General features: G+C 40.5%; 14 protein-coding genes across 14 annotated transcripts; all 14 read right to left on the bottom strand.

Annotated features, from left to right (window-relative positions):
- Positions 1-8,686: 8,686 nt before the first annotated feature.
- On the bottom strand, positions 8,687-9,708 carry LOC101527135 (olfactory receptor 11H4). Its single transcript, XM_004584632.4, has one exon. It carries the CDS (start codon positions 9,670-9,672, stop codon positions 8,728-8,730), a length of 945 nt encoding a protein of 314 aa, XP_004584689.2. The 5' UTR covers positions 9,673-9,708; the 3' UTR covers positions 8,687-8,727.
- A 5,893-nt stretch (positions 9,709-15,601) lies between these two features.
- Positions 15,602-16,552, bottom strand: LOC101524238 (olfactory receptor 11H7-like). Its single transcript, XM_004584884.4, has one exon. It carries the CDS (start codon positions 16,544-16,546, stop codon positions 15,602-15,604), a length of 945 nt encoding a protein of 314 aa, XP_004584941.2. The 5' UTR covers positions 16,547-16,552.
- A 4,766-nt stretch (positions 16,553-21,318) lies between these two features.
- On the bottom strand, positions 21,319-22,311 carry LOC101526888 (olfactory receptor 11H6). Its single transcript, XM_004584631.2, has one exon. The coding sequence runs from the start codon at positions 22,309-22,311 to the stop codon at positions 21,319-21,321; it is 993 nt and encodes a 330-aa protein (XP_004584688.2).
- A 7,112-nt stretch (positions 22,312-29,423) lies between these two features.
- LOC101524005 (olfactory receptor 11H4-like) lies at positions 29,424-30,380 on the bottom strand. Its single transcript, XM_004584883.4, has one exon. The coding sequence runs from the start codon at positions 30,348-30,350 to the stop codon at positions 29,424-29,426; it is 927 nt and encodes a 308-aa protein (XP_004584940.2). The 5' UTR covers positions 30,351-30,380.
- A 10,223-nt stretch (positions 30,381-40,603) lies between these two features.
- On the bottom strand, positions 40,604-41,548 carry LOC101523763 (olfactory receptor 11G2). Its single transcript, XM_004584882.4, has one exon. The coding sequence runs from the start codon at positions 41,543-41,545 to the stop codon at positions 40,604-40,606; it is 942 nt and encodes a 313-aa protein (XP_004584939.2). The 5' UTR covers positions 41,546-41,548.
- Positions 41,549-50,814: 9,266 nt separating this feature from the next.
- On the bottom strand, positions 50,815-51,756 carry LOC101523519 (olfactory receptor 11H6-like). Its single transcript, XM_012926813.2, has one exon. It carries the CDS (start codon positions 51,754-51,756, stop codon positions 50,815-50,817), a length of 942 nt encoding a protein of 313 aa, XP_012782267.2.
- A 7,512-nt stretch (positions 51,757-59,268) lies between these two features.
- On the bottom strand, positions 59,269-60,210 carry LOC105941804 (olfactory receptor 11H6-like). Its single transcript, XM_012926861.2, has one exon. The coding sequence runs from the start codon at positions 60,208-60,210 to the stop codon at positions 59,269-59,271; it is 942 nt and encodes a 313-aa protein (XP_012782315.2).
- Positions 60,211-72,298: 12,088 nt separating this feature from the next.
- LOC105941796 (olfactory receptor 11H6-like) lies at positions 72,299-73,201 on the bottom strand. Its single transcript, XM_058665395.1, has one exon. The coding sequence runs from the start codon at positions 73,199-73,201 to the stop codon at positions 72,299-72,301; it is 903 nt and encodes a 300-aa protein (XP_058521378.1).
- Positions 73,202-80,066: 6,865 nt separating this feature from the next.
- Positions 80,067-81,017, bottom strand: LOC101523279 (olfactory receptor 11G2). Its single transcript, XM_036495570.2, has one exon. The coding sequence runs from the start codon at positions 81,015-81,017 to the stop codon at positions 80,067-80,069; it is 951 nt and encodes a 316-aa protein (XP_036351463.2).
- Positions 81,018-86,638: 5,621 nt separating this feature from the next.
- On the bottom strand, positions 86,639-87,430 carry LOC101523034 (AP-1 complex subunit sigma-2-like). The gene has a single exon (XM_036495522.2). It carries the CDS (start codon positions 87,401-87,403, stop codon positions 86,945-86,947), a length of 459 nt encoding a protein of 152 aa, XP_036351415.1. The 5' UTR covers positions 87,404-87,430; the 3' UTR covers positions 86,639-86,944.
- A 3,404-nt stretch (positions 87,431-90,834) lies between these two features.
- LOC101522791 (olfactory receptor 11H6-like) lies at positions 90,835-91,803 on the bottom strand. The gene has a single exon (XM_004584878.2). The coding sequence runs from the start codon at positions 91,801-91,803 to the stop codon at positions 90,835-90,837; it is 969 nt and encodes a 322-aa protein (XP_004584935.2).
- A 5,203-nt stretch (positions 91,804-97,006) lies between these two features.
- Positions 97,007-100,225, bottom strand: LOC101522548 (toll-like receptor 11). Its single transcript, XM_004584877.3, has one exon. The coding sequence runs from the start codon at positions 100,154-100,156 to the stop codon at positions 97,409-97,411; it is 2,748 nt and encodes a 915-aa protein (XP_004584934.3). The 5' UTR covers positions 100,157-100,225; the 3' UTR covers positions 97,007-97,408.
- A 9,447-nt stretch (positions 100,226-109,672) lies between these two features.
- LOC101526654 (olfactory receptor 11H12-like) lies at positions 109,673-110,644 on the bottom strand. Its single transcript, XM_004584630.3, has one exon. It carries the CDS (start codon positions 110,617-110,619, stop codon positions 109,678-109,680), a length of 942 nt encoding a protein of 313 aa, XP_004584687.2. The 5' UTR covers positions 110,620-110,644; the 3' UTR covers positions 109,673-109,677.
- An 8,477-nt stretch (positions 110,645-119,121) lies between these two features.
- Positions 119,122-120,108, bottom strand: LOC101526402 (olfactory receptor 11H6-like). Its single transcript, XM_004584629.2, has one exon. It carries the CDS (start codon positions 120,106-120,108, stop codon positions 119,122-119,124), a length of 987 nt encoding a protein of 328 aa, XP_004584686.2.
- Positions 120,109-121,896: the final 1,788 nt, after the last annotated feature.

Genomic DNA, 121,896 nt, shown 5'->3' with positions numbered 1-121,896 from the left:
ATTTGAAGATGGAGGATGAGGCTGTTAGATAAGCAATGCAGGTCATCTCCTGAGGCTAGAGTGTCAAAAGAAACAGACCCTCCACAGGTCCCGCAACGCAGCCTAGCGGCTAGAGTCCACACCTTGAACCCGCCGGGATCCCATATGGGCGCTGGTTCTAATCCCAGCTGCTCCACTTCCCATCCAGCTCCCTGCCTGTGGCCTGGGAAAGCAGTCGAGGACGGCCCAAGGCCTTGGGACCCTGCACCCATGTGGGAGACCTGGAGGAGGTTCCTGGCTCCTGGCTTCAGACTGGTGGAGCACTGGCCGTTGAGGCCACTTGTGGAGTGAGTCATCGGACGGAAGATCTTCCTCTCTATCTCTCCTCCTCTCTGTATATCTTTGTAATGAAAATAAAATAAATCTTAAAAAAAAAAAAGAAAGAAGTAGACCCTCCAGAGAGAACCAGATCCTGCTGATGTCTTTGCTTTAGCTTGGTGGGACTCATTCAGGGTTATGATCTCCAGGATTCTAAGATGATTAATCCAGTTTTCGGCTGCTGAACTTGTATTGCTGCAACAGCATCAGAAACAAAAAGTGAGAAACATAAGTGATGGCTCAATGGCTAAATCCTTGCCTTGCTTGTGCTGGGATCCCATATGAGTGCTGGTTTGTGTCCCAGCTGCTCTACTTCCCATCCAGCTCCCTGCTTGTGACCTGGAAAAGCAGGACAAAATGTCCCAAAGCCTTGGGATCCTGCACCTGTGTGGGAGACTCAGAAAAGCTTCAGGGTGGTTCAGCTCCGGCCGTTGTGGGCTTTTGGGGAGTGAATCAATGGATGGAAGATCTTTCTCTCCTTTCCTTTTTGTAAGTCTGCTTTTCCAATAAAAAAATGAATAAATCTTAAAAATGAAAAGTGGGTAACATGGCTTCTATAATCCACCAGCTATTTGCTTGTTTGTTCAACTCCATTATGCATGTGAACATGATTCAGAAGCAATTTAAGAACTGTTAACAATATCCCTGGTAATAAATTGTTCTGTCGGGAATGAAGGTGATAGAAAGAATTCTTCTTTTATTTTTATTATCATGTTTAAATTAAACATATATGATAAAATAACTTCTACTTTAGTAATAGTTGTGCATTCGTCAAATTGCATTGAAAATAATTTAGTAACGTTATTCTTTGGTCTAGTTCTTTAATACATTGAGATATGGCGTTATTAAGAAGTGGTATTAAGTCATCTTCATTGGCACTGATATATTTAAGTTTTAATGAGAAACTTTTTTTTGCAGTTTTTTACTAATGATTCAGCAATTGCATATTTTCTTAGGGTTAACAATTGAATATGACTTTAGAAGAAGATCTAGACATTCTAATATTCATATAGAGTACTGGATATTTGCTTTTAAACCTAGTTCTATTTTCCAATTTTTAAGATTTCTTATTAGTAATTAACACATGTACATTGTTATGGGATGCCATGTGATATTTTAACGGACATACGCAGTGTAAGCTAATTATATCAGGCAATTGGCACTTCAGTTTCACTTTTTTAATGTTAGGAACATACCGAATCCTCTCTTCCATTTCCTTATACAGTATATAACACGTTGGAGTGAACTATAGATACCTCCTTGTGCTGTGGAATGATTGGACTCATTGCTTCTCTATTTACTGTATTTATGCCCTTATGCAACCTCTGCTTATTCTTCTACTCTCAGATTATTGGAGATAATCACTACTCTAAGCTCAGATGAACTTTTTTTTTTTTAAACTTTTGCATCTGAGAGAGAAGAGGCAGTAATTACCTTTCTGTGTTCGGTGTCAGTTCTGGCCATGTTTCTGCAAATGTTAGGATTTAATTCTCTCTTGATGTTGAATAATATTTCCTTGTGCATGAATGTACTGCTTTTTTGGGCTATTAGAATAGTATTGAATGGCTATAAAAGTGTCCTTTCAATTTCTGTGCTTTTCTCATTGCGGACCAAGCTTTGAGAAGCACCCTGGATCGGGTCACCTCCCTGTATTTTTGGGGTTACTGCAGTACTCTATAATTGGACCATCCCTTTAATCTTGACCTTTCTTCCTTACATTGTTCTTTATCCTGTAGTTGAATTAATCTTTTGCAACTGTGCATGATTATATAATTCTTGAACAATTCCTCTCAAACATTTTCCATTTAGCTAAGAATAAAATCCATAGTTCATTACTTGATTTATGTGACCTTCAAAGAACTGGCTCATGATTCACTTCTTTTTTTCATCTTTTGACATTACACTTTTATATTCCAATCAAAATGAACTACTTTTAGTTTTCTGAAGGCTTACTCACTTTCATTTTGATCTTTGCAAAAGTTATTACTTCTTTCACACTTCTTTATACCTAATAGTTAGATAATTTCCACTTATCAATTGGGTATCTGCTCAGATATTACTTTTGAAAGATTTCCCTGTTGCACTTTTAATTCTAAGATAACCATGCTTCTCTCCCTCCCTCAATCCTGCCTCTTTTTTCTTGCTTTCTTTCTTGTTTATATATTTACTTGAAAGAATTACAGAAAGGGAGGGAGAGAGAGAGAGAGAGAGATCCTTCATCCCCTGGTTTACTCCCCAAATGCATGCCATGGATGTCATGGCCTGAGCTGAGCTGATCTGAAGCCAGGAACCAGGAGCACCTTCCAGGTCTCCCATATAGGTGCAGAGGCCCACATCCCCGAGCCATCCTCTTCTAAACTCTCAGGCCACAAACAGGGAGCTGGTTTAAAAGTGGGGCAGCCAGGACTCAAACTCGTGCCCATGTGGGATGCCAGTGCTGCGGGTGGATGAATAGCCCACCATGTCATTGCACTGGCATCCACTTTTTTTTTTAAAAGATTTGTTCATTTTTATTTAAGAGGCAGATATACAGGGTTGGAGAAAGGAGGAGGAAGAGAGAAAGAGAAATAGTTTCCATCTGTTAAATTGCTCCCAAAATGGCTGCAATAGCCAGAGCCAATCTTTTTTTTAAAGATTTATTTATTTTTATTGGAAAGGCAGATACATATATATAGAGGAGGAGAGATAGAGAGGAAGATCTTCCTTCTGATGATTCACTCCCCAAAGTGAGTGCAATGGCTGGTGCCGTGCTGATCCAGAGCCAGGAGCCAGGAGCCAGGAACCTCCTCCAGGTCTCCCACACAGGCGTAGGGTCCCAAGGCTTTGGCCGTCCTCGACTGCTTTCCCAGGCACAGTCAAGGAGCTGGATGGGAAGTGGAGCAGCTGGGATTAGAACCAGCGCCCATATGGGATCCCGGCGGGTTCAAGGCGAGGACTTTAATCTACACTATCACGCCGGGCCCGCCAGAACCAATCTTAAGCCAGAAGTTCTTCTGGGTCTGCACACAGGTGAGGGGACCTAAGGACCTGAGCCATCCTCTGCTTTCTCAGGCCACAGGCAGGGAGCGGAATCAGAAGTGGAGCAGCTGATACCTGAACTGATGCTCATAAGGGATGCTGGTGCTGCAGGTGGAGGATTAGTTTGCTAAATGACTGTGCCAAGTGCATACCCCAATTTTCTTTATAAAGTCATCAGTTGATGAACATTTGGATTGATTCCATATTTTAGCTCTGGTTAATTCAGCCTCGCTAAACATGGGGATACAAATAACTCTTTCATATCCTGGTTTCATGTCCTTTAGGCAAATTCCTAGGAATGGGATTGCTGAGTCATATGGTAGATCAATTTTCAGATTTCTGAAGGATCATAGTGTCTTCTGTACTGGTTAGATAGAAATTTAACATTGAACAGCTGAGGGTTTTTCCTGGTCAGTTAATTAGTTAATTTTTTACTATATTATGCCTGAGTGGGTCTGAGTGTTTCCTTTTTTATACTTACAGATTTCTCAGCTGCACAGTGACCAGTAGATGGCAGAAAAACCAATGGGTAAGGAAAGCTATATTGTGCCTTCCAAAAGAAAATCTGTATAGGGTGCCCCATCCCCTGCCAAAGATTCATTCATTTTGTTTGAAAGGCACTCACAAAAAGAGAAAGAGAGAGAAAGAGAGAGAGAGAGCGTGCGAAAGAGAGACTGAGAGAGAGAGAGAGAGAGAGAGAGAGAGAGAGAGAGAGAGAGAAAGAGATTGAGGGAGAAAAATATCTTTCATCAGCAAGGTAATTCCCTAAATGGCCACAATGGCTGGACCTGGGCCAGGAGTTTCATCTGGATCTCCCACATGGCAGGGACCCAAATACTTAGTTCTTCTTTTACTGCCTTCCCTGGTGCACCAGCAAGGAATTGGATCAGAATTGGTGCATCCATGACTCAGATCAGGATCCATATGGGATGCTGGCTCTGCAGGTGGTAGCTTTAACTTATGGCATTACCACACTAGTCCCAAGGACTGTTGTTTGCTTCCAGATTTCTTTGGAAAGCAAAATTCAAATTAAAAGAGGTATAACTTAATAACAGGCACTTTATTTCATGGATTCATTGCTACAATGTGTGCCAGAACCTAACCTTCACCTTTGAAATCTTATACTATATTACCATATTGCCATACCACGGAGCTCTATGACTTATCTTGTATAACTGAAATTTTGTTGCTTTGGTCAGTCTCCACTGTTTTACCTTTTCCTTAGTGCAGGAAATTGCTGTTCCACTCTGCTTCTGGGAGGTTTGAGCATTTTATATTCATCATATATGTCGTGTGTGTCCTGTGTCCTGGCTTGTGTGTTCTGCAGATGGCAGAATTTCCTTCAATTGTTAGGTTGGAGAATATTCCACAGAATGCATGTTCCACATTAAAAAGTCTATCCCCCATTTATGGATATTTGAATGCCTTCTTTGTCTTAACTGCTGTAAATAATGCTGTAGTGAATATGGGATTGCCAGCATGTATTCAATATCCTGATTTCAACTTTTTAAAAATTATGTATCCCTAGGAATGAGATCATGAGATCATACAATGGTTTTGCTTTCAAGATTTTGAGGAAACCCCCCTTAGGCTGTAGGCTACTGCCTAGGTTCTGTTGTACCTAGGCAAGTATTACACTGCTGAGAGAAAAGCAGCCGATAGCTGGCAGGCATTCAGGACTTGGTTAATGCCAACTTTGTATTAACTATATCAGTATTCCAGCATAGTTGTTTCTTCTTCTTCTTTTTTTTTAAAGGTACGTGGATAAGGGGGGAACTCCAGGCTGGGATATACCACCCTGGACCCCAGGCAAGGGAGAAGGAGCTGCAGATTGTCTGGGGAAGGAGGTCTGGAGATGTATTGAAGTGGGAGTGGCTGAGACATGTTTGATAGGGAAGGAATGGCTTCTGGAGTCTTCCACAGACCTGGCTACTGCACTCGCAGTTAGCCAAGGGAGCTGAGTGGGAGTGGTTTAGAGGAGGGAACGTGGAGTTCATGCATGTCTGGGTCAGGCCAAAGCACCGACCCACATGGGAGACTGGACTGGGCTTAATAGCATCACCTACCTGGTGTACCTATTGGTGCACACAAATGCTGGAGGCCATGCCTGGCTGGGCTAGATCACAGTACCCACATACAAGTATCGGTGCAGAGGGTGGGCCACATCAAGCTGAGTCACAGCACCTACCAGAATGTGAGAGAACCAGATCTGGGGTAGATTCTGTAGGGCACTTGTGGGCTTGCCTCTGTACGACTGTAGCACCCAATGGTTGGCTTGGAGAGCTGGGGGTGGTGATGGGCCAATCCAGGCTGGACCACAGAACTCATCTGACAGGAATCCACCTAACACTCACAGGAGCCAGGCACAAGTGAGAGACAGGATGAGGTACGGATCAGACCTGCTTGGACCATAACAATTTCCAGTTCACAAGACGGCTGGGGGTGACTCAGGCTGGGCTAGGCTGCTGCATCTGCCATTGAGAGTTGGCATTGGAGCAGGTCGTGATGAGCCAGGCTGTACCACCTACTGGTGAATGCTGAGACTGGGGACTGGCCATCTCAGACTGGTCCACTGCACCGCTGGCATGTGCAAGACCAGGGCTGGGATCAGGCCTGGCAGGGGAACTTTAAGGACCTCTTGCAGGGCTGTGGCTTCCACTGGTGAACATGAGAGGTCAGGAGGTGGGAGCAGGTCAGTCTGGGGGTGAACTGAGCTGCTGTACCCACTGGCACACAGGAGAGCCAGAATGGGTGTGGACCAGCTGGGCTAGGCTGCAACATCAGTGCGCAAGTGCTGGGACTGTGAGTCATGTCAGGCCAGACTGCAGTACCCCCTGACAGGCTCAAGATCTAGGACTGAGAACATGCTTGCCAGGGGAACGGCGAACAGTTCCCTGGTAGGCTATACCTATTGCTGGTGAGCACATAATCAGGGCTGGGGGTGGGCCAGGCTGGACAAGGTGGCAGCACCTGTCTGCATACATGAGGGCCGAGTTTGGGGTGAGTTGGTCTGAGATAAGCCACAGCACACACGTGTGTGCATGAGAACCACATGGGATATGGGCAGGCCAGGTTAGGCTGCAACAGAGGTATGCAGAAATGGTCTGGGGGTCAGCTTGGTGGGAATATTGGGGGTCACCCTGACTAGGCTGCAGCACTTGCTGGTGTGCACAAGGATGGGGTCTGTGGCAGGCTGACTGGGCTCAACTACAGGACTCCATCAGTTTGCAGGAGAGATGGGGCTGGGGTGGAACTGACCAGGCAGCTGCATCCACTGTTGTATTCATTGGCTGGTGCAGGTGACAGACTACATCTGACTCTGTACTAGCTGGCACACACAGAGTCAAGTCTGAGGTCATCACAGGCAATGTTTCTTGGGGGACTCTCCAACTAAACTGCAGGAGCAGATCTTGGCCACAGAGAAAGTCACAGAACGTGTGGTCCAACCTTGGGGTGCATGTATCAGGACTGGGCCTCCTCAGCTGCTGATGCCTGTGCAGTGGACAGCATGCCCAGATGCACACAGAAGACATGATGGTCAGCTCATCTAGGCAGGCAAGGGACATCAATGTCCTCATCAGAGGATGGAATGCAGAACAGGTTGGACAGCTTTCCCAGCCAAGCACTGTAGCATGTTGTTCTTGGGTCTGTGGATGCACTAAGGTGGATTTTGTCAAGCAAAAGATCTTAGAAAGATTCTCTCAAACTTGGAGAAATGAAACCACTGCTCAGAACTATCAAAGCCACTCACGTAACATTGTCGGAACACTTTTTCTCCACATCAGGGTTTCTAAGGTGTCATCAAACGACCACCCCCATCTCCAGGTGCTGCTACAGTTTGGCAGCAAGGAATAACCCCCTTCCCCTGCTCTCTTGTGGACACAAGAGAAGAAACAAACAAACAAACAAACAAGCTCGAAATCCATGTCCCACCCACCTTCCTCGGTATCTGACCCTACTAGAGGCTCACATGGTATGCCTCCCTCTCAATTGTGTAGTCAATAGTAAAAATAACAAATTTAAAATAAATAAAAAGTAAGTTAATCATAAGAATATAGGCTTTGATGAGAATGACAAAAATTTTAAAGATAACCAGAAACCCATTCGTAGTCATATTTGAAAGATAGAAAACACAGTGGCATAAACATATACTCAGAACTTCCCATATACCTCTTATTGTGCTATGGCCCTTATGTAAATAATCACATTTAATCCTTGTGACATTCTTACAGACATAATTATGATCATCTTAAAGCGTCAGACTTTAAGCATCTAAGTGTTAACATTTCTTAAATTGCACAATAAAAAATGATGTGAGATTCTCTAGGTTGAAAGCACAGTCAAGAAAAGGAGCCACGGTGATATACATTAGAATAAAATGACTGGCGTAACTAGAGCTGAGGGTTTATATTAGGAAGTGATAGGAAAAGCTAGTTTCAGTGGTAGCATATTGTGGAATATGTTGAATGCAAGGCAGAAGGATTTAAATATATTAACTCTGAGGAGCAGAGAGGAATATGGGTTAAAATGGTAGTAAAGTTGGAAAATCCACTATTTTTTAAAAAGATTTATTTATTTATATTGGAAAGGAAGATTTACAGAGAAAAGGAGAGATAGAGAGAAAGATCCTCTATCTGCTGGTTCACTCCTCAAATGGTCACAATAGCCAGAGATGAGCCAATCCAAAACCAGGAGCCAGAAGCTTCTTCCAGGTCTCCCATGCTGGTGCAGGGTCCCTAGGCTTTGGGCCATCCTCTGCCACATCAGGGAACTGAATGGGAAGTGGAGTGGCCATGACATGAACCGGTGCCCATATGGAATACTGATACTTGCAGGCAGAGGATTAGCCAATTGAGCTATAGTGCTGTCTCCGAAATTCCATCATTTTCCATCATTTCTGATTGCTTGAATTTGTGACAATTGCATATGTAAAGTAAAAAATTGAGGTAAAAATATTAAGAACACAATCTGAGGACATACAATATGCAGAATATTGCATGTTGACACCTATTACACAAAGGCTACCAGGAACCCACCTGCAGTTGAATAAAGCAGGGTTTGTTTTGTTGCAACAGTGGGGGATATTGTAATGATGGGCCATTTCAGCAGGAGGGAATCTCATATAGTAATGACAGCTTTTCATCACAATAAGGATAGCTTTAAGAAAATTTCACTGGATGTTGGAAACAAGTGCAAGGGTTGAGTCAATACGAAAAAATGCATTTAGTCTATACATATTTTCTGTTAAAATATGTGTAACTGCTAATAACTCGGACTGAGACATGAAGGTGAAAGAACTGATATCTCTCCACAATATTCTTCTAGAATCTGGAAGTATGGCATATATTTGGCTCATGATTTTTGACAAACTCTCATTCCAAACAGGACGTTTCTCAGGGCAAGTTTCATGTCTTTATTACGAAGACTGTAGATCAGGGGGTTAAAGAGAGGAGTCATGACTGAATACACCAGTGTGAGGACCTTCTGCATCAAAGTTGGGATGCCATACGTAGGACTCACATACATTACCATGACTGTTCCATAGAAAAGACACACCACAACTAAGTGAGAACCACAGGTAGAAAAGGCCTTTCGCCGGCCAGCTGCAGAAGGTACTCGAAAAACAGCTCTGAGCAAGAGGACGTAGGAACGCAGAATGTACAGAACAGTGAAAAAGAGGACAAGGGAGCTCTGTGTGTAGAAAACAGATTCAGTGATTGGGGCTGGAGCGCAAGACAGAGCCATCAGTGGATCCATATCACACAGGAAGTGATCAATGACATTCGGACCACAGAAGGGGAGTTGGGAGATAAAGAAAATGGGAACTGGGTACCCAAGGAATCCAATGAGCCAGCAGAAAGACACCAGCAGGCCACATAGCCTCCCGGTCATAATGGTGGGGTAGTGCAGTGGGCGGCAGATGGCCAGGTACCGATCATAAGCCATTACTGCTAAGAAAAGACATTCAGTTGTGCCCAGTGAAAAGAAGAAATAGAACTGGAGGAAGCACCTGGAAAATGAGATGGCCTTGGTCTCAGAGAGGATGTTGGCTAGCATATTGGGGACCGTGGAGGAAACATACCAGATCTCCAAGAAGGCAAAATTTCCCAGCAAAAAGTACATAGGGGTATGCAGACGTGAGTCCCACCTCACTGCACAGACGATGGCTCCATTTCCAAGCAGTGTCAAGATGTAAATCACCAAAAGCAACGAGAAGAGGAAAATTTGTGTCTTCCAGTCACCAGGGAATCCCAGCAGAACAAACTCGGTCACAAGGTGTGTTGCTGACCTGTTCATGGGCCTTAAATTAATGAGTGAGAGAGACGTGAGTATAACCCAGATTTTTTTTCACTCTCTGCGTATTTCAAGAATCTCATTGAGAAGGGAACTTGTGTTATATGGAAGAAAAGTGAGATTTTCTCAGACCATGTGGGAATCAATCTTACCAACTCTTGATCAGATTATGATTCTAAATTGCAATATTGTTTTGGTAGTGTATAGTGCAATTAGAATTTTCTATACCGAGTACAGACTGATTAATTTGCTTTGTCCAAAAGAAAAATTTTCAGTTTTTCAGATGTTTTGCAGAGTTGGTAATAGATTGTTGTGCATAACTTTTTTTAAAAAAGACATGTAAATGGTCTCAAAAAGTTCTTGAAAAACACATACTACAAAACAACTCTTTGTGAGTCCTTAGTTATTTTGCACAAAGATAAGTTTTCACTTTCATTTATAATCTAGCAAAATTTAACTTTTTACTTCTATTTTTAAATGGATATTTTACGATACCCTGTATCTTGAAGATAGCTGGTATGAGATTTGATTAAAACTTTGACAACACACAGTAAGTCAGGTGCTCTGCCACATGGTGAAAAAGATGAAATCAGGTTACTAGCCTTTCAGAGTAGTCCAACTAACTGAATGGTCACATATAAATATCCCTGAGATATGGGCCTATTGCTAATGCTTACTGTTTCCTTTAAGGATTTTCTTTATAAATCTCAGTGATCATCTGAGTGATGCCTAAACAATCCTCAATACATCATATACCTTCAAAGAACAGTGGGAATATTATTTTTAAAATATCTCTAATTGTGTTTAATTTTGTATTTTATAACACTACAAAAGTAACTTACTTTTATTCTTTTAATTTTTAAAATAGCAGTTTTAATGAGATGTAAGTCAGATTCTATAAAGTTCACCCTTTAAAATACATAAAATTTAGTGGTATTGGAAATATTTTTAGTATATTGCACAGCCCTTATCACTTACTTCCAAAAAAAGCACTAGGCAAAATTAAGTTTATTTTCAATTCCTTGTTATCTGTGCTAGTAAAATCTTAGATTCGGCGCTGCAGGCAGAGGACTAATTTGTTATGCCACCATGCCAGGCATTTGATGTTGATTATACAAGAGACTTAGAGAGGGGACATGATTTTTCATCAAATGCCTGTGTACTGTGTTCACATATATGACTTTTATGCTAATGCAAAGTACTTCAAATAGCCTATGAGAAATGGAATGTAATGATGAGTTCAGGAGCTGGAGTTTTGGAGTAGCTGGTGAGACTGCCACCTGTGATGCCAGCGTCCAAGCCTGCCCATTGTGGCTATCTGGGGAGTGAACCACCAGATGGAAAATATCCTCTTCTGTAATCTGATTTAAAAATATTTAAAAAGGTAAGCTTATTCTCATGCAAAAATTTGAAATTCATGCATAGCTTTTTCATAATATGCATTTCCACAAAGTTTTTGAAGACGTCTTGCATATGTGGGTTTAAAAAGATTTTTTTTAAATGCCAAAGTTAATTTATGTTTCAATTACATTGTACCTGGACTTTTGGAATTATCTTTGTGCTATGTTGTCTTCTCTGAGCCTTCCCAGAGATACAGTCACTTACTGGATCTAAGATAAAAGATACTCTCTTAACATACACAGACATGGCAGTCACCAGGACCTTCAGGGCTTGTCTTCTTAGGTTGGTGGTGTCCTAGCTCAGCCTGGAGCGAGTGATGGGAACAGGGGAGTTGAGCATGTCCTTGGTACCGAGCCACTCCTCCCTGGTGCTGATGAGGTAGACTCCGGGCCAGTGCCTTGGATGGGGTTTGATGTACTTCATCATTTCTGGAGTCTCCAGAGATTTTCTAGCAGTTGTTTTCTAGCAGTTGGCTTAGACATTTAACGTGTAAATCGATGATGAATCTGTTTCCTCTTGGGGATCCTGTAAAACTCTGTCTCCCCCCAAGCAGAATTACTGTTCCCTGAGGGTGCCCTGGAATGCATGTTCTTGTCATCTCTTAGGACTCAACCAGAATTTACTGTATTAGTTTCCAAATATATTAACTGTGGAATGCTGGTTAGTGTTGAAGAAACAGAGAAGTGGGAACTCTGTGGGGTGTGTGTGTGCGAGAGAGATTTCAGGAGATTTCCCACTGCGAGCTTGTGTTCTATTAAGGGATCACTCTCTGTAGGGATGGGTGAGATGAGATGAATGATAGCTTTATCAATGACTTTAATTCTGAAATGTAAAGATATTTGTGAACAAATCTTTATCTAGCTTAAACGAAATGCATCAACATGGAGAAAATGAAGTACATTTTGTTGATTATTTAAATTAAAAAATTAAAGCAACTAGGGCTAATCCTCCCCTTGCAAGTGCCAGGATTCCATATAGGCGCTAGTCCATGTCCTGGCTGCTCCACTTCTCATCCAGCTCCCTACTTATGGCCTGGGAAAGCAATAGAGGATGACTTAAAGCTTTGGGACCCTGCACCCATGTGGGAGACACAAAAGAAGATCCTGGTCTCAGAGCAGCTCAGCTCTGGCCATTGTTGCCATTTAGGGAGTGAACCAGAGGATGGAAGGTCTTCCTCTCTGAGTCTCCTTTTCTCTGTAAACTCTGATCTACTTTTCCAATAAAAATAAATAAGTCTTAAAAAAAGGAATTATAGCAACAAAACTTTCTTGGTGTCTTTCACTATAGTGACCAGATGGTTGTTTCTGGCTAAGAACTGCCTTGATTGGGCTGATAATAATTAGCTGACATGGAAAGAATTTCAAGACTATAAACTGAGGTGATTTTTAAAATCAAATAATTGAGTCAGATTGTTAGTTTCTACTTTGATTTCATTTTCTAAACACGGGAATTTGAAACTACTTCAGGGCCTGGCGGCATGGCCTAGTGGTTAAAGTCCTCACCTTGAACGTGCCAGGATCCCATATGGGCTGCTGGTTCTAATTCTGGCAGCTCCACTTCCCATCCAGCTCCCTGCTTGTGGCCCAGAAAAGCAGTTGAGGATGGCCCAAAGCCTTGGGACCCTGCACCCACGTGGGAGACCTGGAAGAGATTCCTCATTCCCGTCCGTTGTGGCTCACTTGGGGAGTGAATCATCGGACAGAAGATCTTCCTCTCTGTCTCTCCTCCTCTCTGTATATCTGACTTTGTAATAAAAATAAATACATCTTAAAAAAAAAAAAGAAAGTACTTCAAATGTGAGGATCAATTAAGAAAATTAAGAAAAAGTTATTTGGGTCCTGGCATGGTAACCTAGCAGTTAATGTCCTCAACTTGCATGCACCGGGATCCCATATGGGCCCCAGTTCATGTCCCGATGGCCCCGCTTCCCATCCAGCTCCTTTCCTGTGGCATGGGAAAGCAGTCGAGGATGGCCCAAAGCTTTGGGACTCTGCACTCACACGGGAGACCTGGAAGAGGTTCCTGCCTCCTGGTTTTCGGATTGGCTCAGCTCCAGCCATTGCGATCACCTGGGGAGTGAATCAACGGATGGAAGATCTTTCTCTGCTTGCCTTCTCTGTTTTTCTGACTTTCCAATAAAAATAAATAAATCTTTAAAAATCTTATTTGAAAGGGAGAGAAAGAAGGAGAGGGAGAGCTTTATGATCCATTGATTGGGCCACTCCTCAAATGCCAGGCTACCTTTAGGAGTGGGTGGCAGGGATGAAAGTGCTTTAGAATTCTCCACTGGTCTGAAGGTTGGCAGGAGCTGGAAATTGGGATTGGGGGCAGAGCAGGGACTTGAACTCAGGCACTTCAGTATGGGCTGTAGGTATGTTAAGAAGTGTCTTAATTGCTTTCCAAATACCCACCTTGAGCTGCAATTTTGTATTTTATTTTCTTCAATAGTGTTTTTTTGTTAGTTTAAGAAATAGTGTTTATTTAAAAAAATTAAATTGTGCTTGGAATGATGAGATTGGCAGCAATTCTTAACTGTTGAACTATCAAAACCACTTGAGCAGGACCCTCGGACATGCCCCACATCAGGGACCTGGGATGGGTGGGAGGCTGGGTGGGGCTTCTCCCTTTATTTTCCCCTTTACCCCAAATATAGAAAAAAAGAATGTGTGCAAGCAGTAGTCTTACCCACTTTCCTGTAGCCGTTGAATCTTTGTGCCCTAATTAGCTATGTAAAGATTGTAAAAAAAGAAAAGTATCAAAGGAAGAAAAGGCCAAAGATCTTAACGTTATAAAAAATTTTTTCACATTTAATTCAAAGTTTTATTTATTTACTTATTTGAAAGTCAAATACACAGAGAGGAGAGACAAAGATCTTTTGTCTACTGGTTCACTCCCCAAGTGGCCGCAACAGTGAGCCGATCTGAAGCCAGGATCCAGGAGCCAGGAGCTTCTTCCAGGTCTCCCATGTGGATGCAGGGTCCCAAGGCTTTGGGCTGTCCTCGACTGCCTTCCCAAGCTACAGGCAGGGAGCTGGATGGGAAGTGAGGCTGCTGGGACATGAAATGGCGTCCATATGGGATCTCAGCACATGTAAGGTGAGGACTTTTAGCGGCTAGGCTACCGTGCCGGCCCTTCACCTAATTCAGAAAAATGATAAATGTATTTTACATGTCTGATTCTAAAAAACTGATCTTCTGTTTATTCTTTGAAATTTTGGCTTTCTTCTTAGTCTCCTCTTATTTTACTTCTTTAAAACGTATCTTATGCAGAGGTGTCAGGGATGAATCAAGGAGAAAATTTTTATTGTTAATTACTTGGGCAATTTGTAAGTGAAGCTGATATTCAATGACCTCATGCCAGGAGTTCTCAAATTTTCTAATTTTGTTTTTTTCTTTTTAGAGTTGGTTTTGAAAGGCATAGTGATAGAGAGTGCAAGTGGCCTTGCGGGTCCTGGGGAGGAGAACGAGCAAAAAGAAATGGGGCAACAGTGCTCTTGTGGCCTACTGCCAAAGTTTGTTTCCAAGGTTCCAGTTTTTATGCACTTAACAACAAAAAAACAGCTCAAGCGCAACTCAGGTTTAAGTCATGTCTGCAAGCAAGGAGTTCAAGGAAAGCTAAGAAGGCGCCTTGGCCAAAGCACTATTGAAATTGGAATAGATAAGGAGTACGGTTTGCCGTTGGTTAGCTGACTAGATAGAGCAGAGATTTTTTTTTAAAGATTTATTTATTTTATTACAAAGTCAGGTATACAGAGAGGAGGAGAGACAGAGAGGAAGATCATGATTCACTCCCCAAGTGAGCCACAACGGCCGGTGCTGCATTGATCTGAAGCCGGGAACCAGGAACATCTTTCTGGGTCTCCCATACGGGTGCAGGGTCCCAAGGCTTTGGGCCGTCCTTGACTGCTTTTTTGGAGCACAAGCAGGGAGCTGGATGGGAAGTGGAGCTGCCGGGATTAGAACTGGTGCCCATATGGCATCCTGGCGTGTTCAAGGTGAGGACTTTAGCTGCTAGGCCACGCCGCCGGGCCTGAGCAGAGATGTTTTGCATTATATTGGAAAGTACAAAAACATTTCCAAGGACACACTGGGGGCAGCATGCATGCTGGAGAGGGGCCCTTCACCTCCTCCTCCTGGAGCCTCTTCTGAACAGGTTCCCAGCCTTGCATTTGTCACCCCAGCTTATCTTGTTGGATGTGTTCCGAAAGAGAGAGAGAGGAAGAGGTAGGGACAGAATTCTTCACTTGGTTGGTTTACTTCCCAACATAACTCATATCACTTAACAAAGTTGTGTGCATAGAGGCTGCACAATAAATAAGTCAAAAATTTCCTGGAAACAGGTATTACGATTCTGCAATCATCTTTACACTTTGTTGGGAGTTAATCTGCATCACTGAGCACAATTCTGACAGAGGAATCTCAGCACAACATGGTCAGCTACATATGAGTTTTGCCTTGCATGAAAGGACTGTGATGGCTACGATGAGTCTTCCACTTATAGAAAGAAATTCATTGGGTTACAGAAGATGTATTCATGAGGTTTGAGAAGCTCTCCTTCCAAAAAAGACATGCTGGAGGGCACATTTCATATCCTTGTTGCGTAGGCTATAGATGAAGGGGTTTAAGACTGGCGTCAGCACAGCATATATCAATGTGATGATCTTATGCATAGAAACTGAGTTGCCAGATGTGGGACTCACATACATCACCATTATGGTCCCATAGAAAAGAGACACCACGACCAAGTGTGATCCACAGGTAGAGAAGGCCTTTCGCCGGCCAGCTGCAGAAGGAACGTGAAGCACTGCCCTGAGCACCAGGGTGTAGGACCCGAGGATGTACAAAGCAGTGAGAATGATAATAAGAGAACTCACAGTGTGAAATGCACGCTCTATGATGGGCGCAGACCCACAGGACAAAGCCATCAGCGGTTCCACGTCACATAGAAAGTGATCAATGATGTTGGGACCGCAGAAGGGTAGTTGAGAAATGAAGAAAATCGAAACAGAATGTCCAAGGAAACCAACAAACCAACAAAGGGACACCAAAACGCCACAGATCCGGCTAGTCATGATGGTGGGGTAGTGCAGTGGGCAGCAGATGGCTAGGTACCGATCGTAAGCCATCACACAGAGGAAAAAGCATTCAGTTGTGCCCAGGGAAAAGAAGAAGTAAAATTGTGTGAAGCATCCAGAGAAGGAGATGGTCTTAGTTTTGGAGAGAAAGTTGACCAGCATGTTGGGAACTGTGCAGGTCACATACCAGATCTCTAGGAAGGAGAAGTTGCCCAGGAGCACATACATAGGGGTATGGAGTCGGTGGTCCCACCTAACAGCACAAATAATGGCCATATTTCCAGTCACAGTCAGGATATAGATCAAGAAAATAATGAAGAAAAGGATGATCTGCGTTTTCCAGGGCCCAGGAAAGCCCAGCATGACAAAGTGTGTCACAGTAGATCTACTTGATTTATTCATGATGCCCAGGCTATGGAGAGAAGACAGGTGGATGATTAGAATTTACTTGGCTGCTGAGGCACCTTAAAAGTTTTTTTGGAAGGGAGATTGATTCATCGAAGCAGATGAATGGATATTCTAAAATAAGTCTTGAACAAATCCTGCAGTGTCCTGAATGAGCCCTCCAAATTCCTGGTTATAAATCCTAGGCTGAACTTTCTGTGGCCATGGGCAAAAGTTAGTCAAATTTTATCTTCTTTTGGAGTAAAGAAATCTTGAAGTAGAGGCAAAAATGGCTTGTTTTATATCTAATTTGTTTTATGAAATCTGTTCAAATATAGCAATTATCTAGTGTTACCAACTTAGATTGTAGACATACACGCCATTATTTTGGATAGGTTAGAAGCTGAGAATTCCCCCCCAGATTTTAATGGCGCTTAGCTTGCTAGTATTTTTGATTCTTTCTTTCCTGAGTGATTTCCATTAGGAGAAGTAATTTTCTATCAATTTTTATAGAGACATAAGGATATCCAGATTATAAAATTATTTCTATATTTGTGTCTTGTTACTTAAGGATCTTTATGCTGCATCGCTGCCTGTATATAATTTGACATTTGATTCTTTATTTGTAGCAATAAAAAGCCACGATTACATATTCTCTCATACTTTGTATGCCAATTGATTGTACCTCATCTATATTTGCTTTTATTTTACATTTTTATTTTAAAAAATTATTTATTTTAATTGGAAAGGTGTATTTACAGAGAGAAGGAGAGACAGAGAGAAAGATCTTCCATCCCCTGGGTCACTCCTCAAGTGGCTGTAATGACCAAAGCTGAGCTGATCTGAAGCCGGGAGCCAGGAGCTTCTTCCTGGTTTCCCACATGGGTGCAGGGTCCCATGGCTTTGGCCCATCCGTCGCTGCTTTCCCAGGCTACAAACAGGGAGCTGGATGGGAAGTGGAGCAGCCAGGACAAGAACAAGTAGCCATCTGTGATGCCAGTGCATGCAAAACAAGGATTTAGCCACTAGACTACCGCACCAGCCCCACTTCATATATATTTAAAGGAGATATTCTATGAAAGATATATATAACATATACACTCTAGCGAATAAAAATTGTAATTGCCAAGATTTTCTAAACCTCTTACTGCTGCTCTCAGGATTTTTTCTTAAATTTACTGTTTACAAGATTTTGTTTTTGCCTTTTAAAACTTTTGCTTAGTAATCAGGATAGCACGATACAATAGATTCAATCCCCCTTTTTTCACTTTAAAACAATGTCATAATATAAGACATATATGTGCACACAAAAACATACACAAACATCCACACATTAGAATCCTGCAGAAAAAGAGTGTGATAATTGCTTTAACTTAATGGAATATCCAGAGAATTTTTTATCACGACATCTTTGATTTCTTTTTTTGTTATGAAGAGGTGACTTAGTCTTACTTTTTCTGACAGAAGTGGTGTTTTCCCAGCAATCATCAAGGAGAATTAAATAGAAAAAACGTCCTTGATTCGGTGAATTATATTAAATATGGTGAATATATTTTTAATTATGCAGCCACTGAAGGTTCAAATAAGCAGTAACACACAGTGAAATACGGAGCTACCCATTCGATGCACTAGAACCTTCCAACTATGTTGAAGCAGGTTGTCATTTGGTGAAGGTGAACAAGAAAATATCAAGAAGAGAAGGACCCTGAAAGATGTAGGCCCATGTTTTCATGGTCATAAACTAGGATGATTATAAAGAACTAAAGGAACCTGCCTAGGCAGTTGTTTTGGTGAGACTTTAAAAGGATGGATCCTTCACTGTGGGAATACTACCCCATCTCAATCCTTCCAAGCAGGATGCCTCTCTCTCCTCATGGAGAAAGAAAGCAGAGCTGCAGGGAGCAGTCACCCTGCCTTGGAGCAGAGAAGCAGCAATGGCTGAGCTCAGAGTCACAGCCTTGGACTCCAAAATATAGCTGCACAAGGCTGAGATCAATTCTTGAACCACAAAGCACCCTTGTTGGCATTGGAAACAACAAACAAGCAAAAATTCTTGCAGAAAAGCTATTAACTTCAGAGAAATCAAGGTGAAAGTGTTTTACAGGTTCTTTCCAATGGCATTGTAAGGGATGTGGCTAATACATCCATGGCAAAAGTCTATGTGAGACTTCAGTCCTAATGAATACTGATTTGATTTTATCTTTTTTTTCTTTATCAACTTTATTTATTTGAAAAGCAGGGAGCAGAGAGTAAGACCTATCTACTTTTTTATTCCTCTACTGCTTGCTACTGCTAGAGCAGGGTACACCAAATCCTGGAGCCCAGGAGTCAGTCCAGATCTCCTGCATGGGTGAAGAGGACCTAAGTATGTGAGCCATCACCGGTTGCTTCCCAGGGTACACATTGGCAGGAAGCTGGAACCGTGAGCAGAGAAGCTGGGACTCCAGTCAGTGCCCTAACTTGTAGATGGCTTTAGCCTTTTCAGATCCCTGCATTAGAGCAGTGAGGGTGTCTTTCCTCACTTGTGCATCAAAAGACCCATCCCGTCTTCCTTCTTTTAGAAATGCTTTCTCTCTCTATCTTGTACAGATAGAAGCTGGCTGAACAAGTAGAGAAGAGGGAGACCAAGAAGAAATTTATTTTGGTTTCAGTTGCACTTAATAGAGCTGCCTCCATACTATTTTGACTGAAGTTTCTACAAAAACAGTCACAGCATTGTTGGTCCTTTAAACACTTCTGGGGAAGGGGGAGGGCCTATAGATGGCTTTTCCAGCTTTTAGTGACTTCATTTTGGATGGTGTCAGTCCTTTGGTGATAGAAACAGTCCAGTGGAATTTTTCCCTTTTTAGTTCTTGAGCTTAAATGGAAGCCATTATTCTTTGAGACTTAGGTTCTTAGATGCACTGAATGGACAAATGCATAGGTGAGTAGACCCACCTGTGACTTAACAGCAGCCGTGTCCATCATAGGATGTATCCCTTGCAGAAAGATTTTCTTCTCCAGTGGCTCCAGTATGGAAGTCCTGGATGAGAACTGTTTATCTGGCTTATTTCACTTCTCACTGAGTGTCTAGAAGCCTTGTGTTGGCTCTTATTGATGCCTCATTTTAGCCTTTGTGGAAATGCTCAGCTCTCTCTTCATGTGTGCTACAACTTCCCATGTTGTCCCTGGGGGTTTCATTGATGTTTTTGATAAATGGGGCTACAGGGATTATTAAAAATAATGTGCCAAATTAAGTCCTGGGAGACCCCATGATCTCTGTAAATTTGATTTTTCATATTGGGTAGTGAGTTTGTGCCATGGGATACAAAGGGCCATTTTACTTACATACCTTTGGATTATAAAAATACACATGCCCATGGATTGGGAATTATATCGTGTGATAATTTTTAAGATTAAACTTTGAGTATAAAAGAAATATCATCTACAGTTGCCCATGCTGTCTTGAGCAGAGTTGCCAAGCATGCTGTGGAGGGAGGACTTGGAAACGCTTCAGCACTGGCTCTGGCAGACCCCTTCCCTCACACTTCTAATTGTATTGGGAAGTGACCAACACTAGAAGGGTATTCTCTCATTTTCAGCAGATTGGTCCCTCCATTGATGTTCTTTCTGTTTTAGCATAGGATCTGGGTACAAAAATGGAATCTGTCCTTAGCATAATCTTCTCTGAATACTTTTCTGCCAGGACTTGCCCAATAGCTTTTTGAGAGGCAGATGTGTTTGTGTGTTTGACGTATCAACTGTAGTGTATAAGTAGATAGATGTTCAGGGCGTTGCTATTCCTTATCTAAGATGATAGTGACTTTGTCATAATAAACTTGGGAAACAAGATACCCAACTGGGTGTAAGTTTGAAGGAAAATGAGAGATTGATCACTGGGAAGTGCAGAGTTACACAGATCAGTGGGAAGGAAGACAGAAGGAACTGTCTAACGAGTGAGGACTTTGGATGACATGAGATGAAGTCTTTACTTGATTTCTGTGTGATGGAAGGCAGAATCACAGAAGTATGAAGCTTACCCTGGTTTTGGTGTGAAACACAACCTCAAATGATGGAAAGTGCTTGCTAGTAGGGTTATTTTTTCTTGGTCCCTTTACTCATAATCCCTAAGAATAGTTGTTTTCTTTTTTTTTTTTTAAGATTTTATTATTATTGGAAAGCCGGATATACAGAGAGGAGGAGAGACAGAGAGGAAAATCTTCCATCCGATGTTTCACTCCCCAAGTGAGCCGCAACGGGCCGGTGCGCGCCGATCCGAAGCCAGGAACCAGGAACCTCTTCCAGGTCTCCCACGCGGGTGCAGGGTCCCAATGCATTGGGCCGTCCTCAACTGCTTTCCCAGGCCACAAGCAGGGAGCTGGATGGGAAGTGGAGCTGCCGGGATTAGAACCGGCGCCCATATGGGATCCCGGGGCGTTGAAGGCGAGGACTTTAGCCGCTAGGCCACGCCGCCGGGCCCAGAATAGTTGTTTTCTAAATTTCTGATCACATGCAGCTGATTTATTTAACCAGTTCAGGTTAAAACAAATCAAGGCACATCACACAAAAAGAATTCGTATAAAAGAATACATGTATATGTATCAACATATAATTACTCAATGAGGCCATAATGTTTAAATATTTTATTGAGCATTTTTCAGTGATGAGTTGAATTGGGACTGCTAAGGAAGCAAGAACAATAATTTGTCCAGTTAATTCAGAACAGAACACACTTAGTGAAGCCATTCTCTAACTTGTTATAAATAACCAGGTTAAGAAGGGACTGATTCCACATCTGTTTCAATGATGTCTCAGTTTTGACTAACTGCTAGCTTCCAGACTTTCTTTAGGGCATCTTTCATGTCTTTGTTTCGGAGACTGTAGATAAGGGGATTTAAGAGTGGAGTGACTGCTGAATATACCAAAGTGACTATTTTCTGCATCCCTGCTGGATTTCCTGCAGTTGGACTCACATACATTACCATCAGGGTTCCGTAGAACAGAGACACCACCATTAGATGGGACCCACACGTGGAGAAAGCTTTCATTCGCCCAGCACCAGAGGGAACACGAAGCACAGCTCTGAGTACCAGAGTGTAAGACACCAAGATTGAGAGGAAGGGCCCAAAGATGATAATTGAATTGAAGGTGTAGCAGATAAGCTCAGTAGAAGGAGAACGGACACAGGCCAGTGCAAACAATGGTCCTGGGTCACACACAAAATGGTCAATGATGTTTGGTCCACAAAAGGGGAGATGGGAGATCAGGACGATGGGAACTGGATAGCAGAGAAACCCACTCACCCAGCACACAGACACCAGGGTTATACAGAACTTGCCAGTCATGATGGAAGGGTAATGCAGTGGCCGGCAGATGGCCAGGTACCGATCAAAAGCCATAACTGATAAGAAGAAACATTCTGTTGTGCCCAGTGAAAAAAAGAAGTAGAATTGGAGGAAGCAGCCAGAAAAGGAGATGGTCTTCGTTTCCGAGAGGATGTTGGCCAACATGTTAGGGACAGTCGAAGAAACATACCAGAGTTCCAGAAAGGCAAAGTTTCCCAGGAGGATGTACATGGGTGTGTGGAGCCGCCTGTCCCATTTCACTGCACAGACAATAGCTCCATTCCCCAGCAGGGTCAGGAGGTAGAGAAGCAGGAGTAATGAGAAGAAGCAGCTTTGCATCTCTCCTGAACCAGGGAAACCCAGGAGGACAAACTCAGTCACAAAATACATTGTTCTGTTCTGGGATCCCAAAGCTGTTTGAAAAGCAGGAGTAACCAAAGAATGAATAATAATGAACATCTGTAGGCTTGGGCAATAATTTGCTAAAAATTGTACATACATTATCTCATCTTTCTAATGGTCTTATTTATTTACTTGAAAGGCAGAGTGACAGAGAGAAATAGAGATTTCCCATTTGCTGGTTCACTCCTCAGTGCCCACAATATCCAGATCTGGGTCCGTCAGATGCCAGGAGCCAGGAACTCCATTTAGATCTCTGACGTGAACACCAGGAAATAAATAATTTGGAGCATTATCATCTTCATCACAGGTGCATTTATCGAAAGCTGAATTTGAAGGCAAACAGGGCTTGATCACAGGTTCTGTGACATGTGATATGGGTATCCTAAACTATAGCTTCACCTGCTGAATTTCAATGCTTACCTTTGTAATTGCCTTTGGACAGTAAGGTGATGCGTATTATTTCCTCTCTTTTACTGATAAGGTTGTTGATGTTCAGAGAGACTTAAGGGATGAACTTAATTGTATTTGTAAAACCAATGACTCTTCAATGCCCTGACCTGTTTGGAACAAGCTCCACTTCAGTGCAAATGTTCCTGGAAGCTCATGTTTCAGGAATGCTTTGTCTTTTGGTAATATTGTCCCTGTAATAGTCCACACATAAGCCTAAATTTTGAACACATCCTTTTGCTCTAAAGGAAAATGGACTATTACTCCAATCAAAATAGCTACTAAGTTGTATTCTTAGACATAGAGATCCAATGAAAGGCAGGGAAAAGTGGGATTGTAGCATAGGTGTCTTGAGCCCTGGGGAAGCCACAGTATAGGTAGAAATTGTGTGATATGGTTTGGGAGCCATCCTTGCTCTCCTAGAGATACTCTCCTAGGCGGAGTCTGTGTTTGCTGAGTAATTCAGCCCATTCCTTCCTGAGGGGGTCTGGTCCTTTCACAGCACTTCTTTACGTGCAGCAAAATTTGTCTTCTTTGACACTTCTACCCATCATCTCTGGGACTTTCCAGGTCAATAGGTAAAGTTTAACTTTGTTGAAGCTGAACAAATCTGAGAAAACCTGTGTCTAATTTGTCTTTTTTGTGATGGTGGATGTTAACTAGCTGAAGGCAGTTCTTGTATTTTCTCCCCATATTTTTGCTGATCCCTAGCACTTCTTTTTCCTGTTTCCCTGTTTTCTTTTTTCCCACCCTACCCAGTCTTAGCCAGGTGGTACAATTCCACATCATGGCTTGGTTCTTGAGCCATCATGTTCTTGAGTAATCAATTTTTGTAGGGGATAAAGCTACATGTTCATTTTTGTTAGAATTAATTCCTAAGCTATCATATGTTGCTTCACCATCTTGCTTTCATGTACTTTAAATAGTGAGTAAAAGGGTTGTCTTTATGGTATTGGCTGAATCAAGAGTTGAGACAAGACAAGAATCTTGGATATTTTCTCATCAACCTTCTTTAAATCATTGATTCATGGTTGTTTGCATGTCCTAAATTTTTCAGGTCAAAATTCAGGATATCTCATTGGGTAAGCCACCATCAATATTTCAAATTTACAAATATATTGACTTTAAAAGTTGATTAAGGAACCATATTGTTTATTTATATTACTGTTAAGATACTCACAAAATTCCATGTTTATGTCATTTGTACAATCTACAGAATACAAGAGGCCTGCTTCTCAGTATTGGATCACACCTGTAGCAAACCCAGAAGAATAAACGTTTTATTGCCAAAGTAATTTTATATATTGGTATTAGCAGTATTTTTGATAATAAAATTATTTAATAATCATGATTCTTATGGATATGTAAGTGCACAGTGAGAGAGAGAGAGAGAGAGAGAGAGAAAGAGAGATCTTCCATTTTTGCTGCAACAACCAAGGTTGCGCCAGTTTGAAGCCCAGAGCTAGAATTCCATCTAGATCTCTCATGTGGATGTCAGAGGCCCAAGTACTTGAGTAGTCATCTGATCCCTCCCAGGATGTACTAGTAAGAGTCTGGATTAGAAGTAGAATAGCTGGGACTTGAACCAGACATCTCGTCTTTCCTTCCTTCCTTCCTTTTTCTTTTTTCTTTCCTTTTTCTCTTGTTTTCCTCTTCCTCTCTTCCTTTTTTAGTTATTTACCCTCATTGTTTTGTGTGTGTGTGTAATTGCTACATTTTAAAATTTATTAATATATGAAGGACAAACTTCATAAATTTCATAGATATGGTTGCAAGAATAGAATTTTTTACTACCTCCCTCCCCCTCCACTTTCCCTCCTTAAAACTTTTTTTGATGGCATATTTTAAATTTACTTTACAATCTCAGACTTGGTGCTCCTTTAAACAAAGAGTTCTATGAGGGAAAGCTGGGCTTAACCCACTGTGCCAAATATTCTCCACAGAAACTTAGAGTTATCGCTACCAATCCAGATGGTCATCTGTATCTTGGCAGTGATGTGCATAGAGTGGGGCTCCATGAACTGTATGTTCTGAAGCATGCTTAGCTGCGTGTTATGGGTCAAAAAAGATATTTATTTCAATTAGAAAAAACTTAGATCAATGTGTGTAGTAGATGATGATAACTACTATTATATAAAAACTATTTTGTGGTATTTGAAGGCTAGTAGTCAGTGATAAGAATGAGCTTACCCTATTCAAAGACCAGGAAGTACTTGACACTGAGAAATACAGGTCTAATCCGTGATACTTGGCATGGAAGCAGACTTCAGAAATCCTTATGAATCAGTTATTGACTTCATAATGTCCAAAACCTTGTTGAGATGATTTGTGCTGCAGTAAAATTTTCATTGCCAGAGTTAGAGAAAGATGGAAAACAAACTCTACAGATAATTTGAAATCTTACTGCATCTATTTCCACGGCCTTTGACACCAAGGTACATTTATTAGCTGATCAAACGTAAATGTGTATTCCCTTCTTTCATCTTGCTGTTCCCCTCACGTGGCAATTAAAATGGGCAGTTGGTGAAGAGGAACTAAGGGCTGGGCTGCTGTTCCTGCATGAATCAAGGAAGGAGCTGGACCTCTTGCCACATCCCCAACCATTCACCCAGGAACAAGCATTTTTAAGATTATAAACATGGGATTTTTCTTCTTTAAATTTTTTATATTTTAAAGTTAATACTAGTGTAAATCTAAGGGAAGAGTTCTCTGCATTTCTCTGTTAGTCTCCACTTGCTATTTGTCACTTGCCAACAACTCTGAAAATTTCTTACTCCTGTTAAGAAATAACCTGTCAAAACTTCAATGACAAAATTTATAAAATGGTGTAAGACTCACTCTGTACTCTAAGTGGAGGAAATTTAATGTCCCTCTCACCCAATATCCAAGACATCTGAACATTCTCCCATTAAGAGAATTGTACAGATAGATCTCTGTGAGACCTGAGGGATCCCTCAATGTGGATATATTACATAAGCACTTTTGAAGAGTGTGTTAGGAAAAGAGAAGCAGAAGGTCTAACACATTTTTCCTACAAAGAAGACAAGAATCGAGAATGAAAGGATTTGCAGGGGGATCCTCCGCTGTTAGCATCTGCCAATGGTGCATTCACAGAAATTGTGACATGCTGTGCAGTCAGACTTCCTCACCTTCTTGCTGGCAAGTCTGTCTCCTGGAGGAAGATGTCAGAGCAACTCCAGCCTCAAGACTCTCATTACTTACACATCCTCAGAACTGAATCACTCATGCTTAGAATTGTCTGTGGCTGCACAGAATTACTTCCTTTATTATTCCCGATCAAATGAATGTGCTGTTTATATCAGTGGTTATTAAGAGTCTGCAAGTCTCTCCTGAATAGGTTTCGTAGTTCCCCAGTGTGTTGGCTGGGAGGCATCTACTTTGTTCTGCCTGTGTCTCTACATGCACCTCATTCTACCTGTATCTGCTGCTCTTTTCTCTTGTAATCTGAGTAACGAGATGTAGAAGTTAGCTACATATTCAAGAGAAGCCAGGAAAGTTTCCTCTTTGTGGAGCTATCTGAACTCTGTCTCAGGACCCAATCTATGGGAGTGTAGATCGAGAGTGGAGTGTGAGCAGGGGTTAACCCAGAAATGAGAGAAGGAAAATGTATGTATCTGTGCTTGTGTGATCTCTCCAATAGAGTTGCTTTACCTGTGGTTTTAAAGCCACGTAAGTAACAAATACTCGATGTGTAACCAAGACTTATTATGTACCTACTATGTGTCAGGCTCTGGTTAAACACTGGGTGCACACAGTTGTTAGGAATCAGTGTATGTCAAGACTTCATGGAGAAGTTTTGCTTATTTGTATGGAGAAAACATGCTTGTTTGGGGTTGAAAAATAAAGATAAGAAACAAATCCCTGTTGTATAAAATGAACTTAGGCTTGTTTAATTCTTGGTACCTAGACTGCAAGTCTATAAACACTCAAGTTAAAAAATTATTTGTGTATACATAGTTGGCTTGTATTATATTCATTTTAAGAAAATGAACTTAAACATCTTTTTCAAAGTTTTATATATTCGTTTGAAACCTAGTTTCGGAGAGGGAGAGGTGAGGGAGACCACTTGCATTTACTGGTTTTCTCCAAATGACCATAATGGCATAGCTGGGCTAAGTCAGAGTTGGATGCCAGGAACTCCATCTGGGCCTCCATGTAGGTGGAACGGATCCAAGCACCTGGGACTTCTTCCAGTACCTTCCCAGACACATTAGTGGGGAGACAGACTGGAAAAAGAGCAGCCAGGATTCCTCACATGTCAAGGTGGCTATCATCAGAAAGAGAGAGGATAACACATGCAAATAAGGATGTGGAGAATGGCAATTCTTGCACATTGCTAGTGAGAATGAAAATTAGTACAGCTGTTATGCAAATTAGTATGGTGACTGCACAAAAAATAAGATGAAACTACCATGAGATACAGAAATTCCACAATTGGGTGTTTACCTAAAATATTTGAAATCAGTAAGTTAAAGAGATTGCCTGGACTCCCACATTTACTGCAGAACTATTCATAATAGCCACAATATAGAATCACCATCCTAGCTCTGGTGCAGTAGATGGAGAAAGATTATGATGATCTTAGAGAAGAAATAAATCTTGTCACTTCTGTCAACATGGTTGGAACTGGAGACCATTATAATAAGTGAAACAAGTTTGGCTGTGAAAGACAAATATTGCATCAAGGATATTCAAGATATACATGAAAATGTGTATTGGGAAAAATTGTGGAAGGATTTAAAATTTTTTTCACCAAAATAGACCTATACAAATTTATTACAATTTGTCTGTATAGGACATAGTTTGAGAACCAAGAGAGCTAAGATAACTATTTGAGAAGAGCCCCTGACCAAAACAAGAATGGCAAGTAACGAATGACAAAATTATTAATGCTTTATGAAAAGTTTATAGGAGTAATGTCCCAAAGAAAGCATCCTTTTACAAATGGATAACTCAGACCCCAGCGGCGTGGCCTAGCGGCTCAAGTCCTCGCCTTGAACGCCCTGGAATCCCATATGGGCGCCGGTTCTAATCCCGGCAGCTCCACTTCCTAACCAGCTCCCTGCTTGTGGCCTGGGAAAGCAGGAGAGGACAGCCCAAAGCTTTGGGACCCTGCACCCATGTGGGAGACCAGGAAGAGGTTCCAGGTTCCCGGCTTTGGATCAGCGCAGCACTGGCCATTGCGGCTCACTTGGGGAGTGAATCATCGGACGGAAGATCTTCCTTTCTGTCTCTTCTCTCTGTGTATCTGACTTTGTAATAAAAATAAATAAATCTTTAAAAAAAAGATAAACAAATGGATAACTCATGTTAAGAAGGGGTGAGAGGAAGCTTGTAGCAACAGACCATCCACATGAATTGTGTGTGTGTTGGGAGGGGAGTTAATTTTCTTCGGGCTCCAACTGAAGAGGACTAACAGTTGGCAGCAAAAATAGCAGCTGACATTATAGACATCTCAATCACTTCAGCTTACATCATTGTGATTGAAATACTAATATGGGGCAAACTTTCCATTTGTTCCCCAAAAAGATCAGGTGCAGACAAGAACAGAGTTTTCAATGGAAATTGAGACAAAGATTGATTTGTTTATTTGAAAGGGAGGGTGACACAGAGATGGAGAGACAGGTTCACTCTTCAAAGGTCTGCAAGGGCTGGGGCTGGGTTATGCTGACCCTGGAAGCTTCATCTGGGTTTTCCATGTGGGTTTTAGGGTCCCAAGGATTTGAGCCGTCATCTCCTGATTTCCCAGGCACATATTCAGGGAGCTGAAACATCCAGGATTCGAATGGCACTCTGCTATGGGATACAGGCATTGTGACCTGTGACACAATGCTGACCCCTCAGTGATAGTGTTAAATAAGTGGGATTAAGATCATGCAGCGCATCCTCAGAGAACTGGAGCATGGAACATGGTCCTGAAGGCAGAGCACAATTAAAGCAGTGGTTTCCAGGAGCTGCAGGCAGTCCAGTTAAAGCAAGATAGACCAGTTGGGTGAAGGGCATGGCATCAACTTCTTGGGGTGCTTGACGTATAGTAACATTTTTTTTATTAGAAGAGTGTTCTGAGGAACTCAGCCAAAGCTTTCAGCAGAAAAACATGTGGGAATTCTTCCTCAGATGGACCCCTCCGCTGTGACAATACTCACGCTTGCTGCTCTCATCAAAGAAGGGAAAGTTTGCAGGAATTAGACAGAAATGTTTAGATGGCTGCTTTACAATCTGGATATAGCTCTTTCCAACTTCTTTTTGTTAATCTTTTTTTTTAAAGATTTATTCATTTTATTACAGCCAGATATACACAGAGGAGAGACAGAGAGGAAGATCTTCCGTCCGATGATTTACCCACCAAGTGACCCCCAACGGGCTGATGCGCGCTGATCCAAAGCCAGGAACCTGGAACCTCTTCCGGGTCTCCCACGCAGGTGCAGTGTCCCAATGCATTGGGCCGTCCTCCACTGTCTTCCCAGGCCACAAGCAGGGAGCTGGATGGGAAGTGGATCTGCCGGGATTAGAACCGGCGCCCATATGGGATCCCGGAGTTTTCAAGGCGAGGACTTGAGCCGCTAGGCCACGCCGCCGGGCCTGAGAATATATCATTTTAAAAGTGTACATTGGATGGGTAATGACAGAAAATCAAGCCTTTCCTATCTGATCTTCATCTGGATGATGGTTTACTTGGTCTCACAAGGATTCCTTTGTGCTCATTGTATCCTTAGGACTTTCTTCAATGCAGCCTTCATATCCTTATTTCGTAGGCTGTAAATCAGGGGGTTTAAGAAAGGAGTCACCACAGCATAAACCAAAGTCATAATCTTCTGAATTTCAGCTGGGTTTTCAGCAGTGGGACTCACATACATCACCAGGAGGGCCCCAAAGAACAGACACACCACGGTCAGATGTGACCCACAGGTGGAAAAGGCCTTCTGCCTACCAGCTGCTGAAGGAACTTTTAACACAGCTATCAGTAAAATGGCATAGGATCCAAGGATGTAGAGAAGAGTGAGAATGATGATGAGGGAACTCAGAATATAGAAGACCATCTCAGTAACAGGAGCTGGGGCACAGGACAGAGCCATCAGCGGGTCTAAATCACACAAGAAGTGATTGATGATGTTGGGCCCACAGAAAGGCAACTGAGAGAGTTGCACAGCAGAGCCTAAGTAACTAAGAAACCCAAACACCCAGCAAGTGGATACTAAGATATAACAGAGTCGGGGGGTCATGATGGCCGGGTAATGCAATGGCCGACAGATGGCGAGGTACCGATCATAGGCCATAATGCAGAGGAAATATGCTTCGGTTGTCCCAAGGGAGGTGAAAAAATAGAACTGGAGGAAACAGCCAACAGAGGAGATGGTTTTTGCTTCTGAGAGAAAATTGACTAACATTCTGGGTACAGTAGAGGTGATATACCAGATTTCAAGGAAAGCAAAGTTCCCCAGGAGAATATACATTGGGGTGTGGAGCTGCTTGTCCAACACCACAGCACAGACAATAGCCCCGTTTCCCATCGTGGTAAACATATAGACTCCAAAGAACAATGAGAAAAAGAAACTTTGCATCTCTTGGCAACCAGGGAATCCAAGGAGGACAAAGTGGGTCACAGTTGTTGTCTCTGATCTGTTCATCAATCCCAAGCTGCAGAGAAAACAGGACAGCATTACATAAGTTGTTTTCTTTCCTGAAAAGCTTGGAGGAAACTATTCAAGGTACTTACATTTCTGGCTTGGCAATTAGTTTGCAATAAACCACTCACTGACTTCTGGCTCTTATTTGAAAACCACTAACTCATCAGTCATGTGATCTCAAATTTCAATAAAATTAGGTTGCTAACAAAATTTTTACCTTACTTGGATTTTATCAGTGGGTTAGACTTTAAAAATTTTCTTCTTTTCATTTTAAAATTTTGAACGCTTGCAACTATTAGCCTCTATGAATCATAAGCAAAGTGGTTATCAGTTTAATTTCTTTTTCCTGCCTATAATTAATTACTCCTAATAGAAATTTTTAGTTTAATTTGAACTCAGAGATGTGGAGAAAAATAACTGCATTTGTGGGACATTTTTGGCCAAGTGAAAAGTATTTGACATACTTCTTAGATATTCTAGAACGGTGAATATCTGTTTTGCATTTTGAGTTTTTTTAGTTGTTTATTTTATAACACAAGTTAATAGGCATTGGGGTTTCCTCTCCCCTCCCCAGCCCCCCCATTGTTCTCCTCTCCAGCCTTACAATAGCAGTCTTCCGAGTGCCCTCAGTCCATCATACTGTCAATGAGGTGTCTCCCAACAATGTACCGGCTTAGCTGTCATTTTGCTGTCAGATCATCCTTGCAAGTATGGGGATATACTTCTCTCTGCATTTTGAGTTATTTACATCATGATTTTTTCATAACATATTAGTGATTTGTAAATATCACTATGGAAACCAAGAGGAAAAGTCAAGTAATTTTTTTTCTGGAGAATTGGGAATTAAAAATTACCTCATAGTTGTCTTTGAATTAAATGTATTTCATACTTAAATACAAATATATAAAGTTAGCAATTAAAAAAGGAGGTTGAGCTACCTGTGATGTGCATAAACATGTAACAGGAGCAAGTAGAGAGTCATTGTTGGAAGTGAGCAGTAAGTACAACATCAGTTTTCTAAAATTATTTAATGGACCAAATTTCTGAACTATGACATGTTCCTTTATGGATCATTAGGCAATAAGTCTAAAGGCAGTGTTAAACGGAGGGAGATCTGAGAAACCGGGCACTAGAGTCAACACAACACAATATATCGTCATGATACTGCAGATATTGCGGATGAGCTCACGTGCAAAAACCCACAAAAGCTTGCAAAAACATGTCAATATTATTAAAGGATTCCAGTAGAATTGGCATCCTTCGATACCTCTAAGGAAAAAGAAATCCAATGAAGCTCAGTCTGAGAGAATAGTTACTTTTCCTTCATGGCTGGGCTAAGTGTAGGCAGACTGAGTCTTTAGTGATGTTTCTCTTTATGTGGCATTAAAAATTGAGGGGCTGACCCTGGCTGATCTGTCCTTCTCCCTTTCTCCAAGTGCTCTAGAGAAACAGAAAGCAACAGGGCATTTCTTTGGGCAATAGTGTAGCCAGTGGAAAGCAACACAACCCTGCATAAGCCTTTCAGGTTGGCTTCAAATGGGAGGTGGACAATTTCACCAAGAGCTATACAGACATTCCTTACTCGGAGGGTTTATCTTAATGACTTTGGACTTTACAAAGGTGTGAAAACAATACTCAGTCAGTGGAATATAGTCTTGAAATTTTTGAACTTTGTTCTTTTCCCAGGCTAGCAGTATGTGAAACACACCTTCTCAGGGTGCTGGGTGGCAGCAGCAAATTTTCACTTCCAGGCAGCCATGCTTTTACTAGCAAGCACTAGAGTAAACAACTGATATTCTATAGCATTCTGCATTGCTGAACTATGATAGTTGGCAGCTTAAGACTATGAAATGCATTTTCAACCTCAGGGCTTGGTGGTGATTTAAGGAACATTTGAGTAAAACAACTTGCTTACCTCCAGGCACCTGTTTATTCCCTTGTTTTGTCCACAAGAGAAAAGTTCAGTGGGTGAGTTTTATATTTTAGTTGCTTTTCTGCAAAGCAGCTAAAACCAGGGAAATGCCAAGCTCATGAGGAAATTTCAGAAAGGGGGTACCAAGGAAGGGAATGTCATGGAGACTCTCATGGGTGCAATTAAAGTTTTGTCAGTCTCCTGTGAGCGTGTTTGTGACTCCCCCAAGAATCCTTGCCATATCATCCTTTATTTCACCCATAATTTATTGTACAGTTCAAGTTAAATTGGACCCTAGAGCACAAACAGGCAGGATGTCTTAAAAGGCAAAAGTGAGATGTGTACAGATTTCTAGATTCTTTTTGATGGTGAAATACAGAGTGTTCACAATAGACATTGTTAATACTCTCTTTACATACTTGAGATCTATAAATTTTGCTTCTGATCTGTATTGCTAGATTACTTGCTTTGTTCCTTTATTCCTTCTTTCTTATTTCAGATTATTCCAGTACTTTTAAGTTTTATTTTTTCTTTCATTTTTTATGGTGGATTTATTTATTTTGTATAAACTCTCCTTTTTTCCAAGTTTTTTTTTTCTTCCAATGATGCAGTTCCATAGGTTCTGGTATTTCTCTTCCTTCCTCCCTAAATTCCCTCTTCCCACTGATTTCCCCTATATTAGTACAATAGTGGAGTCCTTTCTAAATAGTCATTAGTCCATCATTCTGCTATTTTAAGTATATCCTGACATTGCAGGAATGGACAAAGGCAAAGAACCCAGCATCCTATTGTCTAGAAATACTTAACAGTTTCATTGGGAGTTCATCATTAATTTGAAAGTAAACTTGCATGCTGCATTGTATCTTCACATCTGGATAGGATAGTCTCTGTTGCACAGTTACTTAAATGAAAAGCCATTAAAACATCAACAATAGGAAGAAAAATTGGAAATTTAAAACAACACCAAGCTAAATGACATGTTACTGAATGACCAATAAGCCGCTGAAGAAATGAAAAAGAAAGTCAAGAATATTATGAAGAAAATGATGGTACTGTATGACTTATGTGTCACTGAAGAAATTAATAAGAAATTTTTTTTGAAGAAATGAGAATAAAAACAAAAATATAAAAAACCATGAGATGTAACAAAAACAATATTGAGAGGGATGTGCATAACTACAGGTGCTTAGAAAAAATAGAACTATTTTGAATATGGTCTAATAATGCATCTCGAGGACTTACTAAAAGAGAAAAATGAACAGGAGGCAAAAAATGATAAAAATCACAGCAAAAAATAAAAGTAATTAAAGCTAAAAACCCTACAATTTGCAACAAGAAAGACCCATTTTTTAAAATGAGCAAAACAAGCTTTTAGTCAGACTACCAAAGAAAAGCAAGAGAGAAAAACTAAGTAAAATTAGAGATGAAAAAGAAAGCATCCTAAGAAACGAGTCAGGTGATCTCATTGAATGTACCCTTTGATCATTATGTGATGTCCTTCTTCATCTCGTCATATTTCTTCATCTTCACATCAAAGTTTGTGTTATCTGATATAAGGTTGGCCACACCACTCATTTTTCTTTTCCGTTAGCCTGGAATATCATTTTCCATCCTTTTGCTTTCAGTTTCCATATATGTTTGTTGGTGAGATGTGTCTCCTGTAGAAAACAAATAGATGGGTTTTGTTCTTTGATTGGTAAGTTTAAGCCATGTACATTCAGGGTTAATATCAATAGATAGCAATTTGGTCCTGTCGTTTTAGCAATGAGTTGTTCATTGTTTGATTTAGTCTTCTGTTGTTTTATTGGGACGTTCTACACCTTTGCCTTTGGTTTTGGTAGGTGCTATTACTTTTTTCTTTCAAGAGAACATTTTTAAATATCATTGGTAAAGCAAGTCTGGAAGGGGCATATTCCTCAAGCCTTTCTTTACTGTGGAAGTATTTTATTTCATTTTCAAAGACAAAGGAAAGCTTTGCTGGGTAAGTTATTCTGGGCTGAAAATTTTTTCCATTTAGAAACTAATATGCCACTCTGTTCTCTTCTGGCCTGTAGAACGTCCTCTGAGAGGTCAGTAGTGAGCCTGATTGGGGTTCTTCTATATGTTAACTGATTTTTTATGTGCCTATTTAAGGATCTTTTCCTTGTGTTTAACTGAAGAGAGCTTGATTATCATGTGTCATGATGAAGATCACTTTTGGTCAACCATGTTAGGAATTCTGTGCTCCTACTGTATGTTTTTTCCAATTCTTTCTTCATATTAGAGAAGTTTTCATTTGTTATTTCATTGAACATATTTTAAAATCCTGTTCTCATTCTGTGGCTTCTGGAACTTCCATAACTCATATTCAGCTTTTTAATAGTGTCCCTTAATTCCTGAATACTTTTCTCAGCTTGACTCAGTTCCTCTTCCAGCTTTTTGATTGTTTCCCCATAGCAACAAGAAATACCTTCTGATTCTGAGATTCTTTCCTCTGCCTTGCTCATCCTTATTTAGGCTTTCTACTGAATTTTTAATTTGCTCTATTTTGTTCTTAATTTCTAATATATCAGCTTTCAATGGATTCATTGCACTATTTCCTGTATTATATATATATATTTTTTTCAAGATTTTATTATTATTGGAAAGCCGGATATACAGAGAGGAGGAGAGACAGAGAGGAAGATCTTCCATCCGATGTTTCACTCCCCAAGTGAGCCTCAACGGGCCGGTACGCTCCAATCCGAAGCCGGGACCAGGAACCTCTTCTGGGTCTCCCACATGGGTGCAGGGTCCCAAAGCTTTGGGCCGTCCTCGACTGCTTTCCCAGGCCACAAGCAGGGAGCTGGATGGGAAGTGGAGCTGCCGGGATTAGAACCGGCGCCCATATGGGATCCCGGGGTTTTCAAGGCGAGTACTTTTAGCCGCTAGGCCACGCCGCCGGGCCCTCCTGTATAATATATTGCTTAAATTCCTTGGATGCCTGTATATGCTTCTCATTGCTGTTAAGAAGCTTTATAACAAGTTTTTAAAATTCTTTATTCTCCATTTCCTCAATATCTTCCTCAGTTGACTGAAGTTGATAAAGGCTTTTGCTCTTTTGTGGGGGGCATTAATCATATTTACTGTGCCTCTGTCTCTTTTGCTCTTGGTGATTGTACTTCTGGTTATCAGATTCTTTTTAGGGCTAGTTTCTAAGGTGTACAGGTCGATTTTACTGATTACTTTCGGTGTCTGGTTGTCCATTTGCAGTCACTTGTGCCCCTCCAGCAAGTTTCAGTGCTGGCCTCTTGCTAAGCTTCTACCCGATCTCTGTAGGTCCAGCTCCTGGCTCACCACTTTCCACCCCCTGGGATCCTGTGCTGCTGCACCATTGCTTGCACAGCCTTTCTCCACTCCTGGTTTGAGCAGTGCCTGGGATTAGGAAAACACCAGCTGTCTTAAGTCACTGGGTTTTCAGCAGTGCTGGTCTTGCCAGAACCTGCTGGGCTGTTAGGTCTGAGGGTAGAATCCATAGGATGCCATGTCAGTGTTATTTTCCCTGTGAGACCAGTGCAGTGCGTTAAGCTGGGTGTGAGTTTCTCTCAGCTTAGTGTCTGTGGAGCTCACTGTTTTTCCTTCAACCTCCCCTCTGCACAGCCTTTTGCCCAGTGCACAAAATGGCACCTGGTGTAGCACTGGTGGGGATCAGGGCCTGCTGACTGTTAGGTCTGGGGGTCACCCAGACGTATCTTGAGTGGAACCTGTAGGATGTCAAATTGGTACTGTTTTCCTTGTGGGACCAGTAAAATGTGTCAAGCCAGAAATGAGCTTGCTCCTGACTTGGAGCATGTGCATCTTGTTATTCCTCCAGCCCCATAACCTTTTCCGCAGCACACAAAAAGGCACCTGATATGGTACTGCTGGGTGTTTGAGCTGTGAAATCCATCCTGTTCCTGCACCCACCTGCTTGGGCTCTGCCACTCTGCCTCTGTTTGTGGATGAATCAAGCACATTAGCAGGATGAGCAGTTCTATATCTGGGTTCACCTCCTGAGCTCCCGGTGAATTCCCCTTCCCACCTGGCCAGTGGTGGAGCTCCGATCACCAACTGCCAACCACTGCTGAGGTATCTGGTCACTGCAACACTGTCCTGCTGTCTCTGTTGCTTTCCCACGTCCACATGTCTCCAGATGTCCCTCTGCCATTGGCCTGTTCTCTCCTGTTTCCTGAATTATGGCCTCTTTGCTTGACCCTGGCTAATGAACCTCTGTTTAAATGTATCCTTAATCTATTCCGGCATCTTGTTTCTCCCCTATTTTTTCTTAAGCTTTCTATGAAGGCTTAAATTTTTTTTTTACGTCATGACAAAGCATAACCACATGAAAATATGTGATCAATATAAAAACTACAATTTAATTATATGTGTGGTTGTGTGATATCAGGTACATTGACATTGTTGTACATTTAAAACCACTATCCATCTCCAGAGTTTTATTATCAGTTCAAACCGAAAAGCTAAACCCTTTAAACAATGATTGCCTATTCCATCCTTCCCAAGCCCTAGGAAACCACATTTTGACTTTTCTTTCTTTACTACTTGGTTGACTATTCTGGGTTCCTCATTCAAGTAAAACCACAATTTATCTTTTTATGAGTGGTTTATTTCAGTTAGCATAATGTCTTTATTATACCCAAGGCACAGTCCTTTAAGCACAATTCATTTTCTTTTCTTCTATCTCCAATTGTGACATTAGTTTCACCTCAAACATCTGACAGGTCCTTTCCCTTCTTGTTTGAATAGCTTAGCTTTGGAGTTTCTGTGTCCAAAGCATATTTAACCTACTATTGGTGTTGCTGTTTAACCTACTATTGGTGTTGCTGATACTGTTATAGTCAATTTCCTCCATCAGTTCTTGTGAATACCCTTAGGTCATGACCACAACGAACAGTCCAAGCACATGCTAGAGCACCAACTGTTCTGTGGTTGAGTGGGTAGTTTTGCCTTGTGGGAAGCAGAAGAGATCCTCTGTATAAATGACTGGAGTGAGGGACTTGGGCAAAGTTATTTACCAAGGAGAAGGAGGGAACTAATTCATGGACTCTCCCCTTAGCCTTCGCATTATTGCTGTCACTCCAGGCATCTCTATGTTTTTGAAGGTGGTGCTAATACAGAGTAGCAGAGGCCACTGATTGCCTCTCTAGAGTTCCCCCATGTTTTCTCCTTTCTACTTCATTGCATTGATCTCCCAGAGACATTTTTCTTTTTTTTTATTAATTATTTTGCATTATGTGACAGTTTCATAGGCTCTGGGAATCCCCCCATCCCTCCCCATGCCCCTCCCCCCTGGTGGATTCCTCCACCTTAATGTAGTATTACAGTTCAAATTCAATCAAGATTCTTTCCTTGCAAACGTATACCAAGCATAGAGCACAGCTACTTATTGTCCAGATGGGTTGAACAGTTTTTTGGGGAGACTATTTCTGGTCTGAAGTTAGAGCTGGTAGAATATCATCCCAGTCAATTAAGAGTCCCAATATAACATCAACATCAATTTGCCACATTATGGAAATGACATGGTTTTGAGTAACCAGTATGTTAAAAAAAAAACAAGCAAGTTCTTAACCGCAACCTATGATTAGCTCATTGACATTTCAATTTTAGTTTATATACAGGACCGGCTGCTATATACCTTAAAATGGCTATAAGGTACCATTCAGCTGTCTCGTGTCTATTTCATTTTAGTATTTAGCCATTTGTTGTGTTGAAGTATAATTTTGCTGATCTTGGCAGATTTTAGGATAACCTAGACTGGCTTGTAACCAGAGACGGTTTTCTGACTGGGAAATCTGCTGTGCCAGCCTGTTCTTCACCCTTATCAAATTTTCCCCATATCTAGAAGCCCTCCTTTTTGGACAGGTGGGCTATGGACTATGAGCATCCCTGTCTCCTCACTGTCTCACTGCAGAACTCTGAGATGCTTGATGGTCCTGGATCTCCATGGAAATCAGTTCCCGTGTTTCTCATATATATGTTCTTTTCTATTTTGGGATTAGTATACCAGTAAGACAAGTATCTTTACTGATTTTGTACCACTTTATGCTCTACTAGTAAAAGATGAGCTGTCATTGTTTTCAACAATATTTGTGATCTTTGTCTATTTGCAGGGGATAGCGGTATATTTATTATACTCTCATTTGCATTTCTTTATGAATAAATTAGAAAGCATTTCTAGATATTTAAAATTCTTCAATATTGATTTTAAATTTTTGGCTCTTTTTGTATTATATTAGTTGTATTTTCTTACTTACTTGAGGATATTTGTATGCACTAATTTTTGTCTATTAATGTTGCCATGATGTTTAAGCGGATGTATAGCAACTGTGTAGTAGAGACTATCACATATAGATATGAAGATACAATGTAGTGTGCATCTCTACTTCAAAATCAAATATGGACTCCCAATGAAACTGTTAAGTATTTCTTGACACTAGGATGCTGGCTTCTTTGCCATTGTCCCTGCCTACAGTGTCAGAATACACGTAAGTAGCAGAATAATGGGTTTATGACTGATTGAGAAGGTCTACACTATTGTACTAATATAGGGGAAATTAGTCGGGGGGTATGGAGATTTGGGGAGGGAAGAAGGGAAATCCTGGAGCCTATGGCATTATATCATTGAATAACAAAATAAGTAAATAAATTTTTAAAAAAGATTTATTTTATTTGTACTGGAAAGTCAGATATACAGAGAGGAGGAGAAACAGAGGAAGATCTTCCATCTGATGATTTACTCCTCAAGTGACCACAACAGCCAGAGCTGAGCCTATCCAAAGCCAGGAGCCTCTTCCAGGTCTCCCACACAGATGCAGGGTTCCAAGCTTTGGGCTGTCCTTGACTGCTTTCCCAGGCTGCAAGCAGGGAGCTGGATGGGAAGCGGGGCTGCCAGGACACAAACCAATGCCCCTAAGAGCTTCTCCCTTTGTTTCTCCCATGACCCCAGATACAGGAAAAAAAATGATGACATTAGTGTGGAAATAATGGCTTTACCCACTTTCCTATAGTCCTTGACCCATTGTGCTCCAATCAACTAAGTAAGATGATAAAAAAAAAAAAAAGAAGAATAAAAATTATCTGTTTTGGTTGAAAAAATTAATTAAAAAACTTTAAGTGTTACCACAAAATTACAGACTTCTGTAACCAAAAACTCAGATAAAAGTAAGAAGTGAGAATCCAGTTGAAAATAAGACAGCAAGAATTTTCATCTTCTTTTGCTTAGGGAATTTACTTCAGAAAACGTATCATCAAATTCTTTCTCTGGGGCCCGGCGCTGTGGCCTAGTGGCTAAAGTCCTCGTCTTGAACGCACTGGGATTCCATATGGGTGCCGGTTCTGGTCCCGGCAGCTTCCCATCCAGCCCCCTGCTTGTGGCCTGGGAAAGCAGTTGAGGACAGCCCTAAGCCTCGGGACCCTGCACCTGTGTGGGAAACCCGGAAGAGCTTCCTGGTTCCTGGCTTCGGATTGGCATAGCACCGGCCGTTGAGGCTCACTTGGGGAGTGAATCATCGGAGGAAAGATCTTTCTCTCTGTCTCTCCTTCTCTTTGTATATCTGACTTTCCAATAAAAATACATAAATCTTAACAAAATTCTTTCTCTACTTTCAGAAATATATGTAATTTTTTGAAGGCTAAATAAGCCTGCGGCACAGTTCATAACCCAAGGACCTGAAATCATCCTTTTGCAATGTTATTATAAGAGAAATATTCTTCCATCTCCCAATTTCTGTGGAAGGACAGAAGCCTAACTTTGGCAGTCTACCTACAAAGCTGCAAAATAATTTTCTGTTGTAAGAGTTTATTCTTCTTTTGTACAAAGTCAGTTAACAAAAAGAGATGATCACTCAATTCCCAAATGAATTTAGGGTTGCCTGGGAATTAAGCCCTCTTAGGACTTTTTGTTACTTATCTTGAGAACAGATATGATATGGGTTGTGTCTGCTTTGCTGCGTAAAAGGGTGAGTTTTTTTTTTTTCTGTTGTAACAGTCCCAGGCATATTGTCTGTAAGGTACATCACATTCTGATTCATGCTTGTAAATAAGTAGTTTCTTTTTTCTTTTATCTTCACATGTAAGTTTTATGAGTTTTTAGAAGATTTGTTTTTAAATATGTTTTCTCCCCAAATTCAAGCTTTTTAAATCTATGTCTCTGTCTTTAATAAGGTAAGGGAGATAGAGTATACCTTGGAAGTCAATTACAGTCCCCTGATGCTGCAGCACACGAAGTTCAAAAGTTCAAAAGGAATGTGAATAATTTCTGAGTGACATAAGTTAGGTGTTTGAGAAAATTAAAAAGGTTTGTCTCTTAGAATCTTTTGACTGTATCTTAATCTTGTATTGCTAACATTTTCCTCATTGCTTGTTTCATGTCTTTGTTCCTCAGACTGTATATTACAGGGTTAACAAGGGGAGTGACCACAGAATAAAAGAGAGTCACAACCTTCTGCATTCCAGCGTCATGCTCAGATGTTGGGCTCACGTACATGACCATCACTGAGCCGTAGAAAAGAGACACCACAGCCAAATGGGACCCGCAGGTGGAGAAAGCCTTTTTCCTTCCAGCCGCTGAAGGAACCATGAGCACAGCTCTGAGAACCAGAGCATAGGATCCCATGATGAAGAGAAAAGGAACAAATAAAAGTAGGGAACTTAAGGTGGAGCTAGTTAATTCGATTACAGGGTCTCTGGTACAGGTAAGAGTTAACAGAGGACCTGGGTCACATAGGAAGTGATCGATAATCCTAGATCCACAGAAGGACATCTGGGAAATGACAGTTATAGGAATCAGGAACCAGAGGAAGCCAAATACCCAGCAGCTGCACACCAAGATGTTGCAGAGGTGTCCAGTCATAAGTGTTGGGTAGTGAAGAGGCCGGCAGATGGCAAGATAACGATCAAATGCCATAATTGCCAGGAAAAAGCACTCAGTGGAACCCAAGGAGAAGAAGAAATAGAACTGGAGGAAGCACCCAGAGAAAGAGATGATTTTGCTGTCAGAGAGGAAGTTGGCCAACATGTTGGGGACCGTGGAAGTGACATAGCAGATCTCCAGGAAGGAGAAGTTGGCGAGCAGGATGTACATGGGCATGCGGAGTCTCTGATCACAGCACACAGCACAGATGATAGAACCGTTGCCCATGAGGGTCAGGAAGTAGACAGCCAAGAAGAGCACAAAGAGGAGGATCTGTTGCTCCCTGGGGCCGGGGAAGCCCAGGAGGATGAAACCAGTGATGGTGCTGGAGTTTCCGGGAATGCTGAAGGTTTTCATGTGTCTGTATCTGTGAAGGCATCGGCACTTAGTTAGTGGCAGTGCAAGACAGACTGAAACCCAGAGATATATTTTACATGTCCCAGGGAGTGAAATAAACAAATGTCAAGTTATTATTTTGGTCTGATTTTGAAATGTGATTATTGTCCTATTTGTGCACACCCAGTTTTTGGTCTAGAAAAACTCTAGAAATAAATAAGCATGAGTTGATAGACATAGATTTCTCCTTACTCCGAAATGTATAAAAATGCTTACTGTTTGTATCTCATTATGAAAAAGACGCCATTGTAACTACCACTGAAATTAAGAAATAGTTTCAGGCCCATTCAAAGTTCCCCAAGCCTAGTCCACCAGCACATGGGGCCAGCATGCTAACCTAGGGCTTTGCTCTCCCTTCCAGCAACATGTGGGGAAATCCCCTGACTCTCTCCCCTGCCTGGATGTGAGGCGCCAGGTTCCTGCATGCCCTTGCTGGTGCCATACTCCAGGCTCCCTGTAAACCCATACCCTGAAGGCCGCCTGCAAGCCCGCCAAGTACAAAGGCTCCCAGGCTCCTTGCTGGGCACTGCCACAAAGTGTAAAGGTCAACATTATGTATTTAACATAGTGTATTTAACTAGCACTGAACTGGTAATTATCTTTTATTGTCTCTTCCATGCAGAAGAAACTATTATGTTTACTTGGCAGAATTTAGTGCTGGAGCTTTCCAATCACCAACATTCAAAACCAGAAGTCTGGCCAATTCATCTTGCACAGCTATAGAGGTCACTGTGAACACAGGTGCAGCAACATTATGTTTGGCAACTTGACTAAGTAAAGTAACAGCAATCACTTCTTTTTGGTGTGTGTGTGTGTGTGTGTGTGTGTGTGTGTGTGTGTTATTTATTTCTTAACTCAGTCATTTCCAGAAAGGTTGGGGTAGACCATGTCTGAGATTGATCTAGTCTGTAACTTCTATGAAGTGAGAGGAAGAGATTTTCATTACAGTTCAATTTTTCCCCTCAGAATTCCTTCCTGTGGCAGTCTTAGACCTTCCCTTCTGTAGCTTGTTCATTTAGTTTCATTGAAAGTACTGTCATGTCTGTAACACTGGGTAATTCATTTCAAGAAAATCCTTAAACACTAGGGAGGATTTTCTAGATTGGTGTGGGTGGTAGGCAACCCTGTGTAATATGAAAATCTTTGTTGCATAGTCCAGAAGTTTCCTTACTAATAGTAGGAAATCAATGCTCTCAGCTTCCTTAGGTATACAAATTTCAGAATCATGCCTTCTCTAAAGGGAGCTATTATAAAGATTATTGAATGACACACTATCTGTAGAATCATCTTGATTAGTAATAACTTAAGAAGTATTCATTGTATGTCTATGCTCATACTAAACTCATAGAAAGCTGTAGATGGGAGCCAGAAGAATCCAAAACTGTACTATGAGTTTTAAAAATTCTTCTGAACATGGTATCATGTTGTTACCTGTTTCAGGAGATGGAATCCAAACTGAAGCTCCCAGGAATTTCCCTTCTGTTTTCTTAGAGACAAGTGGTCGTCTTTCACAATGACTGGAGGAGACACAAAAGGCTGCTGTGAGAAGGACTTGATTGCAGAAGGTAGATGGGACATAACGGATCCTGCCATATGTAAGGAATGGTTCTTCCATACATTCAAAGATCCATTTATTGCTTCCCAAAAGGGAATACTGTCAAGAGATGGCTCTGAGGCTCACCTCCCATGGGGCATGTCTTAATTTGTTTATTTTCTTTCTATAATGAGTTGAAATAATATTTTTCACTTACTTCAAAATTTCTCCTAGGTAGAATGAAATATAAATACTAACTCTAAACCCTTGAAATGCTTTCCATGTGGACAGTGAAGGAGTTTGGCAAACCTGAGCGGGGGAAGCAGTTCCAGACAGCCACAACTGACCTGACATTCCCAGATAGATCTTAAAGTTATAGTAGTTGGAGTGACACTCATGGCTAGGTCTTTCCAGTCTCTTGGGGGGAACTGAAAATTTCCAAGAATGTAACTTTACACTCTGAGAGCACATGATGAAACAAGTCATCCTATCATTTTACCTAAGCACAAACAAAACAGGGTCATTGTGCTACTTGTGAGAGTTCAAACGTTTTCTTCTCTTGGCTAAAAGAAGTGTCTGCTACTTTTTTTTTTTTTAAAAAAAGAACAATTGCAGTGTTATTCATTATCTAATCTCTCAATAGATTAGATTTGTTGAGATACCTGGCCATAGAATTGCCCTTGTTTTCTGATAGTTGGAACCAAAGAAGGGGAAATATGAATTATCCTGTTTTGATCAGTACACATTGAACACATGTACTGAAATACCACATGGTAATCCATAAACATGCACAACTATTGCAAATAATATTTCTTAGAAAAAGTAGAGTATAGGGGGCCAATATGTTGGCATAGCATGGGGTGACCTTAGAATTGACTCTTGTGCAGGGTCAGATGTGGTCTGTCACCTGCACCAGCCATGAACATGACAATGGATGTAGCTGCCTGGTCAGTTTCACTGCAGCCCCGTCTCTCAGGCAAACTGACAGGTGCTGTGGTCAAGCCCAGCCAGCCTGCCACAGGCCTGGTCCTCATGCAAACCAGTGGGTGCTGCAACCTGGTCAGGGTGACCCGTGAGATCCCCCACAAGGTCCATTCCCAGCCCCAGTTTTTGTTCATGCCAGTCTCTATTGTGGCCTAATCTGGCCCTGTCTCTCTTGCACACCAAAGGCACTGCAGCTTAACTCATCCTGACTTGCTTCCAGACCCTACCTTCCTGTATCCTGACAGGTGCTATAACCCCCAAACCCTGGTTCTTGAGCTCACCAGCAATAGGTACAGCCTAGTAGGGGGATTGCCCTCATGTTTCCAGCCCTGGGACTTTCATTTTATTTTATTTTTGATGATGTTTACATAGTTGATTAGGTTGGGAAGGGTTGAGGATTAGGGGAAAGTGGGTGAGACCACTATTTTCATACCTTCTTTTTCTTTTTCCTGTATCTGGGGGAAGGGGAGAGATAGGGGGAGGAGTCGCACCCAGTCTCCCAATTGCCTCAGAGCCCAGGGATGGGGAATGGCCACTCCATGTCATCCCAGGGTCCCCAGTGCAGAACATGTTCTTAGGGTTTTGATAGTCCTGATATGCTCTCAATCTCACAGGTCCAAGGATGAGGAAATTCTTCCAAGGTCCACTGTCTGACATAGTCCACCTTAGAGTCTCCATTTGCCATCAAACCTCATTGGGGATAGTTGACCAATTTGTTCTGCCCTCCTTCCTCTGCTTTGATACCAGATGTCCTCTGCTGGCTCCAATGGACTAAAAATCCTCCATGTGCAGCTGTCCACTGTACCATCTTAGGTAACTGACAGCTCTGGGTCTGGAATCTGCCAGGAGATAGTGCAGTTCAGCCTGAGATGACTCACACCCAGTTCTGGCACTTGCCAGCTGATGCTGCAGCCTCGTCCAGTTAGCCTACACCCATTCTGGCTGTCATGTGTGCCAGAGGACACAGCGAACTAGTCCAGCCTAGTCAGCCCCCAGACCAGCCTGTCTCCCATTCTAGCTCTCACACTCAGCAGTGGAAGCAGCAGTTCTGCAAGGGAGTCCCTGAAGTTTCCCTACCAGGCCTGTTCCAGCTTTTGGTCTTGTGTGCCATGAGGTGCTGGAGTCTAGTCTGAGATGTCCCCCTCCCTCCAATTTTGGCACTTGCAAGCAGGTGTTACAGTAGGTCTCAGCCTGGCCAGTCCCCAGTCCTATCTCTCAATGGTCAGTGAGTGCAACAGCTTAGCCCAGCTTGGTCACCCCAGCTGTCATGTAACCTGGTGGGTATTGTAGTCCAACTTGGCCTGGCTTGCACTTTGTCCTGGCTCTTGCTTGTGCCAGTGTGTGCTGTGGGCTTACCCTCCCAGCCTGCGTCCTGACCTGGTTCACACATATGCCAATGCGTGCTGTAGCCCAGCTGGTCCCAGCCCTGTGTTTCATGCTTACTCGTGGGAATTGTGGCCTAGCAGGGGAGTTCCCAAGTTCCCCTACCATGCTCACTCTTAGTCCCAGATCTCACTTGTCCCAGCAGGTGCTACTGCCCAGACTGACCTGGTTGGCCCTTAGTCCTGGCACTCACAGTTGGGTGCTGTGACCCAGCCTGACTAACTGGCCTGCCCCCATATCACTCTCATTGATGGGTGCTGCAGCTTAGCTCAGCTTAACCCTTACCCAGACTCAACTTTCATGTGACCTGGCAAATGCTGCAGCCTAGCCTGGCCTGTCCCACCAATTCTGATGTTAATATGTACTTCCCTAAAGATTAATGTCTATTTCTATTTGTGCATTTTCTGTCCATGTCTGTTCAGACCTTTTTGCCCTTTTATTTTCATTGCTACCTGTTTTTTAATTTGGTTGTTTTCTTCTTTTCCCTTGTGGATATATAAGGCATACAGCAGGATGCAATATTTTTTGTCAGCATGATGTTTTGATATACATACACATAGTTAAATAATTGCTATAGTCAAGCCAAGTAGTAGATCTATTGTCATCTATTTCATTTTTTTGTGTTAAGAAATCCTGGGCTCGGCGGCGTGGCCTGGTGGCTAAGGTCCTCGCCTTGATCCCATATGGCCGCTGGTTCTGGTCCCGGCAGCTCCACCTCCTCTCTGCCTCTCCTCCTCTCAGTATATCTGACTTTGTAATAAAAAATAAAATAAATCTTTAAAAAAAAAAAAAAGAAATCCTAAAATCTGTTCTAACATATTCCTAATAACAATATTGTTAACTACAGACCTCATGCTTTCAATTCATCTACAGAAAATTCTCTAGAAGTTCAGGAGCTGCTGTGAGGGTGACTTACTCCCATTAACGGGTAAGAAAGTAGGAGGTGCCAGGTCTCCACAGCTGCTGAGCATCCACTCACTGTGTTGCAAGCAGTGTTCTCGCCTCCTGCCCTTCCTGCCTGCAGAATCCAGAGCGCGCACTGCTCTTGCTGCCACTCATTTCAAGACACAACCTCCGGAAGCCTGCAGTTCCACTTGCTGTGTCGTTTGGATCAAGGTGATAAAACTCCCTCTTCCTATCTCAGTCATCAAGTCACTGGACACATTTAAGAGTAACTTCTCTGAGAAAAAAAGGAATTTTTCAAAACATACGTGAAGGATTATTTTATGGCTATAGTTTACTGCAGTCGTGTGCAATCCAGTATTTCAGGAATATCTTTTCACCAAATTACCCCCTTTCTTTCTTTCTTTTTGTTTTTTTTTAAAGATTTATTTTATTTTTATTGCAAAGTCAGATATATATAGAGAGGAGGAGAGAAAAAGAGGAAGATGTTCTGTCCGATAAGTCGATAAGTGACTGTAACTGCTGGAGCCGAGCTGATCTGAAGCCAGGAGCTGGGAGATCTTCCGGGTCTCCATGCGGGTGCAGGGTCCCAAGGGCTTGGGTCGTCCTCGACTGCTTTCCCAGGCCACAAGCAGGGAGGTGTATAGGAAATGGGGCACCAGGATCAGAAGGTGCCCATATAGGATCCCAGTGCGTTCAAGGAGAGGACTTTAGCCGCTAGGCCACTGCACTGGGCCCACCCTCTTTCTCAATCATCACCTTGTTTCTTTTCTTTCAGCCATTTATCCTTCTTTGGGGAAAGGTGTTGGATCTTTCTGTAGGGAAATTACTTGGAGTGGAAAAAGAATTTTTAAAATCCTTGAAACAAATGCTGAATCAATGATTCTTTTGTTCTTGTGAACATTCTTCCAAAGTTCACCTTCCGATGACAGAGCAGAATGTTGGTGCCACATGAAAGTACATATCAATCTTTGATATGAATAAATATACAAGTTAACTTTACATTTAATTTTATTTGATTAATTTATTTTTAAGATTCATTAATTTCTTATGGAATGGCAGATTTACAGAGAGAAGGAGAAACAGAGAGAAAGATCTTTCATCTGCTGGCTCACTCCCCAAGTGGCTGTAACAGCAAGAGCTGAGTCAATCTGAAGCCAGGAGCCAGGAGCTTCTTCTAGATCTCCCATTTGGGTTCAGGGTCCAAGGCTTTGGGCCATCTCAGGCCATAAGCAAGGAGCTGGTTGGGAAGTGGAACAATCGTGATGAGAATTAATGCCCCTATCCCAGCACTTGGAGATGGAGGATTAGCCAGTTGAACCAACACACCAGGTCCACATTTTATTCCTAGAGTGTTTTGAGTTATACTTTTGGGTTAAGGAAGACCATCAAATGGCTCATATTTGGATTCTAATTTTTAGACCTGGGAAGAATAGATCCTAATGAGTTGTAATTTTATCTGTGCCTTTGAGTTTCATGTTAAGGTGCTACCAAAAAAAAAAAAACCCTCTGTATCTATCTAACATCTCTCTAACATATATATATTTTTGAGCACCACTATTTATTGTGCTGCATTGTTTCTGTAGCCTGAATTCCCATGCTGACAAATTATTTTGAAATGAGGAAAGAATGAGAGTTTAGTTTTTCCCAAGTAACCCATGTACTTTTCACATAGATAAGCTCTACCGGCTTGACTTTAAGAACAGTGTAAGTTTATGATCTTTAATTTTCCATTCCTTCTTGTGAAAGTCATATTTGTATTCTTCCTCTTTGTTTTCTGTTGGGTATGGCAGATCATTGCTAGAACAAAGTGAAAGCTAAAAAAATGAAAGTATATGAAATTGAACATATAAGTAAGTAGTTCCAACTTGGGAAGAGTGTTAAACCAGAGGAACTTAGTGTATTCCCCTAACATGCAGTATTAAGCAGACCATCCAGGAGTTCAGATAAAGCATACTTGCTTTCTGCCGTGTCCTAGATGATCTGCTCTCACCTGTCTTTCCTCACATGTATGCCATTTTCTTTGGGGATTGCCCAACTAACCTTTTCTTACTCATTGACAACCCAAGCCTCTTCCTCTGCTTGCTCAGGACCCAATTCCCTAGATTTTTGCATGGATTATTATTTTAAAACATCACGTCCTCTCCAAAGTATTCTCTGATTATCCTATCAAAGATATCTTCTTTATTACCCCAGCATTTCCTACATTCATGTTCTGCTTATGGTTATTAAATTTATAGATTTATATATTCACCTACTTATATTTCCTTCACTGAAATGCAACTTTCTTTTTATTCTTGTTTTTTTCCCACCATATTGCTTCATAGATGTATGGATTTATACCTCCACCTCCCACTCCTCCTCTCCCATTCTCCCTTCCCTACTGTTTTCCTCCATATTGTTACAATAGCAGAGTCCTACAGTGACAGTCACAAGTCCAGCATTGTACTACTTAAGTGTATCATATCATGACACTGTAGATATAGGCAATGATAGAAAATCTAATATCCTATTGTCAAGGTGTATTTAACAATTTCGTTACAAGTCTTCTTTTGATAAAATTCAAATTTCACATAGGCAAGGATTTTATCTTCTACACTGTTGTAATTCCCATGTATGCCAAAGAGGTAATAGATACATTTAAATATGAACAAATATTTTTTGCTTGACATATTATTTAAATAAGTGAATGAAATACATAAAATTCAGTGCCAATTGATCACATAAAAAATAGTTGGGTCAAGTCACTTGGGACAGTCATCCACATCCTCTGAATCTTTTTTTTTCTTTTAAGATACATTGATTAAATGAAAGGCAGAGTTAGAGAAGGGAGGGAGAGTGAGAGAGACTTAGAGAGAGAGAGATCTTCCATTGGCTGGTTCAGCTTCTAGGCACAATGACTATAGTGGCTGGGGCTGGTCCAGGCTGCACTCAGGGGCCAGGAACTTCTTCTGGGTCTCCTCCAGGGGTCCAGGGGTCCAAGCACTTGAGCCATCCTCCACTGCTTTTCCAAGTATATTAGCAAAGCTGGATCAGATTAGAGCACTGGGCCTCTAACTGGTGCCATATGGGGTGACAGTATTGCTGGTAGCAATGCTATTTGTGTACCAGAGTGTTACCCCTGCATCTGTCTTTGATTAGCATGAGACACACATTAACTTTTGCTGTTTGTCTAATTTTACCTCTTCTTACTTGTGTGTTCACCTGAACTAGGAAGTCCAGTGTATCTTCTATGTATCTTAATAATCTTGCATAAGTGGAAAATGGTATGAACAATGAAATCTATTTCTCATTTTATAAGTAGATGTTTCAAAAGTCAAGTTAGAAAAACAAATGTCTACTGGCACAATTTTTAAAGTTTGAATTCATCCGTGGAAGTCATTGAGCTGTCTTTCACTTCTAACTAATATAAGATTTCTATTTCTTTGCCTATGGCATAAATTTATTACAAATTGTGAGTATAAGATCAACTATAAGATCAAACCTTAATAAAGAGTTCCAGGGTTTACTTCAAAGATCATGATTAGACTTTTTGGAGAAAGACTTAGAAATCTCATCTTAAAACCCTTCTCATGGGCCCAGCATGGTGGCCTAGCAGCTAAAGTCCTCACCTTGTAAGTTCCGGGATCCCGTATGGGCACCAGTTCTAATCCCAGCAGCCACACTTCCCATCCAGCACCCTGCTTGTGGCCTGGGAAAGCAGTCGAGGATGGCCTAAAGCCTTGGGACCCTGCACCCATGTGGGAGACCCAGAAGATCTCTGGGCTTCTGGCTTTGGATTGGCTCAGCTCCAGTGATTGAGGTCACTTAGAGTGAATTACTGGATAGAAGATCTTCCTCTCTGTCTCTCCTCTTCGTACATCTGACTTAAAATAAAAGTAAAATAAATTAAAAAAATAACCCTTCTCACATAGTAATAGAAAAATTTGGTAGACAATGCTTTAGATTCTTTCAGCCATTTTGATTTCAAACAAATTTTTTTTTTTGCTCAGGTGTATTTATTGTCACCAATTTGTTTTTACCTGAGCTAAAAATGTGTGGGTATTCTACTTACCACTTATTAATGCACAAGTGTAAGCCAAGTGTAAACTGAATATGAGTTTGTTGTAAGACAAACATGTATAATTTTAGGGACCAGGAAAGAGATCATATATAATAGATGACTATGTATTTATTAGAGACTGGATTCAGAGAAAAGCCTAAACTAAGAAACCCAAGTAATTTAACTGAAATTCCAGCCCCTCAAGTCTTGAAGGCAATGCATGACTTGTGATTTAATCAGGGTAGTTTTGCCTAGTACTAGTCCAGGCAGAGATTCATGTATTCCTATCTGTGTCTAAGTGCAGACAAATGCAGCACTACTTCTTACCTGGGAAAGGAAGTGGTGAAAATGAAATTCTCCTCATTATTTACTCTTAAGTTCTCGTTATTTCTGGTCACTCTTTGTGCACATTCGAATTTTTCTCAAAGCAGCCTTCATGTCCTTGTTCCGGAGACTGTAGATGAGTGGGTTTACAAGAGGAGTGACTGAGGAATAGAACAAAGTCACGATCTTCTGTATCCCGGCCTGGTTCCCCAAGGTTGGGCTGATGTACATTACCATGATAGTTCCATAGAATAGGGACACCACAACTAGATGAGAACCACAGGTGGAGAAGGCCTTACGTCTGCCAGCTGCTGAAGGGACACGTAACACTGCCCTGAGAACCAGGGTATAGGATGCAAGGATGAAGAGGAATGTGATGAAGATAATAGTTGAGCTTAAAATAGAGCAGGAAAGCTCAATGCCAGGGGCAGGGATGCAGGACAAGGCCAGCAGAGGACCAGGGTCACAAACAAAGTGGTCAATAGTATTGGGGCCACAAAAGGGGAGTTGTGTGATATAATAGATAGGGATTGGATAGCAGAGGAAGGCTGTTACCCAGCAGAGGATCACTAAGTTCACACAGAGATGGAGACTCATAATGGTTGGGTAATGGAGAGGCCAGCAGATGGCCAGGTACCTGTCAAAAGCCATAAGAGGCAGTAGGAAGGTCTCGTTGATACCGAATGAGAAGAAGAAATAGAACTGGAGGAAACAACCTGTGAAAGAGATGATTTTGGTCTCTGAAAGGAAATTCCTTAACATATTGGGAACAGTGGTGTTGATGTAGCAGATCTCCAGGAAGGAGAAGTTGGCCAGCAGGATGTACATGGGAGTGTGAAGCCTGTTGTCCAGCACCACTGCACAGACAATGGCCCCATTTCCCATCAGTGTTAGGATGTAGGACACAAAGAACAGAACAAAAAGGAGGACTTCCACTTGTCTGGAACAGGCGAAACTCAGGAGGATGAACTCAGTCACTGTGTTGACTCCGGACACATTCATGGCTTCCTACAGGGTAGACAGGAATAAATTAAAACAAAATAAAATGACAATAACACAGATGATCTCATTACCTACGACTTAAACATATTCATTTCTAAATGATCCTTAAATTCTTCAGATTTCATCATTCCATTAGATAATTATAACATAAATATATATCTGAAGACTCAGTGTTTGAGAATACTTGATATGCACACACTGAGTTCTTAGACTATCACTCCCTTTTCAGAATTTTCTCCCGTAGAAGTGAGCTATTGTTCAGTAAGCAGTCTGGAGAAGTTTAATGGTGGCATTTACATATGCGTAATGAGATATGAAGTTCATGACAGGATCAAATGCAAAATATCATTATTATTGGCCAAAGAATTTCAATTATATAATTCTCAATCAGAGACACTGTTGATCAACACAGAAGTAGGAAAGGTAGCAAGTAACGCAATGATATCATGTATTTCATTTTTATTACGGATAAGTCATGGGATAATCTTAAAATTTTCTAAGGATTTTCGCATTTTGATAACTTTCCTCCATGCTCATTGAAGTTTCTTAATTCAGGCAAGCTTTGATTGTCCAGATATCTACAGGATGGATTTCACTTTGGTTTCATCTTTTCAACTGGGCTGTAAAACATCTATCAAACTTTATTCTAGGCAAAACTCTATGTACTGATATAAAAAGTGAATAATTTATCTTCTTCATTATTTTAAGACTTTTCACAAATATGTATTTTATTTATTTGAAGATAGAAAAACAGAGAGAGAGTGAGAGTGAGAGCAAGAGTGTGAATAGTGTGAATGAGCAAGAAAGTGAGCTCCTCCATCTGCTCGTTTCCAAATGATTGCAACAGCAGGGATGGATCATGCTGAAAGCAGGAGCCAGGAAATCCAAGCAGATCTTCCACATGGGTGGCAGGGATCCAAGTACTTAGACTATCTTCTGCCACTTTCCCAGACATATTAGCAAAGAGCTAATGTGATGCAATCGCGTTTGAACCTGCATTCAAATAAGTTGCCATTGTCACAGATGGTAGTCACAATGATGTCCTCCATTTTAAGAAGTCTAAATCTTTTTTTGGGTTATCAGAATTTCCAGGAATGTAGTTAGCATGTTTTATGGATGGATTCAAAGTTCAGAAATGTCAAATACTTCTGATAGAGAAGTGTGGGTAGCAAAGAGGAGAAGTGGGAGCTGTAAACGAGAGAGGACACCCTCTTTACTCATTCAAATCCCATCATAGGTCTGGAGGACTGAGGTTGTTTGGAAAGTGAAGGGAAAATATATGTGAAAGATTTATTTTTTGAGTTAGACTTAGTCTGGGGCACTGTATGATTTCCACTGTGATAAAGACAAAAAACAAAAACAAAAACAAACAAAAAAAACCCCAGCCCAAATAACCTTATTTTGTTGCTAGCCATCTCTCCAATACAGACGCCAGCATCTATATTATATCGCCTGGGTTTGAGTTCTGTCTCCATTGTTAAATCCAGCTTCCCATACATATGCATTCAGTGAGTTAGCAGGTAATTCCTGAGTTCCTGGCCCTTATGACCGAATTTCTAACTTCTGGCTTAGGCCTGCTCCAGCTCTGGCTGTTGCAGGTATTGAACCAGGGACTGAGAGAACTCTTTCAAATAAGTGAATAAATCAAATATATATATTTTTGAAAAATGGAATTAAACCATTAAATCAAGCTTATCTTTTTTGAACTGCACATAATTTCTCATAACATGCATTTTTTCCTATGAACTTTTAAAATACCTGCTTAGACCATGTTTGGTGCAGAAAAGCTATGAGTAATTCCTCTGTAGTAGTAGTAATTTGGAGTACACCAAGTTCCAAAGTGATGGTGAAGAAAAAGTGAACATCAGCAAAAAAAAATTTAGTTTTAATGTGTATGAAGATACCATTAGCTTTGTAAGTCAAATGGGACTGAACTCACCAATCTGATGTGTCCAATCATCTTACTGGTCTCTGTTTCCTTGTGGTTGATCAGTTACTCCATTGATGAACAAAGCAGCCCAACAATTAGATGGAACTGAGGTTTTCAGCACTTCTCTTCAGAGTCCTCTTGTCAAGTTTTTCCAGAAGTCATTTGGCTAACACCTGTTATTTCCCTGTTTCTGAGTACAACTTCCAATCAATAAAAATATAATTTAGATACTACTGAGACTTTTCCTTTATTATGTGCTCGAGTTTCCTGGTTTTCCTAATTCTCCTACAAAGACCTATCTCCTATCCATTCATGAAGCCGGAGGAGTTCTGTTTTTACAGCCACATAAAGGAAAGCAGAGCTAAAAGGCACCCTTAAGAGTTGTCCCAGACTTGCATCTCCTTTGAATTCATAACCTCACTGAACTGGCAACTGTGAGTGGTAATCTTCAGCTTTTATTGCATCAAAAGGCACATAGGATGGGAGGCATGGCACAAAGAAGGCCTGTACCTTACAGTTGGAGAGAAACCGGTATGTTTGTTGCAACACAGAGGCTCTGAAACATGTAGCTTTTGTGTCTTAAGGGATAAAGTCTCCTGTGGATACCAAAAGTTGGGAATTCATGAGGGAAGATTGTCCATTGTATCCCAAATGTCCCCTTCCCAGAGGAGCCCACTAATTGGTTCTGGAGCTCTTGTTGCTCCACAGGTGATAACATCCTCTATGCTATTTTTGAAGCAGATGTTTAGCTTTTTTCTATTGGCCTGTTGTGGTGGTACCAACACTATAATAGCACAAGCATAGCTGGAACAACACAATTTTTTTAACCTCTGTAAATTGTATCTATGACCTACATTGAATCTGTTCTGATTGTATTAATATCACATTAACATGAAAATGATAGCAAAATAAGTAAATCAGAAAATAAAAGAAAAAATTTATTTATTTGAGAGGGAGATAAAACAATGACAAACAGTGGAGAGGATTCTTACCCCCTTGGTGACTTCCAAGATGCCTTCAATGGCTTGGAGTTGACACCTGGAATTCAGGACTCAGTTCCACTCTTGTACATGAGTGACAGAGACCTAACCTTTTGATCCATCATTTTCTATTTCCCAGGCCATTTAAATCAGGGAGCTGGGTTGGGACATTGCTTTGACATTGCTTTGATAAGGGCTGCAGGTGGGCTAAGCTTCAACCTCTAAAGAAGTTGCAATCATGCTCCTATCCTTTTATGCCTTCAATTACAATTTTTTTATTCATATTTGAGTCTGTCAGCAAATTTTGGATCTTAGTTTTTGCTTTCAGAGTTATGACATCAGACTCAGTCTGTTTCCCATTGACTAGTTTCAGTGAGTCACTTGTGGTTTGAGAAGGTGTCCGTGTCCTTTCTTTTGTTTTTTGTTTTTATTTTGGGTAAACAGCTTCTTCTCCCAGGTATGTGCTTCTAGTATGATACTGCTAAATAAGTGAGTAATGATTCAATTGCTTACTCTCTTTGCCATATCACTTTCTACCATGTTATGATGCATCAAGAAGGCTATAGTCAAATGCTAGAAACTTGATCTTGGTTGCTTTTCTCCCAACAGTGTAACACTTGCTTAGGTACAAGGGAGCCTAGTCAGTTGCCTTTAGCTGTAGAAGCCTTTGTTTTATTTTAAAGAATTATTTATTTTTATTGGAAAGGCAGATTTATGGAGAGAAGAGACAGAGGGAGAAAGACTTTCCATCTGCTGGTTCACTCCTCAAATGGCTGCAAAGGCTGGAGCTGAACCAAACTGAAGCCAGGAGCCAGGAGCTTCCTCTCTGTCTCCATTGTGGGTGCAGGGTCCTAAGAACTTGAGCCATCCTCCATTGCCTTTCAAGTTTGTGTGTAAGGAGTTGGATGGGAAGTGGAGCAATTTAGGCCTGAATTGGCATCCATATGGGATGCTGGCATTAGCAGGTGCAGGATAAGTCCATGCTGACTCCCTCCTGTCTTTTGTTTAAAAATCAAATTTTTATTAATAAAAGAAAACAGATTTCACAGATACAGTTCTAAGAAGATAACCATACTTTGCTCTTTCTCACCTTCCTTCAAACATCTTACTTCCTTTTTCTTCAATCTTTGTAAAAAAAAATGATTTCAATCCACTTTCTAATCATAGGCTTAACGTATCAATAACTGCAATATTTACAAAGTAAAAAGTAGAAAAACCATAGTTACTCAGGAGTATAAACAGGGCCAGAACACAATGAAATATCAAGATGCTTGCTTTATCCCTAAACATTTTCTTCTATTTGACATTAGCCATTATACATCAGAGAAACATATTTGTCCTTTGGGATTGGCTTGTTTCACTAAACATAATGGTTTCCAGTTGCATCTGTTTTGCTACAAGAGGCAGGATTTCATTCTGTTTTGATGACTGAATAGTATTTTTTAATGTATACATACCACATTTTCTTTATCTAGTTATCAGTTGATAGAAATCTAGGACATATCTTAGCCACTGTGACTTGAACTGCAATAAACATGGTGGTACAATGACTCTTTCATATGCATATTTCATTCATCCTACAATTTTACTCAACTCTCTTATGACAAAATTGCTTTTCATATGTATTTTTTGTTTTAGTGACACAATGGCAAGGAGAGAGGGAGAGGGAAAGAGAGAAAGATTTTCCATCTCCTGAGTAAGCTATGTGAGAACAAACATTTGTTGTCTTGTTCATATCAGTATTACCAACACCTAAATGATTTTCTGTCAAAAGGAACACTGTAAAATAAGATATATGAAATAATGGAAGCATTCATAGTTTTATATCTGAAGCAATAATAAAGACAAATCCTACAACTTCTCTTCTTTCCATATGTTTTCCAACCTGTAGTTTAATGTGTTTTTGACTTTATGATGGTGCTAACATGACATTCATTCAGCAGAAGTTACATTTTGAACTTTCAACTTTGGTCTTATCCTAGAATAGCTACATGTGGCACAATATTTTCTTGTGGCACTGGTCAGTGGCAGTGAGTAGAAGCTCCTAGTCAGCCACGTGATCACGGGGGTAATCCACTGTTACTCTACCATCTATTGTGTTGCTAAGCTATAATATTTGATAGGTTACATGTCATTAATGAATTTTTGACCATATGATGTTTTCAATATGTGAGGGGCTTATGTGGATATAATCCCAACATAAGTTTAATGGCATGATGTAAACTGCTGGTGAAATATGGGTGGGTGACTATTATAATTTTCCAGATTGAAGAGATTATACAAGAATATATGTTAACTCATAATTTTCAAAGCTCTTTCACTTCATAGATAGGCTTTCAAGCAGCTGTAAATTTATTTTCTGCCATTCTTATCATGGGCTTTTTTTTTTCACATTGATTGTTGGTTCATTGGTTACTTCACCATGGGCTTATTTTTTATGATTGTGTATGGACTCTTTTGCTAATCTCTGTGTGGGTAGATCTAGTTATCTTTCAAGGCCCATTTCAAAAGCTATTGCTATTTTCTATATTTCACCCTTCAGGCAGAAATGATTGTGCCTGCTTCATCAAATCTGGAATGTACTCTGCGATTATTTCTTCACATAATATTTCTGATCAGAAGCAGAGTAGGTAGAAGTTAAACCAGGCACTCTGATCTGGGATGCTAAGTGGCAGCTAAATTTGCTGTGCTAGCCTTTCCCCCAAATCTAATTTAACATGTAATTCTATCTGACTCAAAATAAAATTGTAAAAGGCAGTAATTACAAAATTGTGTTAACAGGTTTATAATGTATAAATGGAGCACCCATAAGACAATAAAAGTAGGAGAAAGTGAGCTGTATCGGAGCAATTTTTTTTATATTAGGTAATTTCAAAGGCTAGCATATTGCCAGAATAGTTTTCTTTGGAACGCATCTTACATGAATAATTGTATAATGTTCTTTTCTTCATATTATCATGTCTTATGTCATCTCCCAAATATAAGCATAAACAAAAATATTCCATTACTTCTCAGCCTTTTGGCTAAGATCACTATATACTGCAAAGTTAAAATTGTGGCTTAAGATACTTCCTAAAAAACTTTATCAGTTTATGTTTATGCTAAATAAAATGTAACTGCATTGAAACTTTGATGTTAAGTTGTACTTAGCTGTTATATATATGATGGATGTTAGAGTTGATCCTTTCACTGTTCCTGTGCCACTCTGACTTAGGTTAAACTCAAAAACATGTTAGCTTGGGAGAAAAAAAAAGGTTTATAGCAGCTGGTTGTGTATATACTAAAATTGAGATGCCAAGGAAATACAGGATGTAGTTAAGAACTTGCATTTTCTAACATATTGGCCACTCAATACCATGTTAATTAACTTCATGATGTTGTTAATTTCGATGTTTCTTCCTGTTGTTGAAGTTGTGTAGTGACATCTCATTGGAGGGGATGATATTCTGCCGGCTCTACTTTCAGACCAAGGATGATCTCCCAATGAAACTGTTGAATTTATCTGGACAATAAGATGCTGGACTCTCCGCATGGTTGATGCCTGCAATGAAGGAATCATGACTGGTTATGAACTGTACTACTGTAACAATATGGAGGAATTCAATATAGTGGGAGGGTTTAGGGAGGGGCTGGGGGAATCCCAGAGCCTATGAAACTGTGTCATAAAATGATATATATATTTTTAAAAAAGCTAAATGAGAAACCGAAGATGGCAAGTTTGGAGCCAATTTGGACTTTCCAAGAAAAAAAAAATCTTAAAAAAAATTAATGAGTGAAAAAAAAATTCCCAAAACACTTACCTGTTTTGGACATAGTAAATTAAGTATAGTTGAATTAAGTCTCTCTGCAGTCTAATATTTATCTGGTTTTATTGATTTATACCAAGGTGGAAAAGAAAATGAATGTGGCATAGTCTTATTATATGTTATTATGGAAATTCTTAAATTCAAACTCATTGGCCCCTTTCATCTATAAGAAACATCAAGTACAGATCATTAGAGCTTGTGGAGGATCATTAAATATTGCTCAAGCAATCAAGAACCACAGAATCTAGTGAGGAAATAGGAATAAATTGTTTTATTTAGGTGAACACCATTTATATCTACATGCTAGGCATTGTGTTGGATTCTGGAATTATAGACATTGATAAACTACAATTTCGTTTTTTAGGGAAGGCAAGAAGTTTTTTTGTTTAATTTTTATTTTTCATGATACAGTGCCATAGGCTCAGGGGTTTCCCCTTCCACCCTCCCCATTTTCCCTCCCCCCACACTGTTTGTTCCCATATTATTACAATAGTATAGTCCTTTAACAGTAATACAGTTTTTACCCAGAAAATTTACAACTTAATAAGGAAGGGAAGGCAGCTAGTGACAGGCTTGTGAACAGGTAATTTTGATGTGAAAACTTTTTAAAGTAAAGTATAAGTAACACGCTTTAGGAGGGGTGCTCAATTCTACTTGGGATGGCATAGCATTTAGGATTTTTAAACATGTCCTTTGGAAAATTCATACCCACTTTAAAGTTTCTCAGCTTTTTCACTGAAAGGGGTTGTTAGTCTAAATTCATTTGGAAATAACTCACTAATCTCACAGATGAGTTTTACGAGCCTCCTAGAACTTTCTTCAAAGCATCCTTCATTTCTTTATTTCGGAGGCTATAGATCATGGGATTGAAAAAAGGAGTCAAAACTGAGTAGAACAAAGTTGTGAACTTCTGCATACCCTCTGCTTGTCCTGATCCTGGGCTCACATATGTCATCATGACTGAGCCATAGAACAGAAACACGACAGCCAGGTGTGAAGAGCAGGTGGAGAAGGCCTTGCTTCGGCCAGCTGCAGAGGGTACCTGCATCACAGCTCTCAGCACCATGGTATAGGAGCCAATAATATAGAAAAAGGTGGCAAAGATGAGGAGGGAGCTCATGGTACCACATATGAGGACAGTTCCTGGGATTGGGTCACAGGCTGAAGCCAAAGCTAGCAGGGGCCCGAGGTCACACAGAAAGTCATCAATAACATTTGGGCCACAAAATGGAAGCTGGGTAACGAGTATCACTGGAATCAGGAACCAGAGGAAACCATAGACCCAGCAAAAGATGATGAGACTGTTACAGAACTTCGTAGTCATGGTAGTGGGGTAGTGCAAAGGGTGACAGATAGCCAGGAAGCGATCATAGGCCATGATGGAGAGAAATAAGCATTCAGTTGTGCCCAGCGAGAAGAAGAAGTACAGCTGGAGGAAGCAACGTGTAGAGGAGATAGTTTTGGTCCTGGAGAGGAAGTTGGCTAGCATGTTTGGTACGTCCGAGTTGACATAGCAGATCTCCAGAAAGGCGAAGTTGGCCAGCAGGATGTACATGGGGGTGTGGAGCCGGCGATCCCAGCGCACTGCACACACAATTGCCATGTTTCCAAGCAGAGTCAGGATGTATGTCATGAAGAATATGGAGAACAGTAGGATTTGTATTTCCCACTGGCCAGAGAAACCCGAGAGGATGAAGAAAGTCACAATGTGGGAGGTATTTCTGGCCTCTGGGGTCATTTCCTTCCATCCTGTAAGAATTGCAGCAAAAATTACATTTCCAGAGGGAATTATGCGTCCTAATTCCTCCCTAGAAGAGAGGTAGTGCGTATGCTTTTCTGGTGATGGGGTGAGGATTTAGACCAGCAGTAACAGTTCCTTTTTTTTTTTTTTAGTCTCTTTTTTTTTATTGCATACCCCAGCAATGAAGTTTTTGAGTATACTTTGTGTAATGGACTATTATAAACTACATATAAGTTAATAGTCACTATTATTATAAAATCGATACAACTTTATGAACAAATTTTCTTGCAATAAAAATAGAAGCTTAAATATTTTCTTTAGTCATTCTTTGGTAGGTCACCTGGGAAACCTAATGTAAACAACATAGGTAGGTGGCTTGCAACAGCTAAGCTAAGCTGTCAACTTTGACATAGGTAGTTCATTCACAAAAAATAAAAGGATTGATAGATCTTCTACGTAAAAAATATTAACTAAGCAACATATAAGGAGAGAACATGATGTTTATGAATCCAGATATGAAAATAACTACATAGGGGGTGGAGCAGCTTTGAGACTATTATAACCAAAGTGTGTCAAATGACCATTCTAGACCACGATCGGGATTTAGTCTCTACTTGTAGGCTGGTGTGTGTAGTACATGGGCTTTGGACATCAGTGTTATCAGAATCCCATGGGAAAATCTTTTAGGAGGAATGGTTTGCTGGGCTGGTTTGGGATCCACTGGTGTGACAGAGCATGGGATTTGAATTCAGAGATCTGGGTTTGAATTTTCAAGCAGTGATTCCTTAGGAAAATACTTCACTTTTGAGAATATATCGCTGTCTTTATAAAAGATGACTAATAATACACACATAGCTAGACTGATAGAACTGCATAAAACAAGATATGTGAAATTTATTTATGGACTATAAAAAACTACAGAAATATAGATTATTCAGGAATTTTTGTGGTAGATAGTAACTCCCTTGTTAGCCTTAGAAATTAAATGGATTAGAAAATGCAAAGTGTGTGTGTGTGTGTGTGTGTGTGTGTGCTTTCTTGCTAGGTGAGTATGTGGGTATCAACAGAAAATTGTTCCCAGATCTCTTAGAAAACATCAAAAATACAAAACTCACGACTATTTTTTGCCCATCAAACACAACAGAATATCAGATTTCCTCCTCATTGGGTTTCCTTCCTGGCAGACATGCCACTGCAACCTTACATGACTGGACTATTTCCTGAAGTCTAAACTGTGTCATGTGTTTAAGTCCTTCCAGTTTCAACCTGCAAAACTTTCTGAGTAATCCTTATTCGCACTGACCCTTCTCAACTTATGTCCTGTGGCTTCCTGTAGAAGTAAAGGTCAGACTGTATTTAAATGAGAATAGAAATCACTTTGAATCAGATGATTTTTGTGGAACTCAGGTTTTGATGCCGTCTTTTTCCCTCTGCTACTCTTAGGGGTTTATTTGCTCAGGAGAAATCTGGTTGTTTTTTGAATATTGAAGAATAGAGAGAAGTTTATCTAAATTTTAGGCTTCGATTGAAATAAAAATTTAACCCAGAAGAAGTTTGAAAAATGTATTTACTATTCTGGTTTCATCTGTTTTCTGTTTTCTCATCTTGAAAAGCTAGAGGCCAAATGCTGTGTTTACCTTAATTACATTAGTTCTCTACAAAAAGTCCAATAAATGGATTCACAGTAACACCCATAAAGATTTTTTGTAGGTTTCTTTCCTGTGTGGTGATGAACATGTGGTACACGCATCAGATTTGTTGGAACATCACTTACTGGAGGAATCTCATGGGTCTAGCATCAGTGACAGGCATGCGGTCCTTCCACCCGTGGTAACCGAGGCAGCACACAGAAGGACGGGACTTCATGTTCCAAGACACACACCCAACTTTTGAACTGAGGGTTGTTTGATCTGTTTGGGTGAGGGAGCACCAAATTCTCTCCAGCTGTGATTAGGGCCATATACAATATCAAAATAAAGAAAACCTGACTTTGGTTCTACTGTTAGGTGTAGTATTTGTGGCTTGGGAGAGAAGGTCTCAGCTATTCGGCTGCCACTTGGGGCCATGATTCAAGCTCTAGGAAATGACAAGCTAATAGTAGGGTTCTTCACATCAGCCAGGCGATGGATAAAGTGACTGCCTTAGGTCTCGTTTCTATGGAGATGAGCAACTAGAGGGGATCAGTCTTGAATAAATGAAATCTTTTTTAAATTTAAACTTAGCAGTTTATGGTATTCAAGCAAGATTTTACAGAGCTTTATGCAATTTAAGGTAATCAAAACAGTGTTATAACTCTAACAAGCCATATATTAACAATTGAAGAATAGAAAAATCTTAGGTGAGCAGAGACATCCCCAATAACTTAGCAAGTGAGGAATAACTGAACTCTACATCCTACCTAGTGTGGTCTAGGAAAAGCCTGACTAGTAAGGTACATGTTAACTCTAAATCTGTGCGACCTTTTATGGTCTGCTTAATACTCCATAAAGAAATTTTAGCAATCCCAGTGCCTATAAAACTGTGTCACATAATGCAATGTAATTAAAAAAAAGAAATTCTAGCAAATATTATTGTCCTTAGCTTACATATGAAGAGATGAGGCTCAAAGTGGTGAAGTGCCTGAGATCCTAAGCCAGTAAGTGATAGAGTTAGGACAAGAGTCCATTCTTTTTGGCTCTTATTTTATCAGTTTCTTTCTATTTTAAAGGACTTCCCGTGTCTGTATGTTTAAAATGTCACCATCTCAAGGGAAAAGTGCAGGAAACTCACAAAATGAATCCCTGATGATTTCCTTAGGGTCTTCCAAGTGCCTGTGAGGTCATATAACTTAGGTAGAATTATGATTCTTATTGTAAAAGATTCATGCTATAATCCTGTTATAAAAATTCCTTTATTTTTTATTTTTACAATCCATACTATTTTATAACAAGAAGAAAGATATAAATACTTTATATTATATAATTACTTTACAACATAGCTTGGCTTAAGGAGTTCAACTTTAACTCCTCCTCTAAATGGTGATAAAATCCTGTCAATTGATCATAAAACTGAGATGTACTGCACATGCTACTTCATGGCAGTAGTTTAAGAAGAAGCAATTTCTCTCAAGTGAAAAACACCGAGAAGGCAAAGCAGACAGCTGTTTGTAACTTTCCCCTGACCTTTGTGATGCACAATATGGAATTCTTTTATAGTTACCCATAACTAAAGATAGATCACCGCTCACCTATTAAAAATCAAGTTAAACAATTTACAAAGAAATACAACAGAAAAGAAGATGCAGGCACATACAGGCAATAATTTCTTTTGCATTTTGAGATGTTATGACTCTATTTGTCAAAGTGTCTGATGTATCAGTGCTTTTCAATTTGTCCACTAATTATAGGCATCTTTTCTTCTCTCATGGTCTCACTGATTCTCTCCTTTCCACTTATTTGCATAGCACAAAGAACAGTTGATCCAATGTGCTATATTCTAGGGATCCACTCAATGGGACACTGTTCTTTGATCATCTGTTCCCTCCTGCAATTTGGAGGAAGTAATGAAACTGTCAAGTGCAGATTTTTATTTCTTGGGATAATGTATTACATTCACTGGCCACAGAGAAATCATGGATTAAAGCAGAATCTTAAAAAATAGCACTTTTTGTTCTTGGTTGGACTCACTGAATCTTGCAGTTGGAGATGGTAGCAGTTTTCCGCCCTCTTTCCACCAGCAGTAAGAGCCTGACTTCTACTTTCTGGTTGCTTGGTTATCCATCTTCTGTTGGAATAATCAACAACAAAGAACTCGTCACAAAGGAAGGCAAGGCATCACCCTCTGGACCGAAATTTCAGTTAATTTTTCATCTCTCTGCCATTCTGGAGTCACTTTCTCATTTTGATTTAATGGTTTGGTTTTGTTTCTGCCACAGGAAATTGTGCCTATTATATGAACACATTTTGGTAAGATTTTGAACCCTCTGAACATGTTTTATTCTTGTTATTTTTCCAACAAAAATCCCGGAGAGTTTTTCTTCACAAAACTTTTCAGAACCAAACTTACTCCATAGGATGCTCGTTTTGGAGTGAAATACGTTAATTATTGGATTTCACCAAGTAATTCAGTTTAAGATCTTTTAAGCATTGTATTAACTTTCAAAGAATTTTTCTTTTCTATTTTTATTGCCCTTAGATTTGCTCCATCTTTCTTGTTCTTTTCATTTATCTTTGATGAAAATATTGTGTAGAACATGAGAAAACACATTTTCAGCTCACTTAAAGCACTTTAAATTTTAACATCTCTTAATATCAACGACTGAGATAGATGACTAAGCTAAAAGCAAAAAAAAAAAAAAAAAGATGCCAAAGTGGGGAAGAGAGCCTTTTACCCCTTGAAAGGGTTTTTGTGTATACTATTAAGCAAATCATAGAAACTTTACCTTCATGGCATTAAAAACTAATACCTTGGCTCAATTTCAGTTTCACAAAATGTTCTTTCATTCTCCAGGATTATTTAAAGAACTCAATAACAGTTTTGAGATTGTATCAGCAAATTCTTAACCTGGAATATAATTTGTGTAGGTCTCAGAAAAAATGTTGTAGGGAATATAAGCTTATAAAACATTTCTTTTTCTGGAAGGCTGTTTAGAAATACCAAGAGGTTTTAAAACACATAGTGTTATTAAATAGAATTAATAAAGCAGAAAGAAACAAATCATAAAGAAGTTCATTATAGAAGTACAGATGAATTCCTAGGGAGTATGATGTTAAAATACAGACTGTCACTGAAAAGAAGTGGTGAGACTTGGAACAACAAGGTAATGCTGATTATATTATTATTGTTATTATTATTATTGCTATTTTGTAACAAAGATTCTTTATAGAATTTAAGCTAGCTAATATTTTGGAGAATTTTTTGTATAGTAAGAATTTAGGGGGCCCGGCGGCGTGGCCTAGCAACTAAAGTCCTCGCCTTGAATGCCCTGGGATCCCATATGGGCGCCGGTTCTAATCCCGGCAGCTCCACTTCCCATCTAGCTCCCTGCCTGTGGCCTGGGAAAGCAGTCGAGCACAGCCCAATGCATTGGGACCCTGCACCCACGTGGGAGACCAGGAAAAGGCTCCTGGTCCCTGGCTTTGGATGGGGGCGCAGCACCGGCCGTTGCACTCACTTGGGGAGTGAATCATCGGATGGAAGATCTTCCTCTCTGTCTCTCCTCCTCTCTGTATATCTGACTTTCCAATAAAAATAAATAAATCTTTAAAAAAAATTTAGGAAGTTCTTTACATTCATTCTGTAGAAAAAGTAATGTTAATAAGAGGAATAGAAAATTTGCTAAATAGAAATATAACAAAATTAATGGGGGCACATATTGGAAGGTTAGAAAATAAGCTATAATTTTCCTTATTCATTTATATTTCTCCAAACTTTTATGAGCAACCTATAAATGTATAATGAGAAAATTATCATTACAAAACGTTGTTTTTGAAGACACTTACCTTGTGGGATGCTATCTCTCCTTCATTTGGCACCTAGATTTAAAGTCAGTGAAGTTGGCCTCTGTACCAGCCACGGTTTAAAAGAACGGGAAAATTCCCAACAGGGCAACATGTAGGTTGATTTAACTGTTGCGTGGGCAATATTATTTTTTAACTTAGGGAATAAATAGTTACAAAAATTGAAAATGATGTTGTGAAGAATGATAACCATCAGCTTTTGGAAAAGGATTTATTTTTTGCTCTTCTCTCATATTTCTCAGTCTAGTTTTCTTTCCTAAAAGAAACAGAAAAATATCTTAGTTTACGTGTAAGGTCTTGCTGTTCCTCAGAGAATTTTATTTTAAGGAGAGTGTGTGAATGTAGAATAAAGTTCACAAAAGCCATGGCAAAAGTAAACAGGAATAAAGACAATATAGTTATCTTTTAATTTTTTCTTCTGTAATAATCAATAGTAATCCAAAAGTTATGTTTCTTATAACTTTATAAGTTGTGTGTTTCTTTACTGAAAAATACAGCACATTTTCCTGTGTCCTGTATCCTTGAGTTCCGGGGTCTGCCTTTTATTGAAGGAGCTACTCCAGGCTCAGATGAGAATAGGGAATTGTATCTGCAGAGAAATCCTTTCCTTCCTCTTCATTTCCCCTGGCATTCGGGCTCAGTCCCTTGTGCTTGCCCTTTGGGTGTGCTTGGGGATTTTTTTTTTTTAAATTAAATTTGGAAAGGCAAATTCTTTTGCCACTTCATCAGGGATAAGCACGAAAATTCGGGTTTTCCTATTGTCCCTGGTGAAAGTATTGATAGGTTAAAAGCAACTTCCTTAAAGGGGAAGTCTCTGGAGATTTCCACGGCAGGATGGACATTATGTCCAAGGGTCCATCTTGGATGGGAATAATCTCCTTTTCTCACACAGGAGCAAGCGTTCTGCTATGACTGTAAAGCCTGCTTGGTGTGCAATTCTGGGCTGCTTTTTCTGATGAAACTGAAACCATTCTGAATTCATCACATGGACCCAAAAGTAGTTCACCTTTTCATTTCTTTGCAGATACTAGCAGTCAATATATTTTACAAAGTTATTTTGTGCCAAATACTAAGATGGGTAACTTTCATGAATCAGCTCTCTTAACCCCCAAGTACCTTAGCTCAGATATTTATATATTTTAATTTTATAAATGAGATCATCAAATCTTAAATAAATGAATTTGCTTTAAAATTTCACATTTTCTTAATTAAAATGCCAGTATATGAATTCTATGAAATCTGAGGAGGGAGCCTGAGTTAGCAGGGAAAGAAAATACTGCTTACTGATAACCAATTTCATTCTAGGCACCTTGACAAATTCTTAAATTCTGGTTATCAGAATAGTATTCAGTTCATTGCAAAAATCTGCAAGGCTTAGAAAAGCCAAGAAAGAAGAATTACTGATAATTTTACCAACAGATACAAATGCAACTAAACATTTGAAATATTTCTTCTTGTAACTTTCGTCTTCACCATTTTTCTTTATTTGTGACATATAAAATTCACAATTTAATATTCAGCTTACATAAGCTTTTTCATGTAATTAAAACCCAAATATTTTAAAGACTGCATACTAGTCTCACTTTTATACTTCTCTGATATATTTAGGACATTTCATTCTTAGAGTAATGTAAGAAAAGTCTTGGGTTTGAAATATTTGCAAAATTTTAGAAAATTTCCTTGAAGTAGTTAGCTCGAGGAAAATTATAAAATCAAGAATAGATACAATTTAATATTCTTGTCACACAATGCCAAATTATTTTCTAAAACAAATTTCAAAAGTAATACGCTGTGGTATCCTTATTAGAACATAGATAGCATTTTAAAAAGATTTATCTGTATACTCATAGAATAAAAGTATTTGTAATTCATTTTTTAAAGTATTTATTTTTATTGTAAAGGCAAATATACAGAGAGAAGGAGAGACAGAGAGGAAGATTTTCCATCTGATGATTCACTCCCCAAGTGACTGCAATGGCTGGTGCTGCGCTGATCCGAAACAGGGACCAGGAACCTCTTCCAGGTCTCCCACATGGATGCAGGGTCCCAAGGCTTTGGGCCGTGCTCGACTGCTTTCCCAGGCCATAAGCAGCGAGCTGGAAGGGAAGTGGAGCTGCTGGGATTAGAACTGGTGTCCATTTGGGATCCTGGCATGTTCAAGGCGAGGACTTTAGCTGCTAAGTCATCACACCAGGCCCTATAACTCATTTTTTTTTTATTTTATTTTTATTACAAAGTCAGATATACTGAGAGGAGGAGAGACAGAGAGGAAGTGGAGCTGCCGGGATTAGAACCAGCAGCCATATGGGATCAAGGCGAGGACCTTAGCCACTAGGCCACGCCGCCAAGCCCCCTATAACTCATTTTTAAAAGTACATTTATTTGGTTCATAATTACGTCAATATTTATAATATTTATTAGCCACTTACACTGCTTGCTTAGTAATTATATTCTTTACCCATTATACATGCAGTGTTCCGTACTTATGTGAGTTCTTCATGATCTTAGTATATAAGCACATAATATACTAAGATTTTAACTTTTTAATATCTTACATTTTTTCATTTCTGTTGTTCTATTTGTTGGTTATTTTGGCTTATAAATTTTTTGATATGTAAATTTTAAAACAATTTTAAAATATTGTTTATGTAGTTGAAAGGGATGCATGCTCATGTGGGCCTCTGATTAGTGTGGAGAGCGTTGAGGTAAAGAGGAAAGTGGGTAAGACAAATGATTCATGTACTAGCGGATACTGTAGGGTAGCCTGAGCAGACCATACAGATTCCGGCTTTTACCAGCAGGTGCTAGAGCCTAGTCTGACTTGGCCCATCCCCACACCCAGGTCTCTTTTGAATCAGTGGGTACTGTCTCCTAACCCAGCCAGTCCTGTAACCTGACTCTCATGAGTGCCAGGCGGTGCTGGGGCCTAGCCCAGTCTGGCCCACTTCAGACCCAGGTCACATGCATGCTGATGGGTGATGCAGCTTTGCCCACCATGGTTCGCACCAGTGCTGGCTTTTGTGCTCACCACTGGGAGCTGAAACCTAGCAGAGGAGTCCCTAGAGTTCCCCTACTAGGTCTACTCCAAGCCCTGGATCTTGCATGAGCCAGCAGGTGCTTCAATCCAGCCTGTCATGGCCCACTCCTAGTCTTAGATCTTGCTGGTGGGTTTTGTGGTCTAGCCTTGCCCAATGTGGCCCACACTCTGTCCTGGCTCTTGTGCATGTCAGCAGGTACTGCAGTCTGGCCCAACCTGACTTGCCCCTAGACCTGGCCCACACATGCCAATAAGTGCTGCAGCCCTGGCTCTTGTGCTCCCAGTGGGAGTTGCAGCCTAGCAGAGGACTCCCCCAGGTTCCCCAAGCAAACCTACTGCCAGCTTCAGAGCTCATGCTGGTGAGTGCTGCAGTCCTGGCCTGTGCCTGTGCCAGTGGATGCTGTAGCCTGGCCTAATCTGGCTCCCTCCCAGCCCCAGCCATTGTGAGTGTTGGTGAATTCTGTGATCTAGCCTGGCATTGTCCTTCACCACCCTCAGCTTGTGTGCAAACCAGTGGGTGCTGTATTTCCACAAAGATGAACCTACAAATCCCCTACTGAATCTGCTCCCAGATCTGGTTCTCTCATGTTCTGGTGGGTGCTGCAGGCTGATGTGGCTCACCCCTGCTCTGACACTTACATGCAGGCACTGTGGCTTAGCCCAGCCAGGAGTGCCCCCCAGCCCGTTTTTTGTATACCAATGGATGGCAGGTGATGCTACCTAACCCGCCCAGGCCTCCCATGTGACTGGGATGTATGGAATCAGAGATTTACTTTAGACAATCAAGTGAATATATCAACTAAAAATGGACATATTAATCCAAAATTCAGAAGCTGTATCTGAGCTGGATTTATAAATTTGGAGTTATTGGAACTGATATTTAAATTACGTGAGTATATAATCGCCAAAGAAATAAAGAATAAGCGTTGTTGAAGACTGGAAGAGACATAGCAAAGGGGATTGAAAATGAGAAATGGAATGAAGATGAAAATGGAGAAATGAGAAAAGTCAAGAAAATGTGGCATGTAACAGAAAGTGGGAAAATGTGTCAAGAAAGAGAAGTAGCATTGCTGATGATAAATACTAAGCAATATTTAATATGCCAGCATGGTACTTAGAAATCAAGTGAACCACTGGTAGTTGTGAGATGAAAACAGATTTCAGGGAAGTTACTCTAATCAGTTTTAAGTTTTCCTATAAAAGATTATATAATTTCCTCATCTATAGCAAGACAAATGAGTGGTATCTTTAAAAGCTGTGACATTATTTTATGAAGCTGAATTATTCATCTTGCAAAACTAGTTTAATATCAGTGCTCCCAAATCACAGAGAATAAATATTATAGTCCAGTCTCTTATAACATTAAAAATGAAATATATCATGATGTAAACTTAATTATAAGGCACAGCATTTATCACTGCGAAATAGGATTTCTCCTAGAAGTCAACATACGTCAATATTAGGTAATGTGTCATGTAATAAAGTACTGAAACAGAACAAATTTGAAATGGACACAATTTCCTTGAAATAAGGAAAAGGTGACTTAAAAAATCAGCATATCTTTAAAAAAGGATTTATTTACTTGAAAGAGTTCCAGAGAGAGGAGGAGGAGATAGAGACAGAGAAAGGGAGAGAGAGTTCTTTCGTCACTCATTCACTCCCCAAATGGCTGCAATGGTTGTGTCTGGACTAGACCAAAGCAAAGAGTCAGGAGCTTCATCTGGTTCTCCCATAATGATGCCAAAGGCCTAAGTACACTGCCTTCCCAGGTACAGTAGCAGGGAGCTGGATTGGAAGTGGAGCAGCCAGGATGTGAACTAGCACCTATATGGAATGCTGGTGTTGCAGGTGGAAGCTTAGCCTATTACACCAATGTGCTGGCTTCATCATACTGGCATATTAACTTAATTTAAATCTATTAGATTCACTAAGAATGGATTGTCCAGTAAAAACAGAATGTGTGTCACTACTATCATTGAAAATATTCTATTAGCATATTAGTAAAAATAGAGAAATGGGTGGTAATTTAAATAATATATTCATCTTTTAATTAACCCAGTTCACATAAAATCTTATCTTCATATGTAATCCTTTTAATATTTTGTTTTTAAAAGAAATTTATTTGTTGAAATTGGAAAGGCACATTTACAGGGAGAAAGAGAGACAGAAAGATCTTTCATCCACTGGTTCACTCTCAAATGGCTGCAGTGGTCAGGGCTGAGTCCGTCTGAAGCCAGGAGTCCATCTTCTGGGTCTTTCATGCAGGTATAGGAACCCAAGGCTTTGCACCATTCTCTACAGCTTTCCCAGGCCATCAGCAGGGAGCGAGATCAGAAGTGGAATTAGCCAGGACATGAACTAGCACCCATATGAGATGCTGCTGTTTTCAAGTGGAGGATTAGTCAGTTGAGCTATCACACTGGCCTCGATATAAACATTTTAATGAGATATATTTTTAATTATATCAAGATTTCAAAATCAGCATGCAATTTTAAACTTACAGTCCATCTCAGTTAGACCTAGTCATATTTCAAATGCTCAGCATGTACCCATGAATCCCAGATCGCTTGTTGGGTAGTATGGGGATAGATGAAGGTAGAAGGACTAACCATCGTAGAGTTTAAGTAATGTTGAGGCCATACCAATGGGGAAATTAAGTTTATTTTTGGAATGCACGTTGTCACATTCTCTGCTTTATTGATTTGTATGATAATGTGGCGGGAGTGCCTGAGCACACGCAGTGGGGTTAGTGATTCCACCTGCTCATGACAACCTCTATGCAGAGTCTTTCCTCAAGAATTGTGTCTTTAGCTCCTTTGCCCTAATTTGTCCCAGGCTGAAGAAGTACCTGCAGAAGGTGGATGAAGTTACAGCAGGGCATGGTTACCAGAGTCAATATGCTGTGGAACAATATTTAAGTATCATTCAATTTGTATACCCGTTCAAACTCATAGCTCATGTGTTTTGTATGTAAATGTGCACAAAAATAGTTCAGATACTCACCAAACTGAACACATTACTAAGGAGATAAGTGGGTTTGCAGAAATGTGAGGATTTTTCATTATTTTTGTACTTTTTTTCCTTAATAATAAAAATAGTTTATTACAAAATATATCTTACAGCATTCTCATATCCCACTATAGAAAAGTCTGCAGTTGGAAATGAAACAAAAATTGATAAATTTGAAACATGTTAAAATAGTATTACAATAAAAGTAGATATATACATCATAAATAGGAATCTAGCTTTCTACATAAATACTTGATTACTTAAGAAATTAAAAAATTTCTGAAACAGAAATGATGCATTGATGGATGAGGATTTTATAGAACAATCTGCAAAGATCTTCAGGACCACTGCCATTCTTTGCTTTTTGAGAAGTGGTAAGTGTTCTCTGTGTATGAAGTCACATTTTCTAAAAGTTATCTAGGAAGTCCTTTTTAGAAGTAAAATTTGTATTCCTGAAAGAATCATGGTGCAACAATTTATGTCATTTCTTTGAATTTTTAGAAATTTCTTTCCATGGTATTCCCAGGACTTTTAGTGCGTCTTACATGTCTTTGTTTCGGAGGCTGTAGATCAATGGATTAAAGAATGGGGTTGCCATGCAGTAAAACAATGTCACAAATTTCTGTGTCCCAGGATGGCTCCTGGAGCCGGGACTTACATACATCACCATGACTGAGCCATAGAACAGAGAAACCACCAAAAAATGGGATGCACATGTAGAGAAGGCTTTGTTTCTGCCTGAGCCAGCTGGAACCCGCAGTACAGCATGCAAAAGTAAGGTATAGGATGCAAGAATGTAGAGGAAGGTATTGAAGATGATGAGAGAGCTTACAGTAGCGCAAGTTAGAGTTGTTTTAGGAATGGGGACACATGACAGGGCCAATAATGGTCCAAGATCACAGAAGAAGTGGTCAATGATGTTAGGGCCACAAAAGGGCCCCCAGGACATGAAAACTGCAAGCATCAGGATGGATAGAAAGCCACCAGCCCAACAACAGATTACTAATCGGACACACAGGTGATAAGTCATAATGGTGGGGTAATGTAGAGGTCTACAGATGGCAAGAAACCTATCAAAGGACATTGCAGACAGAAAGTAGCCCTCGGCAGCACACATGGAGAAGAAGTAGAACTGGAGCAGGCAGCCAGTGTAGGAAATGCTTTTGTTCTGGGAAATGAGGTTGGCCAACATTTTGGGCACATCAGAACTGACATAGCAGATCTCCAGGAAGGAGAAGTTGGCCAGCAGGATGTACATGGGTGTGTGGAGTTTGAGGCTTGACCATACAGCGCATATGATGGATGTATTCCCCAAAAGGGTCAGGAAATAGATGATAGAGAAAATCACAAAGAGAAGGACCTGTATTTCCCTGTGCCAGGGGAAGCCCAAGAGAATAAACTCTCTCACAAACCTAGTAGCATTACGGGCATCTAAGATACCCATTTTTATAAGTGATGAAGGGAATGAGCAATAAAATCCACTATACTATACATTTTCTGTCTCTTGAGAAGTTACCTTTATTTCTTCTGACCAGGACATATTTAAGTCTCTTCTTTTGGAAGAGCGTTCATGTGATTCAGAAGTCTGTAACTCCTTTTCCAAGGATCTGACTCAGTCCAGTGAGTTCAGGGTTCTGAGAGAATCTGGCTCAATATGTCACTCCATGCTCCCACCAATATCACTATATTAATCTCTATATTATACCCTTTCAAAGTATAAATTTCAGTGACAACTGTAGAGCACAAAAGGATTTCATTTACATTGAGCTAATTCTGCTTTGTTGTATAATTTCATTGTATGCCTTTTCACATAGGCTCATCCAGTTTTTTCCAACACAAAGAAAATTTTGTATAGTATTTGGAAATGTTTTAAGCATAATCAAAATTTACAGGTACTCTGAGATTGAATTAGAAAAGCACACAAAGTGTATCAGTATGTTGTGTGTGGCTTGCATCCCGGAGATCTGTTCTGGATATCTCTGTTGACTGAAGGACGTTGGTGAATAAGTTGTACTCACAGAACTACAGCTAACTTGACATCTCATTGGCTTCACTCTTTATGATGAGATTCTGCCCCTCTCCAAGAAACAGAGACTTCTTGTCTCTCAGTTCACATGCATGTTCACCCTGTCTGCTGCACTGGTGATGAAGTATCTTCTACAAAAACACAATTAAAAAGAAATAAAAGCATACAATTAACTCTTAAAATGTGAGGTGAAATACTCCAATGCCAAAATGTTAATGTCAGAAAGGATTTCCAGGGTTATCAAGCTCATTTCCTTGTATCACAGCAACTGAGATCAGAGAGGTTAGGCTAAACCAAAATTAATCTTGACTGTTGGTGGAAACAAGTCCCAAATGTAGATTTTTGGGCATCCTGCTTAGGTACTTTTGTATAAGCGTTTGTGCCATGGAACCCTGCTTTTCCATAAAATTCCAAATTTGATTTTCATCAAATCCATTCAAATGGCTGAAAAGTACATTGCATGTGCAATACAGCTTTCCTTTCTTTGAACTAGATTCCTGTTGATAACAAGAAGAATTTTGAGAGTGTTACTGAGCAAAGATGAATTGCTACATTGTACCCTATATTCCTCTGTGGCTAGTATCTTGCACCATTTATGACATAATCCATTTTTGGGCACTTTCTTTGAAGACAGTTTGATTTTTGAAATAGGTTTAATAGCAACATTATCATGTATTTGCTATTTGTTGTAATTGTTGTTTATGATTATTGTCTCAAGTCCTACTCCTCTCTCCACTGTTTGAGTCATTTAAAAATTATTTTCATGGAAAATGTCAGTTATATGTATTTTGAGTTATAATACAATTTTTGCTATACACACAAACACATCACAGAGTAAGTATAAAGTATAAAGCTAATGAATGCATCTATCATTGTACTTACTTATTTTTATGCTGAAAGTATTTAGTTTACCCTCTTAGCAATTTTGAAATGTTCAATATATAACTACAGTCACCATGTGGTATAGTAGGTCTTTAAAAGAAACGCTATCATACCTATATATGTAGCATTGATTTTATTGTCCCTCCAAAGTGTTGATTCTAAAATCCAAGTTTTGTTGTGCATACTCTGCTATGCATGTATTAGCTGTGTTCCTCACTGCATGTGACTTAATTTATTTACATTTGCCTTGTTTACACGATATTTCTACTTGTGAATGTAGAAGACTAATCTCAGCAAAGTTGTGCTAGGAACTGAAGACATACAACATGAGAAAATGTTATTTAAGTACTTCTCATAGACTGGACATGAGGTAGTTATTTTCCAGGCTAGCTGATATATCAGAGTTCCAAAGGGAGACTCACATACGAACTAATTTTAGAAAGAGCAAACATGACAAACAGGCTGGAACCTTAGACTGAAAGTTGTGCACTCCCTGGAGGAGCATTAAGCGGGGGGTGACTACAGGAGATGCTGTGATGCGTTAACCCAGAACTAGACAAACCGAATTTTCCATTCTTCAGACTTACCTGAAGTGTGTAGTAAATATTTCAAACTCTTCTGTACGGTCATGATCTTACTTAAGCACCTGAACTGTCTGCTTATTAACAGGACAAAGAAACATGGTAAGAACATGAGTGGAAGACAAGTGAGTTTCAGGAGTGTTGGACTTGAATGAACAATTTTCGTTTCCCTCTAGTTTAAAGTTAAGGTAAACTTATCTGAGAATGAAGCGATGAATAAGACACCCTTGAGAAGAAGGATATTGCCAGGGTGACTCTTGGATGAGAAATTGTTCATCAAAATTGGAAGGAGTAAAGAAAGCACACACAGAGACAAAGAGAAAGGAACGGCAGCTTATTTCCAAGTCGGGAATTCTAACGACTTGTCCCTGCTCAAATTGCTTTTCCTTCCTCTTCTGACGGAGGCAGACTTATTTTTTTCTTATTTCTGCCTCTTGTTGCAGGCTCAACATGATGAGGCGCATTTTCTTCCTGCAATGGACCATCGTGGGATTATATAACTATGTTTCCTTTTTTCTTCCAGTTAGAGGACTATTAACGTCTTGATTATGCCTTATAAAAATAACAGCACATTACTTACAAATGTTTTATGGCTTCTGAAGTGATGCAAAGACTAATGACTTCAGTCATCTTCTTATTTAGAGGATAATTTAAAAAAAATGGTGCCAATTTGGGTTTTCTGATTGGATTTTCAAGCATGTATTTTCTGGTTAGACATCTGCGATGACCTACAGGAGGATTGATGACTTTGTGAAAAAAAAATCACATATTATTTTGCACACTGTTTTATACAAAATATCTTTCTGGGTAGAAATACAGCAACTTCCTTGTCCTCCTTTTGTACCAATAATGCGTATGTTGAACCTTGCAGCAGGTGGTCAAGGCGTATTCACATGCCCCTGAGTAGATGCCTAGCAGTGCAGGATTTTCGGATGATCCCCTGCCTCAACTAGACCTTTACAAAGAGTAATCGTAGGCTGTTACACAAAAGGAGTTACGGTGCTGGGAAACTCTCCCTTGCTTTCATCGTGTGCCCTTTTCTGGCCACCCCTCATCCCTGCAGGCTGTTCCTCAGGAGTGTGATTGCACTCCCCAGTGTATTTTCCTATCAGTCCTAATCTCAAAGGCGAAAGTCGTCTCTGGACCCACTGATGACACTGTCACCCAGCAATAGCTCCACTGTTTCAGCCAGCACCTCAGAGTCGTTCCGGGTTTTACAAAAGCAGTTTCACGTTAGATTCTCCTGGTTGCCTCGGTTCTTGGATTTTCCATTGTATCACACGGGTGTTTTCAAGTGACAATAAAAACCCAAGTCCTGAGTATCTTCCCAATTAGCTCTCAAGAATTATCCCTAATCCATATTTGTTACTCAGTAAATTGGTATTATAAGTTCATCTCTGTTCATTTTGAAGTTTTTTGGCCATGTCCAGTTCTGATCAGATTTTGCATGCAAGAGAACCCCTGCGATCCCTTGGGGGATCCTTGCTCCAAGGATTCAATGTGTCTTCATAATTGGGTAAAACCTTTCCTCTCCAATGACTATAAATACCATGTCTAGGCTTTGTACCATGTTTAAATGGTAGATTTTAGTATCTGTTATGTGCTTATTATTCTGTCAACAGATTTCACATGCATTATCCAATACAGGAGAGAAAATGAAATTGATAGATAGGTTTAATTTGTTGCAAATGTTTTGAAGTTCATACATGAATTTTGAATAATGATTTCTGTTAACTTTTTGAAGACAACCTATATGACTCATCAAATTCTTTGGAAGATAGCCCTGCCATTTTAGAGTGAGAATTTAGAGCATAATTAAGCTTGTTTTTGTTTTTCCCCACAGGTAAGATATATGAATAGAAAAATTACGTCCAAGTTCCTGATGGCTTCTATTTGCCATGATTTCCTAGTCATTGTGATACCTTTTGGTCACTATGGGAAACCTACTACTATTATTTTGCCTTCTTTTTGTATTTATATATTCTTACCTCGTGCCATAGGTCTTCCACCTACCGCAGAATTAGTCTTTATGGCTGTTTATTTAGCTGTAATAAATTTAGCTAGGAAATTAACACAGATTGGGAGCAAAAATTTACTCAGAATGATCATTGCTGCAAGGAACCTTCTGGGTTATGAAGCACTTAGCAAAAATCTTGTGAAAAAGCAAAACTTCAGATCTTTTTAATTCTTTGCTTCTTAAATAAATCCACAGTAGTGTTTTACATTGAGGAGGGGTACATTTGAGCTGCCAGGTATCCCATGTGGGAAATGCAGTTGAGGAGAGGTACAGGAGGCATAGGGGATGAGAGTGAGAGAGATCTTTCACTCATTAGTTTACTTCACAAATACCCCAAACAGCAGGGGATTGGGTCAAGCTAAAGACAAGAACTCCATTCAAGCCTTCCTTGTGTTGGCAGGAGCCAAAGTCCATGGACCATCTTCTGCTGCCTCCAAGGCACATAGGCTAAGAAGTTGGGTTTCAAGAAGAGGTGATATTCAATCCCAGTAGCTCTGAAATATAGATTTCCCAAGTGATGGCTTAACCTGCTGTGTCACATAGCATCCTGCCCAGGGTGGCTATCTCAACTGTGAGGCTAAATGCCAGTCCTTAAGACTTGATAATGAAATCAGAGCAGTGAGGTGGTTAAATCATCTCTGTTTGAAGCAGACAGAGGTGGTGAGTCTGGAAGTAGCTCACTCTGCTCATTGTCCAGCAGTTTCTGCTGAAAGTAACTTGTAGCCGATAGCTTTCTGAGTAACACTAACTATGTCCTTTCACTGCTGTCCTCTTACCCTGCATCTCCTCCAAATGCTAAATTAAGGATAGTCTAACTTCCCATTCGGGAAACTCTGTTGTGTTCAAAATCTGGTTTTGAATTCCTTAAAACTTTCATATTGGGGCTGGCATGTTGGCTCAATTGGCTGTTTCTGCACCTCCAAGTGCTGGAATCCCATATGGGTACCAGTTCATGTCCTGGATGCTCCATTTCCCACCCAGGTCGCTGCTTGTGGCCTGGGAAAGTAGAGGAGGGTGGCTCAAAGTCTTGGGACCCTGCACCTGTTTGGGAGAACAGAGGAAGCTCTTGGCTTAACTTTTCTTTACTGGAGTCTTAATTTATAAAACACAGAATTTGTGAAAGTTGCTATATAGTTTGTATTTAATTCTGTTAAGTGGCAGTGAGCACATATCATGATAGTTGTCATAGCATATAACCAGCCTGGGGTATGAAAAGTTGTGCTAACTACTAAAAAGGATTACAAATATAGAAACCACACACCTTAATAAAAGTCAACCATTCACTTTATTAAATACAGCATTTTTTAATGTCTTCTCTCAATCTGTCCTAAAAGATGAATATTGTAAAATGAATAAGACATAAGGAAATCATAATGAAAATAATCAAGAACCCTTCAAAATGTTAAAAACACATTGATGATATTTTTATGCTTCTGAAAATAATCTGTCTAGGCAATTGTTTTCTCATTGAATTTGCTTTGCTTATATGAAATGCAACTAAGAAATATGTTTTGTGGACCCAGTGCAGTAGCATAGTGGCTAAAGACCTAACCTTGCAAGCACTGGGATCCCATATGGGTACTGGTTCGTATCCCGGGAGCCCCGCTTCCCCTCCAGCTCCCTGTTTGCGGTTTGGGAGGACAGTTGATTATGGCATTGGGACTCTGCACCTGTGTGGGAGACCCGGAGGAAACTCTGGGCTCCTGGCTTTGGATTGGCGCAGCTCCGGCCATTGCAACCACTTGGGAAGTGAATCAATGGATGGAAGATCCTCCTCTCTGTCTCTCCTCCTCTCTGTATGTCTGCCTTTCCAATAAAAAAAAAATCTTAAAAATGTGTTTTGTTATGGAACCTCCCAGAAATCCTGTCTCTCAAAATCCAGATAGTCTCAAATTCTTCTCAGAAGGAAGCTACTTACAGCTGTGGTAAAGGGGATTTCCTGATTAGGCAAATAAAAATTGATAAGATACTGCATTTTATTTCACTGTATCACTTCATTCCAGTTGTGAGCCATCTTTGGATAAACATATGGCTAATTGGTAAAATAAAACATATTATCAGACCAACAATTTATGATTACATCCTTCAAAGAAGGGAAGATTTTTAGAGACGCTTAAGAAAAGTACCTAAAGATGTCTCACAGCAAAATACTGAAATAAAATAATGACCCCCAAACTTGTAATTTGACATGCGTTTGCAGTAAATGGAGTTAATTCCTGGTTCATGCCTGATGCTGTACATTCAGCATCTGCCTTAGTTCAATAGTATGCAAAAAAAAAAAAAAAAAAAAAAGAAAACAAAACCCTAAATTCTGAATCCTGATTTGGGGCACTATCTGAGCTATAGTTTATTATTAAACTCAAACTATTCATTTTTAAAAATCATTGAAGTAGAAACAAGTTGTATTCTTTGTAGGTAGAGTCATGAGATCCTTGCAAGGTTAAACATTTCATTCAGAATTCCTACCTTTTTTTATTCAGTGAGTAACCACCAGTGGAAGAGAATTTTACTTACTATTAAACTAGAAAAAAGTGTGTGATCTATGTTACAATCTCATATGTTTCTCCAGTTCTGAAATATCAAGAATATCAGCATTTTAGAAACTGAATTATACATGTATGTGGAAGGCCCAATTTTTCTCAAGACAATCTTACTTTTTTAACAAATACTAACCCATCATGTAGTGAGTGATGTATAAGAAACAATGGATTCCTTCTGAACACTTGGATTCTTTAATAACTGTTCCTATGTATGTCTTCTTAAGGTAGTTTGTGATGAAACTTGGTTCACCATGTCTTCAAATTTACATTTTATGAGCAGTTTCAGTTCCAAAAGTTTTCCTTAGGGCAGCCTTCATCTCCTTGTTTCTCAGGCTATAAATTAGAGGATTGCAGAGAGGTGTTATTACAGAATAAAACAGGGTCACAATTTTTTGCACTTCTACTGGCTGTCTGGATCCAGGGCTCACATACATGACCATAATAGAGCCATAAAACAGGAACACCACAGCCAGATGAGAGGCGCAGGTGGAGAAAGCCTTGCGCTTGCTTGCTGCGGAGGGCATTCTTAGCACAGCCAGAATCACTAGAGCGTAGGAGCACAGGATAAAGAGAAAAGTGCCGATCATGAAGACTACATTGAAAGTCGAGTAAGTGAACTGGGTGGTGGTGTCTTTAGAACAGGACAGCATCATCAATGGGACAGGATCACATATAAAATGGTTGATGATATTTGGGCCACAATAGGGCAACTGTGAAATAAGAACAACTGGAGTTACGAAGAGGATAAAACCAGAAGACCATCCAAAGATGACGAGGCCAGTGCACAGCCGCCTGGTCATGATGCGTGGGTAGTGCAGAGGGCGGCAGATGGCAAGGTATCTGTCAGAGGCCATGATGCAAAGGTACAAGCCCTCATCACACCCTAAAGAGAAGAAGAAGTAGAACTGCGCAAAGCAGCTCACAAAGGAGATAACCTTACTTGTGGAGAGGAAGTTGACCAACATGTTAGGGACAGTTGTGGTGATGTAGCATATTTCCAGGAGAGAGAAATTTCCTAAGAAGATGTACATGGGAGTGTGAAGGCGGTGGTCGCATCGCACAGCACAGGCAATGGCTGTATTCCCCGTCAGGGTTAGAATATAAGCTACTGAGAAGAGTCCAAAGAAGAGGAACTGCATTTCTGGGCTCGAGGGAAAGCCCATGAGGATGAAGTAGCTAACGGAGTTGATGTTTTCTCTGCTGGATTCATTCATTAGTCTGGAAAACAAGAAGATGACATTGGTTTCTGCAGTTTCTGCTGGTATTTCTTCTGGAAATACTGAATTCCTTTACACCCCTCTCCCATCCCCCCCCCCCTTTTTGAGGAGGTAGAGGACAGTGAGGTTTCTGTGAAGAACAAGATTGATTTCCTGTTTTCTCCTAAGAGTATGGTTTCATTTTTAGGAAAATAGAAATAATAATACAAATAAGGAACATAGTTTTTGGAAAAACATTAAATGAGATCAAGATAATGGATTACACATAAGAGTCCAAAGTTATCATTTTTAATGTTACTTATACTCCATTTGTGTATTTCATCCTCTATTTGTGATATGTGAGAGATCTCCCAAAAGTTAATGAAAAATAAGTATTGTGAGAAAAACTGCAAAACTGCATGAATTTCTCACTAAATTGAACCTACATTTCAATTCAACTTTCCATGAGTTTTTTTTGAAGTTAAGAAATGATCTTTCTCTAGCCTGCCTAATGGACTCAACATAGCATCATGGAGAAGAATCCCGTATTTTTTATCCTAAAATTTTGAAAATGTTGATACACCTTTGAATGAAAGGACTTGATAGACAATTTAAGGAAGCTCACCTTAGGGAGAGAAATTGCTCTGAGTGTTCAATGTGGTCAGACCTGGGCAATTTTGATAAAAAAAATTGTCAAGCAGAAGTTGTTGATTTTTGTATGTGTAGTTACAAAATTACTTTCTTAATAGCTTATTTCTGTGCTTGTTCCTTTGTCTCCCTTTTATCAATATTACTATATTTTTTAATGCTTATCTTAGGTATTTTCTGTTGAGCCAACCCTGGAGACTTGGGTTATCTTACTTCATTTCCTTCTGCTCTTTCTCTGAACTTATAATTGAAGTGAAGTTAGCTTTACACTTTTAGTTTGCTTCCGTAGGACCCAATTGTTAGCTCTCACAGGTGGTACTTAGAGTAGGATTTCTGTTTCCATAGTGTTACTGCCTACTGTACCAGGTAGATGGTTGAGATCTACAGCCAATCTCATGGGCCAGTCTATCCGTTTCCTGGAGGTCTCTTGGGAAACCAGACCACTCTACAGGTGCTTCATTGATTTAAAAGACAACAACCCTTCACAAAATGATCTTGGTCAAAATTCTTTAGGACTTCATGCTCACTATGTTAAATACTCAATGACAATATAGTCACACCAAATTAAAAAAAATACTCTGCTTGAGTCTTCTGTTGCAATATATTTTAGGAATTACAAATTGTATAAAGTTACAATTCAGAGATGCTTCTACAAATGCAATCAACAAGAAGCATAGACATGTTGAATAAAGTTGTTAAGAAGGATTGTTTCACATAAGACTGAGGCATGATAAACTAGTGACACTTGAGTTACAGGCACAATGGCTCAAATGGCTAATCCTTAGCCTGTAAGCACTGGGAATCCTATCTTGACATTGATTTGTGTTCCAGCTGCTTCACTTCCCATCCGGCTCCGTGCTTGTGGCTTGGGAAAGCAGTCGAGAACGGCCCAAAGCCTTGGGCTCCGGGCTCCTGGCTCCTGGCTTTGGATCTGCTCAGCTCTAGCCATTGAAAGCATTTGGGGAGTGATGCCAAATTCTTTCTCTCTGTAAATCTGCCTTTCCAATAAAAATTTAAAAAGTCTGAAAAAATAAACTCGTGAAACTGATAACAGTATTTGGGATGGGAAATCAGCTATCAGAGTAAAATAAGTTAGTTTTCATGTGTTTTTTTTTCCTGTTGAACAAAAAACAAGGTTCATTAGAATATTGGTAATAAATCTACCTCCAGAAACTTATCAGTTACATATTTTCACACAAAATTCCCAGGTCTTTTTGAAAATAATATTATATTTTAAAATGATAAACTAGATAGATTTGTCTATTACAAAACTCAGTGAAGCAAAAGCAAAAGTTATAGTCTCAAGCTCCTTTGTCTGAATTTAATTTGAATTAGATAGTTAATAACAAGAAGAAGACATCATTTGCCAATAGACCCATTTATGTAGAACACTTGATACTTACGGCATTATGGTATGTAAACTTTTACCTTATTCCTTGGCTATGTGTTAAGAAAAGAAGAAAAATATATTATCCCACTTGACTTTAGGGGCTTCTGGAGAATTGACCAATTCAATTTGTTATCTGCCATGAGTTCCAAAAGGTGAATTTTGTAAGGCCTTTTTCCTTGCTTTAGGACACGTATTTATAGTAAATGTGAAAGTACAGATGAATACATTACTTCTATTTGTTAATTTTCATCATGATCTTTAGAGCCTCTGGGTCATTTCCCCTGATATCTTTAAAGTATCTGTTCAACAGATGAAATGGCTTTGAAATTTTATTTATTTACAATGAATCCCAAGCCCTTTCATTCCCTGAGGAATAGGGCACTTTATAGAAGTAGTTTCTGTTTCCTGTTCAAGGAATCAGGCTTGGCAAAAGTTTCCTGGGGAATAATTAAATACCATAGAGCTTCAACTGGAAGACCTATCGTTAGAGTCTCTATTTCTACTGTGAAGAAAGAGAAAAAAAAATACTTTGCCTACCAATATGAATTCTGTTTAGAATGAAATATGAAATTTCTTTAGAGAAATGTTGGTTATGCTATGCTAGACACTAGAAAAAAGACATTTTAAGTGCTATAACTGATAAAATGTTATTCAGCAAAAATTTATGGAGTGCTTAACTGATAGTAAATAAAGAAAAAAAAAGAGAAACAAAAGTTCCTGTCTGTAAAACAATTCAGTTGAATTTAGAGTTTGTGATGGGAGGAGAACAATAGAAACCAAACAAAATCAGCAAGTGAGTAGGCGAGTTACTTCTTTTTTTCACTTGAGAAAAATGAAATGTGGAATGTGGCAGGGGTTGTAACACATTTTTTGAAATATTCTCATCCTTCCTTAGGTAAGTATTTTTTATTTCTCTGTTATATCTCTGGAATTTTCATGATCAATGTATTATTTTACCTTATGATATCCCTTAGATCCATGGATTAATTTATTTTATTCCTTTTCTTTTTTCTCATGCAACTATAAAATATCATATGACTAGTGTTTGGATTAGTCATTTCTTTCTTTTTTTTTTTTTTGATTAAATCTACTGCTGAACTTGTCTAATGAATGTTTAATTGCTCACCATACACTTACCTCCAGATCCAGAAGCCAGGAGCTTTTTCTGGATCTCCCATGTGGGTGCAGGGTCCCAAGGACTTGGGCCTTTTGACATTAGGTTTGATTTTTACAGTTCTGTGGCTGTTCTCCGTGGATTTGTTATAGCAAAATGTAACTACTTCACAATGAGAATATTCTTTCTTCTGCCTCACTTAGTCTGTGGTTAAGGCTTTTCATTGTGTTTTTCTATTTGCAACATTAAATTTATTTTTCTTATTTCAGTTTGATTTTTCTTTAACTTCTTTTAATTTATCTCCCTGCAGTATTTTTCATCCATGCCACATACAGGGTTTCTGTTTTTTTTTTTTTTTTCCTGTAATTGCTTCTCTGTGTTTTCAAGTAATTTTACAGTCATTAAAAAACTCCTTTTCAGGAATTTTTTTCAGTCATTTCATTCTTCCAAGTCCAGGATGATATGTTTTCGTGTTCTCCATGAGGATTTACATTGTCTTCCTTGTCCACACTTTCTGTATTTCTACATTTATTTTTATGCATCTGGATTATTACTTCATGGTATGTCCTCCCAGGGCTCTGTTCTTGGAAGTACGTTTCTCTGGCTTGATTAATGCCTCTGTTGCTGAGCGCTGTTCAGGATTCATTCCTCACCTACACGTACTGTGACCTTATCCATGGATGTTCTTAGGCAATAATTCCAGACCCCCAAGATCCCAGAGTTTGCTGTCAGGTGGCCAGTGGGCAAAACCCGGCTCTGTTGTCACTCTGGCCATGCGCAAGCCCAGGGTTCGCCCACTGCCTGGCAGTGGTACACAGGGAGCTAGGATCCCAGCAGTAAGTCTGGCCCAGCATGGGTTCTCCCAGCCACAGCCACGTGGTTGGGAGTTTCAGACATCTGCACCTTTGAGCAGACTTCTTTGGACTCTGTCCACCAGCATGGTGGTGGTGGTGGGATCCATGATCCTGAGCATGCCCAGAATACTCCAAGATCCACCTGCAGCATGATCACTGTGGATGGAGGAAATTCTCAGACCTTGGACTTGGACAAGCCCAGGATTCACCCAATGCTTGGCAGTGGTGGATGGGGAGCTAGGATCCCCAGCAGGAGGCCTAGCCCAGCATGGGTTCTCCCAGCCACAGCCACGTGGTTGGGTAATTCAGACACCTGCACCTCTGAGCAGACATACCTGGACTCTGCCCTGAAGTACTTTCTGACCATTCGAAAGGTAAGTTTTCCAACATTGTTTTTCTTTTTCATGATTGTTTTGATTTTCTGATTTATCTTGCAATCCCATAGAATTCTAGAGACATGTTTTTCATTTCTCAAAGAAAAAAAAAAGACCTTTAGGATTCTTAGAGATGTTGAATCTATACATCACTTTGGTTAATATTGCCATTTTAACAATATTAAGCCTTATAATTAATGAACACGGATTTGATTTCCATTTAAAGTTTAGGGGCTGGCATGATGGGATATCAGGCCAACCCTCTGTCTGTGGTAGCAGTATCCCAAGTGGGCACTGGTTTGTGTCATGGCTGTTCCAATCCAGTTCCCTGCTATGGCTTGGGAAAGCAGCAGAGGATGGCTCAAGTCTTTGTGCTGTACTCTCGGGGGAGACGCAGAAGAAGCTCCTGGCTTCAAGCTTTGGATCAGCTCAGCGGTTGCAGCCATATATGGGAGTGAACCAGCTCTTTAGTGAATTAGCTCTCAAAGTTTTGTGTGCCTATGTGATTTGCATTTAAAATTTTTTTCTGTATTTAAAATCAAGTCAAATATGAGCAGAGAAATTTTATTTCATTCTTTGTTCCTTTTTACCTCCTTTTAGGTTGTCGAAGTAAGAAATTGAACCTGTACATCACATAGAACACTGAGGAAAGGATTGTCTCAAAGAGGCAAACTCAAAGAATTTGGACTCACGAATCTTTCCCCCAAATACATCTTCTAGATAACCTCTTTTCAGAAATGACACCACTAACGATTTTTATCCTTATGTAAAAATTTAGTCATTTATAGTTGCATACTATGCTTCACATTGCTTTCTGAATTTTATAGTCTGCATTTATGCCATATAGAAAATTGAACAAAACTTTTTTACTGTAATTTATCTTATATAAAAATAAAATTTTATTGGGCCCAGCACCGTGGCCTAGCAGCTTAAGTCCTTCCCTTGAACGCCCCGGAATCCCATATGAGCGCCGGTTCTAATCCCGGCAGCTCCACTTCCCATCCAGCTCCCTGCTTGTGGCCTGGGAAAGCAGTCGAGGACAGCCCAAAGCCTTGGGACCCTGCATCCGCGTGGGAGACCCGGAAGAGGTTCCAGGTTCCCGGCTTTGGATCGGCGCAGCACCGGCCGTTGAGGCTCACTTGGGGAGTGAAACATCGGACGGAAGATCTTTCTCTCTGTCTCTCCTCTCTGTGTATCTGACTTTGTAATAAAAATGAATAAATCTTTAAAAATTTTATTTTATTTTATTATTTTATATTAATCATAGGTAGTTTATTAATGACAATATGTATGTGTTTAAGATAGAAATTAACTCAAAACATTCGTAGGCCATATTTTTGTTGAGAAGAAATTATTGAGCTGTAGAGGAATAAACAATATCAAGTTTACGAATATAATGAAAAAAAAACAGATGAGTCAGGAATAGGAACAGGAGAAAAAAACAGCGGTAAAGGTACTGGAATTCTCTTACAGGATAACCAGTCACCAAGCTGAGGGTATTTTCTTTCATAAGTACATCAGCTCTATTTCCTCTGCGAAATTCTGCATACACGACGAATAGTCGGTTAGTACACAGAGGCATTAAAATATTCATGCCGTGACTTCTGCAGATCAGCCTGCTCAATGGGTTTAAGGACATTTTTCTTAGATGTTTCTTGAACTTCTCCTCCCAAAAGAAACTCATCCAAAATAAAGTAAGCCGCCTCAAAATTGAAGATAATATCAAGTTCACACACGCTGCCAAAATACTTGTCGAGTAACTCCACATAGCGATGAATTATTTCCAGGGTAATGAGTTCATTGTCCTGGTCCTCAATGGCACAGCAGAAATACAGACTTGCGTACCTTTTATAAACAATCTTCAGATCTCGCCACTTGAGAAAGTTGCACCTTTTTGGTTTCCGTGCTAAGACGGTCTGAACAAGTTCTCTTGTGATCTTTTTCTTCTCTTTGTCTGACAGTGGCACATACCATTTCTGCAGTCGAAGCTTCCCCTGACGACTAAAAACCAACATAAACTGCATGGTGGCCGCGGGCCGCGGGCGCGGCGGGGAAGCTCCTGTCTTGGCGGCGAGCGGGAGACGTCTTGTCGCTGTGGGGAGGGGACCCGGTGGTCGGCTGGCCGGCTGAGGCGGCCAGGGGAGGGCGAGCCCGCAGACTCCGCCCCGGGTGTCGGCCGAGGGAGGAGCGGGGCTGGGGCTGTGGCTGCGGGAGAGGCGGGCTGGCGGCGCGCGGGTAACGGCCCCGGCCGCAGCAACGGCAACTGGAGGCCGCGCGGGAACCGCGAGCTCCCTCCACAGGAACTTTCACATACTCATTTTAACTTTTCCTAAATTTTTCCCATTTTTACCTTATTGCTAATCAAACTGTAACTGTGCAGTTGGAATATTCTATCACTTCTATAGCATGTCTGTAACTCTTCCATTTTTCAGGATTTTTTTTAAGTGTTTAATTTTATAGTGGTAAATTTTGTCATGTATGAATGCCACAAACTAGTGTCCATATAGGATGCTGGCATGCAGGCAGTGGCTTTACCACAATCCTGGTTCCTTCCAAAATAAGTTTTTAAGATGATTTATAGGAAACGCATGGAAAACCAGTGTGTTCGTGTACATACGCATCACCATTTTTTCCTGAAGGTTTCGTAGGGCTATCAACCAATCTGTTTCCTGATTTTCCTGCTGAGGAATTCTCAGGAACTGTCAGTCACACTGTAAGTTTCGCCCACCACCAGGGAAAGAAAAAAGCCTCGACCAACTGCTGACAAGAGATGTTTATTGGGAAAGTCTATTCGCAGGTCCTTTCTCCACGCAAAGAGAGAGAAACCAGAGAGAAAGCTGAGAACCGCGGGGCCAAAAAAGCAGTGGAAAAGGGCGCGCAAAGAAGCGTGCAGGAGGGTTTTTATACCGCTGTTCTCAGCAGGAGAGAAAATGCTGATCTGAGCACGTCATTGGTCCGTCAAGGCTCCGTTGCCCTGGTGATGAGCCGGATCTACACCGCCTCTTCCGGTTCTGCCGGAGGTACCAGTGATGTGTTGGGCAGACGCAAACTCCGCCCACCTCCGTAGCCATGGCAACTGTCAGACACAAGGACTGTTGGTGGTGACTCAACTTTGGTTCCTGAAGCAAGATCCCGCCCACTTCACTCTGAGGGAAGATTAAAAAGACCACATCTTCCTAAACATAGATTTTTGAATTAAAAGTTAAATATTTTTATGCCAATAAATAAAATTTATTGTGACACAGGAAGAAGTAGAAAATTTTATATAACTCAGGAAGAAGAGAAAAACCTCCTTTATTACAGTAAATGTCTGTGAAGTTTGGTTTATTTCCTTTTAAAATTTTCCTAATTATAAAATAAGTTAGGAAACAGCTCTGTAAATCTTTTCTATTTTGTAAAAAAAAATTAGCATTACCTTGTTAACATTTTCTGAAGCCATCAAATATACTTCAAAATATGATTTTTAATAGCTGTAACATAAACTATGTTCTGGATATATGAAAATTCGCTTTTTCAATCCCCAGTCGTTGAATATTAAAAAAGATATGATTTTGATGTTATAAGTATCATTTCTTCAATAAATTTATAGATTTACTTTACACAAGTGATTGGTTTACCTGTTCTTATTGCATTGAGAAACATGATATATAATCTTCATTTATTCATATCTTTTCTTTTTTCAGTATGTCAAGCTGAGCATTCAGTTTATTCCAAGCTTGCATCTTTTTCTTGGTGAACACTGGTAGCAACTATGTGGCTATAATGTAGTACCTTTGTGGATATTATGAAGGGCATTTCCCTTTCTTCACATTTTTTTCCTGCCTAAAATTGTTTACTTACTTTGCATTTAGCTATCAACTTAAAGTTCCTCTCTCTCTCTTTCTCGGTGTCTCTCTCTTTTGTGGGTGGGGGGATTAGAGGTTTAAACACTAGCCTTTCCCTTTTCTGGTGAGTGAATATTGGACTGTTGCATGTGGTTCACTTTCCCCTCTCCTACCACAGGGCGTTGAAGAGGGCTCTGGAGGCCATTCCTGGCCCAGCAAGTCTGGCCAGGGGAGGATTGTGACTGTCATTGACTGTTGCTCAAGGAGTTGAAATGTGCAGTCACACATTGTGTTTTCTTCCAGGGTGCACAAAAGCACTGCTGACCAAGATTTTCAAGCACACTTCTCTGCGTTGTAGGTTAAGGGCTCAGTAGACTAGTCTTAATTAGTTTAGTATGGAAGTGGTGAATTAAGGTAGGCTGACAAACCTATACTATCTCCTTTGTGTGGCTAAAATGAAAATGCCCATGTGAATCTTGCCTTTAGCTTGATATTTATTTATGAAGACTCAATATGACCAGACCAGTTTGAAAATGAATTGGGGAGCAACTTACCTCATTTCAGACATTGGCTATAATGCATTATTTCTATCATCAGACAATATGTTTTCTGCATGCTTACTGTTCATGTTAACACACACAGAGAAACACATTTTTAAAGTACTGAAGACACAGATTATTATTGTTTCATTGGGCTTGTCCCATTTAGTCCTGTTAATATATCTTACCTTTATGTTTTAGTGCATTGATTCTCTTGCTTTGAGAGCTCATGGATGGTTCTGAGATAACAATAGAAGATCTGTATATGTTATACAAGTTTAAATCAATGTGAAAACATAACCAATTACAGATAAATTCCTTATAAAACATGCCATTTAGCTATTAGGCTGCTAAGAAAAATTCTTTTGGATAGTCCACTTGAAGAAGACTTTCAGACACCAAAAGGTCTACAGTTGCACAAAATAACTTGTGAAGATAAAAAGGATTACTCTAGTTATTCTTGCGGGAAGTGAGGTTAGGGTGAGGAGGAAGAGAGTGATGTGGTACCTCAGGTTCAAAGTGGGAGAATCGATTGGAATTTTAGTGTGGCAGCCCCTTCTCTGACTCTCACCCTGTTTAGAAGTGAGGCTAATTAACGCATGTAGAGCTGGAAGTGAAGTCAATTTCGGATAAAATGTTAAGTCGATTCAACACCCAAGCTGCTATGATCAAAGCAAAACAAATGCATAAGGAGTATGTTTGCATGGTGTGTATGTGTGTGTGTGTGTGTGTAGGGAGATAGTTGATGGACTTTAGAGTTCCAATCCCAGTGAAAGGAGGGTTTGGAGATAAATTTATACATACCTGCACAAGGAAAAAACTGATCAACTGGTACCTTGGTTACATGCAATTTTGTCTTCAAAAGTATCTGCGAATATGTAGCATTTTCTTTCCAGGCAAAACACATTGGAATCATGATACAATAAAATCTAAGACAAAGAGTTAGTGTAATATCTGCAATGTTTCATTTTGCATTTGAATCACCGAAACACATGCCTTGAGAAGTTCTAGGAATATTTTTTTTCTCAAATTTGCCTAGAATCATTACTCTCTCACATCTTTATGTGACTGTGTCCAACACATATTTCAATTCTAGTTTTTGAGAGACTGTCTTTGATCACATCTTGCAGTCCTGAACAGCTTGCTCAGAGCCTCTTTTACTTCCTTATTACGGAGGCTGTAGATCAAGGGATTGAAAAGTGGAGTCAACACAGAATAAAATAAAGTCACAATTTTCTGGATCCCAGCTGGGTTGCCTGCAGTGGGACTCACATACATCACCATGATGGAGCCATAGAACAGGCACACCACGGCCAGATGGGAGCCACATGTAGAGAAAGCCTTTTTCCGGCCTTCAGCAGAGGGGACCTTGAGCACAGCCCTGATCACAAGGGCATAGGAGCTGGTAATGAAGAGGAAGGTAGAGAAAATTAGGACTGAGCTAAATATGGCACAGATGGTTTCAGTGGAAGTAGCTGGCACACAGGACAACTTCAGAAGGGGCCCAGGGTCACATAAAAAGTGATCAATGATATTGGGGCCACAAAAAGGAAGCCTGGAGATCAGATAAACTGGAAGGAGGAATGAAGAGAAGCCACACAGCCAGCAACAGGCTCCCATTCTGTGGCAACGTCGAACTGTCATGATGATGGGGTAGTGCAGGGGCCTGCAGATGGCAAGGTACCTGTCAAAGGCCATCGCAGACAAGAAGAAAGTCTCCGTGGTGCCCATGGAGAAGAAGAAGTAGAACTGTAGGAAGCAGCCAGAGAAAGAGATGGTGTTGGTCTCTGAGAGAAAGTTAACTAGCATATTGGGGACAGTAGAAGTGACGTACCAGATCTCCAGGAAGGAAAAATTGGCCAGCAGGATGTACATGGGGGTATGGAGGTGCTGGTTCCACCACACAGCACAGATGATGCACAGGTTTCCCATTAGGGTCAGCACATAGATCATCGAGAAGAGGGAGAAAAGGAGGATCTGAATCTCCCCGGTACAAGGAAATCCAAGAAGAACGAATCTATTCACAGGGGCGGAGTGATTATGACTTCCTGGGCTGTTCATTTTTATTTCTCCTATTACGGCAATAATAGGAAAAATTATGTTACAAATGGCTTTCTATAAATTTTCTCATGAACATTTTCTCAGAATTTCTTTACAATTCAATAATAGCATAGTCTTAGGTAACCAAAATATTTTTAGCTGGGAGGAAATTGAGAACTTGGGGAGTTTGGGTGCTTATCACAAGTTTTGTCATATTGACCACTATGTCCATCATGGTCCATTAGCACCAACACGTGTTTACTGTTCTCATTACGTCAAATGAAATAGATGCTCTCTTGCCAGCTCGGGATCTGCAGTCTATCTCAGAAACACCAACCTAGGCAAAACTTATGTAAACTCATGAGGAGGTTTAAACAACTGTTCAATTCATGAACTGAGAAAGAAATATTAAGATTATATAAACACACAACTGGAATTTATTTCCTATACAGTCTTAAAATATCACATGCATGATTTTAGATGGTGATTTAATTCATGTAGTATTGTAAATATTAGGAAAGGTATAAGAAAAATGACTTGCAATCAGTAATGACTTACAGTAAGGCAAGTAGCGAAGTTTCTATGTCTATTATTTAAAAGATGACAATTATAGAGTATGGAATTTTAAGTTTAGTGATATGTGTATAGTTAATCCAAAGTATTCCTCCTTTTTAATTTAATCTACTTTGCCATTAAAAATTTATTGAGGATAAGAAGCTTAATGAAGAGCCTGGCACAATGGCTTGATTGGTTAATCCTTCCCCTTGATGCACCTGGAACCCATACAGGTACTAGTTCACATCCTGGATGCTCCATTTCTCATCCAGCTTGTGGCCTGAGAAAGCAGTAGAGGGTGGCCCCAAATCCTTGGGACCCTGAGTCTACATGGAAGACCTGAAAAAAGTTCCTGACTTTTGCCTTCACAGCAGTTTAGCACTGGCCATTATGGCCATTTGGGAAGTGAGCCAGCCAATGGAAGATCTTTCTTTCTGTCCCTCCTTCTCTACAAATTGTCTTTCCAATAAAAATAACTGTATTTTAAAAAAGAAATTTATTGAAATGTCAATGAGGTGGTCACAGAAGGTGGTTAAGAACTCGCATTTACTTTTAACATATTGGTTACTCATTACTATGTCAATTAATTCCATAATGATGTAAATTTTTGCTGATGGTATGTTGGAGCTTTTAATTGATCGGGATGATACTCTGCTGGCTCTGTCTTCAGACCAGAGAGGGTATACCTAAGAAGCTGTTGAACTTGACTGGACAATAAGATGCTGTACTCTATGTTTGGTATATGCTTGCAATGGGGGAATCTCAACTGAACTTGAACTGTGGTTATGCAACAAGGTGGAGGAACCCATCATGGTGGGAGGGTTTGGGGAGGGGTGGGGAGAATCCAAGTACCCATGAAACTGTGTCACATAATACAATGTAATTAATGAATTAAAAATAATAAATAAAAAAGAAATTTAATGTAGTGCCAAAATAGGTGAACATTTAGAATTAAGTTGGTATGATTTTGGTGCAGAATACCAGAAGAATCCTCTTTAACTGAGGCATGCTGCAGGAAGAAGCCTCCAATATACCCAACAAGAAACTTTGGTCTTAGTTGAAATTTATTAGGAGTCATTTGATTTTTAATATAAGAAAATACTTCAGGATGATACTTAATATTTGCCACAAAAAGCAAAGGTATGCAGAGTGTGAAATTACTGAAAGTGCTGATATTTGAATGATATTTGAGACTGTGTACACTGACTATTTAATCTTACTCTATTAGTTGGAGCTTCAATGTTAAAAGTTCTTTTGGTTTTCTTGACTTCTAAGTGTTTTTTCAGAATCTATGTCTTCACAGTCCATCTTCTCCTACTTTATTTTTTTTCTATTAAGTGACCCTTTAAATAGTCCCTTGACTTTAAAATTATTTCCATGAGATAACACCACAGTTTCCATGTTGAGTTGTGAAATCTTTTCTGCAACCTGGATTTGTTTGTCTCTCATCTTCTTTCGACTTCTAATACGGTTAAAACTTAAGACCAAAACTGATCTTTTGCCTTTTCTCTCCACAAACTTACTGAAGTTTGTTTTCTCACCACTTTACTAAACAGAACTTTGATTTACTCAGTGGTTCAGGGCACAGGTTTTGTTCATGTTATATTTTTACCACCTCTCTCTACTTCACGTCCAAACTACCTTGAAGTCCTTAAGGCCTTCTGTTCAAAACATATTCAGAATTGAATCAGTTTTAACTCCTGGTTACACCCAGAGAAAATTCTCACATTCACATTTGTAGAAACTGCTTGTTTATGTATATAAACAGAACAGATTTCATGGATTTCATTTATTGCATACACACATTTCAAAGCTTCTGGTATTCTCACCCTCTCTCTCCCATTTCCTTTCTTTTTTTCCTTTTTAATTTTGTGATACATTACTTTCCATTTACTTTATCATCACAGATTTAATCCCACATGAAGTAAAAAATTCATCACGTAGAAAGTAGAAAGACCACTACTCCTTGGGAGTAGAGACAAGAGCTATAAATAATAATCAAATCTTGCTGTAAAATTCACTCACATACATTACATTTTGTACTCTATATATTAACTACCACAAATCAGAGAAAACATTGCTACAAAGTTGAAGTTATGCTCTAAAGCTATGTGTAGTCTAATTGTATCTTCAATCTTTATATCAACTGGCTCTCTTATTTTTAAATAAAGAAGTGAGCTAAGCATTTGAAACTTCTCCCTCTTAAGGATAAGCTGCAGTTACTGATACTTTCATTTTTTCTTCTTTAGTTAATGCATATGTTTAAATAAAAATTCCTTTGACTTCTGATACTGAGGTCCAGGAAATCTTGTATATGTGGTTAAATATATAATAATGTATGGAATAAGCTTGTCATTGCAAAACATGCTTCTATTCTATCTGGTTTTTTAGTTAAGCTAACATCTGAGTTAAAATAAGATATTTTATAAAATATATTTGTAAATGAGCATGTTTAGACTATTTCTGATCCTGGACATTATATTTGTATAGTTGGAAATATCACCAATTTCTATTACCAGAAAGCTATTCTAAGTTACATTTTCATGTAAAGAAAATGTAACATAGGGTTAGAGGAAATTGAAAAAGACATGAAACAAAAAATCTGGATGAAGCCTTACCTGAAGTTATTGGATGAGCAGTATAGAGTCATATAAGAAGGTAGACATCCAAACTTAACTTTTTCTCTCGGAGCATACGAGTCAGCCCCAGTTTCCTTGCTTCATATTTCAGCAAAAATAAGTGTGCAGCAAAGGTAAGTATAGTGGTGCTAGCATACAAGTTTCTCAGCAGGCTTTCTGAAAGAGAGTGAGGCTTGGCAAAAGTAACATCATCAAATGGAGCAACCATGTATAGCCTACACATGATCATAGGGTTTAGCCTAAAAAGATGGATATCTGTTGATATGGAGGACACTGTGGCCTTTCCAGTTTTCGAGACCCAGTCACATCTTTGTCTCTAGAATACAATATGTAGCAGACACATTCTGAACCATGGCCTCTCTGTCTTCAACTGCACATCACGGTAGGGCTGGTTACCCAGAGCACACTGCCCCAGTTAACCTCATACCTGCTACTGAGTTGCAGCCCCGACCTACACTACTTCATAACTGGGCTAAGATTTATTATTGATGTCTTTGGATTATCCAGCTTCTCCCATTGGTCTCATCTGGGGTAACAGTGAGAAAGTCTTGGCCAGGACTCAAATAATACTTCATTCCCTGAATCTAAATTGACCCAGCCTCTAGAGAAAGGGAGAAAGATGAGTCTTGGGTCTCACCTCAAGAATAATTGGATTTAAGCCTTGCATCAGAATGTTGAGTATATCCACACGTGTCTGTATATGTTTTTATGTGCTGTACTGTGCTTTTCCACAAATGACACTGGATTTAAGAATTAAACTCAGGAACAATGGTTCTATGAAGTCTAAGATAGAAAATGAGAAATCAACTGTTGCAGAGATTTCATAAAGCAATTCAAAAACTTATCTACCTTCTTCCTTCTTTCTTTCATTACACACACACACACACACACACACACAAACACACACACACAATCAGTCCCAAGTGCACTGTAGCTAAGTTGGGATTTTTGGATTAATAGCAATCATTGTATTTGTACTTAACTTTAAACTATTGTCTTAACTGTAAACTACTCATTGTTCTTCCAGTATTGCTTCAGTTACAAAAAAAAATTAAACACTTAAAGAAGCACTATTATTATCACAACTAAAAATATTAGTGTATAATTGGAAGCAATGATTAAAAAACCAGGAGGACATAATCACATTTAATTCTACATAGATAAGATACAGAACTCTACATAACGCTTCTCATAAGAACATGATCAAACTGCAGTGATTTTGAAGGAAAGGGTTTTGTTTTTGTTTTGTTTTAAGTATTTTTATTTTCACTATTTCCGATCTTTCAATGATGTTTGATAACTCCTGCTATTTTTTTTTAAGATTTTTTTATTTGAAAGGCAAAATAACAGAAAGGGAAAAGGGGAGGCAAAGATAAATTCCATTTGCTGATTCATTCCCCAAATGTGCTCAGTGGTGAGTTGGTCCAAAGTCAGGAGCTTCTTCCAGGTCTCTCGAGTGAGTGCACTGGCTTGAGGACTTGGGTATCTGACTTCCTTCCCAGGAAATCAGTAGGGAGCTGGATTAGAAATGGAGCTTCCAGGACCAGAAACAGTACTCAAACAGGCACTTCAACATAGAATGCTAACATATTAATGGCTTAAACTACTGCTCCTTGATGTTGGCTTCCCAACAAACTGTTTTAATGTCTCAACATCATTATTTTTGTACCAGAAAGAAAGCAATTTAGGGATTTGGAAACATGGAAACTGAGCATTAGTACAAAAAACTAGGGTATTTAAATTCAAGAATAAAAGAATATTCTATCAGAACAAATACAGAATGGTAATTTAGTGGAGCAGTTGAATATATCCCATTTAATTTACAAAGCCCAGAGTTAGAAATTTTAGTAAAATTTGGTGGGAAACACATTGAATTTTAATGCAGAGAATAATTTCTAGAAGAAGCTGATTCAGTGATGGAACAAGATAGTTTGAAATATTACTTTTTAATCACAAATTTTATCAGATGAAGACTAGGAAACTGATACAAAAATTAGATGCAAATCTTGTTTCATCTAAACTTTCCTGATACACATTTAAGGCAAGAAAGCCCCCCAGGTAGACCCAATGACATAAAACAGTGTACTGAGAAATATTAACATTAAGGAGAAATTGGGATTTTATTTAACCTTGAATTGCCCTATTCTTCTGAGATAAAATAGTTTTTTACCATTCAAAATGCATATGAGATTTTATTTTTGTGCATTTTTTGGCGGGGTTGTGGTGGTAGCAGATGTCTTGCATTGGGAAGGACCAGCAGGGATCAGAAGTGTCTGTTGAATGAGTGTCTTGACTCCAAACGCTTTGAAACATGTGCTCCCACTGAGATTTGGGGCCTCTTTTGCTTTTTATTTTTTTATTTTTTTATTTTTAAAGAGTTACAGAGAGAGTAAGAGAGAGTGCTCCTTTGTGGCTGAGTTTCTCACACCTTTTTATCTTTCTAGTTCAGTTTTCTTTAGCCTTCTCCGAAGCTGCTCACAGAATGTATCCCACTGCACCCTGGATTGGGGCACTTCAAAGCAGTCCTCCTTCTGGAGCCATCTCGTAAGGCGTTGGTAACCTGGCAATTGCTGCCGATCAATGGGCTCCAGAAATAGTAGCAGCAGGTGAGCAATCCCAGGCCTGGTCACCAAATAATAGGTGGCGAGTCTTAGCTCCAGGTTGCTCCAGGTACTTTCCAGCGCTTGGTAGCTGAGCACACAGAGGATGGCTCTGCTGTTCTCCATGTTGACAGCCGTAGCATTCATCCTGTCTTGGCCAACTCCAAAGTCCCTGTCTGGCAGACATAGCCTTAAGCCCTCACCAGCAGGAAGAGGCATCTCCAAGGCAGGAACCAGTTCTTCCAGTACCCAGGCTTGGTCTTGCTCACAATACGATATGAAGACATCATAGTGGAAAGGTCTTCTGGGGCTCCGTCCAAACAATTTCCACCACCAGGCATAAAACAGGTTCCACAGGTAGTGAAGCCAGAGCCATTTAGGGCAGCCAAGCAGTGCAAAGATGATCAGCAGCAGCACCAGAGGGAAGCTGAAGAGAAAGCCCTGCAGCCCAGTCTCATGTGTACAGTGACTAGAAAAGAAGGAAAGCAGGGGAGTCTTGGAGTAGTCAGAGGTGTTAGCTATACAGATAGATGCCTCTAGACCATACACAAAGGTGTTTGGGGCCCGCATTGCCCAAGGCTCCACCCAAGAGCTTTCACATTGGCAGGCAAAAGTGACGTTGGAGAAATAAATGTACTGGGGTAGCTGGGGAATTATCTCCTGGAGACTGCTGTCCAACCCCAGGGCCCATTCAGAGTTGATCAAGAGCAGCTGGAGTCGGCTCAAGCCCCTGAGGGTTTTGATGGATAGGTTTCTAAGTTTCACGTGGCTCAATGCCAATACTTGTAACTGAGGTACCTGCTTTAGTTGCTCCTCCAGTGTCACTGGCCCTAACTCAGAGGGTACATTTGTATCTCCCAGCTCCAGCACTCGTAGGCTGGGCATGCCCAAGAAATGTAAGTTTTCTAGCTCCTCATGATTAGACCAGAAGTGCAAGTGTTCCAGGAGAGGAAACTGTGAGAGAAATATTGATTTAGAACCTGAGAAGATGGAGGGGTCACATCCTCGCAAAGTAAGGTGACGTAGAGAAGGAAAATGGATTGTGTTGTTGTTTGGCTCTAGAACCACATAGGAAGACTGCAAGACAAGGTTCTCCAAGAACAAGAATGGTTCCCCACTAGGGACATGAAACTCTAGAACAGTTTGTGCCCATATCTCCAAACTGAGCAGTACTGTAGGCCAGGGAGGGTAGATGTCCAACATATTAAGAGAACCCAGTTTCAGATGGCTCAATTCCTGGGGACCCTGGAGCTGCTTGCCTGAGATATGCTCTAAGTAAGTGCCCAAAAGATTCAATGAAGTTAGGGCAGGAAGAGAGGAGAGCCAGCCTGGATGGAGCACCTTAATTTGGTTCCAACTCAGGTCTAGAGACTTCAGGTGTTTCAGTCCCTCTAGGTTTTTACTGGATAAGTTGGAGATCTTATTACCACTCAGCCGGAGTTCCTGGAGCTGGGGAAGATAGGAGAATGCTCCATGGGGTAGGATACAGAGCTCATTATGAGACAGATCTAGCACTCTCAGGTTTGAGCTGCCTAGTCCTTCTGGAAGCAGCAGGCTTGGACCCAGTTTATTCATGGAAAGGTTGAGTCTCTGAAGCTGGGGAAGAGTACTCAAGAACCCAGTGGGTAGGAACTGCAGGCCATTGGCATGGAGGCTGAGCACTGCCAGGGAGCGCAAACCTGGCAGCTGCTCATCCTCTATGCTCTGGATCTGGTTCCTCTCCAGATCAAGAGCATCAAGGTCAAAGTAGTCTGCCACATTTCCAGGCAATTTATTTAGACCTGTCTGTATGAGGGAGAGGGAGCCCAGGTGGAGTAGCCCTGAGTTCAGCAAGCCTGATACATTCATGGGAGTGCCGTCCAGTTTCAGGGAATGAAGATGGAGCCCTCCCAAAGCTCCAACACCCACCCGACTCAGGTGCAGGTTTGACGACAGATCCAGAACCTGCAGCAAAGGAGACGATGGTCTGGGGCTGTGTGAAGGAGGGAAATCAGGGCCAAGATTTGGGAAGATCTGCTGTAGTTCTTGCAGTTCTTTCAAACAGCTGTGCTTCAGGGTCAGATGACGAAGGCTGATTGGTAATCGGATACTGTGACTATAATTCAAGCAGTAGCCTTGGAAGGAAATGCTGTTGAGAGATGTGAGGGGATCCAGGGCGTCTCCAGGGAGAAACAAATCCAGACAAGGGGCATGATGCTCTAAGGAGAGGTGCTGCAGCTGGTCCAGTCCTTGGAATGCTCCAGATGAAACCCTGACGGTACCCAGCTCTAGTTTCAATAGTCGTAGGGATGGAAAGAGGCGAAAGGCACCAGTTGGCAGGAGTGGAACTGCCCCTTGTAGACAAAGTGCTTCTGTATCCCGAGGCACTAAAGTCAGGGTCTGAGGCAGGTCTTTAACGTTGGAGCATGATGCAAAAAGGTGTAGTCCTGGGGCCAAAGAACAGAATGGGATGTAGTAAGAGAGGTTAGACAAAAGGGAGCTGTCTCCTATGGTGCAGTCAGGGGCAGTCCATGCTGAGCTCTTCAAGCTGAAACCCATCAGGCACAGTAGAAGAGTCAAGGAGGATAGATGTCTTTTCATTCTTCTGTCCTGCTCCTGGGAAAAAGGGGAGGGGGTAAACAAGAAGGGTGTCAGATGCTGTAATAGTGGACAGTCCAGTCCTGGAGGATCATTCTTGGAGGTTCTGGAAAACATGGGAGAAACAGCTTTGTAATCATGATATAAAGGAGACGTTTGACCAAGCAGAAAATGCAAGTTGCGCATATGCATGTGTGAGTCGCTGCAGGTACATGCCGGGGAGACAGAAACAGAGGACAACAAGAGAGTCTGTGAGGGGTCCCAGCAGGAAAACTGGTCATACCTCCCAGTCTTCCTGCAGCGGAAGACAGGCTCAGGTTGCTGCTTTATTTAGAGGGGGGCTTTTATGTGTAAACGGCTCACTCTAGAGTTAGGGTGTTTTGGAGAAGAAAAAATGGCAGACACTAGAAATGGACATATACTCTCATTTGATCTTAAGCTTGTGGACTTTTTATTCCCCTATGTATGTGCACCTATTTCCCCTATGCACTCATGAGGTAGTTCATGTTTAAACAAGCCAAGTTGCTTTCACAAGGTCAGATAAGAAGGCTATTGGCTGTGTTGGGATTTCCCTGCAGATTTTCTGTTTCCTAGATTGGTGCTTCCTTCACAGAAGTCTTCAGATAGCGCTGAGGGAATATTTCAAGTGAACTCTATTAAGATTATGGAAACCAGAAAGCTTCTACAGCTAGGTTTAGCTAAGCTCTCAAGAACGTGGAGAAAGTGAGCATGATCATTGTGAGGCTGAAAGCAGTTAAGGTCATGAACTTACTGTGTTTCAATTTCACTACTGCAGGTACAAGGTAACATTGATCATTTCCTTTGTACTTATTCCTTCCTCCTGGTGTGGCCTCCAAATGCTCAATGTGAAATGGACAGTAATCCATGTTCTCCCTCTAGGTCCTTGAAATGATGGACAGAGGAGGGAGAGCAGGTGGGTTCTCTGGGTGCCAGAGATTCAGTTACTTGAAAGGAAAGACATTGCTTTCCTATGAGAGTGTAGGCTTTTTCTGACCCTAACATGCAAGGCAGGACTTAGTATTAGAAGACACAGACATCTCTGTCTTTCCTTAAGTTGCCATGGGGGTAACATGTATGAGCAGATATAAAGCCAATTCTGGAAGCTCTAAAACTGCCTTATCATTAGTCATACGGCTTCAGTGGCTGCAGAAGCATTGTTATATGTGCCTGAGACTGGTAAGAAGTTCAGGGGAGACCTGGAAAGGCATGGAACTTCACCATACAAAACCCATCAGCAGTATTGTGGACATCACTTTGAAACCCGACATTATATTCTGCTTTCGTGGTTAGTGCCGTCATATCTGAGGCTGTTTTATTGAGCCCTGAGTGTGTTAAACAGTATGCCAGATTATGTTGGAGTAACTCTACTCTAGCGTCTTGGGAGATTTCAGAGGCTGAAGAGCAAAAGCTAAAGAGACACAATGGTCATGGGACAGAGATCTAGGGAATACAATCATGTGTGAGCTATGGACTGGCCTTTTGTCTTCAGGAAATCAGTTTTGGTGCTGTCACTCCTGAGACAGTTACCATTGGTCCACAACTGACAGTTCCTGAATTTTACACTTAAATTGTGACAAGCATTAATTCAAACATTCTCCTTAACTCTCTTTTCCTTGTCTAATTCTTGGCTTTTGGTTTTCCCTTGGAGAGACAAAGGGACAATTTTCACTAATTTTTTCCTTTAAATTTAATATTGAAAGCCAAAGGAGAAAGTCTTCTTTTGTAAATACTAATATTATTATTATTTTCCATGATACAGTTTGTAGGAATAAGGATTCCTCCCTCTCCCCCTTCCCTGATTTCCACTCCCATCATTTTCACCTTATTATTACAGTATATAGGCCTTTAGTAATGGTTATAAGTTCAACTTCCTGCTATTTAAACATATCATGGCATTGTAGATATAAATAAAGATAGAACATCTAGTGTCATACTGCCAAGATGTATTTAACTGTTTGATTGGGAGTCCTCCTTTTACTTGGGAGTAAAGTCACTTACTGCATTATATCTTCAATTGCCAGTATGCTAATCTCCATTATGCAGTTCATCTATAAGAATATATGAAGAAACTAGATTACCTATATATTTATTTATTTTGTACTTTGCATAAAAGCTGTCTTATATCAGAGATAACAAATAATATTTGTCCTTTTGGAACTGGCTTATTTCACTAAGCATAAAGGTCTCCAGTTGGGAGGATTTTGTTGCAAATAGTAGGGAACAAGTTCTCTTTTTAAAATTCCTTCCCAGTAATTGTCTAAATACTTTCCCCTTTTGCCACAAGACTTACCTAGCAGTAGAGCAGGAGTTGTTTGAGAAGAGGAAATGCAGTTCTGTGAAAACAGTCCAGATTTCTTGGGCGGTTCTTTCTCAGGGTCTACGGCAAAGGAGCACAAGTCTTCTTCATGGCCTCTGCTATGTCAGAGCTGCACACCCCTGTTCAGTAGCTCCAGGTGGGAAGTTTCAGGGAAAGAGAACCTCCCCTTTTTCTGGCCCATTTTTGCTTCCCTTTCTTTCCATGTAATAATGCTCTTGGTTTCATGATCCTCTTTCCAGTCTGGTTTTAGGATTTCAGTTCTCACTAAGTTTGTATCATATCCTCCAAACATCTGAGAGATCAAGTTCCTTCTTCATTTCCTAGGACAGTTTTCTTTCTCACAATAAGAAAACATCATTTCTGCCATTTCTACCTGCACCTCACAGTATTAACTATTTACTCTTAATATTAAGTTCCATTAAAGCAAGATTGTAGAGGGAATCACTATTTCTGGAAGAAGCTTGACTTTTCCAATGAGGCTGGGAGTGCAGAGTGAAAGGGAGAAAAATGAAAGGTTAATTTCAGTTTGAATGGTAAGATTTTATTTTTAGAGGATTTAGGTCATTGGGAAACTTCTGGAGGGAAATAATGAAATCAGAGCCAGGGTGAGTTTTTTGTAATTTAATATCGCAAACAGAAGCCTTTCCACCCTCACATTTCTATCTTTCTTAACCCTGTTTGAATATTTTTTCTTTATTCCTGCTACAAAGTTTCCTATCTCTTGTCACAAGCATTCATTTTTCATTTGAATGTGAAGGATTTCTAAAGATTAAGAAAGAAACTTAAAAATGTCTTTCCATACAAATATTTAGAGAAATATTTTTATCTGCAAGGCCAAGATACAGAGAGGTGAGACAGAGAGATAATCCAAATACTGGTTACTCCCCAAATGGCTATAGTAGCTAGATGTGGGTTGGTACAAAGACAGGAGCCAGAAGGTTCTTCCAGGTCTCCCAGCTGGATGCAGGGGCCAAAGACTTACGCCATCTCTGTTGCTTTCCCAAGTTATAAGCAGAGAGCTGGATTGGAAGAGGAACACATATTGATGCCAATATAGAATTACAGCATTACAGGAGGGGATATAGCCTAATAGCAGTGGTGCCAGGTCTTTATATACATTCTTAAATTTTTGTGCGTTTAATTTAATTTTGTTTTTTTTTCATGTTCAAATGCTTACCTAGTTTTTGATGATTTTTTACATAGTTAGTTAGGGTGCAAAGGGTCAAGGGCAAGAGGAAAGTGGGTGAGACCTTTGTTTCCACATTCTCCTTGTTTCTTCCTGTATCTGGGAAGGGACGGGTGGGGAGGCGGGGAAAGCAGAGAAGCCACACCCAGCCTCCCAACAATTCCAGGGTCCATGATGTGGGGCATGCTCCGAGGGTCCTGATCAAGTTGTTTTGATAGTTCAACAGTTCTAAATTGATGTTGATCCCACCACTCCAATCACAATGAAATCTTCCCAGAATCAACTGGCTGACTAAATCCATCTTAGAGTCTCTGTTTGCCCAGATAATTCATGCCAACGCTTGGCCGAGGTAGTTGATCAATTTGTTCTGTTTTTGTCCTCTGTCGTGGTACCAGGTGTCCTCTGCAGCCTCCAGTGTATTGTCACATCCTCCATGTGCACCTAGATATGCTGTCCACTCCTCCATCTAAGACCCCGAGGAGGCCCAGCTTAGACACATGTACTCAACAGTCAGACCAAGGAACCTGCAATTCTCTTTATGGTTGGGGTTCTGAGTCCAACATTCAGTTGGGGAAATCCCCATAGAAACTTCATCTGAGGTGATTCCAGACCTGATTCCTGTGTGTGCTTGCCAATACAGGGTCTGGCATAGTACATCACCCCAATCAGCCTATGTACATACTGGTGGTTGCAATTGCTGGATCAGTTCTGTTTCCAGCCCTGTCTTCTATGCGAACTAATGGGTGTTGGAGTTCATCCCAACCCTGCCCACTACACATTCAGCCTTCACACAAAGCAGTGGGAGCTGCAGCCTAGTTGGAGTGAACTGCAATAACCCCCACCAGACGTGCCCTCCACCCTGGTTCCCATGCTTGCCAATATGTACAGCAGACTGATACAGTCTGTCCCACATTCCATTAAGTCCTTGTACATGTCAATGGGCATTGAAGCCTAGTTCAATCCAACTATCCCCACTAATCAGCCCTCTCATGGGCAGGCGGGTGCCACCCTCTGTCTAGTCATGCCTGCCCCAGTCCTGGTTCTTATGCTCACCAGTGGGAGGGGCAACCCAAGAGGGAGGTTCCCACAGTTTCCCTACTGATGCCACGCCTACTCCCAGATCTTGCATGCTCCAGGTGGTTCTGCATTTTAGCTTGACAGAATTTGCCCCATGTGTCAGCACCTGCCAATGGATGCTGCGGCAAAGCCCAACCAACCCACACCCACTCTGGCTTATGCATGTATAGCAGGCACAGTCAGCTTAGCCTGGCTTTTCCCCTGATCCAACCCAGATGAAGCCAGCAGGTTTTGTAGCACTGCCTGGCCTGGTCTGCCCCAGATTTTAGCCCCCGATTTTAGCCCAGCAGGTCCCCCACCCCCGCCGCATATCTCTTACTGGGTTCACACGCTTTCTCCTGGGTCTCACGTGTACAGGTTGGGTGTTATGGCCCAGTCTGGCATGGTCCACCTCACCTCAGCATTTGCCAGTGAGTGCTGGTGGAGGCTACAGCCTAGCCTAGTCTGGCCAGCTCTCAATCCCGGCCTTGATGTGGGCTGGGTAGCATTATGGCCTGACCCAGCCTGACCCACACTCCATTCTGGTGTTTGGATTTGCCAGTGGGTGATAGGAACTGGCCCCGTCTGGCTCACATCTGACCTGTGCCAAATGTATGCTGGTGGGTAACATTCCCTAGCCTGGTCTGGGCTGCTCCCTGTTTTGTTTCTGGTGCTCACCTGCTTTGTCCTGACAGGAGTTTCCCAAGCTCCTCCCAGAATCTCTTCCAGAGCCAGATCTCACATCCATTGGTGGGTCCATTGGCCAGCCCTACTTGGTTCACCTCCTGTCCTAGCAGCAACAGTGGCTTTTCCTGACTGGCCCTCACTCATTCTGGTTCTTGCTGTTGGGTGCTACAGCCCAGCCAAGCCTGGTCCATGCTAAGGCACAGTTCATGCATAGTTCAGCAGTGGCAGAGACTTAGCCTAGCCTATCCTACACCTACCCTGGTTCTCACGAGCACCGGTGGGTGCTGGAGTTTAGCCTAGTCTGGCATACTCCAGACCCAATTCACACCCATACTGAAGGACACTGCAGCCATGCCCGGACTAAACAGAGGTCCCCACTTTGGCATTTGCACCCACCAGTGGGAACCACAACCCAGCTGGAGTGTCCCCTTTGCTTCCCAACCAGGTCTGTTTCCAGCCACAGATCTTGTCTGTGTCAGTGGTTGCTCTGACCCAGCTTGGCATAGCCCCTCTGTTGTCTTGGCCTTTGCCTTTGGATGCTGTAGCCTGGTCTGACCCGGCTGGCCTCAGTCTCAACTCTCACTGGCAGGTGCTGGGACCTAGCTCTGCTCAGTCTGCTCCCATCCCTGGCTCATGTAAGCTGGTAGGTGTGATAGCCTAGCCCAACATGATCTGTACTCCAGCCTTGTTTCTGCACCTGCTGGTGGGCTAAATTTTGCTTGCTCTGCCTGGTCCACCTCCTTCCAAAATCAGCCCTCAGCCCTCATACTTGTCAGGTTACAGTTGGAGCTGTCTTGCCAAGCCTGCCCAACACCCAGGCCTGGACCACAAGCTCACCAGGTAGACCTGTGGTCCACCAGGAGAGTTTCCCAAGTTCCCCCTTTTGCCCCATTTGGTTAGCTTAAGAGTTGGGGTGACGATGGGCTGAGCTAGGAATGACTATGGAACCCACCGACACTCATGGTTGCTGGGCCTAGTAACAGCATGGGTAGGTCTAGGCTGTAGCACCTGCATGTGCATCCTACCACAGGGTGTGAGGCGGGCTGGGCCTCAATATCCTCCAGCTCATGCAAAGGCTAAGATGCAGTGGCAGGCTAAGCCAGGCAAGAATCTAGCACCTGCAGGAGCATGTGAATCTGGGTTGGGGAATAGACTGAGTGGGGGACCAGGGGAACTTGGAGAACATATTGGGGGGTCACAGCTCTCACTGGTGAGCCCAAGCAGGGTAACTCCAAATGTTGGCTAATGTGTGGGTTGGCTTTGGAGGGGGGTGACCTGGCAAGGCCGAGCCAACCTTACCTCAGTGGCAAGAGCAGAAGCCAGGCTGTAGCACAGGTCAAGCTCAGCTAGGCTGTCACATATACCAGATTGCATGAGATTGGTAGGGAATCAGATGGAGCAGGGCCAGGTTCCAGCACCCACCAACGAGTGATGAAACTAGGTTTAGGCTGGGTCAGGACAGGCTACAGCATCCAAAGGCAAAGATCATAACAGGTGAGGGCTTAGGCCAAGCTGGGTTGCTTCCTTCTTTCCTTCCTTCCTTCCTTCCTTTTTTCCTTCCTTCCTTCCTCCCTTCATTCCTTTTTTCCTTCCTTCCTTCCTCCCTTCCTTCCTTCCTTCCTTCCTTCCTTCCTTCCTTCCTTCCTTCATCTCTCTATCTCTCTGTCTTTCTCTGTTTCATTTCTTCCTCTTTATTTTTTCCCCATTTCACACATCTAGAATGAAAACAGCAGGATGAGGATTTTCTGCCAAGGACTCCTTTCCCTTTTATAAAAGTATCAGATCTGAATGAAAGAGAAGCAATTAGTACCAAATTCGCTTCCTTTTGCAAGATGGCTATACATCGAAAAGCATCTGAGAAGCTCTACCCAAGCACAGGCTGTGAGGCTTGTCCAGGGTATTAGCATTGCTTTTTCCTGGCACATCAAGTACAGGGGAATGCTCAGGTACCAATGTCTGAAAGCATTGCTTTAAATTATATGTGCATTTTTGGCCCAGTGCGATAGCGTAGTGGTCAAGGTCCTCGCCTTGCACGTGCTGGGATCCCATATGGTCGCTGGTTCTAATCCCAGCGGCCCTGCTTTCCTTCCAGCTCCCTACTTGTGGCCTGATTCAGCAGTTGAGGATGACCCAAATCCTTGGGACCCTGTACCTTTGTGGGAGACCTGGAGGAAGCTCCTGGCTCTTGGCTTCGGAATGGCTCAGCTCCAGCCATTGCACTGACTTTGGGAGTGAACCATAGGATGGAAGATCTTCCTCTCTGTCTCTCCTCTTCTCTGTATGTGCGTCTTTCCAAAAAAAAAAAAAATCTTAAAAAAATTACATGGGCATTTTAAGACATTCTTAAAGATGCATATCCTTTCTACATTGGATGAAGTATGCCTACTTGTCATGGAGAACTTAGTAAATAAATAAAATACAAGAGCAAGTCTAAAGCTTTGTGTAAAATGGAATTAGAAGATAAGCTAATTTCCCCAAACTTGGAAATCCATGAATAGTTTTTTACAATATGCATTTTTATTAGTTTTGAAGACCCTTCATAATCCAGAATTTTAAAATGTGTATCAGAGTAAGCTTCACTTCTAATTATTTTCCCTCAAGTGTTGGTTTTATAATTATTGTCTTAAATCAATTGAAAAGAAATGCACCATGGGGGGAGGGTGAGGGGAGAATCCCAGATTCTATGTAATTACAACACAATGTAATTAATGAATAAATTTAATTAAAAAAAGAAAAGAAATGCTTTAATGTTTCTATTACATACATTTTTTTCCTCTACAAAATCCTTTTGTAGGATACATTCTTTTATGAGATGTTAAGTAATCTTATCCCTGATTACTCTACTGTTAGTTGTGTAAGCAGTCATTCTCATTTTTTTCTTTTAATGCCCCAGTGTAAAATTCTTTTACTGTAACCTTTACAAGTTAGCCCTTAACTCCCTGCAATGGAAGTCTTCCTTGCAGGAAAATTTTCACTTCACCACATAAAAACTAAAAATCTATACCTTGTTTATTCATTGGAAAATTAAAATACTAACTATAAAACTAGATGTAATATGGAACATTAGATTTGCTGTTTTATTAAACCAAATAGGCTTACATTTATAAATAAAAGTAGTTGCAGTAAAGCGATTTTGAGTTCTGGATGTTTTAGCCTCTAGAATTTTTCCTTAATACTATTTTTACAATTTTACCAAGAAATGAGTGATTATTTATCTTTTTGAGGGTTAATAATTTATCTAAAAATACCATTTTACTCTCCAATTCTTAGGATGAAATAGTCTGTTATTTAAAACTTAACTAACAGGGCCAACTGCGATGACTCAATGGCTAAATCCTCATTTGTATGCTCTGGGATTACATAAGGGCACGGGTTTGTGTCTTCCCACTTGCTTATGGCCTATAGCCTGGCCCAATGGCCTAGAGCCTGGCCCAATGCCTTGGGACACTGCACTTGTGTTGGAGACCTGGAAGAGGCTCTCAGCTCCTGGGTTTGGATCAGCTTAGCTCTGGTTGTTGCGTCCATTAGGGAGTGAAATAGCAGATAGAAGATCTTTCTCTGTCTCTCAATCTCTCTATAAATCTGATCTGCCCTTCCAACAAAAATAAATATATCTTTAAAAAAATAACCTCATTTAGATTAAATATTGGGTACCTGGGGCACTGGATTTCTGCATAATTTGACTGATGTTTCTCTACATGGAGTTAGAATCTACCCTTTTTGGTTTATAAAAAAGTAATGTGTAAAGGAAGCAACATAGATCTGGAAGCTACTAAGTTAAAATAATGTCTTATAGAAATTTTAGCTAACTGCTTTTTTATGCTTATTTATCAAAAATGGTCAGATCACCAAAATAATAAGGCTAAACATATTAAAGCTCATAAACAGTAAATACATACTTTTCTTATTCTACTGAAAAACCAACCAAATAAACAAAAATGACAGTTATATTTTTATTGATTCAGAATTATGAATTTAAATTCAATTAGAATATAATCATTTTTTTATCACAGATAATCATATAACAACTACACAGAAAATACTCTAATATGTATATTCCTTCATTAACACACAGTCTAAGTGGCAAGCAAAACCAAATATTTCTACTTATCTATATAATCTGGCCACTTTAATTTTATAAAGGCTTCATAGATACTATGTTTTTATTTATAGATTTTGATAACAACATAACATGTTATTGCCTTTTGTTGGACTCTGCTGATCTGATCATGGGAGAATAATCTAACATGCCTTAGGTTATGTTGGAAGTCTCAAGACTTTCTTTAGAGCTGTCTTGATCTCCTTATTACGGAAGCTGTAGATGAGGGGATTGAAGAGTGGTGTCACCATAGCATAGAGGAGAGTGGCTATTTTTTGCATCCCAGCAGAATGTCCTAGTCCTGGGCTCACATACATGACCATCAAAGACCCATAGAACAGAGACACGACAGCCAAATGAGACCCACATGTGGAGAAAGCCTTATGTCTCCCAGTGGCTGAAGGCATACGTAGCACGACTATTAAGACAAGAGTATAGGATCCAAGAATAAAGAAGAAGTTACCAAAGATAACTAGTGAGCTAAGAGAGTAGCAAAGCAGTTGGGTTCTTGGGGCAGAGGCACATGCCAATGCAAACAGTGGCCCTGGATCACACACAACATGGTCGATAATATTTGGACCACAGAAGGGCATCTGGGACATGAGAACAATGGGAGTCAGGAACCACAGAAACCCACACACCCAGCAGAGAATGACCAGTTTGGTACAGAGATGCCCAGTCATGATGTTCGGGTAGTGCAAGGGACGACAGATAGCAAGGTACCGATCAAAAGCAATGACAGTCAAAAGGAAACATTCAGATGTACCCAAGGAGAAAAAGAAATAGAATTGGAGGAAGCATCCAGCAAAGGAGATATTTTTTTTCTCTGACAGAAAGTTGATCAACATCTTGGGGACTGTGGAAGAGACATACCACATTTCTAGAAAGGAGAAATTCCTCAGGAACATGTACATGGGGGTGTAGAGTCTCTGGTCACACCACAGGGCACAAACAATGGCTCCGTTCCCTGTTATGGTCAGAACATACGTGGTAGTGAAGAGGGAGAAGAGCAGGATTTGAATCTTCCACTCGCAAGAGAAACCTTGGAGTATAAATTCTCTGACAAAAGCAATGCCAGAACCTGGGTCAGAAATATTCATTGACTCAGTAACCTGCAAGGACAAGAAGCATATTGTAATCAGTCAGGGTTAGTTTGAAAGGAACTCCTTTCTGTAAGAATGAAGAGAAGACAATGTGAGATAGTTCTTCAAACGGATCATCAGGAAGGTAATATAACTTACTGTGTCCTCTGGACTTCAGTGCGTAGATTGCTACACAGAAACAAGCTTTTATGTGTTTCTAAGTGTCTGTCTTACTGTGAAACTATGTTAGAACTGGGTAAAATTAATTTGACATATTCAAAGCTAATTGATAGTACAGTAGAATCAGTAAAAAATTTTATATAATTCTTTATAGCTCAGTTAAATATTACTTAACATTATTTAAATATGCAAAAATCTGGATGTATTTTGCAGTAAGTTGGCAGTAATCACTTTAAATAACTGAATTTCTATTTCTGTTAGTTAGAGCAACATAAAAATGCAGCTCTATAACATTACTTACCAACACTGATTTTTAATGTAATGTTGTAGTATCTTTTGTGGAAAAAATAGCTTTAATTTTTTGCCCAAGATTTCACTCTATTTCTGGGAACTGAAAAAGTTGCTATCATATTGGTATACTCAACATCATAGTATTTTGCTCAATATGCGTGAAAGTTTGTGAAAAATATCTAAGCATGAACATGTACTTTGGGGTTTTTCAAACATTTTTTGAATTACTTTTGCTAATAGGTTTGTATAAAATTAAAAAATTAACTGGCAAGAATGAAATACTTTCTTTGTCCTAAATGAGCTTACTTTACCCCGCCTTCTTGTAGAAAAGATGTGGGGATCTCAGTTACCTGGAACAATTTTGCTTTGGTAATAAGCAGAAAAGTAAAAAGGTTTACACTTTTGGCACAAACACAGAACTTGGAAAAGAATATTTTCTTCTAATAAGCTGTACACACCTGTAATGTAGAATGTCTCAGCGTGTAATTAACTGGACGATGTATTTGTGCTTCTTTTAGTAATGTGCATCTTCTAGAAATGCTCTAAGACAAAGCATTGCTAAATCAACATTAGGAAATTATGGAACGATGCGGAGGAATCCTGAAACTTAGCAGTGCTCCAAAGGTGCAGCTGCTACAGTTTTGACATGGACCAAATCACAAAATGACCTCACTTTGTAAATACTGTCCTGCCTTTAGCTAGTTTTATTGCTGCAGAAAAAGTGAAAGATGCACTTCCTTTATCTTATGTTCTCTTGGGATGTGGCCTCCACAGCATTAGGAGAGTTCACTTCTTCCAAGCCAACAGATCTTCAAATGTTAATGACTGTATGTTCTCTGAGGATTCAGTCAGGAGTAACGATAACTTCTCAAATGCACCATTATTTATGAAGAACTTGCCAGTCGGAAAACGAATTAAAAAAAAAAAGCTTCTTGAGATTCAGTCTGAGAAAAAAAATTACAAAATACAAGCTGAAGTTCTGACATTAAGCTGAGGGACATTACAGATATTATTGTTCATATTCTGGAGGATACAGAGTCCAGTGAGGAAAACACTGAGATGTAGACTTGGCAGGACACTGAAAGGCATAGGACTTTAAGAAGGATAGTGTGGAAGATTTCTTTACATATTAGAGGAAAGTTCAAGACATTATCTGGCAAGCCTATCAGAGGTCCATTTGGCTTCTCAATATGAGAATTTACTTTCATTGTTTAGTGTCTCTTCACTTTTAAAAAATAGATTTATTTCACTTATTTTACTTATTTGAAAGGAAGAGTTACAGAGGGAGAGAGAAAGGGGTGGTGGTGGAGAGATATTCCATCTACTGGTTGACTACGTAAGTGGCCTCAATAGCTGGGCCTGTGCCAGCTAAAGCCAGGATCCCTGAGCTTCTTCCAGGTTTTCCATGTGGATGCAGGGATGCAAGCACTGGGCCATTCTCCACTGCTTTTTCAGGTAATTAACTGGGAGCTGGATTGGAGGTGGGCCTGCTGGGACATGATGCTAAATCAACATTAGGAAATTATGGAATGATGGGATGGCGGAACTGCAGTTTGTCACTTAATCCAAGATGCCACAGCACCTACCTCGTCTTTAGTTTTATCTTATAGCATTTGAGGGTCTAAATGGTATACCTCAGACATGCATAAAGCAATGAATGGTCGTAACAAGTAGCTTGCATCAAGAATATATGTTTTCTGGGCCCGGCGGCGTGGCCTAGCGGCTAAAGTCCTCGCCTTGAAAGCCCCGGGATCCCATATGGGCGCCGGTTCTAATCCCGGCAGCTCCACTTCCCATCCAGCTCCCTGCTTGTGGCCTGGGAAAGCAGTTGAGGACGGCCCAATGCATTGGGACACTGCACCCGCGTGGGAGACCCGGAAGAGGTTCCTGGTTCCCGGCTTCGGATCGGCGCGCACCGGCCCGTTGCGGCTCACTTGGGGAGTGAATCATCGGATGGAAGATCTTCCTCTCTGTCTCTCCTCCTCTGTGTATATCTGGCTGTAATAAAATGAATAAAATCTTAAAAAAAAAAAAAAAAAAAAAAAGAATATATGTTTTCTGAAGGTTCGTCTCTGTACCAGAGACTACTTAAGCAAAAATTAAACAAAAACCCCTCACAATGAAAGACTAAGGAAAAATGTTATTTAGATCTTTCCTGCCCTTTAGTTGTTACTATTTCAGTCCTTACACACTCCGAAAATATAGGGTGATTTTTTTATTGCCTGTCTAATATCATCACTGGTTTCATTATCCACACAATTAAGCCCAAATTCTCAAATTCTCCATAAATACATGTGTGATTACTTTAAAAAAGTCTTTTTAAACAGATGTGTTGGACAGTATTTCTTTCTCTGAAAATCTTGAAATTTTCTATATTCTCTTCTTGGTCATTTTCTCTACTTGAAATTCCTCTTGTCTTCCTTTGCCCCCATGAAAAAACTCTTCCTGTTCTTCAATATGGAGTTCAAGTGACATTTTTCTGTAATAGTTTCCATTTTTAAACTTTTTGAAATAAAGGTTTATTAATTTACTTGCAAATTGGAGTTACAGAGAGGGAAGGAGAAACACACAGAGCTTCCATCCAGTGGTTCACATCTGTATGAGAGCTTCATCTGTGTCTCGCTTGTGGGTGCAGAGCTGGGAGCGAGATGGGAAATGGAGTACATACTGCTCTCTCTTACTTCCCAACCAAAGCATGTTTTCTTTGCCCTAATGTTTAATTTTAGTTTTCATATTTTTGTGATACTAATAGCAAGCTATTTCATATCGTATTTAATTCAGTGCATATATTGAAATGATCCTGTGACTTTTATCTTTCATTTTTATTTGCATCTTTTTACATCCACTGTTTAGTGTGTGCTGTTGAGTCATCTTTACATACCAGGCATAAATTCCACTTGAGCATAGTGCGTGATTATTTTTATGTGCTTTTGAATTTGGCTTGAGAGTGCTGAGGATTTTTGCGTTGGTCTATAATTTTTTATCTCACAGTATCCTTGTCTGATTTTGGTATTGGGTAGGCCTGGTATCATAACATTCATTTAAAAATGCTTTATCTTCTCCAATTTTTGGTAGAGTTTGGAAAAGCTTGCAGGTAATTCTTTAAATGTTTGGTAGAATTCATTAGGTTCTGAGATCTTTCTGTAAGGGAAGTTTTGATTTGTTAATTTCTTCATTCGTTGTTGGCCTGCTTACTATTATCTATTTTTATTTAAAAAGATAATTTTTACGAGAGAGAGGAGAGACAATGAGAAGGTTTTAAGGTGACTGCAACTTTCTTTTGCTGTGGAAAACATCAGAGCATGAGTGTGCTTGATAGATGGGGACCTGGTCTGATAGCTGACACCTCTGCGGGGGACATGGGGAGGCATAACTGCACCCCTCAGTGCTCCCACATCTAACAGCATCTTTTCTCCATATTACCATTTTGGAACCCAAGGTGAGGCTAGATCTGTTAATGCCATTGTGAAATTTCCAACTAAATACTAAATGAAATAATTGCCTAAAGGAAGAAGACACTTCACATTCACAAGCCAGGATTGTGTGTGTGACTAACACACACACACTCGCTGATAGGAGCTGTGAGTCCTTTGGGACCTGCCCAATGCCAAAAACATAGTAAGTGGAGACAACTTGCCTGGTATTCCCCCCTCTCACATTCCCATTATTTAGTTCAAGTGGGAAATAACCATACACATACATTCACACATACATTCTCTCAACATACAACCCTTAATAAAGCAAGCAAATCAGTTTTAGCAATGTGGACATTTATCTTTCCAGAGGGCTCTGTATCATATGTGAGCCTGTGTATGTACTGAGGGAGAGACCTACCCAGGGGTGGCTGGAGCAGCAAGCCTCCAGCTGTGGAGGTGGAGGCATCCAGCAGTAAGGGCCTGCTGTCTGCAGGGCACAGCTTCTGGGGCCTGCACCAGAAGAGACTTTTTGTCTTGCTGCTTTTTCTCCTGGTGCTAAAGAGGAAGACAACTGGCCTGATACCTGTTGAGGGAAAGGTTCTGTCTGTAGATACCCAGGCAGACTCTCAGGTCCTTTCTCCTCTTAGAAAAATTCTTGGCCTGTCTGGAGTGTGGGGCGTTGGCTGGGCTTCTCCGGCTGAAGTCAAAGGGAATCATGGGTGGCCTGGCTCTGCCCAAGACCCTACTGCAGGGGCCTCAACAGGGTATGTAGAGCTCAAAGCTCTAAACTAAAAAGTGGGATTTGGTTACATCTAGGGTTCTTGCTCATAAATAGAATTGAGGTTTCATAGTTTTACAAAAATTCAAACATAATTTCAAAGGATCCGACCCAAGCATCAGGAGATTGGGGTGAGAGAGCCTGCTGGGAGTGGCTTGGAGCACAGACGTCTTGAACCACTAGCTGCAAAATGATGGGAATGGAAATGAACAGTGATTCTTGAGAGTCTTTGCTCCACTTTGGGAACTGGGGCCCTGGGCCCTCCAGAGCCCCCCACACCACATCATCTTCTCATCATCCAGCCCCCTTCCAAAAACAACCTGTCATCCAAGATCTAGACCTAAATGGTTTCACCTCTATTCTGCTATTACTAGCAATAGGAAAGTAACATTTGAAAACTCTATTATCCCTTTCCTTAGGTAACAAAAAAGTAATAAAATTGAATGCCAGTAACACATGCTGCCCTACTATCTGAATGTGACTAAGATGATCCTATATGATGTCTCTGTCAATTAGGAGAATCTAGGAGGAGAGAAACCTTTGGGACCAGGCTGTGGTTGGACAGGCTGAGGACTGGTGAAATAGAGACTGACAATTGCCATTGGCTGGCAGGAATTCCTAAGAGCAGGTGGTGCATCTGTTGCTAAGGGTTTCTCTTCCCAGCTTCCTCTTACTATCCCTTTGGCTGCATATCTTTGCGGGAAAAGCATAAGTGAACCAGGCAACACATCCTGGTTACAAAGTGAGAGATGGTTGTGGGGGGAGTGGAGTGGGGTTGAAGATACCATCCCTCTTCTAATGATAAAAGGAAAGGTTTTCAAGCGGAAAGAAAAACGAAACAGCAAAAGATGCATCTTTAGGCTCTATATAAATGTCAATAATGTCCTTAGAAGGACTCTTTGTGATTATTGTGTATAGTGATACAATGTCGTTTCACATATTTAGTTGCTGAAGTTTCTAGCTTCTTTTCCATTTTTGGTCCAATATGGTTTTCCTCTAGACAGGTCAATGTTTTAGCATTATCACTATCCTGGATGGTATTCTGAGTAGGATACAAATACGGGTGACCCCTGAGGGATGTATCCCCCATCACTGAGAGAGTTCAAGTTGTTGGGAGTGATGTGTTAGATGAATATCTGAATAGGATTATCTAGATTTTTTTGCATTCATGACTAGACTATGTAAACATTATCTGTAAAGATAGTTCATTAAGGTTATTCACAAGGTGGTCCTCTTGATTCTGACCGTAATGACCAGAAGAGAAAAAGCTAAAACTATTTCCATAATTATAAACACATTTGATTATGGTGCCAAGGAAACAGATGGGTTTATCTTTTTTTTTTTTAAAGATTTATTATTATTGGAAAGCCGGATGTACAGAGTGGTGGAGAGACAGAGAGGAAGATCTTCCGTCCGATGATTCACTCCCCAAGAGACCGCAACAGGCCGGAGCGCGCCGATCCGGTGCCGGGAACCAGGAACCTCTTCCAGGTCTCCCACGCGGGTGCAGTGTCCCAAAGCTTTGGGCCGTCCTTGACTGCTTTCCCAGGCCACCGGCAGGGAGCTGGATGGGAAGTGGAGCTGCCGGGATTAGAACCGGTGCCCATATGGGATCCCGGGGCGTTCAAGGAGAGGACTTAAGCCGCTAGGCCACGCCGCCGGGCCCAACAGATGGGTTTATCTTTGTATGACACTGACATATATGTGCTGGCATGATCTGGCAGGCAACTGTAAACATGAGGAGTTACCATCTCCACAGGCAAGTACAACTGGATGACAAATAACCCAGCCTCGTAGCATTCAGATGGACAATTACCAGCAGATCCAGGGTAGTTGGTCCTTGTTCCCACTTCCTGATAAATTAGCTGCACCAAGGTTCTTGCATCAAGAACCCAAAAGTAAGACTCTTTTGTAATTGTGAAGAAATCAAATATTTATAAGTCACCTTTCAAAAGCATTTATTACCTGACAGTTAAATTTACTTGCTTTCCCAACAGTGAGATCAATATGGTAAATTAATCATTTACAACCCCAACAAGAAGTTTATATACTTGACCAATGTTAAAAACTAAGGACAGAGTGGTTGAAAGATAGTTTTCATATTTTAAATTATGGACAGGTCATTGCAAAAGAAGATGTTTAAAATAAGATAATTGGAATTTTCAGCCACAAGTTGTTCTATGGCAGAAAATGTTTAGGAAAATGTACATACAAGTTGAGGATCTGTAAATTAAAATATCTATGCTGTGTACCTTTTGGAAAATCTTCAGGTGTCACTAAAAATGTGTAAAACCCAGTTTGAGGGCTAATTATCTAGAATACACTGCAAATATATGTGTATAAGTTCATATACATGCATGTGATACAAGTTAGTGTTCCTGAAGATCTTACAAAGTGAGAGATGCGGTGGTGGAAGACGGGGATCCTAAAGATTGTGACCTTGTGGATGTGTGTAATCTAAGTTAATTCTTAACAGAAAACTAAAAAAAAAAAAAATTCAAGAAATAAATAGAAAACAGGGCTATAAAAAAAAAGTTCATATACATGCATGTGAATACCAAACCAAAATCAGCCAAGTTCATAGTTTGGGTTTAAATGTAGGAACAATATTCCCTATGTCCCAAGAAAAGGTAAGGTAGAAGTTATAAAAATGATTTGTCAAAAATACTAAGGGGCGACTTCCAGAGTGGGGTTCTGAGGTTTTTCATTCTGGTAAGGAATAATATATAACTCATCATTGTTCCTAATCAATTAACACCTACATATTAGGACTTATTTTAGAAACTTTGATTTTTTTATTTTAAATTTTTACTATTGGTTACATAATTGAGATGGGGGCATACCCCATGTGGGCCTCTGATTAGGATGGGGAAGATTGAGGTGTGGAGGAAGGCTTTGGTTCTTTTGCTTTCTCCAGTGTCCTCAGGGGATGGGGGTGGGGTGGAGGTTAGCTGCTTTTGCTGTTAAACTATACCAGCAGCTGGGATGGAGAGATGGTTGTTTGATGACATATTAGAGATCCTAATGAGTGGTATTGACAGTTGTGAGACATTGTTGGCTTCTTCCCATGGTCGGATGGCTGTCCAGGTCTACTTCAGTGTGTCCACAAAGCCAGACACTTGCTGCAAAGCTGGGCCAGGAAAGTTGTTATGCTTTCCATCTTCTGACATCCTCTGCTGGCTTAGGTGATCTGGTCATGTCCCCATGTGCATTTGGGCAAGCTGTCCACTGCGCAGGTATCAGCAACTGAGGTTGCCCAGTATTGATACATGCACTCCAAGTTCAGGCCACATGTTATTTTATGAACTTTCATGAAAACCTTGCCCTAATTATTCTGCAGGGTGGGGAGTATCATTCCATGTTATAGACAGCATGGAGGGACATGCCAAATTCAGTAAGTGATTCAAGGAAGAATCAAATTTCATAAACATGTTCTGATTCAAAGTCTCATATCTTTTAAAGAAATTATGATATTATTGGCATTAAACTATAGAACAAGGTTTTTCCCCTCTGTGCCATAGGTGCAATTTTGTAATTACTGAAATTTCCTCTAACACTGACATCCTCTTCTTGTACCATTCCGCAGGGAAATTTAGATATTTTATTTCTTTGTTTTCATAGATAACTTGTACATTTAATGATTAAAACATGTATTCCATTTTATGGTAATTATTTTCCTATATACCCATCTCCCCCATAAGACTGCTAATGTGAGAGAAGAGATTATCTTCTTAGTTCAGTATCCAACAAAAATGTCTAGCATAGAGGAAGCATTCAGAAATTGTTTATTGAATGAATGATTGAACTAATGTGAAAGCAACAGTGGCTATTCCACATACATCAAACTAAACTAGATTATTCCACATTCCTCCTGGGATTCCTGCCAGAAAGCTTTAAAGATGTTTTAAACTTTTCCAGAACTTTCCATAAAGCATTTTTCATTTCCTTATTTCGGAGACTGTAAATCAGGGGATTGAAGAGAGGAGTAACCATGGCATAGAACAAGGTCATGATCTTTGGCATCAGGGTTGAGTGGCTGGACCCAGGACTTACATGCATCACCATGATAGTGCCGTAGAAGAGCAGCACCACAACCAGGTGGGACCCACAGGTGGAAAAGGCCTTGTGCCGACTGGATGCTGAGGGCAACCGAAGAACAGCAAGTAGAACCAAGGCATAAGAGATGAGGATGGAAACGAAGCTCAGGAGAATAACAAGGGAGCTTAGCGTATAGCTCATGAGCTTGGATATTGGGGCAGGGGCACAGGAGAGGGTCAACAGTGGACCTGAATCACATACAAAGTGGTCAATGACATTAGGGCCACAAAAAGGCAATTGGGAGATGAGAACAACAGGCACCAGATACGAGAGAAAGCCACACACCCAACAGGAAGTCGCCATCTTGACACAATTTTGCCCAGTCATAATTGTGGCATAATGCAGAGGATTGCAGATGGCAAAGTACCGATCAAAGGCCATCGCCGAGAGAAAGAAGCACTCAGTAGAACCCATGGAGAAGAAAAAATACAGCTGGAGGAAGCAGCCGGTGAATGAGATGGTCTTGACTTCTGAAAGGAAGTTGACCAGTGTGTTTGGAACAGTGGAATTGACATACAAGATCTCTAGGAATGCAAAATTTCCCAGAAGGATGTACATGGGGGTGTGGAGATGCTGGTCCCAACACACAGCACAGATAATGGCTCCGTTTCCAATGAGAGTCAGGAGGTAGATGATGGAGAAGAGCACAAACAGGAAGACCTGAATCTCCCTGCTGCAGGGGAAGCCCAGAAGAATGAATTCACTCACTGACTCGGAGTCGGATGCTGACCCAGAGAGGTTCATTTAGCTGTGAACTGCACTGCAATGAGACATCGTCATCACAAAAGCAAATTCAAACAACTGAACATGACGTACATGAACCTATGTGATCTAGTCTTTAACTTCATGTTTTTCTCTGTGTCCTCTGGAGTCCCCCACCGCACTAAGGGGGATTCTAATAAATCACATCCCGAACATCTGTTACTACTTCTTCATTTTACTCTTTTCATCCCTTTCACATATTTTATTTTCTTTTCCCTTCTTCCCACTAATTTACTTATTCTCTCTTGGCCTGGGCAAATGGTTCTTTGAATTTCTGCCACTCAACAATTTCGTCCTTTATGAACTATTGCTGAATTCCACAGTATTTGAGATTCTTTGTTCTGCATACATCCAATGTATGTGTGTAAACTCATTATACGATGCTTTATCATAATTAGTATCCCTTTCAAATCTCTGTGGCAGTCTTTGGCAGAGCTTCAGACACGGAAAGATTGCACTTTTCAATTCCTTTTTTTCCTAATAACATAATGCAGGTCTCTTCATAGGCATAGAACATATTTGCTAAATTATCATTGAACAAAAAACTAGTTTAGTATTTCAAGACAGAAGACATGAAATATAACATTTGATAAGCAACTGACCTTTTTGTAACAAACAATACTCACATTTTATATTTCCTTCCATGCATAAGAATGTAAGCCTTTGAGAACAAAGCTCAAATGTTAATCATCTTTGATCCCTTTTTCATTTATTTAATACATTATCTTACAGTTGATATGATTTTGTAGTTGTGTGTTAAATAAATGCATCTATTTATGCCTCTGCGTGAATCTCGATACAGGTAACTCTCTACCTGGAATAGTTAATCTGTCCGCAGATTTAATAATCATACCTTGAATTTGAGAAGTGGGGACTTATGAGAGCAAATGCATGCCAAAAAGAAGAGGCGGTAGGCTAATGTGACATGACATTAAAGTAAGCAAATGTATCATTTTTACCAGGGACTGTTCTGTACTTAACATCTTAGAAATCCCTTTAGAACCAAGAAAGCATAAATGGCTAGACACCCTGTATGAAATCTTAAGACTAACTCAGCCTGTGTTAAAAATGCATTGGTCTCCTTGAATTCTACTGAGATCCATCTCTTGCTTTCAGTTGGTCCACAGAGTAACAGGAAAGAATCTCAGTATGAACCATGAAGGATATTGAGAGGACACATGAAAATACTGTCCCTGGAACAATGTCAAGGATATGCTCAAAGTTGTTTACCAGAACTGCTTGACATCTTGTGGATCATTCTGATCATCACCTGAGGCCACACTCTGGCTGCTGTAACTCACTGGGTGGAAATCCATGGCCAAGGTTCTAGGCCTGTTCTGCTCTGTTCATTTTATTTTCCTCAAGACAACTACTCTGTAGTTCTGGCACTTTTGGATCTGTAAGATTCAAAAAAATTTTTTATGCTTTTGTTTGTTCTTGTGTTCTCCTTTAAGTAATTGCTACTTTAATTCAACTTTCATTAGATGCATTGCTAGACTAAAAAGTCCACGAAGTCCTTGGAAAGGCAGAAACATAACTGAGTAAAGTCATCAGTGAGGCAGATTGGGTATTTAAGAAGAAGGTAGGGGTTGCTCTTCAAGTCTAGGTTGAGCTGATGATTTTCTAAAACTCTTAATGATCTGGTATTTGGAGATTCATCTGAAGAAGCAGAGGCATCACAAATCAGGGAAAACAGACCTGAAATAGTTCAGTCTGGCTTCCTTACTTAGGGCAAAGAAAATTTTCACCTTTCTCAAAGGCCATTCAGAA

Source organism: Ochotona princeps, chromosome 6 (assembly GCF_030435755.1).
Source record: "Ochotona princeps isolate mOchPri1 chromosome 6, mOchPri1.hap1, whole genome shotgun sequence".
NCBI lineage: Eukaryota > Metazoa > Chordata > Mammalia > Lagomorpha > Ochotonidae > Ochotona > Ochotona princeps.
This window is presented reverse-complemented; position numbering and strand designations above follow the sequence as displayed.

Coding starts and splice junctions, on each gene's coding strand:
- LOC101522548 (XM_004584877.3), bottom strand. CDS start 100,156: ATGAAAAGACATCTATCCTCCTTGACTCTTCTACTGTGCCTGATGGGT.
- LOC101523034 (XM_036495522.2), bottom strand. CDS start 87,403: ATGCAGTTTATGTTGGTTTTTAGTCGTCAGGGGAAGCTTCGACTGCAG.
- LOC101522791 (XM_004584878.2), bottom strand. CDS start 91,803: ATGAACAGCCCAGGAAGTCATAATCACTCCGCCCCTGTGAATAGATTC.
- LOC101524238 (XM_004584884.4), bottom strand. CDS start 16,546: ATGAATAAATCAAGTAGATCTACTGTGACACACTTTGTCATGCTGGGC.
- LOC105941804 (XM_012926861.2), bottom strand. CDS start 60,210: ATGACCCCAGAGGCCAGAAATACCTCCCACATTGTGACTTTCTTCATC.
- LOC101526654 (XM_004584630.3), bottom strand. CDS start 110,619: ATGAATATTTCTGACCCAGGTTCTGGCATTGCTTTTGTCAGAGAATTT.
- LOC101523279 (XM_036495570.2), bottom strand. CDS start 81,017: ATGAATGAATCCAGCAGAGAAAACATCAACTCCGTTAGCTACTTCATC.
- LOC101526888 (XM_004584631.2), bottom strand. CDS start 22,311: ATGTTCATTATTATTCATTCTTTGGTTACTCCTGCTTTTCAAACAGCT.
- LOC101527135 (XM_004584632.4), bottom strand. CDS start 9,672: ATGAACAGGTCAGCAACACACCTTGTGACCGAGTTTGTTCTGCTGGGA.
- LOC101524005 (XM_004584883.4), bottom strand. CDS start 30,350: ATGAACAGATCAGAGACAACAACTGTGACCCACTTTGTCCTCCTTGGA.
- LOC101523763 (XM_004584882.4), bottom strand. CDS start 41,545: ATGAAAACCTTCAGCATTCCCGGAAACTCCAGCACCATCACTGGTTTC.
- LOC101526402 (XM_004584629.2), bottom strand. CDS start 120,108: ATGAACCTCTCTGGGTCAGCATCCGACTCCGAGTCAGTGAGTGAATTC.
- LOC105941796 (XM_058665395.1), bottom strand. CDS start 73,201: ATGGGTATCTTAGATGCCCGTAATGCTACTAGGTTTGTGAGAGAGTTT.
- LOC101523519 (XM_012926813.2), bottom strand. CDS start 51,756: ATGAATGTGTCCGGAGTCAACACAGTGACTGAGTTCATCCTCCTGAGT.